We start from the raw sequence: 144,179 nt of genomic DNA, 5'->3' as shown, positions 1-144,179 counted from the left end.
CTGCAGATCCCACCCCCTCTACTAGAGAGTTTACTGGGGAGCACTTCCAATGCAGGGAACAGGGTCCTCAGCTAGAGTGGCCCCAACTGCTGATTCTTTATTTTTCTGGATAGTCATTCATCACCCCCATAAGCACTGTGATATTCCCATCCTGCTGACAGGGACCCTTCCATCTCATAGATCATTGCAGCCCTGGTGAGAGATGTCACCCCAAATCATCGAGGTCCTCCTTTGGTCACAAGTCAAGGGATGTTCTCTGTAAATGCCCTGTGGAATATGGTCATATTTTTTCAATGATTACACCACACAAATCAGCAGGGCTGCAAGGAGGCTACCTCGCCAGTGTTACAGGTGCCACACAGAAGCACAAGAAGATGCTGTGCTGCCTTCAAAGAGATCTCACAAATGCTCCCAAACTGCCAGAGTTGAAAAAGAGATGACAGCTCTTTGGTGGGACTAAAGAAGGCTTCATACACTGGGCATGGAACAATGGGTAGGTTTCTGGCTGGCAAACATGAAAGGCAGAGCCTATCTGTCAAAGATACAGCCTGAACTAAGGTTCAAACTAGGAAGGACAAGGCTGTGTCCAGGACATGTGGCCCAGTGGAGCTTGGCCAAGATATCAGGCTGAGTAGCAGGAAATGGATGGAAACAATAACAGAAAGCAGGAGGGCTTGGCACGCAGGCAGAGGTGGGCCCAAGTCCCACCGCCCCAGTGGACAGTGCGCTGGCCTTGGCTGGCTTTCTAAGTCTCTGCTCTTTGACCCTCAAATGTGGATAACAGCCTTCACTCAGCGGATAATTAAATAAGGGAATCGGTGTGCAGCTGGTATTCCATTTTAGTCCACAAAATCAAGGGTGAAAAAAATGTAATTTTTACTTTTTTCTGACTCAATTTCTGTTCAAGCCCCATTGCACCTAAGAGCAGGAAGGTCATTTCTTCCTGTCAGGACTCCTGCTATAGGAGGTCCTGCAGCTCCCGGCAGTCCTTTCTCCGACACCTCTGTCTCCACCTGCTCCTCAGGTGTGACCCACACTCACCACTCCTCCATCCTTCTCATTCCTGTCTGTATTGGTTTGCTAGGGCAGCCATAACAAAGAACTGTGCATGGAATGGCTGAACATAGCAGTAGTGTATTCTCTCACAGATCTAGAGGCTAGAGGTCCAAAATCAAGGTGTTGCAGGGCTGTGCTCCTTCCAGAGGCTCCAAGGAAGAAGATTTCTTGCCTCGTCCAGCTTCTGGCCGTTGCTGGCAATCCTTGGCCCTCCTTAGCTTGTGGCAGCGTCAGGGAAGCCTCCACCTCCATCTTCACACGGCCTTCTCCTTCTGCACACGTGGCTGTGTCCAGATTTTCCTCTTCTAGTAAGGGTGCTAACTCATTGAACTAAAGCCCACCCTCATCCAGTATGACCTTATCTTAATTTGATCTACAAAGAGCCTATTTCCAAATCAGGTCACATTCTGATGGTCCTTCCAAGTGGGTATGAATTTGAACAACTGTTCAACCCAGTGCACCAAGAGACACCTTGGAGCCTAAAGAATTCCTCTTGTCTCTGTGCCTCTCAAAGGCACTGGAATCTCTTAGTATGCCCCCCTCTAGCAAGGAGAGGGATGAGAAACCAGCCCTCTCCCCTCTGATACCTCATATCCTTCCTTTGTTCTACTCAGCAAAGGGGGCTCACTTCCCCACTCCCAGACCCCATGAATCCGTCCTTCCCCAGGCAGCATGGCTGAAGGCAGAGAAAGACACATCCCTGCTCAGAGGCTCCAGCACCCAATCCCTCACTACCCCTTCACCACCCCCACCACTACTCTCTTTTCTCTCCCCAACCTGGGAAAGTTGTATTTATTTACCAGATGTTCTCCCACATCTATTGGGTTTTACCTTTCCATAAGTCTTGAACTTCTAAAACTCAAAAGCCAAGGAAAGCTCTCTTTCTCCAGAACTTTACCTGCTCTGACATATGCCTTGCTGGCAAAATAAGGCAGGGAGATCTGGTAAGAAAATGCCAAGAATAAAATGATTAATAATGTGAAGAGAACATCTACCACCTCAAATCGCCCAGCTCACTGAACCTGCGTGAGGATCCAGCATTGTGCCTGGTGTGTACAGCTCAGTACACCGAGATGACCAACCGCCTGGGTCTGCTTTATTGCCAGTGTTAAGGGCAGGAAAGTTCCTGCCAAACCAGGACAAGGTGGTCACCCTTGGTAAATATGAGTAACCCTCCCCAGCCCACGGAGGCAAACAACCCAGGGAGACTGCAGCTCAGGGATTAGAACCCAAAGGCCTGAACAAATGAGGAAGTTTCTCCAACAAAGGGTTTCTTTGACAGGGTAACCAGCCATAATTTCTGAGCATTCCAGGAGTGCTGTGCAAGACTCACAGGTATTTGGCAACTAGTGGGATAAGACAATGGTGCCATTGAGCATGTTTACAGCCAACCCCTCCCAGGAGATAACCTCAAGGTCTTTCCCTTGCACTTGGCCTTTCTGAGACTCGTCCACAGCAGCTCCCTCCCTCCACCACATCAAGGACGCTGCACGTTCTGTTTCAGTATTCTTGAGAATAAAAACATTGTGGGTTGTTCCGTGGAATTGATTCTCACCCATTTTCTTTCCTTTGACTATAGCCAGGGCAGGCATCTAATTCTATAGCTTGTCTGTGGAGTGGAAAAACAATTTGGATTTTCACAATCTGAAACCCAATTTCTGGTAGGAAGGTACCATCTGGTGGATATTTGTGAAACTGCTCACGTCCTGTCTGAAAATGAGCATCTGGGGGCAGCGTGCCTCCCTGAATGTCAATGGGAACATTGCTCCAAGAGGAGGAGAGCTCCACACTCCATGTGGATGATCCCCTTAACTATGCGACACTGTGTATGTGACCATGTGTGAAGCAGTGTCATCCCTGTTTGCAGTTTGCCCAGTTTACAATGAATTCAAATCACTTCTCATTGTCTCTTCCTCTCAAGCGTGCGCCTTGGTCCTCTGTGACAGGCACACTGATCTATGAGAGTTGTCTCTTGAGAAATCTAGTCATATCTCAGGCAAACATTTTCTAATTGGTGCGCCCACCCCTCTGTGGGCATGTTCGCACACTGTCCTGGGCTGTTGGTGGAGGGTCGCCCCCTTTGCTCACTGCAGCCCCTCTCTCTGAGACTCTGCACCCTCAACCGGAGGTCGCAGGGTGTCTGACAGGTTTGTGGGACTAGCCCTCAAACAGCAGGGTGAGCAGGGGTGACTATTCACTCAAGCTGGGCTGTCAGATTCTTACTCTCTTGAGATCTGGAATCAGTATTCAGAAACCACGAACAAGTGTGGCTGCATCTGCGGTGGGGTGAACCCCAGCGCTCAGGGGCATGCTGCTTCTGCCATGTGCACAAAGCAGCAGCCCTGCCTGGCCTGCAGAGCAGAGAGCTGAAGAGACCCTTCTGCCTCTGCTCTGGGGCAGTCCACATCCCTGAGCTGCATTCTGGCCCTTCAACTTCCTGTGTTATTCTAACAATGAATTCCCCTTGACTACCGAAGCAGGCTCTGGTGGTTACTTACATTTAGTACTATACATTTAGACACACACACACACACACACACACACACATCTGCTGCTGAGGGTCTATCAGCAGATCCTGAAGCCTGCCCCAGGAGGTCTCACAGAATTTTTTGTTTTTAATGCTTCCAATAAAAAAAAATGTCAAGGAATTTCAGGTTCCATGTAACATCTGCAGTCAATGGGAAGATGAACCAACCTGCGCCAAGCCTGTTCAAAGGTTTCAGCAAGGGAGGCCACTAAGCCTCTGCCCCAACAGAAGAGCAGGCTGTCTCCACAGGAAAGATCATCCCCTGTGATGCAAACGGTTTGTGGAGGAAGTACTTGGTGGAGGAGGAAGGAGGCACTCCCTCCCCAAAAGAGGGAAGTTGGAGTATTGGTGGGGAGAGATGAGGCAACCAGAGAGCGTCTCCATGATGCTGCCTGGGCTCCCTGGAAGCAGATCCTGAGCAGAGTTCCGGGGGCAGGAGGTTTCTTAAGGAGTATTCTCAGATCCATAACTGTGAAAGGAAGGGAGATGGGGCAGGAATGGGTAGAGGGAGGAGCTGAGCTGTAAGAGGACACAGCAGTAAACTTGGCCCACCCCACAGGGAACTTTGGAGCTTTAATGTCCTGTCAGGCTTGCTCACAATGGGCTAAAATGGCCTGGCTTTGTCCTTCTGTGTCAGTCACTGGATGTGGGCTGCCCCACGAACGCTGAGACCTTGGACGAAGAGGATCTCTACAGCCTACAGCAGAGGCCTGTCTGCTGATGGGGTTCTAGCAGTGGGGTGGCAAGTCCTTCCCTGTGGGATTCCCTGATCTCTGAACACCAGAGGGGTTCCTCATGTGATCCTTACTGGCTTGTTAAGGTGTGCTCACTAGGAGATGGCGTTGTCCTCATTCTGTTCCTTCAGTGAGAAATTGACAGATATTGACAGTATAAACTATATCCCAAAGGCCAGGGCCTAGGTGAGGAATATTATGAAGTCATCATCCATTTTGTTCCATTTCTACTTTTGCTCCTTTGCCCCTTCCTTTTACATACTATTATTCTTCCCCTCTTTTTGTTTTCTCCCCTCTCTCCATTCCCTCCTTCAGTTGTTTTTCTTTTCCCACAGGATAACCAACAGGACGGGCTAATGCATACTGTGGAGTAAATGACTGCTAACTAATCATTCCAATCCAGCGCGATCTTCCTCGTTCCTGCTGCCCTCCAGATGTGCATCATAACTGGGTTTAGACCATGTCCTACCTGATCTCCCTTCTCCATTTCTTCTCTATTCCAACGGGACCACTGAAGCCACACCAAGCATCACTAAATGCCACCTTCATCATGTCACTCCCTTGTTCAGGAGAGTACAGTGTCTCCCCAGTCTCTTCCATGCCGGTTCACAGACAAGCAGCACTGGCCCAGGATTCAGAGGCCCGAGGGATCATGTATCTCAGAGCTTAGGAGCGTAGGCCCTGAAGCCCAATTGCTGTATGAGTCTCATTTCCAACAATTACCAGCTCCGTGACTTTGGGCAAAGTATTTATCCTTCTGTCTCCGTTTCTCCATCTGTCAAGCAAAAATAACAAGCTGCGGTGAGGATTTGATGAATCTAGTTAGTACATCTACAGCACTTAGAATAGGTGCTTGATCATCTTAGCCGTTGGTAGTATTATTTGGACTATTAATCACTGAGTATCAAATACCTGAGTGACCCTGACCTTGGACAAATCACTTCACCTTGCTGGGGAGGGGTCTCAGTGTCCTCATGTTTAAATTGAGGGGATTGCCTACATCATCCCTCGGGTCCTGTCCAGCCCCAGGATTCAGTTTCTCTCATTCTCATCGTGTCATTCAAAGCTCACCCATCCACACACATTTCTACACTACAGCTATAGATTTGATGAATCTAGTTAGTACATCTACAGCACTTAGAATAGGTGCTTGATCATCTTAGCCGTTGGTAGTATTATTTGGACTATTAATCACTGAGTATCAAATACCTGAGTGACCCTGACCTTGGACAAATCACTTCACCTTGCTGGGGAGGGGTCTCAGTGTCCTCATGTTTAAATTGAGGGGATTGCCTACATCATCCCTCGGGTCCTGTCCAGCCCCAGGATTCAGTTTCTCTCATTCTCATCGTGTCATTCAAAGCTCACCCATCCACACACATTTCTACACTACAGCTATAGTTTTGGGCTCACTCTTGTATAAGCCTTTGTTCCTACACCTGTTCAGCCTAGCACTGTCCCTGCTCCCTTCAGTGTGTTGTCAGTCTTACTAGATTATAGGACAGAGATGGGCCTCTTTTATCTTTGTGTGCATACGAGGATCTGGAATAACTTCTACATAGGTTTTTAGGAAGTATTTATTGACCAAATTGATGCGGAGCATGGAGTGCTTTTGGCCACTTCCCAGCTATTCATCTTGCCAGACTCTACCCCTCTGAAACCACTCCTCTAGCAGAGGCCCTGGAAACACTCTGGCTTTTCCAATTGCCAGATTAATTTGCTACCATCTGTCACAAAGTATCAGTTCCTGGAGGCTGAGAGCACATCTTCTCCCAGAGGCTTAGCACAGTGCCCCATCCAACCCCAGGCAGACGTAATTTATACACAAAAAAAGACCAGGGTCATGGTGCAAGAGGGGAATGAAGATTGAAGTTGGAAGGAGACAAACCACTGCAGCCTTCAGTTTCCCGCTCGATTTGCATTGACCAAATTTTAGGAATACATTTCTAAATGTTTAGAAAAAGTGTCTTTGCATAAAGGAATCTTCCAGAAAGAAGAGAACAACCTAGCTATAATGTTCATTATTTTGTATATTAACACCTTGGCACCCACCGTAAGTTGTTTGGGGTTAAACCATGATAAGAGAAGAAACTGACAAAAATTCTTTTTTTTTTTTTTTTTTTGAGTAGAGGTGAGGAACTAGGATGTTGAAAAGTAAAAAAAGGAGAGGAAGAAAGGAAGAAAAGAGGGAGAGAGAACAGGAATATTGCTTCATTCTAAAAATGGGTATTAATAATGGCCGATCAATATTTTGTGTATTTCAAATGGAGAACTCTATAAATATTTATTGAGTTTACTTGTTCCAGATCTGAGTTGAAGTCCTGAATATCCTTATTAATTTTCTGTCTCGTTGAGTCTAAATCTCGTTATGGGTCTTATGTATCTGGGTATTAACATCTCTTATTGTTGCATTGATCCTTTTACCACTGTATCTTTGTTGCTTTGAAATCTATTTTATCAAATGTGAGAACTGCAACTCCTGCTTTTTGTTTATTTATTTATTTTTGCTCTCCATTTGGTTGGTAAATTTTTCTCCAACCCTTTGTGTATCTTTGGATATACCGTTAGGTTTTGGCTGTATCTTTTGATTGAGGAATTTAGTCGATTTAAATTTAGGGTTACTGCCATTTGATGTTAACTGGTTATTTTATCCATTCGTTGATGTAAATTCTTCTTTATGTAAATTCTTCGTTTCGATCCTGGTGAATCCAACGATTATGTGCCTTAGGGTTGCTCTTCTTGAGGAATATCTTTGTGGTGTTCTCTGTACTACCTGGGGTTGAATAGTGTCCTGCTTTGCTAGATTGGGGAAATTTTCCTGGATAATATCCTGAAAAGTATTTTCCAGCTTGGATTCATTCTCTCCATCACATTCAGGTACACCTATCAAACGTAGATTGGGTCTTTTCACATAGTCCCATATTTCTTGGAGACTTTGCTCATTCCTTTTCATCCTTTTTTCTCTATTCTTGTCGTTTTATTTCATTAAGTTGGTCTTCGACCTCTGATATCCTTTCTTCTGCTTGATCCATTCTGCTATTTAAACTTGTGCGTATTTCACTAAGTTCTCGTGTTGTATTTTTCAACTCCGTTAGTTCATTTATATTGCTCTCTATATTGTCTATTCTTTTCAGCATTTCATCAAACCTTTTTTCAAAGTTCTTAGTTTCTTTACATTGGGTTAGAACAAGTTCTTTTAATTCCCAGAAGTTTCTTATCATCCACCTTCTGAAGCCTACTTCAGATAATGGAACACAGTCCTTTTCCATCAGGGCTTGTTCCGTTGCTGATGAGGAACTGCAATCCCCTGTAGAGGGAGAGGGGTTCTGATTTTGGGTATGCTCAGCCTTCTTAGGCTGGTTTTTTCCCTTTATTATAAATTTATCCATCTGTCCTCTTTACAATTGCCGCCTTTCTAATTAGGTTTCTGAGTCGACGTCCAATTTATTGATTCCCAGTGCTGGGATTCAAGCAACCCACTGCGCCGGCCGAAACAGCAGCGATAAGACTGATGGTGCTCTTCTGCCCAGGAATCTCTGGTCTGGCTTCCTTCTTGAGTCCGCAACAAGGGGCTCTGCCTTCCCGGAGCTCCTAACACCAGTCAGTAAGGGAACCAGTCCCGTTTACTCTGCATGAAGAGCTGCCGCGCCAAGGCGCCAGCAAGACCGCTGCACCGGCCGCAAGAGTCCCGCTGGCGACCCGTGGGGCTCCTCCACTAGAAATCTGCTGGTCCGTGAGCGACGAAAATTTGTCTGAAAGTGTGGCGTCCTCTTGTTCTCTGAGCTTTCACTGGGAGCTACAATCCTGAGCTGTTAGCTAAAATTCTTAAGATTGACAGGAGTGGGAAAGGGAGGTAAGAAGTGACATTTTTTTCTAGAGGTATCAGTGATAAAATCTGTAATACAGAATAAAGAAGCCACCACAATGTGAATGCATAGGGCAGCTTTGGACCTGTGTCTTCTACCTAGAAGTCAACAAATACATCCCTATTATGTTTAATAGATGTATATTTGGGCCTGTTACACTGGGCATACTGAGAACACTCACTAGAATTTCCAAGAACTAGAACATTCCTTTACAGAGTAGCTAAATTTCTAGCAACTATAGCCCTCTGGCACATAGCCAGGACTGCAGAGGTCAGGTGGGAAGCACCACAGCATCACTGTTCCCCTGTGCCACCAACGGATGTGCATTCAAGAAGCACAGAACAAACAATTCAAGCCTGAGCAAATCATGTACTTGCAAGCATCATGTTAATTGCAAAGCCATTTTGATCTGTTGGGAGTCCCTTTTGTGCTGCAGATAAAATTCTAAAAACGAGTGCAAACAAGAAGTGCTTCTGAATCCAAGGTCTGGTATTTCCCAGTTTCGCCTTGCCAACCTACCCAGCCAATGCTAATCTCCATTGTTAATGCCATGTAGTTTGGTCTCTGATTAATCTGATTGAAGGACATGTGCCCAGTGTCTCTTATTAACATTTCATGGGATGGTTCCTAACCTAGGGCTTGCTGCCATTTGCTACAAACACAATACAGTGGTTACAGATTGACTTTTGGGGGGTGATTTCTAGCATCTTGCCTGCAGCTGTTGGAAAACGCCTCCTCTATATGTGCTGCTTCAAAATCCTGCCTCCTGGTCCTTAAAAAGCACATTTTATAAATCTCATATATTCAGAGTAAATATAGCAAAAACATCTCTTGAGGGGCTGTGGTCATGCTGGAGACAACCAGAGCGGGAACTGCTCCCACCTCACCCTGAAATGTATCACCTATCCTCTCCTCCATTGCTTTCCAAGAAGAGGAGTGACCCCTCACTCTTTTCCAAAATTAACCCACTTCTCTCTTACTTTCCATCCTGCAATCTCTTACCACTGTGGAAGCTTGAGTCAAAACCTGCCCCCTCTCACTTCTGCCTCCTTAGCCTCAGGGCACAGGCATGCTCAAGGCTGCAGGTGAACAAACCCAAGCAAGCCATTTCCAACTTTCCCTCCAGCCCTCACATAACCATTGAGCTTCTTTTCCTTCTTTAGCCGCCTATTTCTTGAAAAGTAAAAGCCATTTCCAATGATTGGAGCTGTCTCATTATTCTGTCTTACTCCAGGGCTCCTTGTAATCCTCTTCAATTCCCATTTCCCATCTAAAGTTGACCCCTCAAAGGCCACCAGTGATCTTCCAACTGGGAAATGTAATGACCTTTTATTCAGTCTTTATCTCTGTCAACTCTCCGCAGTCTTTGGCATTTCTGCCAGCTTTTCTATCATGTCCTTTGCTCTCCTGGTTCCCAGGACACTCTGCTCTCTCTCATCCTAATAGTGTGGCCACCCCCTCCTTCCGTCTTTGGCTCCTCTTATTCCTTGGGCCCCCCTTCATGTCATTCCTTGAAGCCCTGTTCTTGGCTTATTTCCCTTCTTCACCTTTCCTTTCATAAGGATTCAGCATTCACCTCTTCATGTATTACTCTTCATCTTCACTTTCAGTTCTGAGGATGCTATTGAGCCAGCGATCTCTATTTCCACCTGCCTAGTGGCTATTTCCATTATCTTCCATATAAATCAACAACTACCAAACTGCACTTACCATTTTCCCTCATAAATGTGCTCCTCTTATTTTAGATGTTGTACCGACATCCATCCTCACCTCTACCTCAGTCACCTTGGTTACCTCCCAGGCTAAACAACTCAGCATTGACCTTCCTCCTCTGCCTTTCCCTAGGTCTAATTATGTCCTAAATCCCATCAATGCTGTCACTACACTAGCTTTCTCATAGCCCCCCTCCTCCCTGTTCCCCTACTCCACCCTAATTCAGGCCTTCACAGTCTCTTCTCTGAATAATTATGTGGCAGGCCAATTGTCTGAGATACTAACTTGTGTTTTTTGTACTGCCTTTTCCCGCCTCTATTCCATGAAGAAAAGATCACTCTGTGCATCCTTGGCTTCAGGTGAAGGCTTCCTGGCTTGTATTAAAGAAAGCACATTTAGTGCTTTTGAGGACAAAAAGAGGAGAGGGAAAGACTTACATGTAAAAGAAGTGGAATACAATTCAGCAACAAAAAAGAAATACTAAACAACCAAATGGTCTGAACCATCTATTTCTACAATAATACGGGCAAGTCTCACATATACAGTGTCGGGTAAAAGTAGCAGGAGACACCATAGAGTGTATCCTGAGTGATTCTATTGATATGAATCTCTGGAACAGGCAAATTGGTCTATGAGGATAAAATTCAGAAGAGTGATTGCTTTTGGGTAGAGAGAGGATGGGCTGGAAGGAAGCATAGGAGAATTTCTAGAGTGATAAGAATGTCCTACATCTTGATTGGGGTGTGCTTATGTGAGTATTCATCAGAGCACATCAAACTATAAATAAGGTCTATAAATTTCACTGAATGCAGTTTACAAAGAGGTCAGAGACTGACGGAGGGTGTAGGGAGCAACCTCTTGAGCCATACTAATGGTGGCACCCCAAAGAGGCAGCACTACTTCAGAGGAGATGTGTGGCATCTCTAGGGAGCCTAGACCCTAGAGACCAAGCTCCTATGCCCCAAGCCACAGGTCCCAGCTTCAAACATGTCCATGGCAACCATGATGGGATGGAAATTAGGACTCCTTCCCAGGACTCCCAGACTCCTAGTCATCTTTCCAGACTTGAGAACATGCTTAGGAAAGCAGGAATACCAAATCATGATTCAGACTGAATTTCCTACAAGCCCAGCAGAATAGAACCTGAACCTCAAATTTTTCTCTCAATTCTTCTTATCCACTTCTGACAAATTAATCTCCCTAATTATAGCTTGGGTGACGTCTTTCTCTGGATAACTCTTTCAATGATTCCATATTCCTTAGGGAACACAAAAATCTATATATATCCTTTAACCTAATATTCAAGGGCTTCTTCTGTCTACCTTCCCAGCCTCATTAGCCACCACTCCCTAGTAGGGGAGAGAGTGAGAGGAACATGATATTAAAATGATTAACACCAAACAGAAAAAAATAAGTTTAAATGTGTGTTGTCCTGTTCTTAGAAAGCCACATTCTGCAAGGCCATAACTGGTTCCAGTTGTTCAGAGAAAGTGAACAACTTTTAATATTTATCTAACCCAAATATAACTTTAAGTATAAACTGCTCAAAATCTAGGGTTTATTACAACCATCTTTTTCTTTTCTTTTATTTGAGACGGAGTTTCACTCTTGTTATCCAGGCTGGAGTGCAATGGCACAATCTCGGCTCACTACAACCTCTGCCTCCTGGGCTCAAGCAATTCTCCTGCCTCAGCCTCCCGAGTAGCTGGGACTACAGGCACGCGCTACCATGCCCAGCTAATTTTTGTATTTTTAGTAGAGACAGGGTTTCACCTTGTTGACCAGGATGGTCTCGATCTCTTAACCTCGTGATCCACCCACCTCGGCCTCCCAAAGTGCTGGAATTATAGGCGTGAGCCACAGCGCCCGGCCCAACCATATTTTTCATAATGGCCAAACACAGTAAGCCCCCATATGCGTGTGACTTAAGGAACATGAGACAAACACAAGTTTGAGATGAGACAGATTGGGGTTTGAATCCCTGTTCTACTCTGTGTAGCAGACAATGCTGGTATGTATCCAACAATGAACATGGACATTCCCCACGTCTTCCAAACAGAGATAACTGGTTTTGTTCTAGTAGGACACACTCTTTCACTTGTTATCTCACCAAGCCTGTCTTTGAAATCTACTTAATCTAAGATAGACACATGGTGCAGTTCTATGGCCATTAGGACATAAAGAACTCTTCTGGAAGACTTGAAGGAAAATTTTCTTTCTTACGAAGGGCCACCCAGGAAGAAATATCTCTTCTTCACATGGATTTGATTATGTCTTGGCCTGAAACAGCAACCACTGTCTGTCAACAAAGAGAAGACACAACCTAAGGACAGAGCCTCCATGCTGAGAATGACAGAACAGAAAGATGGGAAAATACTGGGCCCCTGATGATGCTGGTGGGTCATTAAATGAATCAGTCCTGGAGCCACCTACCTATAGACTGCTTTGATGTGTGATGACATTCTTACTTAATTAGTGAATGCATTGGAATTGCATTTTTCTGTTACTTGGCATCCAAAAGGGTCTAGCCAATACGCTCTGTAACCTTGGTCAAGTCTTTTATCCTTATGAAGTGTCCATTTTATGCTCTGTAAATGGAGTTAGAAATGCCAATGCATGAAATGGTTGCAGGATCTAAAACATTGCCTGGCACATAGAAGGCGTTTGATAGTAATTTTATCTTTACCTACTGGGCAGCTTTGTTTTCCAGATGTACTCCTTAAAGTACTTTCTCTTATTAATCACTTCTAAACCTGATTTATCTTAAATAATTTAATTAATTTAATCTTTCATGGAAAAATGATCAAAACCAGACTTAAGATCATGACTAGGAAGCTTAGTTATTTTTAATTTAACACAGTGCATTCAGGGCTTGCTGATGCATGTAGATTCTTCCTGTCAAATGTGAGAAGAGGAACTTGACACAGGTCTGACAATAATCTCTGGCTATGCATCTTGTCCTGAAAACTAGACCCATTCCCCAGAGAAGGACTGGGCAGGGAGGACTTGGCAGAAGGGACAGAAAGAGACCCAGCCAGGAAGAAAACCATCCTAGAGACCTGGAGACGTTCTGGTTAGCATCAGGAAACTCCATTAGCAGACACGTAAGATAGTGATGTATAAAACAGTGGCTCCCAAATGAGCAATAAAGACAGCGGCAGAGGGAGAGAGCATTACCACCTCACAATAATTTTCTTCTCTAGAAGGCTTCTCTTTCCTTCCCATGGTACAAGGGAGGACTTCTCTTTGTCCCCCAACTCCCACCCAGGCTGGAGTACACCAAGTAAATATTTCTTGGTGTTTGGAAATGTCTGCATTTTACCCACCATTTGGAAGTCTGGACAGCCTCAGAGTAGAGAACTGAGTAGAAGGGAGCTGTGTTTACTTCAGCTGTGGCTGCCTCTCCCGGGAGGCTCATGGCTGTCAGAGGAACCTGGGATGGCTCCATTGTCGGCAGGGCCCAATCTTCCACCATCTTGCCTTAATAAATCTAAAGCATTAGGAATCAGATTGGCAGCAACAACTCATCACATAGAGGACAGCAAAATTTCCAACCTCTCATTCTTAATGGAGCAGGAGTAGGGAAGCGGGGAGAGAAGTCAGACCCTGGGCCTCTTAGCCACAAGTTGCTGAAGCAGCCCCACCTATGTTAGCTTCTGGTAAAGGATAGGAGCTCTGAAATAACTGCAGACAGCAATTTAGTAAACTGATTAGAACATGAAAGAGATTACAATGGATTTAACAGAAGAGACTGGGGTTCACTTCTTCCTGGTTCCTTCAATGAGTTGGGCAAAGGAGGGGCAATAAAACTGTTCCAGGCTGTTCTTGGCATGTATATTACTGAGGTACCCTTGCTTAATCAAACCAATTAGAGCCTGGAAGGATGTAGGGACAGGGACAAAGGTAAGTCCCTTGTCACTAGCTCAAAATATAATATAGTGGCACTTGTTAGGGACCAAATGCCAGAAAACAAAGCTTCAGAACTTCTCATTAAGCAAGCATGAACTGAGGAGACATGCTATGTGATAAGAGAACAGGCTAATTTAGAATATGAACCTTATCAAATCCTTTTTGGCTACTCAAAAGCCTTTTTCTATTACTTCCCACTGTTGCAGGCTCTATGGAAAAGCGTCCCTGTAGGTAGATCAATGACATAGATCCACTTCTTTTTTTTTTTTTTTTGAGACGAAGTTTCACTCTTGTTACACAGGCTGGAGTGCAATGGCGCGATCTCGGCTCACCGCAACCTCCGCCTCCTGGGTTCAGGCAATTCTCCTGCCTCAGCCTCCTGAGTAGCTGGGATTACAGGCACACGCCACCATGCCCAGCTAATTTTTTTTTTTTTGTATTTTTAGTAGAGATGGGGTTTCATCATGTTGACCAGGATGGTCTCGATCTCTTGACCTCGTGATCCACCCGCCTCGGCCTCCCAAAGTGCTGGGATTACAGGCGTGAGCCACCGCGCCTGGCCGACATAGATCCACTTCTAGCCATAGAAAGGGAGAGATTTCTGCTCTCCACTAATCCTCTACCTAAAGGGCATGGTCCACCTTGAAAGCATATCCAGTAAACTGAAACTGATTTTTCTATGCTACTATATTCAGATCTATTGATTTCTTCAGTGGTACTACTGAGCTATTTTTAATTTATGGTTTATTTCACTATGCCTTGACTAAAGTAGTGGATGAACCGTAAACATGTAAACTTTGAAAAACAAATTACATTGGGGTGAAGAATTGTCCACTTACTTCTGCACATTTTCAGGTGCAAATGGCATGCTATATTTCCTTAGAGTAAAACCTGACAGCTTATGACCTCTTAGTTCCTATGCATCTATTTCATTTCTAATGACACTACTAACAAGGGGTGGGTAAAGGGTTATTTGCGCTTATCATACATTATGACAAACACATCTATCCATTGACATTTAGTGACTGCAGACAAATGGAGCTATAAAAGGCTTCAATTGAATGGCGCCTCATTGCTTAAGAGTAATTTGTGCTTTATTAGGCAGAGGTGAAACTGTGATGAGAAGGATGCCACTGATAATCTGCTAGGTTTCAAACTTTGGGAAAGTTTCAAGGAAATAGCTAAGATGGGAAAGTTCTTTGATTCAATGTGGAAAGTATTTCTTAAACATTTACTGTGCATCCAATGCTGGTTAAGGCAATTTTTAAAATCCGGTGGAATTGGCCAGGCATGGTGAGTGGTTCACGACTGTAATCCCAGCATTTTAGGAGGTGGAGGTGGGTGGATCCCTTGAGGTCAGGAGTTTGAGAACAGCCTGGCCAACATGCTAAAACCCCATCTCTACTAAAAGCACAAAAATTAGCTGGATGTGGTGGTACATGCCTGTAATTCCAGCTACTAGGGAGACTGAGGCACGAGAATCACCTGAACCCAGGAGGCAGAGGTTGCAGTGAGCCAAGATCGTGCCACTGCACTCAAGGTTGGGTGATAGAGCAAGACTCTGTCTAAAAAAAAAAAAAAAAAAATTTCTAGACAAAATCATTAAAAGTGAAAAAAAAAAACAAGATAAAGGGATATATGTTACATATTATATAAATACACACATATATAATGCTAAATTGAGAATTACTGAAATAAAAATATCAATACAGTTTTCTTGGTCTCATATCTGCAATATCAAATACTACTAAAAATAGTGACAACAGCCAGGTGCAATGGCTCTTGCCTGTAATCCCAGCTACTCAGGTGGCTGAGGCAAGAGGATCATTTGAGCCCAGAACAAGACCAGATTGGGCATCATAGCAAGACCCCAGTCTCAAAAACAAAAAAAGTGATAACAAATATTATGAATACAACTGCCTTAGCAAAGTGTTCCTGAATACTCAGTTAAAATCAGTTTCTATCCTGTTGTACTTTTCATTGGAACGTACTTCAGTCTAGCACAATCAGCCTGAAACTTCTAGGAACAAACCTATAGTTTGACAAAGATGATCCATTATCATGAAGAAAACTACACACAGAGGAACCACGGAAATTAAGATTTAGGGGAAGGGTAAAATTTAAATCAATCTGCATTGACATAGGCTCAGAACAAAGCAGGGCTGTGTTTAAAGGGATCAGGTGTGCAAGTGGACCTGGGATCCTATATCCGTGGAAACTACAGTTAAGATAGATGTGGAATGTGTGTCCAAGAACTCCTTATCTGAAGTTCTGCATTTCCTTTTAGAATCAAGGCTGCTTCTCTTTGTCAAAGTGAATTATAAAAAAGTGGGGTGTTTCATTCTTACTGATAGAATTTCAACAGTAAAATTTCTGATAGTCTATGATTTTAGAGAAAAAAGTTTCTCACTAAGACAGCAAGAGTCACTCAAAGGGAGTTATGACAAGTAACAGCTGCAGCAGGCCCTTGGAAGAAATACTGTCTTGGCTTTATCTGTGTGTGATGAAGGACAAGGCACTTATACTTTCTCAGTCTGAGTTAATTTTTACTTACTTCCATTACAACACTAAACACACTGTCCTGCATTTTGGTTAGTAATATTCAGGGCTGTCTCCATGCTAGGCTATAAATACAAAATGCACCATATTCCCATCAAGGTCTAGCACAGTGTCTCTCATATGGTAGATACTTAGAAAAAAAATTTTGGACTGACTGAACCTGATTACCAAGAAGCAGGAATATTTCAAGTTCATCAACCTAAGGAGGTTAGGTCAAGTGGCAGATTAGGGACCTCTTCTGCAATTAGAAGAGCTTCCCACTTGCAAAACTGAAGGCAAGCCACTCCTCCTCAGCTCGAAGAAACATTATTTTAACAGGATTCCAATAGGAATCCATTCAATAAAGTTGCTCCTACAAAGGGAACTTTTCAAACGAAACAGCTTTACACATAGAATAGCCTTCTGTGTAAATCCTGTTTACATAAACATACTTTCAAACCTGCACCTTTTAGATTTTGCTCTTTTTATGGATGATGACAATGAGCCTTTTCTTTATTATCTTACCCTAGGCATACATTAACTGCTTAAAAAGGCATCGCCTATCAAGTTTTTATAACTCAATGTATGTTCAATCATCTCAGCTCAAATATGTCAGTATTAAACAATCACACCCATTACAGAGAACATAATGAAACCATTTGGAGTGGAAAGCTGTTCTTAACCCCACGGTGCCCCTTGAGTAAAGGGCTTTTGTGTCATAGGAACACTTTTCACTTCATCTCATCATGAAATGTTAATACACTGGAAGGAGTTGTTTGTAAATTAGTCTGGTGGGTGTAAACCAGAGAACAGATAGTACAAAAAGCTGTTGTTCAGAAGAGTGAAAGAGATGAAACTAGAACTTCTCTATGTGTTTAATAATTCTAGGGTAAACTTACTGGGATTTAGTGAACATGAAACTTCCCATCTGATAAAGCAGTTCAGCTCTGCACCAAAATATAATCAAGTTCATCAGTTTAGATTACTTAATTAAAACCAGGTTAATACATGAAAACCATTCCTAAAGCGAAGTCCTTACCAAGTATTCAACCATATCCCGTTGATCAGCCACATGTAGAAGAACTGGCGCTTATCTCAGAGATGACATGTAAGGTACACATTCAAAGACAGCAGTGATGACAAGTGTCAGGAAGGCCTCTCCCTGTAAGATTGCTTTTACTCAACGTGTGGGGCTCCTTCTTGAGATCAGGAGTGACATTACACAAGCATTACTTACAGCTACTGCTTAAAGCCAGGTGTGTAAGACATCTTAGAGCAGGAGTCCTACTTGGCACAATATGAGATGCAGAGGGAAAGCTCCCTCACTCTAAAATAACTCAAGGCTACCTAAAAGACTTTGGCATTGTCAGAACACATATTTACTCCATTTTTCAAAATACTTACAAGCCCTCATGTATCTAACTTCAGGCAGTTTTATCCCAATCTGAAGTGCTATCCCCCAAACACACAACCTGGGATGAGGATCTTCTTTGTAAGTGTTAGCTTTAAGCTGTCCACTTTGAGTCCATTTTGCAGGTTTTATAAGAATACTCTAAAAGAATTTGGCAGCATATGGAGGAAACAAAGCTGCTTGCTTTCTTGATAAAGTTTAGCTTCAGCTTGTTTGCTAACTACTTAAGCTAAAATGGCCTGCATCCACTTTCTTAAGGAACTTTACTTCTCTTTCTTCTACACTTGTTCATTTCTAAGTTTATCATGAGCCCAAGGAGGCCAGTTGCTTTGGAAAGGATGATCTAACCAAGGATATAAGCGACCTAGAGCATGTAATGCCCAGACCTCAGAACACCATGCATTTTCAGTTTTTAATGTAATTTGATAATTTTGAGCATTTTAAAGTTATTGAGATTTTCCGTGGAAAACAGCCAACTTAAATTATTAGGATACAGAGGCAAGTATACCTTGAGTAAATATATTTTGGAATATAAAATCAAAATCACAATCTTCTTTCATGCTGAAGCTCACCTTGGGAAAGTATCTTGGGATCGGGATGCCAATGGTCAGTTCTATGCTAAAATAGTAAAGAGCAACTGGTTAAATCAATCCATGCTATCACTTAGGATTCAGATTGAAACATGAAAAACATACCACTTATGTAGTTCTAGATCACATGTTGCAAATATGGAAATAGTTTCTGAACTTTCTTTTCCTGGGAAGAAACCTTCATTTATATAGTACATATATCATCAATGGACAAGGCCAGTTTATGAGTGCCTCATATCTGCGCGATGATTTAAAGCCAGTTATCATGTATGCATAATGTAATATTAAGGGATAAAGATGTCTTATGTTTTAGTCGATTATGCAATTAAATTTGCCTCTTTTCAACTGGAGAAATTGTACAAGTCTAACCTTTAAAAAATGTAAAGAACACTAGCAAGTACTGTAAAAACAGAATTTTAGGGGCAAGAAAAAAAAAAGAATCTTAGAAAAATTACTCAATCCTTCACCTCTCCTGGCTTTCCTTAATGCAAAAATGTAAATGATCTTATTTGATTTTGAAACTTTAATATTGCTTTGCTGTAGCTTGAATATACTTTTAAAGTTCCAGAACGCAAAAATCATGTGTTTAGTTCACCACTACCCCCAGCACCTTGAAGAGTGCTTAGCATATAGAATGTTCCAAATCAATACTGCTGATAAATCCCACTGCATATTACTGTCACAGCCTAAAGAACCTTTGGGTTTACTGAAGTCATGGGTATATTACTGAAAATGGCATGCTTTAAATGGGAAAATAAAATGCATTATTTCCATAGTCCACATTCAATTTGCTTTTAATAGCAAGCCTTATTGAAATATATTCACTTATAGATAAGGGCAGAAAAGAGAGACATCTAGTGGGTGGACTCAACGAGTAAGCTGAGCAGCCACATCTGCCACTTCTTCCATCACCTGGCTAAATGTCATTTGTCAACTTTGTGAAACAGTTCAAAGGCATGTAACTACCTCAATTTCAAAGAGTACTAGAATACTAATGACTGAAAAATCTTCCACTTGGGGTTTAGGAAGTCATTTCCTTCTCCTTGAGGGGAAAATACATGTAACTATTTCATTCATTGTTCTAGTACCCTGAGGAATATTGTCCACAGAACTGTAACCTTCTACTTTATAGAGGTGAAGATAAATAGAAAACCATAGTACTGCCCAGACCAAATAATGCTATTTCTTTTGAGATATACCAGTGGCAGGGGACTCCACAGACATTCAACTCAGATGTTATCTAAAGGTGAGATCACTAGCAGATCTCTGAGCTAGAGGTCATTAAAACATATATACACGTATAAGGGCTGATCCATTTTTTCAATGGGCCATTTTCATTTTAAAATGAAAATTTTAAGACAGCTATAAATGATTGTGCAAATACTAACTTTAATTTGCACCAATATGTAATATGTCTTAAAAATCAATATCCCCTTGCCTGTATTGTAAATAATCTTTTTCATTACAGGATCAAAACAGTGATAAGATCACGGATAAAAACTGTCTCCATGTCCTTTTCGATCCAGAAAACTTTATTCAACAAACATTTAAGCATCTGCCACATGCCGAGCATTGTATTTTATAATATCATCACAAACTTCCCTTTTATTTGTAGCTTAAAAATGCTTTACCAGTCTTTAAAGCCAAGTGAAGTGCTTTCTAATTCATAAAAGATCGAGTTTTGTCACTGGCAAGTTGAACCTTCAGTATTAGTGAGATCAGAAACAAGGTACACAAATCTAGCACCAATGTGGAGATACAGAGCCAAAATGTGAAAGATCTCAAGTATGCCCGTGGACAAGCTAGATTAGGCAAGTCTGAAATCCCCATGGTTTTTCTATATATGGAATGTCATTTTTCTTTTAAGAGCTCATTGCCTAATGATAAAGTCCAATCCAATCTCAACAAGGTTGCTGAGTTCTAGGCTCCTGCATGAGGTTCAGCACATTAGTCTGGTAACTGTAGTATCATACATAACTTGGTCATCTGATACCTCCCTCTGGTAGTCTAGCACAATAATGTTGCTATCAACTTCCCCAATAGAATGGGTCAGAGAAGGTAAGAAATGTTGCCAAATTTTGAAAAAAAAAATAATAAACCATATGCTACTCAGTAAAATATCAAAAGAATTATTACCAGTAAGTTCTATTCTGCCACTACTTGTGTGGCCTTTGCAATCACTTTTCCACATGCTATTTATGTCAGTCTTGTGTGATTCCACCCTGAACTGCATCAGTTTTTTCAACCAATGTTTGTGTTTGAAGGTGTCAAGATTTCCTTCAATCTTTTCTCCCATTCTTCTCCTAACTTAACTTCTCCTAATCACAATATGCTAATCCCTTCCCCAACTGCTGTACTCAAGTTGCTCCTACCATATCTAAAATATCTTCCCCACATATTCTCCATCTACTAAAACACTCATCTTTCAAGGTCTTGGGTAAGAAAAATCAGTCCACTGCAGTAGAAATTACCCCAGTAGTACTTTAGTCATCTCATAAATGTATATATTATTCCAACTAATCATTATGGCATCAAAAACAAGTCTCAGATTTTCTTGTTGCTCAGGAATTTATTTGGGAAAGATCCCATGTACCTCCAATAAGAAAAAGATGTTTGGGGTTCCAATTCCAATATCAACTTTCTAATATAATTCCAAATAAGATTAACAATCTACTGCAATCTTCTCCCCGCCCCCCCGAGATGAAGTCTCACTCTGTCGCCCAGGCTGGAGTGCAATGGCATAATCTCAGCTCACTGCAAACTTCGCCTACCAGGATCAAGCAATTCTCTTGCCTCAGCATCCTGAGAAGCTAGGATTACAGGCATGCATCACCACACCCAGCTAATTTTTATATTTTTAGTACAGACAGGGTTTCACCAAGTTGGTCAGGCTGGTCTCAAACTCCTAACCTCGTGATCTACCCAACTCAGCCTACTAAAATGCTAGGATTACAGCCACCGTGCCTGGCCTAACCTTGAATCTTATTCATCAAAAACAAAGAATTAAGTCATCTTTGAATCAAGTGGTTTAACTTGGGATCTGGAAAACAAAAGAGAGTCAGTCGGATCAATAAAAGCCAGAGGTAGAAATTAGTCATGTTTCTACTGCTGATGTTGAATGTTACATTTTAGGATATTTCAACGATCTTAGTACAATGATCTGATTTAGAGCCTACGACCATTTACACTATAGAGATTTCAAAATGATTGAAGACCTAGACAACTATTTAAGACTAAGTTCAAAACACTTATGATCACTTAATCCCCAACTATTTTACATAGAATATCACTTTTAAGGTAGAAACTATAGGAAGATGAAAAAATGTAATTAATTTGGTCATATTTGACAAATATGGGCAAACGAACAAAAGTTGCATACTCGTGTAATTCAAAGTTTTAATTTTAACATGAAAAATAATTTTTATTTATTCATTCATTGATCAAACACATCTACTGAACAACTACCATATGCCAAGCAGTATGTAAGGCACTGGAAACATGAAATGAATAAAGCAGATCCTACTGTAGAATTACTTTCTTCATCTGTTGTTGAATGTAACATTTAGGTAAAAATTTTAGGAGCAAAATACTAATTTTTAAACCATAGTCCCACTTTTGTAAGTCCCACTTCCACCTTAAATAGCTGAATTTCCCCCTCTAAACAACTACCACTACTGTTTTAATGAAAAGAAATTCTACACTTACTATCTCTCACATCTTATCTAGGCAAAATATCTGTCCCTCCTCTAAGAGTGCCTTCACTATTACACTAGCCTCTAAGCCAAGGACAGAATATTTATTCATCTTTATGCACAGTATTTAGACAGTCAATAAATGCTTCTGGAACTGAAGGCCCAAAACCTGATGCAATATATGGGTAATAAGTGAATGCTGGTGCTTGAAAATAAAAGTGAAACTTTGTCATCTTCATTTTAATGTAATTATAAAAGTCACCAAAACTGATAGAACACTAGAAAACAAGTAATTGCTAAATCAAAATAGAAAATTGTATACTTTCTTCATTTTTTTCTTTCAGCTTTTTTAATTGCCTTCTTTCCTAAATCATGTATTTCTATCATTGTTCCTTTTTTATTGTTCCTGTGACCACTGAAGCACTAGTAATAAATTCTTAACTCAAATAGGTTCTATTTAATTTCAGCACCCAAGTTCCAAATGCTATATAGGGTTATGGCATGGAGAATACCTCAAACAACCACAGATTTTAGTTTATTTAAGATTCTATCAAGACCAAGGCAAATTTTTTAATAGAAAACAAATTATGTGGAAAAGGATAAACATTTATACAGTATTAAAGAGTTATCAACAATGAGTAGAAGAAATTCTTTTTCACTGAAGTCCAAAAGCCATTCCCCCAGCCCTTCAGCAGATCTAAAGATTCTTGTTAAAGGTCAATTCAGGATATAAACCTAATACAAGAGCAAAGTATTTACTGTCAAGATTTGCTGTGAAAGTTCCACATAACTTGTCAATAACAACTCTGTCACTGGCCAACTATACATACAAGGTGCTGTTACAATGAAATATTTTCTAAAACACAGGATTCCAAACTGAGTACAACATTTTGCTCCCAGAGTCTGCATAGCTTTTGGATAATTTGTACCAGCTAATACAATTAGGACCAATTAACCTGAGCTGGAAATCTGGATGCTAACAGAGAGACTTCAGAGGATTATTCAAGGTATTCATGCCTCACTGACTACGAACTAGGAAAGATAATAAAGAATGAGTCACAGGAATTAAGGTTGAGCTGGTAAGAAAAGGGGGAAATGACTGACTTCACTATTGACAGATTACCCCAGAATGAAGAGGAAGAGGAACAAAAGCATTATTTTCTATGGTACAAATAAGCTTTTACAACACAAATAATCTCCTCAGTAATCCTATAAATATTCTAGTATCATCCTTAGGGTTATGTGAAAGAAGAAGTTTCTATTTCTATATTCTCTAGTTCTTTTCTATAGAATTTAAGAATAAAGGTCCATAATTGGCCTATTATCCATGTATTTAATATTATTTCCAAAAATATTCCTAGAAATATCTGCAAGAATAGTTATTCTGATCTTTAAGCAGCTGTGAAAACAACTCAAAAACTTGTATTGGGGTTCTCAGTAGATAACCACTTTATCTATTGAAAAGAAGATAGATGAGAAAAGGGCGAAAACTTACAGTATGTGCCATGAATTAATGTCTAAGGGTTAAGACATAAAAAATTGCTTACTTTTTAAAAAGCAGGCATCAAGTTAGATAATGATCATTGATTTTATTTGTCCATTACTACTTCCCACTTGATCAAAGCACTGCCTATTAAAAATAAATTAGATAATACCTTTACTACTACAAATGAATCAATAGAAAAGGCTGGGTTTTGCAGTCAGAATCTACTACACTGCTAATATTAAGCTACGTCATATTCTAACAACTCAAAGAAATTGCAGGATAATCCAGCAAAATGCCTCTACTTTACATGTAAACTGAATTAAGGTCCAGAGAGTCCAAATAACTTGTCCAAAATAATACAAATATATTTTCCAAGTTTTAACAAAAAACAAAGTTTAAAGAGCTATATCATCAATTATCAGAACCAGAATTAAAAATTCAATCACTGGCTTCAGTTGCTGCTTTTCCAACGTACCATGCTCATGTTGCTTGATATCTAATCAGTGTTAGAGACTTTAGTTCACCTTGGCCAACCTCTAAATATTTGTAACTGAAGTTGCCTTTAAGTTGAAAGAATGGTATACAATCATAGGGGAGACATATAAACAAATAAGAATACTGCTTCCATCCTATTAGGCTTCACTCCTCTAAAAGTAGAGCAAAAGGGATATCAGGAAATACACAAGAAAGGCTGAAGTTTTGTTTCCCCAAATAAGTATAAGTTTAAAGAAAGTTTTTGACCGTCATGTTTTCGTAGTAAATAGTTAAGAACATCTCTATATAAATAAGCCTGAGATTGTCATCAACAGCTTTATAAACATGTCTTTCTAGCTTATTCACTTACTACCCAACCATCACCGGTGGAAAAGACATATTTACGACAATGCTAACAATACTTTATTGGGCCAGGAGCATGACATCTTTACTGCTTATCAATATAGTTCTGTATCAAAAGATCTTTAATAAAGCAAAGTACAGAACAGTATATACAGTAAGTTCCTATTTGTGTAAAATAAGGGAGCTACATTTATTTCTACCCACACAGAAAATTACAATACTAGGACATCTAAGACATTCCAAGTAGTCTGTGTAATGATGTAAACATGAGACAGGGTAGGGAAAAAACCTTACTTTTGTTAATCTACTCTTTGGTACTGTTTGAATAGTATTTTTATAAAGTCTGTGAAATACTTTTTCAAGTTAAACAAAAAAAGATCTTTGATACTGATGATAATACAACTATAGGATATACAATTTGTCTCTTACGATCCTGTACTAAAAGAATGAAGATTCACAAAAATGACCATAAGATTTTAAATATTCAGATCCACTCTAAACAAAAACTAAAGTTTACTTCCCAATTCTATCTTTATAGGAAAAACAAAATCAAAACACTTTAATGCTTCTTCACTTTTGAGTAGAAGTATTCTAATCCTAATGTGTTATTTTCATGAATAATAGAGTTCAAGTGTTCACTGCTATTGCTAGTAAAAAGATTATAAAACACTTCTCATTTTATCTTTCTATAAATAAATGGTAAAAGTTTAAGTTCACAAGAAATTTTCTACTATACACATTACAGAGATTTCAGTAACTCCCAAATCTCAACACAATCAGAAATTGTATCGCATACATTAAAAACAAAGAATTACACTACTAAAAAAGCAAAAAACCAAAAATAACATTAGAAAAGGTAATTCAGTTTTAATTTATTTTCATCACTTTTTTTCATAATCCATATATTTTAAAAGGCAAAGAAAATTAACTTTCAATGATATGTTCAGGGACTGGCACTAAAAAAAATTTTCAGACTGCAAATGTGTTATACAAATAAAAATATCAAATGGAGATCCAGTTATCAAAATGAAAGCACTCAACATATTAAAAGTTCACAAGTATTTGTATAGAGCACATTAAAAAAGTCAGCTTGCTAACTTGTGATTTTAAAGAACTATTGCAGAAGTTTGAAGAAAATAGATTTATTAGTTAACTTATAAAGAGATTAAAGAGCCTGAAACAAGTATTAAAAAGAAATTTGTGCCTTTATTAGAATGTTGTTAGGCTTTAAATATGCCAATTTTGATAATCAAATTATTGTTGTTGTTTTGTTTTTTATAAGAAATGACACTACAGAACTGCAATACTGGTCCAACACGCTTGTCTTTACTCTTCTTTTAAAGCAAGGAACAGAATGCGAGTAATCAGAAAGCACTAGCAGGCATCAGTTAATCCAAGATACTAGCTCTTAGTTCCAAAAGCACTTGCAAAGAAAACCTTTGGGAGAAAAGGGTGGAAGGGGATGGAAGCACTCCATAATAACTGGAATTCCATGAGTGTGTATGCCAAGTCTCATGAGGCTATTCTTTGAATTTATCCTTTACTTGGTCATGGTTTTTTCCCTCAAATACAATTTTTCTTTGACGTTTTTTCCTCAAAGTATAAAAAGTATGAAATATAAACAAGCTCTTGCATTGCACACTTAGAAGTGTACAATTCAAGCATTATAGAGCTATCTACACACGGATAAATCCCATCAAATCTTGGATAATTCATTAATATACAAAATATCAGGGCACAGAAAGAACTAAAACCCAATTCTTTTTGTTACATATAAGATTCAAATATTCAATCTAAAGAAAAACACAATCACTTTCGCTCTCTTCTACATCGGCATGTTGATAAACTTATTAAAATACTCCTGTATAATCATGTTTGGTCTTACTATTTCAAGTCAGGTTTAAAACCTCAAAACCAGCCATCCAGACAAAACAGGTAATCAGAAAGATTATCTCTTCCCCACCTCCCTAACCCCAATAACTATGAAGTCAATTTTACGACATGACTCCAAACACTGGATTGTGACGACAAATGCTAGGTCCAATTTCTTCATAATCCTTTTTGGTGTGGCATACTTGGTAGAACTCAGGCTGAAAACAAAAATATATATTTTTATAAAGATCAAAAATCTACCATCTTGAAAGTATACTGAAATATACTTTAAGAGTGATGCTTTAAAATAGATGTTAAGTCTAAAATATTTATTAGTCCATTCATGGCATGAAAGCTTAGAAATTCCAGCAACCATGACTTAAAACCAGCTATAAATCTTTATCAGAACTCCAAAAGAGCAATTAATTCCTGTCCCCCTATCCTTTCACACACCTGCTGAGAGAATTCTGAAATTTAGAAGAATAGAAGGTTCTCAAATGTCCAGTCTGTTCTGTTGGGACTTTCCCACACTTTCACTGCACCAGTAATGTAAAGCAGCAGCATTCGCCTAAGGTACAGGTAGACTACTACTAGTCATGCTATGACTATTTTTCACCTAGTTCTAAAAAATGTCTAGATCATTTGCCTTCCTCACTCAAGGTCTGGAAAAGACAGACTGTTCCATGTTGTGTTACCTCATTTCTCAGGAGAAAGTCACAAACTCAACTCGGTTATATGGCCCAATTGAAGAAGACTAAAATTTAGGAAGGAAGTAACTTTCACCTCCTATTTTGGAAACAGTTTTAAATCTAAAGTTGTATAGTTACACAATAATTCAGATGAAATCTCCTTCATTTTAATATTCCATGCACTACCAGGACAAAGTACCAATACTTCTTACGCTAACGGTATTAGAACACCTTTTAAGGGGGCTTTAAAGACATTTTAATTTGGGGACACGGTCCTTGAACAACTCCCTTAACTCAGTGTAGAATAGCATATTGCCTATGCAGTGAAACTTTTACCTTAATGTTTTTAAATACTTAAAAAGAACAAACAAGGACCTTCTAATGACTAAATTACCAATTTTAATGGACCTTTCCCTACAGATAAACTTTAAAACATAGGATAAAATGGTCACTCTAAAATGTCTAGCAAGCTAAAAAATATATATAAACATTAAATTCAAATGACTTCCAATTAAATTTAAATTATTTTCATTTTTTAAAATACTACAAACATATGCATAAAAAGCTTCCAATTATTTTTAGATAAAATTTAAAGGAATTTGTTTTGTTCTGCTCTAAGTACTGACAGACTCCTATCTTAAAAAAATATATACATATAAATTTTAACATAAGCCTCAGCCAGGTATGGTGGTTCACATCTATAAACTCAGCACTTTGGGAGGCTGAGGTTTGGATCACTTGAGCCCAGGAGTTTGAGACCAGCCTGGGCAACACAGTGAGATAATAATAAAGGCTGGGTGCAGTGGCTCAAACTTGTAATCCCAACACTTTGGGAGGCTGAGGTGGGCAGATCACCCAAGGTCAGTTCAAGAGCAGCCTGGACAACATGATGAAACCCAGTCTCTTCTAAAAATACAAAATTAGCCGGGCCTGGTGGCGCACGCCTTGTAGTCTCAGCCACTTGGTAGGCTGGGGAAGGAAAATCACCTGAACCCAGGAGGTGGAGGCTGCAGTGAGCCAAGATCATGCCATTGCACTCCAACCTGGGTGACAAGAGCAAAACTCCGTCACAAAAATAAATAAAATAGTAAACTAAAATAAAAGTAAGCTTCATCACACTCACCGTGGAAGCCAGCATTGATCCTCCAAACCAAACTGCGTATCGCTGCATGTGGTGTGTAATGACTTGTACATCAATAGGTTTTGGCTATAAGAAGACATAGTAAGATCATTTTAACAGTAAATTGAGATAACAATTTCTGTGTCATTTAACCTTAAATGTACATACACAAAAATAATATTTGTACCAAATTCAGGTGGTATCTTACAAACCAGAAACAACTGAGATTGGCTGTCTACAGAGGAAAGGGGTTGAGAACACAGTGAAAGAGATAGGGAGGGAATAAATGGAAGGAAAACAACAATGAGCACACATTTTATATAGTTCTGACTTTAAGAATCACGTTAGTGTTTTGCATATTAAAAAGTAACACCTTAAAAGAAGGGGAGGTATATGGGGCAAAGTACAACAAAAAAAAAATTAAATTGTACTTTTTTCAAACATAAGCACACTAAGTTGAGGAAAGGGACTAACTCAAGCAACTTGTGAACACAATATTTTGATCGCCTTCAGGCTGAAGATAAAATATAAGCAAATATTAAACTCTAGTTGTAGGTCTATTTTTCACAGTGGTATAGATTAACAATTCTGAAACTATTATATACATATTCCAGGATTAAGCAAAAAGATAAATATATTACAGATAATAAGAGCCAGGATTCTGTCAGAGAAGGGCATTACAATATGAAGGGCAGAAAACTAGAGTGAACCCTCTATAACTGGAGACATCAGTATAAATTCATGGTTTTCAATTTATATAGAGAATTAGATATAGATGTATAGACACACACACAAACCCTAGCTCTGATCACTGAGAAGGCCTAGACTCAGTGATATCCCAGTAGCAATGAGCACATCTAGTATCCAAAACTTGGTTCTTAGTAACATTCTCCATTGAAAGGAACAAGACAAGGGTGTCTTGAAGGAAGCAAAGGAGAAAAATGGGCTGATTCCAGGGCCAGAAAAGAGAAAGTACAAGATCAGCCTGAAACACTTCACTGTGCCATGAAGTATGTAAGTAGGCAAAAAAACGATGGGGCTACATCAAAAACATGTAAGAGCCACTTGAATAACTCCCCCCCATCAAGTTTGAAAAAAAAAAATGTGGCATTAAAATTAATGATATGAATGGTATTAATGATAGTATCATATCACAGTGATATTAAAGATACAGACCAGCTGTGGCTCATGCCTGTAATCCCAGTATTTTGGGAGGCCAAGGTGGACGGATCACGAGGTCAGGAGTTCGAGACCAGTCTGACCAACACTGTGAAACCCCATCTCTACTAAAAGTACAAAAATTAGCTTTCCTGTAATCCCAGCTACTCGGGGGCCTGAGACAGGAGAATCGCTTGAGCCCAGGAGGCAGAGGTTCTGGTAAGCCGAGACTGAGCCACTGCACTCCAGCCTGGGTGACAGAGTGAGACTTTGTTTTCAAAAAAAAAAAAAAGATACAAACTACAAAATGAGAATCAGGAATTCATAAGGATATTACTAAAAGAATCAATGAATGTGGGAGAAGGGAAAACTCTTCCTTATAGTAAAACAAGACTTAGAAATATAGAAGAAATGATGGAATTTGCAAAATGCCATTTAGCAACTACCACAGTAACAACTGTTTCAGGAAAGAATCACAATGGATGCTAAAAACCAGTGACTGAAACTTTAATGAGAAACAAGATAGTCTAGAAGTGTCTCCTCATAAGATTCTTATTAAATATAAAGGAAAACATATATCTTTATAGTGAAGAAACCTGGCAGACACAACTTCAACCAAATGCTCAAAGTTAACACACAGGACAAATCCTACCATGTGTTTACTGATACAATGCACTAAAAATGATACAACATCAACTCTCTGGTATCACTGCCAAAAGTACATAATCTGAACCTACTCAAGTAGAAATACTGTACAAAATACATGACTGTCCTCTGCAAAAATGTTATGGTAACGAAAGACAAGAAACATTGACTATGTTACAGATGAAAGCGGCACAGTAAGTAAATGAAACATGCAATCCTTGGTTGGATCCTGGATATGGGGAAAAAAGGTATTTTGTTTTCTTTTTGCTATAAGGGACATTAGTGAAACAACTGGTAAAATTAGAATTGGTTCCACAACTAGATAACAGTACTGGATCAAGGTTAATTTCATGATTTTAATAACTGTAATAATGTTCTTGATTTCAGAAATACGCTAAAATATTTGGGGATAATCAACTATCATATCTGCAATTCAGAGAGAGGGAAAGAGAGAGAGAGAGAGAGAGAGAGAGAGTGTGTGTGTGTGTGTGTGTGTGTGTTTACACATGTTTATAGAAACAGAATGATATGGCTTTTTTCAAAGCTGTCTGGTTGCCGTTAAAAATTATAGACTGAAGGAGAATAAAGCCAGACATAAATACAGATATATAAAGACATGCTATTAAGACCAATAAAAGTTACTACTTAAGTAAAATTAAGGTGAAGAGGGCAGAGTCCTCCAGAACACAAGGTTTCTCCTTTACATGATGAGCATCCTAAGTCTGAAAATCCAAAATGCTCCAAGATTCAAAAACTTTTTGAGCACCAACATGATGCTCAAAGGAAATGCTCATGATTTCAGATTTTTGGATTAAGGATGTTGAATCAGTTATATAATGCAAATACTCCAAAATCCAGAAAAACACAAAATATGAAACACTTCTGGTACAAAACAATTCAAAAAAGGGATATCCAACCTGTTTTTTTAGATATGTCGATATAGTACTGATCACTGGGTAAATTATTTCTTATTTACATTTCGTATTTACAAGTGTGCAAAGAGCTTAAAAATGTTAAATATTCTTACTTTATTAAAATACTATACTCAAAAACATACAGCATTATTTCTTACTTATATATCTGTAATGAATCATTAAGAGCTAAAGTTATTTAATATATCCATAACCACACCATTAAGATAATCAACTTCAATTTTTAAGTATTCTAACAAAAAAAAATTGGAAAAACTCCCGACATGCACAATATTCACACAGTCAATGTAATTAGTATGATTCCCAGAACAGAGAATTTAAAACTATACTTGTAAAACTCAATGACTTCTTTTTTAAGGTAGAAGGTAGGATAGATAGGTATGTGGGTAAGGGGAGTAGATGGATGGGCAGATGAATGGATGAATGAGTGGGTGGACTGGTGGTTTGGTTGGTTGGGAAGAAGATGCAAAAGCAAAGGCAACATTTTAAAAGTCTATTGAGTAGACTTCCTGAAATGTGAAGTCATGACAGTATGGGGACAGAGTTCAATATTTTGCCTTCCACCCAAAACATAACTTTTTACTGCACTCCTAGGGATAGGTTTACTTAAGACAATCAAAATATAGGTGCTGAATACAGTCAACTGTCATGCAATTTCTCAACAATCAGCAAACCCTAGAGTGTTGTACTTTACTTTTAAGTAATTCTGAATGATTGTGGAAATATCAGATAAAGTCCTCATTCTTGGTAATTTTCCAAGAAGGTGTTTTATTTAGCAACTTATCCTCTGAATCAATGTTCTGCTTCAATATTTAACAAGAATTAAAAAAATGAAAAATCTATCTCTAAACAGAGAAAGTAGACATCTGAGAATTTTAAATTAATTTTGATTTTTTTAACCTCAAATCCAAAGGTCCGGGACATGCAATACAAAGGTTGCTTTGCTAAACCACCAATTTGACTGCACACTTTGAGGTTGCTATGTGGGAGCTTTAGATCCCAGTTTTGTTTTGTTTTGTTTTGTTTTTGAGACATAGCCATCACTCAGGCTAGATAGAATGCAGTGGCACGATCTCGGCTCACTGTAACCTCCACCTCCCAGGTTCAAGCCATTCTCCTGTCTCAGCCTCCCAAGTAGCTGGGACTACAGGTGCCTGCCACCATGCCCGGCTATTTTTTGTGTTTTTAGTAGAGACAGGGTTTCACCTTGTTAGTCAGGCTGGTCTCGAGTGCCTGACCTCTGGTGTACCCATTTCAGCTTCCCAAAGTGCTGGGATTACAAGCATGAGCCACCACGCCCAGCCCTGAAGTCTGTTTCTGAGAGCAGGCTTGACTACTCAACATTGGCATCAAGGTCAACTCAGCTGTGTTGTCCTTCTATAGTGGTATACAAAATTTTGTGAATTGTATTGTTGGTGTATGCAAAGAACTCTATGAATTATCTACGAGAGAGGTAGAAAAAAAAATCTTTCCACAGAAATTACTAAAAATTATTTTCCAGAAACGCAGACAATATTCTAAGAGAATCAAATGATCCAGAATATCATGAACGTGAATCTATAACATTAACCATTTCCTGACAGGTTCCTCTTATTTTTCTAAATCAGAGTGAATGTTGGCAAATATTTCTCATCCCAATCCAGGCACCCTCAACCTTCTCACCAATAATTGAGAAAAACCAACCTTCAATCTACCGCCACTCAATTCCTCACTTAATTTCAGACGGGCATCTACAGTTCTTTTCAAATCTCTTTGCAAGCGACGTCCAAAGTCCCTGAACATGGTTGAACCTCCAGAGAGGACAATATTCTACATTAGTGGAGAGAAAATAAATATAATATTTAAAAAGAGAAAAGTTTAAAGATATACAGTACTGAAATGCTCTATCCGTTTTATAAAAGGTGTTTAAAATCAAAAAACAGAATATATAAAAGTTTTTTTAAAGAAAGACCCTGAAAAACAATTTTGTTATAAATACCTTGTAGAGAGGACGTCTGACATCAATAGGACAATTCTGAATTACTTCATCTACAACTTCTGAGATAGGTTGTGTAAAGTCTGGATTAGCAAACTGAAAAATAAATTGGATTTATAATAGAGATCATATCACTACTGACAAATATCACAATAAAAGGTTAAACAAAGTTTTCAGCTCAAAAACAAAAGGCCTTTTAGAAACTATTAATAGCAGTATGTAACAGATTCAAATTGAAGAAACTGAAATCAGAGAAAACTCAAATAAAATTACGATGATTTTATAACTATCAGAATAGCAAACATGTAAAGTCATACATGTATTATGAGCTGGCAAAAGTCTGGATAAATGGAAACTTCCATACAGTGCTTGTGGGTGTATATATTGATATAACCACTCTGGAGAATAATTTGGCAAAAATAAAACAGTAACATAGTCTGGCTCTGTGTCCCCATCCAAATCATCTTGAATTGCACTCCCATAATCCCCATGTGTTGTGGGCGGGATGTGGTGAGAGATAACTGAATCATGGGGTGGTTTCCCCCATACTGTTCTCATGGTAGTGAGTTAAGTCAAACAAGATCTGATAGTTTTATAGGGGTTTCTGCTTTTGCGTCTGCCTCATTCCTTCTTTGCCTGCTGCCACGATGTAAGACAGGACTCCTCCTCCTTGCCTTCCACACCATGATTGTGAGGCTTCCTAGCCATGTAGAACTGTAAAGTCCAATTAAACCTTTCTTTTGTAAACTGCCCAGTCTCAGGTATCTTTATCAGCAGCATGAAAATGGACTAATACAAATAGCTAGTAAAATTTTAAATCGACATACTAGTAACTCCACTTCTTAGAACAAACCCTGAAGAAATTCCCCAAAAATGTATGCTATTACATGTGCATATTTACTGTAGCCTTGTTTGTAAGAGGAAAATCCCATAAGTCCATCAATAGAGAATGAAATAAATAAATGTAGTCAAACCTCATTATTCATGATTCCATATTTGTGAATTTACCTACTCGCTAAAACATATTTATAACCCCAAAATCAACATATAGTCATTCACGGACAAGCACAATTATAGAGCAACAAAAATTTGACTCCACTGGTGTATACTTTCCCAGTTGAGGTTGAACAGGATGACACTGCCTTCTGGTGTCAGCTTTCACCAGTGTCCTTTTCACAGTTCTATTTAGTGCCACAGTTTTCATATTTTTGTTAGTGATTTCGCAATTTAAAATGCCCCCCCAAGCATACTGCTGAAGTGCTGGCTAGTAAGCAAAAGGAGGTTGTGATGTGTCTTCAGAGAAAAAGCAAGTCAGATCGCTTTGTTCAGACATGTTCTAGTGCTATCGGCTGTTAGTTCAATTCAATCCTCATAAATGAATATACTAAAATAATACACTAAATGCAGTGCCTTTAAACAGAAACACACATGAAACAAGGGTAATCATTGATGGGATAACAAAAATGTTACCAGAGGCTCACAGAAACCTAACACTGTATTTCCCCTAGGAGCAATCAATAGCTCAATTTTCACTAATTCAGTGATCTCAAGAACTTTTTGACACATCTACTTTGAATAACAAGTATCAGCTGTATATTTAAATGATGGTATACCATAGTCAAAATAAACTTACTACTTCCAAACAGCTGCCAGGCAAGAAGAGCACACTTTTTAAAAAACTAACTTAAAAAAACAAAAACCAACAACTTGATGCTGGGCATGCTGGCTCACACCTATAATCTCAGTGCGCTAGGGGCCAAGGCAGGAGGATCACTTGAGGTCCAGCGTTTGATACCAGCCTGGGCAACATAGTGAGACCCTGTCCCCACAAAAAGTTTAAAACTTAGCTGGCATGAAAACACACACATGTAATTCCAGCTAATTGAGAGACTGAGGAAGAAAAATTGCTTGACCATAGGAATTCAGACCACCACACTCCAGCCTGGGTGACAGAGAGAGACAGTGTCTCTAAATAAACAAATAATCAAAATCTAGCTCTATTTGGTCAAAAACAAACAAGTGTGGTTTATTAAAAATGAACAAAATATCTCCTCAGCCACTCATTTTTATAATTAGGTTGTAATAATTGAGAGATAATATTCCTTATTAAACTGGGTCTATAACTGTACCGATTATTAGGCATGTGTCAATTTTTTTCCAGTTTTTAAGATTAGTTTTAAATTATTTACAGGCTGTGCATACAGTGAAGAGAGATTTAACATTATCAAAGTGACACATAATAATACGAAATCTTTTAATTTAGATAAAGTAAAACATCACTAAGAAAGATTCTACTGACTTTCATTTTCATAAAAAAAGAAAAGAACCCGGCAGCCAAAAATCTATCTTTTTGAAGCATGCTGAGGATTGTACATAAGGAACTCTAAGAGAAATAACACCAGATATGAAAATGTGGCTCATATTGAGCCTTGAGAACCTAACCTACAGACTAGGGTATATCTTATCTGTTAGGAAAAACACAATAGAGCTCAACTCAGCTGACTCTGTAAGTAATTTAAAGACAAGCTCATGTGCTGGCAGAAAATGGCTTAGTTAGTAAGCGAACAGCAGAAGTGGAATCCTAAAAATTTTATTTTCTATGAACATATCCACGATCTTTGACAACCATTTTCAGCTTCAGACTGTGAAATCTTCTAAAGAGGCTTCAGTTCTCAAAACATTGTGACACTTATGATCCCACAGTGACACTTTAACCTGATAACCTATCATTTGCTCAAACTATAAAAAAAAATTTACTTCTCCAAAATCTGTATGGAGAATATTAACAACCTGACAAAAATGTGTTCTGTAATACTCATTTTTAAAAGTGTTATCAAACTGCTAACACAGAACTTGTAAATTCTTTACATTGTCCTTTGTTGGCTGTACTCTTCAGTACTTACCTAAAACAGTAATACACACACACACACACACACACACACACACACACAAATTAACCTTCCCATAGTCCTTTTCCTACCTATAAGATAGTTTATCTCCTATACCATCTGTAAGTAAAAGGAACAAACAGGGCCATTCATTACTGTGCTATATCTCTGTGACCTTTTTTTTTTTAGTAGTTTTTAACCAAAAATGCACCAAATAGGCCAGGCGTGGTGGCTCAAGCCTGTAATCCTGGGATTTTGAGAGGCCAAGGTGGGCGGATCACCTGAGGTCAGGGGTTTGAGCCCAGCCTGGCCAACAGGGTAAAACCATGGTTGTACTAAAAATACAAAAATTAGCTGGATGTGGTGGCAGGCACCTGTAATTCCAGCTACTCAGGAGGCTGAGGCAGAAGTATCGCTTCAACCTGGGAGGGGGAGGTTGCAGTGAGCCAAGATCGTGCCACTGCACTCCAGCCTGGATGACAAAGTGCGACTGTATCCCCCTCTCCCCGCCCGCAAAACAAAGAATGCACAGAAGAAAAAAAAATACAGAACCTTTAAATATTCATATACCCTAGGATCCACCCACAGAAATTCCGATTTATAAAAAAATGAAGTCTGACTGGGAAGGCTGCAGTGAGCCACAACTGAGTCACTGCACTGGGTGACAGAGCAAGACCCTGTCTCCAAAACAAACAAAAAAAGAGCCTAACACTAAAAAAAAATCTGAAGTTGCAATATAACCAAGTAATACACAGCTAAAGAGACAATCAGCGAAAGCAGCAACTAAGAAGAGTTTCAAGAAGTGTCTGCCTCTAGAAATAGAAAATAAGGAGAGAAACATGCAGGGTACTCCTAGTTTTTGTTAGAATACGTATACCAATACTTTTAAACTATGTGCACGTATATAACTAATTTTTTTTTTTTTTTTTTTGGAGACAGAGTTTCGCTCTTGTTACCCAGGCTGGAGTGCAATGGCGCGATCTCAGCTCACCGCAACCTCCGCCTCCTGGGTTCAGGCAATTCTCCCACCTCAGCCTCCTGAGTAGCTGGGATTACAGGCACGCGCCACCATGCCCAGCTAATTTTTTGTATTTGTAGTAGAGACGGGCTTTCACCATGTTGACCAGGATGGTCTCGATCTCTTGACCTCGTGATCCACCCGCCTCGGCCTCCCAAAGTGCTGGGATTACAGACGTGAGCCACCGCGCTATAACTGATTTTTTTAAAAACAGCTATATCTTTCCTAAGCAGTATGAAACATATTTTATTTACATACCTAAAGCTTCAGGGTTATTTATTTATTTATGAGACAGGGTCTTGCTCTGCTGCCCAGACTGCAGTACAATGGTGCAATGCCAGCTCATTGCAGCTTCGACCTCCTGGGCACAAGCAGTACTCTCACCTAAGCCTCCCAAGTAGCTGGGCCTACAGGCACATGCCACATGCCCAGCTAATTTTTTGTGTTTTTTGGTAGAGACAGGCTCTTGCCATGTTGCCCAAGCTCATCTTGAACTCCTAAGCTCGAGTAATTCACCCACCTTGACTTCCCAAAGTGCTGAGATTACAAGTGTGAACCACCACAACCAGCCTACTTCAAGGTTTTTAAGAAAGCCAAGGCATCAGCTGAGCTCATTTGTCAAGTGTATTCCATTCAAATGCTCATCTCCTATATCCCAATGCTATTATCCATCTATCATCAAGATCCTATTCATACAGGACGTTGGTTCAGGATCTTCTGCAATTTTCTAATTCCTGTCCCCAACATGGAATTTAATATTTTTCTCTAACATTTCAATTTCAAGTTAACTGATCTGCATTAACTGAAATGAGATCTGACATACTAATATTCATCTACTCACATATAAATGACCCATACAAAAATCTGTCCAAACTTCCAGCTACATATGGTTATCTCTCCAGTCTCTTGAATCTCCACTAAAATGACAGCAGGAAAATTAAAAGGAAAGGTAAAGTCCAAGGATGAATCAGGGGGTGAAAAAACAATAAGTAAAATATTTCAATCCTGTTTTGATGACCAAAAGAGATACCAAAAGGGCAAATTGGTAAGAAGTCAATCAAGAACCTTAACATGTAAAGGTGAAACAAGCAGAAAGAAAAGAAAAGAAAAAACAAGCAACTGTTAAAATCCTCTATATAGAATGAAACCCAGCCTCCTCAGTTCCCTTCCAGAACTTCAACCCCAATAAATAAATGAAAGAATTAATAAATTAATGAACAAACAAAATTATGCAAATCAAACCATTGTGGACATAGGCATGGGCAAAGATTTCATGACGAAGACAGCAAAAGTAAAAAATGACAAATGGGATCTAATTAAACTAAAGAGCTTCTGCACAGCAAAAGAAACTATCAGCAGAGCAAACAGACAACCTACAGAATGGGAGAAAATTTCTGCAAATTACACATCTGACAAAGGCCTAATATCAATCATCCATAAGGAACTTAAATAAATTAATAAGAAAAAAAAAAACCATTAAAAAGTGGGCAAAGGACATGAACAATTTTCAAAGCAAGACATATATATATGGCCCAGAAGCATATGAAAAAAAGCTCAGCATCACTGATTGTTAGAGAAATGGAAATCAAAACTACAATGAGATACATCTCATACCAGTCAGAATGGCTATTATTAAAAAGTCAAAAAATATTCTCACAATGTCCCTCTGAAAAATTAAAGAGAAAATATTTTTTAAAAATAAAATTAGCCAAAATAAACAAATGGGATCTAATTAAACTTAAGAGTTTCTGCACAGCAAAAGAAATAATCATTAGAGTGAACTGGCAACCAATAGAATGGGAAAAAATTTTACCATCTACCCATCTGACAAAGGGCTAATATCTAGAATCTACAAAGAACTAAAGTAGATTTACAAGAAAAAAACAACCCCATCAAAAAGTGGGTAAAATATGTGAACAGATACTTTTTAAAAGAAGACAATTATGAGGCCAAGAAACATGAAAAAATGCTCATCATCATTGTCATTAGAGAAATGCAAATCAAAATCACATTGAGATACCATCTCATGCCTGTTAGAATGGCAATCATTAAAAAATCTGGAGACAGATGCTGGAGAGGATGTGGAGAAATAGGAACACTTTTACACTGTTGGTGGGAGTGTAAATTAGTGTAACCATTGTGGAAGACAGTGTGGCAATTTCTCAAGGATCTAGAAATAGAAATACAATTTGACCCAGCAATCCCATTACTGGGTATATACCCAAAGGATTATAAATCGTTCTATTATAAAGACACATGCACACGTATGTTCACTGTGGCACTGTTTACAACAGCAAAGACCTGGAACCAACCCAAATGCCCATCAATAATATACTGGATAAAGAAAATGTGGCACATATACACCATGGAATACTATGCAGCCATAAAAAAAGATGAGTTCATGTTCTTTGCAGGGACATGAATGAATCTAGAAACCATCATTCTCAGCAAACTGACACAAGAACAGAAAACCAAACACTGAATGTTCTCACTCATAGGTGGGTGTTGAACAATGAGAACACATGGACACAGGAGGCAAACATCACACAATGGGGTCTGTTGGGAGGTGGGGGCTAGGGGAGGCATAGCAGGGGCTGGAGAGGTTGGGCAGGGATAACATTGGGAAGAATGCCTGATGTAGGTGACGGGGGGAGGGAGGCAGCAAACCACTATGGCATGTATGTACCTATGCAACAATTCTGCAAGTTCTACACATGTCAACCCCAGAACTTAAAATATAATTTTTAAAAAAGAAAAAATAAATAAATAAAATTTAAAAACTAAAAGAACAAAACAAAACAGGTGCTGACCAGGTTACAAAGAAAAAGAAATGCTTATACTCCATTGGTGGAAGTTTAAATTAATTCTACCACTGTGGAAAACAGTGGGGTGATTCCTCAAGGACCTAAAAGAGAAATACCATTCAACCCAGCAATACCACTACTGGGTACATACCCAAAGAAATATAAATTGTTCTATCATAAAGACACAATAAATATGTATGTTCACTGCAGCACTTCAGAATAGTAAAGACATGGAATCAACCTAAATGCCCAACAATGGTAGAATGGATAAAGAAAATGTGGTACATATATACATGGAATACTATTTGGCTATAAAAAAGAATGAGGTCATGTCCTTTGCAGGAACATGAATGGAGCTGGGGGCCATTATCCTCAGCAAACTAATGCAAGAACAGAAAACCATGTTCTTTACTGCACGTTCTCACTCATAAGTGGAAGCTAAATGTTAAGTACACACAGAGATACAGAGGGAAGCAACAGACACTGGGTCCTATTGGAGGGTGGAGGGTGGGAAGAGGGAGAGGATCAGGAAAAATAGCTAATGGGTACTAGGCTTAATACCTGGGGACAAAATAATCGGCACAACCTCATGACAAAAGTTTACCTATATAACAAACCTGTACATGGATCCCTGAACTTAAAGTTAAAAGAAAGCAAATGATTAAACAAGGTGAAAGTTTAAGAAAAGCTGAATTTTAAGGGAAAAGAATCACATTACACTACTTGCCTCAAAAGTGAACAACAGTCTCAGGTATAATATTATAAATATTACAATACTATTGATTTACCTAATAACAATAACCTAACATGGGCAGAGTAGAAGGAAAGAGAGTCTAGAAAGAACTAATCTAAAAGGAGGTTAGCATTTAAACCACTAACAGTGACATATCAAGAAGCAGCTCCATCCATGTCCCTGTAATACCATCACAGCATTTAGAAATCTGGGAGTGATTACCGAGAGCAATAACTAAGAGCTAGTGGATGCCCTATAGAACACAATGGCAGCGGGAGGGTGAAGAGCTGCTCATTTTAAGTCTGTCAGTGTTATCTAACCTTTAAAACTATGTGTATATATATCCTCTTTTTATTTTTTTGAGAAATTGCAAAGAAAATGTACCATCAAAAACCTTCACACTCCAGTATACTAGTCTGACCATAATTCCTTATCCTTCTTGTATTCACTCCTCTGCTACCAATTCATAGTAATTATGTGTCAATTCATCATCATCTACAATCCCTGTATCCCTTACTATCTCTAAGTAATTTGGCTTTTGAGATTTGCTCTCTGTGCTGCAACACTTTAATCTCTACCTTGTCAAAACCTTTTGCTCCTTTGCCACAACTGTCTGTGAGAGGGGAAGGGACACTACTGTACAACTGAAAGTTTTGGGTATCCAACCTGCTACCGGGAATAGAGACTGAATGCCCCATACTATTAATATACACTCACTAGTCAATCTCTCAATTCCCCTCAACAGTAAATATGAAAGTCATTATTCTTCACAAGCCCTCAACTTTATGTCCAATCCCTTCTCCCAAAACATAAGCTTGATTTCACCTCATAAAAAAATTAAAACTATGAACTATGATGATCAACTTCTTCAATTACCCATTTGCATCTCTGACCTTCCTAGTTTATTTTCCTATGCCTATACTTAATTCTTTCCCTCCAATCACTGGAGTAAACCCTATTCAAAATTAAAACTATCCTCAGTCTTATTCTTGCAACTCACTTCTTACCAGTCCCCAGTAGCCACTGTTGTCTTCTTTAGTAGCCATCTCTCAGAATGTCCACACTGCTGATTTCCAACCTTCACCTGTCACTGAGGCTACAAGCTGCTCTAACACATCACTCCATTGAAACTGTTGCCCTATGATCACCAACAACCTAGAAGCTGAAAAACTCACAAGTACTTCTAAGGTTTTCTCTAATGCTACTTCACTGCAGCAATTGGCACTATTTACCATCCCTTCTTGAAACATTCACTTCTCTCCATTTTATGACCATAATCCTTTAGCTTGGCTTCTACATCTCTGTCAGGTTCCACTAACTCAGCTTGTCCATTAAGTGTTTGTGTTCACAAAGGCCCTATTCTTCACCTTTCTACTCCACAGCCTATTCTCAGCCAACCTCTCCCTTTGTGCCCCACACAGGGTGATGACTTTACAACGTTCAAGTGTTTGTTTTTGAACCTTTTAAAGGTGCATATAATAAACTCATCTCTATTTCACCAATCCTCCCTTTCAGTATTACAAATCTCAGTGGATGCCACACTGGGTTGCCAAAGTTAACAACTCTGGGAATTATCAGATTCCTCATATTCTTACTCTCTTCATATCTAAGCAATTACTAATTATGTTGATTTTATTTTTCTCTCAGCTCCTTCCTCATTCTCATTGACCTACAAATATTATTCATCTTTCATCTGAAATACTGTAGTAAAATCATCTATTTCCAACATAATTCACACCTTTGTTCCAATCCACCCAAACCAAAGCTGCAAGAGTAAACTTTCTAATTATCATCCATAAATCTGTCACTTCCATGCTTAAAATTTTTGCATGACTACAGAATCCAGCAAACTCCCTTGTATAATATATCTGCCCTTCAAGACTCGGTCCATAAATACCTCTCTGGATCCCTCACCTACCAATCTGTTTGTTATATTTTTCTTATCTAGCACTCTCATGTCTAAGACCTCTCTCTGCCTAGCTAAACTTCTAACAGAAATACATATTCTCCCCTACCACACATGACTAACAAACACCCGTTCTTCTTTAAGTCTCAGCTCAACCATTATCTCCTGAGATGTTCTCCCAAGCAGACTTAGATACTTTCTTCCTATGCCCTCAACAGATACATGCATTCATTAAAGCAACTATACCCTTACCTGTTTAAATATTCACCTCTTTTATTCTTTGAACTCAATAAGAGCAAGATAAAATAATTTTTTATCTTTGATACCCAATGCTTAAGGTGGGATCATGAAAACTCTAACCCTATAACATTTGCTGAGTGAATAAACAAGATTTTAAAAATAACTGTTCTTAACATTAAATAAGCAGAGTATATAATATTAGTAATTCTATTAATAAAGTTACAATTCTGATATTAAGTTACCAGGAGAATTTTCCATTATTAAAAGCATGTATTTCTTAATTTATGTTGCTGAAATTTCACAGACAGAAGACTAGTTTGCTACTAGTTATATATTTTGATGGTCAATTAAAGGCTCTTTGTATAATGGTCATTTTATACAAACAGGGCGGGGGGGGGGGGACGGGACTTTCTAGAACCTTTTCCAAAATATTTTATTTAAAAGATTATAAAACTTTACCTGATCTGAGTCCATGAATGAGGGAAGAAAAAAAATTTAAGGGCTCCCCTCTTCCCATGACCCCCCCCCCATAAGCCACATGTTTTTTGTTTTCTTTTTTTTTAAGTGTTTTTCTAAACATATAAAAAAATACCAACAATTTTGCCTGTTTTAACAAAAGCAATTTTTTTCTTAAAAGATATTATTCAAACTGTTGTATTTTAGTATACCAATGAAAGTTTCTGAGATTAATTATTTTTGAATATATATTAATTTATATTTGCTGCTGAGTATTTTTAAATAATTCCGTTTAAAAAAACTTACCTCTGGATGAAAAAAGATTTCAGGTCCCAAAAATCTCTCATAACCAACATCAATGGAAAATTCTTTCTTTGAGATAGCATTGATTCCAGTATACTGTTTAATCCATTTTGACCCATCTGTATCATACTTGTTAAATTCTTTTACTAAATCTGGGCAGACATAACTATAGCGCTCCTAAAAAACAAAGAAACAAAAGTAACTTTTTTTGCTTATTACAGGAACAGTAAAAAAGAATGGCATGTTTTCAGTAAACTAGAATCAAATGAAAAAAAAAACTTTTCAGAAAATAAAATTAGGAATTTAAGCTGGAAGAAAAATTCATATTAAGATATTATCATATGTGTAATACAAATAAACATACTCATCCTGTACATATCTTGTCTAACTTTATGTATAAACAATTAATATTTGAGAGACTGGAGAGCTGATTTCTACTATTTTAATGTTATTTCCTGAAAATATTCATTAATGTCATTCAACATTTTCTGTCTCTTAACATTTCTGTTAACAGTAATAACAAATCTTGTGCTCTAGGTAAAGAGAATAAATAAAATACAGAACTGAAGAATAAGTAATAATTGTGATAACCACACAAATTAATATAGATCCTTAATATCTATCTGAAACAAAACTGATTATGATCTCAGTAAACAAATGACCAAAGAAAAAAGGCCGAAAATATAAGTTACTCTATTTTGCTGCATATTTGATTATATGACCTAAGCAAAAGTTTTCATCAAAAACATTGAAAAATACATTATAGGTTATAACATCATATTTGTAATTTATAAACGCCCAACTGCCAGTCTATATTTTTTTAAATAAAACTTACTTCTCCAATATTTTTACACATCACAGACTCCAACCAAAATAGATGCAAATATTACTAGTAATAATTAAAATACACTAAGAGAAAAAATACTGAAAACAAAAGATTACACTATTTAACATCTTCTCCAAACCTTGGAAGTGGGAATGACAAAGAAATTATATTCCTTTAAAGACATTCGTACTGACCATCAATCTTCTCTGGAATAGATTTAAATCTCTGGTGTTTTCTCCTTTTGCTTTAATTTCACAGATTTCCCAAAGATTTTGAAACAGTAATATTCACGTTAACTTTTTATATATTTAATTCTTATGCCACCAACTTGGGGTTACTTTTGGCAGTCATTTACTAATTTCTTTACTAACTAGGAAGTAGTTGATAAATTTTCATTTTTAAGCTTTGACGAGCAAGGAAAATCCCATAAACATGAAGAGGCTCAGGCATGGTGGCTCATATCCAGCACTTTAAGATCCCAAGGCAGGAGGACTGCTTAAGGCCAGGAGTTCAAGACTAGCCTGCGCAACATAGCAAGACCTCCATTCCTATAAAAAATTAGCCAGACATGGTGATAGGCACCTGTAGTCCTAGCTATTTAGGAGGCTGAAGCGGGAGATCATGTGAGTCTAGTTTGAGGCTGCAGTGAGCTGACTGTGCCACTGCACTCCAGCCTGGGTAGCAGAGCAAGGTCCCATCTCTATAAAAAATAACAAAAATAAAAAATAAAAATTTAAAAAATTTAAAGGTAATTTAAAAAAATGCAAAGAGAGACAAGTAAAATTTACTTTTGCCAGGCAGTTTTGCTTTTCAAAATATGTGAGAGCCACTGAAATTTTTTAGTTATGTGGCAAATAATAAGTTGGAACAGCAATGCTAAAGTATTTTGACAGTTTGCATGAAGCACTGATATAATACTTACATAGCAGAAAAAATTAATAAAACTTTAGATAGCCTTCATGTTTTTCTTCTATGTACCCTATCACTAGAGCCAAACACTGCTTCTATAGCATAATAAATCAACTGTATCAAGATAATTTTTATGATAAAAGCTTTTAGGATTAAAATAAAGAATTCAGTGAAGAAACTGAGGTGAAAGGACTTTATAGTGAAATAATTATTTTTAATAAGGAGAATAATCACAAAAATGTATGTCATTTAGTAAAGTGTTCTTATATATTACTCCTCTCAAATATGAAATATGAAGAAAACAAACTGTTGTAATGCTCAATAATTTTCTTGCAAGAAATAAATATATTTAAATAAATTTAAATATATTTAAGAGTAATAATTTATAACTGGTTAACAAGATTATTTTTTAAGTACTGTTGTTCAATTAAGAATTTCTCATGTTGGCCAGCTGCAGTGGCTCAAGCCTGTAATCTCAGACCTTTAGGAGGCCAAGGTGGGTCGATCACGAGGTCAGGAGTTCAAGACCAGTCTGGTCAACATAGTGAAACCCCATCTCTACTAAAAATACAAAAAATTAGACAGGCATGGTAGTGTGCGCCTATAATCCCAGACACTCAAGAGCCTGAGGTAGGAGAATCACATGAACCCGGGAGCCGGAGGCTGCAGTGAGCCAAGATCACGCCACTGCACTCCCGCTCAGGCAACAGTGTAAGACTCCGTCTCAAAAAAGAAAAAATAAAAAATTTCTCATGTTAATGATATAAATGTGATTTTAATTTTTAAATAAACTACACTTCTATCACTACTTTTTACCTTTACTGCCTTAGCAGTTTCCAAAGATTGTTCTGGAGGGATTCCTACTTCTCGGTCTCTCAGCAGTTGCTGAATAAAATATGTTATATCTCGTCCTGCGATTGGAATGTGTTTAATACAGCTGCCAATCACATACCCTTCAGCCTAGAAGGGGGGAAAAAAGAAGTCAAATTTACTTTCAATGTTTTAAAAATTAATATAACCTAAAAATACAAACCATTGAAGATTAATTTCTTAAGTTAGTGTATTTATATTCTCAAGGACTGCTTTATCCCAGAATTCACCTTTATTCCTCAGAAACTATGAATAAGATTGGCCAGCAACTTAGATTTTTTTTCCCATTGACAGTTTATAACCATGACTAAAATGACTGAACAACACAAAAAAAAATACATTTCAAAATATAAATATCAAATGGTTTAAGACAGATTTTTTATCAAATGGTACTATTTTAAAATCATTTATAATTTCAGAAAAAAATTTAGATTGCATTGTAAGAAATCTGATCATTAACCCACAAAGTGCCTATCATTTCCCTAATGAAGTAGGTTTCCATTTCACAAATTTGAAGCTTTCCACATACCATCATAATGTGAAATAACTAAATTCTGTAGAACTGATTCATATTTACTGATATGTCAGAAGTATAACAAATAATGTAGCAAAATTAAGTCTAATTAGGAAAGTATATTAAGGATATCTTCATCTGGCATGACAGAACCTGAGGGATTGAACTTACCCTCTCAACTTAAAGAGAAAAACAGGACAATTTATAAGAAATAAAGGTTTTCATACATTTGGCAATCGGCAGAGTAAGGCAGAGATACTTTCTAAGAAAAGGGAAACAAATAATGTGAATGTTACAAACACCCTATCCCACTGCCTAGGGAGAGTTATTAGGCCACAACAATGGGAAAGAGAACTCAAACAGAATTGGTCTCATTAAGTTAGGAATATAGAATTTAAACTTCAGAAAGGCCAGAGTGGCTGAAGTTAGCAGGAGGGGAAAGAGGTGCACAGAGAGCTCTGAAGATATAAAGAGAGTATCTCTATAGCTGACTACTCGTCAGCACATTCCTGTGAGGAAACCATTAAGGTGAGACAAAGAACCCCCAGAAAAAAGTAGACAGAATAACCTCCAGAGCTCACACATGGCCAGAAATAGTTCCTGATCCCCACTGCCAAAGTTGAAAGATGTTTTCAAAAACAAGACATCAAGTAGAGTCCGCAGAGAAACACTGCTTCAAGAATGGGGACAAACCAGCCTTGGAGAAAAACCGGTTACAGACCTGCTTAATAACATTTAAAAGAAGCCCCTGAGAGGATCAAACTAATTCCTAGTATCTTAACTATGTCCCAGGAAAAAATCCTAAATACTTATGAACTCGAAAAATCTAGTACACAACAATGTATAGAGTGCCAAATCAAAAACTGTAAGCATGCAAGGAAGCAGAAAAACACAACACCTGACCAAGAGAAAAATCAAACAATAAAGAAGAATGACAAGGACAATAAAACAGCAACTATATACTCCATATTATGAAGGTCAACAATGAGTATGAGGAAGAGAGAAATGGAAGATATGAAAAGACCCAAATGGAACTTCTAAAGAAAAAAATACAGTATCTGAAATTTAAAAATCTAACAGATGAAAAAATAGAATCACCAGATGAGATTACAGTAGACTACACAATGAAGAAAAAATAGTGAATTTGAAGACAAAGCAATAAAAAATATCTGAAAATTAAAGAAAAAAGATTACAAAAAAAATGAACAGCGCATCAGTGACAAAGCTTTGAGTATTTAAAAAAAGGGAAAAGAGAAACAGAAAAAAATATGTAATAAGTAACAGACAAAAACTTTCAAAATATGAAAATTACACATATGAGGCCAACAATCATATGAAAAAATGCTCATCGTCACTGGTCATCAGAGAGATGCAAATCAAAACCACATTGAGATACCATCTCACGCCAGTTAGAATGGCGATCATCAAAAAATCTGGAGACAACAGATGCTGGAGAGGATGTGGAGAAAAAGGAACACTTTTACACTGTTGGTGGGAGTGTAAATTAGTTCAACCATTGTGGAAGACAGTGTGGCGATTCCTCAAGGCCTTAGAAATAGAAATTCCATTTGACCCAGCAATCCCATTACTGGGTATATATCCAAAAGACTATAAATCGTTCTACTATAAGGACACATGTACACGAATGTTCACTGCAGCACTGTTTACAATAGCAAAGACCTGGAATCAACCCAAATGCCCATTGATAATAGACTGGATTGGAAAAATGTGGCACATATACACCATGGAATATTATGCAGCAATCAGAAATGATGAGTTCGTGTCGTTTGTAGGGACATGGATGAATCTGGAGAACGTCATCCTCAGCAAACTGACACAAGAACAGAAAATGAAACACCGCATATTCTCACTCATAGGTAGGTGATGAAAAATGAGAACACATGGACACAGAAAGGGGAGTACTAAACACTGGGGTCTATTGGGGGGAAAAGGGGAGGGCCAGTGGGAGGGGGAGGTGGGGAGGGATAGCCTGGGGAGAAATGCCAAATGTGGGTGAAGGGGAGAAGAAAAGCAAAGCATACTGCCATGTGTGTACCTACGCAACTGTCTTGCATGCTCTGCTCATGTACCCCAAAACCTATAATCCAATAAAAAATTTAAAAAAATTAAAAATAAAAAAAATATGAAAATTACAACTCTATATATACAAGCTTAATGAACCCCAAGGAGAAGAGACATAAAGAGAACTTTACTTAGATATATCACAATCAAATTGCTAAAAACCAGTGAACCAGAAATAAAAAGAAAATCTTGAAGGCAGGCGCCCAAATAAACATTACATTCAAAGAAACACACACAAGAATAACAGCTGACTTATTTTCAGAAACAAGGTTAAGCCAGAAGACAGTGGAGTTACACCTATAGGGGAAAACTGTCAACCTTCTATACCAAGCAAAAATCATCTTTCAAAACTAAAGGAGAATAAAGACTTTTTCAAAGGATGTACGAAAGTTGAAAGAATTCAGAGCCAGCAGGTAATCACTATAATAAGTGTTACAGGATGTCATTTTGACAGAAAGAAAATGATACTAGGTGGAAATCTGGACCTTCACAAAGGAACAGAGAGCATTAGATATGGTATGTGAATAAAAGAACTCTGTTTTTCAAAATTTCAAGGCCAGGCACAGTGGCCCACGTCTGTAATCCCAGGACTTTGGGAGGCCAAGGCAGGTGGACTACTTGAGGACAGGAGTTTTGAGACCAGACTGGGCAACATGGTGAAACCCTATCTCTACTAAAAATACAAAAAAATTAGCCAGGTGTGCTGGCGCACATCTCTAATCCCAGCTACTCAGGAGGCTGAGGCACAAGAATAGCTTAAACCCAGGAGGCAGAGGTTGAAGTGAGATGAGACTGCACCACTGCACTTCAGCCTGTGTGAGAGAGCCATCTGTCTCCAAAAAAAAAAAAAAAAAAAATCTCTTTGAAAGATAACTTTTTGCTACTGGCTAAATTGCATCTTTCCTCCCCACCACATTCCTACATTGAAGTCCTAACCTCTATCACAGAATGTGGCTGTTTTTGGAGACAGGGTATTCAAAGTAGTATCTAGTTAAAATGAATGTATTAGGGTTGCTTCCTTTAATCCAGTTAAGTGTTGTCCTTAAGAAGAGGAGATTAGGACACAGACATAGGGAGGACTGCGTGAAGACATATAAAGAAGACGGACATCTAGAAGCCAAGAAGAGAGTCTTCTGAAGAAACCAACCCTGCCAAAATCTTGATCTTTGACATCTAACCTCCAGACCTCTGAGAAAATAAATTAATCTTTAGGTGCCCAGTCTGTAGTACTTCATTATAGCAGTTCTAGCAAACTAATATACCACTCAAAATCAAGTAAGTTAATAATGTATTACTGAGTTCACAACATATAGAAGTAAAATGAATGACAATAAAAACACAAACACTTAGAGGGCCCAAGTTGTATAATTATCATTTATGAAGTAGTAGAATGCTTTCTGTAATTAGACAATGATAAGTTAAAGATGTTTAGTACAACCCATATCGCAACCACCAGCAAAAACAAAATGACAACAGATACAGCATAGCTATTAAGTCAAGAAAGAAGAGAACACGTAATAATAAAAAATACTCCATTAATTCTAAAGAAGACAGAAAAATAAGTAAATAAACAGGAACATCCCCCTGCATCGTTTTTTTAAGAGACAGGGTCTCACTCTGTTGCTCAAGCTAGAGTGCAGTGGCAAGATCACAGCTCACTGCAGACTCAACCTCTCCAGGCTCAGGTGATCTTCCCTCCCTAGCCTCCAGAGTAGCTGGGAGTAAAGGCATGCACCACCACATCCAACTAGTTTTTGCATTTTTGTAGAGACAGGGGTTCCCATGTAGTCCATGTTGGCATTGAACTCCTAGGCTCAAGGGATCCTCCCCCACCTTGGCTTCCCAAAGTGCTGGCATTACAGGCATGGGCCATCATACCAGTCGGAATACTCATTCTTAATATCCTTACTAAAAAACATTCTTTTTCATGTTGATAACTTCTATTTTACAAATTACCTATTCTAATAATCAAGATACTGACAGTAGTACTCAAACGTGTAGATGTTAAGAGGGAAGAAAGGCAGAATCAGGTCAAATCCTAGCCTCACTACCTATTATTTGGTGACCTTGGGCAAGTCACTTACTTGCATTTTAGTAATGAGTAAACTGAGGTATTCAAAGAAAAATATAGTATTTATCACAGACTAATTTTCAGATTTAAATGAGAATTTTAAGGTGAACAATTATTTTATGTACCACTAAGAAAGAAAAATAAACTGCCAAATAAACTATCAAAAGCTATCAAATCCTGGACATGTCCTAATTTCCAAGTTTACTAAAATACCTCCCAAAAGCCATATAAAATCTCATATATCCATACAATGAATTATTTAGCAGTAAAAAGAAATAAAATACTATACATGCTGTAACATGGGTGAATCTTGAAAATGTTCAGCTAAGTTAAAGCAGCCAGTCACAGAAGACCAGAGTGTATAACTTCATTTACATAAAATGGCCAGGCCAGGCAAATCTACACAAGACAAAAAGTAGATTCGTGGTTGCCAGGGGCTAAGGGCATCAAGGGGAAATAGAGGGTGACTGTTAATAGACACAGGGTTCCTTTGTGGGTGATGAAAATGTTCTACAATTGTGGTGATAAATGGACTTTGTGAATATATTAAAAATCAATAAACTGTACACTCTAAACAAATGAACTATATGATATATGAATTACATCTTGCAAAAGCTATCGTTAAACAATGGTAGTTATTACTAAAACTATTACAACACATCATGAGGGTTAAAGTGGAGGAGGACCAGGAGTCTAATCCAAAGGCAGTCACCCTGATGTAATCCTCAACAGACACTGCCTGATGCATTAAACAATAGAGTGAGAATTTTTTAAAAGTTCAAAATAATTTAATTCCTTAAATGATATTCAACATAATATAAATATTACTTTAAAAAGATAAACCTTTCTATATATACCCATTTAATAATAATCAATATAAATTCTAATAGCCATTTTGAATTCATTAGGCATAATTTTTTTTTAAACCTGATTTATCATTAAGAATTGGAAGCACAAAGGCCTTGGAAGAAAAATGTTATTTCTGACAAATAATCTAATTTGATGCATTTTTCTTAATATGCTTTATTAAATACAAACCATAAAGCCTCTACTAAAGTTCACGTACTTATAACTAAGTGTTATATAGTCACCCTATCTGCCAGTGTGACATCTGTTAATTATGAATAAAAGAAGTCGAGGCTGGACACGGTGGCTCACGTCTGTAATCCCAGCACCGTGGAAGGCCAAGGCAGGTGGATCATCTGAGGTCGGGAGTTCAAGAACAGCCTGACTGACATGGAGAAACCGTGTCTCCACTAAAAATACAAAAAATTAGTCAGGCATGGTGTGGCATGCCTGTAATCCCAGCTACATGGGATTCTGAGGCAGGAGAATTGCTTGAACCTGGGAGATGGAGGTTGCTGTGAGCCGAGATTGTGCCATTGCACTCCATCCTGAGAAACAAGAGCAAAACTCCAAAAAAAAAAAAAGGAAGTCATCAAATGGCTAACACATATCCAACTGGAAAACAGAATGAAAGCCATTAATGCACTTCCATTCCAGATACTGCAATTCATAATTTTCTTAAATGCAGTACAAACCTACAGCAAAAGAAACTTTTGAAATGTTTATAAAATTTTTAAAAGGTGAGCAAAATATAGCTATAACTGAACAAATGGACAAATTATAGCAACATTTTAAAGCACAGTCAAGTTTTTTAAAAGTAATGCTAGTTTGTATAATTTAACTTTGCCAGATGTGTTATTCATATTCTGTTCAGTAACTGTAAAATAGCCTTACCACAGGAATGACATGAGTGACACCATCTCCACTGTCTATTACCGTACCAGTCAATGTCCGTTCTCCTACTTGTCTTGAGGTCCAAGATGCAGCTAAGGCAAGAACAGCCTTGAGCACAAAGAAAGAAGAAAGGCAAAAAAGTAAAAACAAAGAGTTAATTGAAAAAAAAAAACAAAACTAGTTTCCTGGAGTACTTTATTCAATTTTAAATGTAGTATCTGTGGAAAGAAAATACATAAAATTAAATTTGTAATATGCAATAAAATAGCTCACTCCCTATATTTTACTAAGACAACCTTACAGGTTTGCATTTGCTTTTAGAAGCATATTTGTAAGATTTACATATTTTATAAAGGCTATTTCTGTCCTAATGCTAAAATGTGGAAGACCACATGAAATAGTGTAGAACTAACTTGCCAGAACTTAAACTATGTCCACATGGGCTGGTCTGTTACAAACTGCAATGTAAGACATAAAGTACACAAACACCCAACCTCCAGTTATTCAATACATATGTGACTATGAACAACTATTATTCTTAAAATTTTATCTTCGATTTTTTTAATGCAACATATGTTTAGGACTATACGACTATATGCCATCACACACTTCAAAACACTACGATGATTTAATTACGAAGCAAAGTTGATAAAATTTTTCTATGAAAAACCTTGGTACAAACAATACAGCACAATTCTTTAGGTGTGAGAATTAAGAAATTATTAACATAGTTCGTTTTTTAAAAACTAAATTCTTAAACAATCCAAGCCTCAAACAAAGTATATAACTAGTAATTAAAAACAACTAAACTTACACTGGCCTTATTTTACCTACCTGGACTGTAATAGCTAAAAGGGACCTAGAAAGCTATCTAGGTCACCCTCCTATCTGAACACAAGAGCATTTTAGCACAATCACCACACAGTCACTATAGGCTAACAGAACTATACATTATGATTTGAAGATCTTACAATGAAAAATTCTGTCTTAACACTAGTAAAATATATATACACATACATAAATATCAGTATATATGCTGTTTAGACTTCATTGTGAGATATCTTTCCTTTTTAAGTAAGTTCAAAACTATAATATACAACCAAGAATTATCTCTGATCACTTTTACAAGTCTTTTGTAAACAGCTAAGACGCCAAACTAGAATAGTTATGTATCAGCACATCATGTTACAGAAATGTCACTGACTACTGAACATCAACAAAATAGAACAGAGATCAAATAATGAAATTAAGAGCACTAAGAGGCCACTAAAGAAATCACTGAAATATCAAATTACAACTCCAGAGGAATGAAACAAAACTCATGATGCCAGTGTTTTAAAGTAAGCTATACCTGACAACATGGTTAAACATAAGTTCATCATATTTAATATAAGATGAGAAGCAAAAACTCCCAAGTGAAAGATGAATTGCCCCAACTCCTCACTTTATTCAGATTCTAAGAACTAAAAAAGAGCCTCCCACTCAAGACTGAATTCTTCTATAAAGTTCATGACAGGTATAAGCAACTCCTTAAATATTTTCAGCAACAGAGAACTTAAAAGGCAGCTCATTAAATTTAGGGACTGCATTAAACAATAAAAAGTTCTTTGCTACCCAAGTTAAAATATTCATCCATAATTATCATTCATTGATTCTGTGTACCCTGGAGTTACAAAAACTCAGTCTGTTCCCAAGAAAGAGTTAAGTCAGACAGACCTCAGCTGCCTTATGTCACAGCTAACCATTTAACGCTGAATAAGTTGCCTTCCAACTTTAATTTTCCTTCCCCACAAAAAACAGAAACAAAAAATAGAAATTCTTTAATAGAAATAATGAATTAATACACACTTCACATTTGTAATATGTCAGGTATTGCCTTTGCTACAAGGAAGAAAAAAATAAGGTAAGCTCTGATCCTGAGGGGGGGGAGAGAAACTGTTGCATACAGATAAATGTACAAATTAAAAGAAATGAAGTATTACAGATTACCTAAAGTCAACCAAAAAAGACCAGAATAAAGCACAAAAAGATTTATAAGGATAAATTATAAAGGATTATTTACAAGGATAAATGAATATATATAAAATGTACTTCTCATGGAATAAGCATTCAATATTAGTTCCTTTATTTCTGTCATATGAAAGCCCTTGAAATACCCAAACACCATTAACTTACTGGTTTAACACTTCTCTTTTCCTGACTAAATATCTCAATTTCCCATATTACTTCTAAATTAACAATTCAGGAAAGAAGTATAACATGCTTTGACATTATGTTTAAGCCTTTGCAGGAAAACAAAGAAAAAAGTACGTATTTTAGGCAGCAAATTAAAATAGGTTAAAATTTAAGAATCAAACTTAGATAAATATGAACTTGCTTACCTGCACAGCAATGTACAAGCCTGGAACATTGAAAGATTCAAACATTATTTCAGCAGTATATTCCCTGTTTTCTGGAGTATTCAATGGAGGTTCAGTCTATTGAAATAAATAACATTTTAAATAGACAATATCAGATTATTTTGATAATTTCATAATTTTTAAATGAGAAGTAATTTATTTCAAACATTTTATTTAAAATGCATTAAATTTACAGGTAGAAAGACAGACACAGAGATCAAAGGAAAACTATAGAAAATTCAAACATATCCATACATATCTGAAAACAATATGGTAATTCACATTTAAAAACAAAACAAAACAAAAAAACCCTGAATCCCTATATCCTGCCACTCATACAGATTAAACATTAAAAAGAAATGAAGCAGGGCGAGAGAGCACTGGAGGTAGGTAGGTAAAAGGTGATACAGTCAAACCATCCTTTAAACATGGTAATGACAAACCTCCAGAAAAAAAATCAATGTTATCTGCCAGCAGGAGAGCCCTCATCTAAGTAATACTTTTAGCAGAATGTCTCCAAACTATCTAGGATTACAGTAAACAAGCTGAGATTCTACAGATCTAATGGTATAGCTTTCTGAAAAATATCATATCAGTTTACTCGTTAATAGCATAGAATAGAGATGTATACACAGCACTCTTCTTTCTGTTTAAGTTATATGGCTGCGTACAGCACTTAGAAACCTCAGGTTAAGTCTAGGACAGAACATACTCTAAAGAGGCAAAGAGGGACCCAGAGATCTGGCAGTGTTGAACTTACTGTTTCACCTATGCCTTATGATCACTTAAATTGCTTCAATTTTTAACGAATGACACTGGGTAAGACCTCTTATTCTTGTAGGTCTGACTGACAATCCAATCCTTTGTGTTATCTCAAATATGAAGAAAAAATTTTTAACTTTAAAAAATAAAGAATTCTCTTTTTGACCTTAAGGTAAGGAATGATTCCTTAAATTTATAGAGCACAAATCACAAAGCTAAAAGTGATAAAACTTTATTCATTAAAAATTAATGAATTTTTAAATTATTATTTCAAAAGAAACATAATAAAAGTAAAACTAAGTACACCTTACCTTACATAAAACCTTTATAAGCTAAACTCCCTGAGGTGTTTAAACTTATTTAGAAGAGTTCTGAAGCTATGTTTAAAAGTCTGGAGATAATTTGCTGATGAATACATACCAAATTACATAAACTAAAAACCAAGGCAGTTAAATTATAAACTCCAAGAAAAAAAAAATCTACATTAAAAATAATCAGAGGACCCCATGAAGGAAAATATACAAACAGCTAATAATAATAATAGTACATGAAAGACTGCTCAACATCAGAAAATTTAAATTTAAAGCAAATGAAAAATCTTACCCACCAGAATGGCTAAAATTAAAAAGAATGACAAGCCAGCAGCGCAGTGGCTCATGCCTATAATCCCAGAACTTTGGGAGACTGAGATGGGCAGATCACTTGAGGCCAGAAGTTCAAGACAAGCCTGGTCAACATGACAAAATCCTGTATCTACTAAAATTACAAAAATTACCCAGGTGTGGTTACATGCCTATAATCCCAGCTACTCTAGAGGCTGAGGCACAAGAATCGCTGGAACCTGGGAGGCAGAGGTTGCAGTGACCTGAGAGCACAGCACTGCACTCCAGCCTGGGTGACAGAGCAAGACTGTGCCTCAAAAAAAAAAAAAAGTTTACAAGACTGACAAACCAAATTGTTCAAGAGAACCAGATTACTACTGCATTACTTGGCGGGGAGGGGGCAACTGCAAAAGTTTTCTTAAAAAAACCAATCATGCATCTACCCTATGACACTGCAATTCCATACCTACATATTTAGGCAAGAGAAATGAAAACATATGTCCACAAAAAGTCTTGTAGAAGAAGGTTCACAATGGTCAAACTACTTTATTATAATCAAAACCTAGAAATAGGCCAGGTATGGTGGCAACACTTTAAGACGCCAAGGCGGGAGGATCACTTGAGCCCAGGAGTTCAAGACCAGGCTGGGCAACAAAGTGAGACTCCATCACTAAACCAGAAAACACTAGCCAGGTGTGGTGGCCCGGGCCTGTTGTCCTAGCTACTGAGGAAGCTGAGCTGGGAGAACTGTTAGAGCTGGGTGGTCAAGGCTGCAGTGAGCCATGATTGCTCCACTGCATTCCAGCCTGGGCCACAGAGCAAAATCCTGTCTAAAAAAAATGAACAGAAAAAAAAAAAGAACTGGAAATAGCTCAGGTGTTTATCAATGGGAAAATGGATAAAGTGAGGCAAATTCATATCAACATGAATTGATTCAGATCAACATGAATCAATCTCGAGATTATGCTAAGTAAAAGTGTTTCACCAAAAAGCACATATTGCACGATTCCATTCATATAACACTCATATATGGGCAAAACTAATCTCAGCTGAAAAAAGAAAGAAAACAGTGGTTGTCTCTAGGACATGGCAGCAGAGATTAATTACAAAAGGGCATGAGAAAACTTTCTAGGCTGATAGTAAAATTCTCTGTATCTTGGTAAGAGTTTAGGCTACACAGATGTATGTAACCAACAAAGATTGGACAAACATCATGCATCCTGTAGGTCAAATACAGCCCACCACCTGTTTCAGTAAAAAGAAATTTATTGAAGCACAGCTATACCTATGAATTTAAGTATTATATGTGGCTGCTAACATGCTACAACAGCATAGCTGAGTAGCTGTGACAGAGACCCATTAAGTTCTCATTAAGTTTATTCAGAGTCTATATGACTTGCAAAGCCAAAAATAATTTCTATCTGCTCTTTTAAAGTTTGCCAACCCCTGCTCAAATGGTGCAGATCAGTGATTTCATGGTATGTTAATTTTATATGAAAAGAATAACCATACAGAAATCATAGATCCAGTTGATTAAATATATACTAAACTATGTAGGGGTCAAATGACTCCCATTTGCAAATCATTTTGAAGTGATTTAAAAACTAAAATGAAGTGACAGATGGACAGACGTCTTGAAGCAATTACAGCCAAATGTTAAGGTTAATCATCAAATCTAGATTGTGGGTATATGAGTGTCCATAGTCTGGTTCTTTCAACTTTATAGCCCATCAAAATCACCATAATAAGACACAGAATATGAATTTACCCAAAAATTGTGATATAACTAAATGTGAGGCGGGGGGAAAGGATAGACATTTTGTATTGAAGGAGAGAAAAGGAAAAAAGGAAATTCTCATTTCTCTTATTAGGAAGTTGGTAAATAATGTATAATATTTTTTAAAACATAAGAAATAGAAGAAACATGTTAAATTTGTAAGATTACTACCAGGGCAAACTTTTTCAAAAATTGAAATGTTTGCCTCCAGGGAATGTGAATCAAAGGATGTGAGAGGTAAGAAAGGAAAGTGTTATTTGTTTGTTTTAAATCTTATAAAGGTATTTGATTTTTTAAGTTATGAACATGCATTGCTTTAATAAAAAGATATTTAAAATTAAATTATATTTTTGTTAAGAAGAAATACCAATGAAATAATCAGACTGTTTTTTAAAAAGCAAAAAAAGGAAGTGCCACAGGTTTCTATCTTTTTTCTGAACATTACTTACTGCTCCTATCATAAAGATTAGATATTAATTATCAAAGCACTTCTTAAGTGTTTAAAATGTGGTGCTTTGACATACTACTATTATCCTGTAGCCATAACTGGATGGTCTTAAAGATGATACAACTTTATAATAAAGTCATTCAGACATATGATAACTTAATAACCAAAGTATACCAAAGAAGTGTGGTAAAATGTTCTCATTAAGTGTATTCAAAAATTTCCTCAGTGAGAGTATAACTTGTAACTTACCAAAAGAAAATAATGATCTTCAGGTTCTGCCCTTAAATATTTAAAGATCACTTGCTCCATAAACCTTTCCATCAAGTCCCAATCTTCAACTATACCATGGCGGATTGGCCACTATTAAAACAAAAAGGGAAATACAAATTAAATCTTATTAATATAAAAAATAAAACCGCAAAAAGGAAGTATTAGATCATTAGGGATATTAGATGAGGATACATTTTCTTAGGTTTGATACTACATACCATCCTTAAAAGTTTTAAAGATAAATTAGTCCAACAATGCATTGTCAGATGGTTCACTAACAACAAAGTGAGTATGCAAAAATGTTAAAAACTATTAAATCTAAATGAAAGGTCATTGTACTAATCTTTCTAGATTTTAAAAGTTTTGTAATAAAAGGATAAGTTAACCTACAAAAATTAAGCCTAAAAAACCACACTTTATCAAAATCTCCTTAATTTTTAACTCATTAGCTCATTAACAAGTATTTGTTCTATGCTGAATATAAAAAGTGTACCTGGTAAATAGATACCTACAATAATCGTAAGAATCAAGCATATAAAATTTTACAAGAAAAGTTTTCTAAATTTATGAGAATCCTGCTTCCAAAACTAACTATGCTTTGTATGTGGTGTCTCCCCACAAAAACTTATGTTAAAATTTAATTGCCAAGTGTTATGGTATTGAGAGGTGGTGGGGCCTTTAAGAGGTGATCAGGTCATTACAGGAATTAATGCAGCTCTCAGCAGGACTGAGTTAATTCTCCAGGGAGTTGCAGGCAGGCTGTTACAAAGTGAGGCTGTCCTTTGTAGTTTGTTGTTTTCCCCTGCCCTTCCCCAGCATGTTATGAAGCAGCATGAGGCTCTTACCAGAGGTCGACCAGATGTGGCCAACTCATCTTGGACCTCTCACCTCCAGAATGGTGAGTCAAAATAAACCTCTTTTCTTTATAAATTACTCCATCTAAAGTATTTATTATAGCCATAGAAAATGAAGTAGGCACCCCAGTGTACTACCATAAATTCACAAGGACACTACAAAGTAGTTTAAATTTTCCAGGGAAATATAGTGATACTCAACATCAGTAGGACTCTGCATGATCTACAAGTCACAGTAATTCAGTTTCAACAATAAATCATACTATTATATATTCCTTTTAATGATATTATTTCTTTGAGAAGCAGGGTTGACAGGAGTTGCTGGGATAAAAACCAAGTATCACTATTGAGAAACATTAAGTTTACCCTGCCCTCATGGCTCCTTTGTGGAGGATACCTTTTTTAGTCTGTAATTAGTGATAGGCAGGTAACAGCTGCCTACTTGGTATATTCTTGAGTTATGTGTATATGGAAAACACCTGTGTATTAATAAGAATCACCTGTCAAAGAACAAATACGGAGACAAAAGTCTGTTTGGGGTCTTCAGTCCGGAGAGCTATCAGCCCCGCAGGCTCTCAGGCTGTTGGTCCCAGGATAGATGCACTCTGTTGTACTAGATCTGGGTGTCTGCCTCTCAATACCTTCAGCCTGCCTGGGTGAGGAGGGGGTCTCCTGTCCAAACTAGTACTCAGTAAGTATATCACAAAATAACATCCAGGTAAAACAAGAAATCAGGGTCTCAATGTCCCGTCTAATTCCAGGTTTGAGAAGCTGTGTAGTGCCTAACAGAAATAAGCATCCTAACAGTAATGTGATTACTCTGTAATGAAACAGTAATATTTCCAATTTAAGTGTCTTTTTTTTTCCAAGTGGCTACTAAGTTGCCCAGACCTAGGTATTTAATAAACAGAATTATTAGACATTTCTTTTGATCTAGGTAGCATGGTGAAAAATGTTACTGAGACACTAATGGCACTGAGAAAGTCTGTGAACCTCTGTAACAATATAATTCCATGAACATAATACATTTGATACCTAAAGTTAAACAAATAAACAAACAAATATATCTTGTAGTATCCATCCCTAACATCTACTTCTTACTCTAGTTTCCACACTACTTTTTAATACTTTATATACTTATAAAATGACTTCTACTCCCAGTTTGCATTAGGGAAGGAAAAAAATTGTAGTTACTGTATCATTCAATTTTTAACATTACTGGAAGTGTACTAATTTAAATGTTTTAAAGTATTATTTATTCATCAATTATCACTGTGTACCTACTGTGAGCCACTGGCACAAATGAACAAGGACATCCTGCACACAAAAAACTTAGTCTAGTGAAAGAAATATATATAAACAAATGTTACATTACAGGTTTTTTAAAAAATAAAGTTCTGACTGGGCACAATGGCTCATGCCTGTAATCCCAGCACTTTGGGAGGCTGAGACGAGCAGATCACCTGAGGTCACGAGTTTTAGACCAGCCTAGCCAACATAGTGAAACCCCATCTTCACTAAAAATATAAGCACATGCCTGTAATCCCAGCTACTTGGGGGGCTGAGGCAGAAGAATCACTCGAACTCAGGAAGCAGAGGTTGCAGTGAGCCAAGAGCACTCCACTGCACTCCAGCCTGGGCAACAGAGTGAGACTTCTGTAATCCCAGCACTTTGGGAAGTTGAGGTGGGTGGATCATTTGAGGTCAGGAGTTCGAGACTGTCCTGGCCAATATGGTGAGCCCTCCATCTCTACTGAAAATACAAAAATCAGTCGGGTGTGGTGGCAGACACCTATAATCCCAGCTATTGGGGAGGCTGAGGCAGTAGAATCTCTTGAACCCAGGAGAAAGAGGTTTCAGTGAGCCAAAATCACATCACTCTACTCCAACCTGGGCAACAGAGTGACACTCTGTCTCATAAATAGTTCCTTAAACAAGATGATCGCCTTGTCTTGTGAGAGAAAAGAAGGTTTCACTGAGGAGGTCATATCTAAGCTGGGTCTTAAAGAAGCAACATTCTCACTTTCGCTTTCTATTTTTTTGGATTTTTTTTGGCAGGGGAATGAGAGGTATGGAGGAACTTGTGGAGAACAGAAAAAGATACATCAAAAGACAAACACTACATGATATAAAACAAAAACAAAAACTGAGGGTATCAGTGAGAAATATATGTGCCAAAAGGTTTGAGGTGAGGTATGTAGAGAGATATACCAGTTCTAGATCAAAGGAAACAGATTCTCAAAAATTTGCCTGGCATTTGGGTTTTATTCTGTAAGAAACAGAAAAGCATAGAAATTTTTAAGCAGGGGAATAAGAACAATTTTTAGGAAGATTATTATAGCAGCATTGAGAAAGCTGAAACGAACCTCAATAGAATTAAGAGAGAGAACAAGAGTATCAATTGTGGTATGGATGACATTAGGCCACATTGAAGATTTCTCAGTCAATAAGAATAAGAAATGGCTAGGCATGTGGCTCACACCTATAATCCCAGCACTTTGGAAGGCCAAGCTGAGAGGATAGCTTGAGCCCAGGAGTTTGAGACCAGCCTAAGCAATATAGTGAGACCCTGTCTCTACAAAAAAAAATTTTTTTAATTAGCCAGGTGTGGTGGTACACACCTGTAGACCCAGCTACTCAAGAGGCTGAGGTGGTAGGATCATTTGAGTCCAGGGGGTCAAGGCTGCAGTGAGCCAGTATCTCACCACTGCATTCCAACATGGGCAACAGGGCAAGATGAGAGAAGAGAAGAAAGGAGAGGAAGGGAGGGAGGGAGGGAGGGGGAGGGGAGATTTGGAGTCAGTTTTACAGAAGATACGAATAAAGATTGGGAGAAGTTTTGTTCTGGTTTGTTTGTAGCACTCGGAAGACTTGAAAACGTGTTTAGAATGAGTGGATAGAATTAATGGAGAGGAACTCTGGCCTCTCGACTGACTGACTTCATCACCTTCAGTGGCTTCTCTTCCATTTTGGTCACAGTATAGATTTTATATCATGATCACTACCATCTCTCAATCCCTGAAATGTAGGCAAACCCTTCTTTAATCACAACCTCTTATTATACTAGCATACTCAACCACCTCCAGATATCTCTTTTGAACACAATTAAGTCTTTCAGTCCACTGATTGCTTTAATTATTTCCTAACCATCAATAAACACAGTCTAGATTTTGACCCATCACTTTTACTTCACGCATCCTTTTTTCACCCTGTCTACCAAAATCCAACCCAGCATATGTCCCTAACATAAACTTCTCTATTTCCAAAATGTTGACTATATTGCAGAAACATTTGTAACTGGGTTGTTAAAACTAAAAATTCATAATCATTATTCTCAAATGGGCCTAACCTTGCCTGGCAAGCCTTTCCTCCTCTATTCTGTTCATATTTACTCTCCACAATGATGATTTTCAATTACTGCCCCTACCACTCAGATTTCATGTTCTCCCTGCATCCATTCCGTTACCAGCAGATGATGCCACCACACATTTTGCAGAAGCAGCAGAAGCCAACAGTCAAGAATTCAAACCTGTAAAACTGATTCTAAATCTATAAAATGGATTCCATAGTCTTTTTTTCTCATTTACTTCCATTAAAATGTAAGATATTCTTTCAATAGTTCTTTCATATTAGCATTCAGATATGTCTTCCATCTTAACCTTGAAATGTGTCTCTTCATCTCTCCCTCCCAATGACAACTAAAACTCAATGAACAGTACTCTTATTGTTACCTTTTCCTGGCATACCACTCACAAGACTACTTTCATCTAGCCCAACCACTCATCTAAAACTATTCTCATTAAGGTTATAAATGATCACCTTGCAGCTAAAGGCAGTAAATTATGGGCTCTAGCTCATCTCAGCACCACTCCACAGTGTTTACCGCTACATCTCTACCCATGCTTTCTCAGCCTCTTTCGCAGACTTTTCCTCCCCTACTCACACCTAACTGGCACACTGCTCAAGCTCAGTCCTAGGCCTCTTCCCCCTGTCATACGCTCCCCTGGGTAATCTCATCCAAAATCCACATATTTGACTCCAACAAAATCTCAGATGTCTCACAGATAGCTCACACATAATCTGGTCAAAATTAAACTGACTTTCTCCTCTCTACACTACCCCAGTCAAGTGTTTCTCCTTATGAAACAAGACCTCTATCTCTCACCATATAGAAAAATCAACTCAAAATGAATTAAAGATTTAAAAGTAAGACCCAAAACTATAAAACTACTAGAAGAAAATTTAGGAAAAACCCTCACAACATTGGTATGGGAAAAGGTTTTACAAATAAGAGCTCAGAAGCACAGGAAACGTAAGTAAAAATAGACAAAAGGGATTATATTAAACTAAAACCCTTCTACAAGGAAAACCATCAACAGAGTAAAAATACAAGTTATGGAATGAGTGAAAATTCCTGCAAACTGTACATCTGACAGGGAATTAACATCCAGAATATATAAGGAATTCAAACAATTCAACAGAAAAAAAAAAAACACTGATTTTTAAAAAGGGCAAATAATCTAAATAGACATTTCTCAAAAGAAGTCACACAAATGGCCAACAACATGACTAATCATCAGGAAAATGCACATCAAAACCACAAAGAGATATCTCACCACGGTTAGGATGGCTATTATCGAAAAATCAGAAAATTACAAATGTTGGCAAGAATGTGGAGAAAAGGGAACTCATATATAACATGGGGGAAATGTTAACAGGTAGAGAGACACTATAAAGAATAGCACAGAGATTCCTCAAAAAACCACAAATAGAACTACCATATGCTCGAGCCACCCAACCATTAGGTATTTATACAAAGGAAAAGAAGTTACTATATCAAAGATACCTGCACCTTCATGTTTACTGCAGTGCTCTTCACAATAGCCAAAATATGAAATCAACCTAAGTGTCCATATGGATATGTGTGGTATAGATGCACAATACTATTCAGCCATAAAAAAAAGAATGAAATCCTGTCATTCTTGGCAACATAGATGAGCCCAGAGGACATTAAGTGAAATAAGCCAGGAACTAAAAGATAAATATTGCATGTTCTCATTCATGTGCAAAGGCTAAAAAAAAATTGATCTCATGTAAGCAGACAGTAGAAAAGTGGTTACTAGAGGCTGGAAAGGGTGGGGGAAAGAAGGGAATAGGGAGAGCTTGAATAAAGGATACAAAATTACAGCTAGACAGGAAGAATAAGTTCTAGTGTTCTATTGCACTATAGGAATGACTGCAATTAATAATTTATTATTTATTTTCAGAGAGAACAAAATTCTGAATATTCTCAACACAAAAATAAATGTTTAAGGTGAATATGCTAATTACATTGACTTGATCCTTATACACTGTACATATCAAAACATCACTACATACTCCATAAATATGTATAATTATTATATGTCAAGTAAACATTTTTTAAATGCCAGGCGCAGTGGTTCATGCCTGTAATCCCATACTTTGGGAGGCCAACGTGAGAGGATCACTGAGCCCAGGAGTTTGAGACCAGCATGGGCAACAGAGGGAAACCCTGTCTCTACAAAAAATAAAAGTCTGGACGCAGTGACTCACATCTACAATCCCAGCACTTTGGGAGGCTGAGGTGGGCAGATCACCTAAGTCAGGAGTTCGAGGCCAGCTTGGCCAAATGGTGAAACCTCATCTCTTCTAAAAATACAAAAATTAGCCAAGCATGGTGGCATATGCCTGTAATTCCAGCTACTCAGGAGGCTGAGGCAGGTGAATTGCTTAAACCCAGGAGGTGGAGGTTGCAGTGAGGTGAGATCATGCCACCACATTCCAGCCAGGGGATAGAGCAAGACTCCATCTCAAAAATAAAAATAAAAAATAAAATAAATTAGCCAGGCATGGTGATACACGCCTGTGATCCTAGCTACTCAGGAGGCTGAGGTGTGAGAATCACTTGAGTCTGGGAGTTCAAGGCTGCAGTAAGCTGTGATTGTGCCACTGCACTGCAGCCTGAGTGACAAAGTGAGACCCTGTCTCAAAAAAAATAAAATAATTTTTGGAAGTTTCTCCTTTAACATTCTCAATCTCAGCAGATAAGGGATAAACAGACTATTAGGAACTGGGAATCACCCTTGACTGATATGCCTAGTTTATTACCAATATCCTATTAATCACGCCCTGTTACTCTAATTATCCACTTTCTTTCCTTGTCAAAACAAAAACCTCTCATTAAATCTAATCAGACTTCTATTTAACTACCATTTATAACAAAAAAAGTAAATACAGGAAATAGGGTACCCTGTTAAATGACCCAAGAAGGATGTAATAATCAGAATCCCTAGAATACAGAAAATTTTACAAGACACCCAAGTTTTATTTCCATAAATAAATGGCAAGAACAAAAAAAAGAAAAGAAACATACACACAGGAAAAAGAACCTACAGATAAAAAGAGACAGGAGAATTACCAACTAAACTCAGTGAGTAGACCGCATTTTAATGTCAATTCAAACAGAATGACCACTATAGTAAATAATCAGAGAAATGTAAGCAACAACTAGATGTCAGACAGTATTAAAAAACTGCATACTAAATTAAGGTGTCATATTTATCTTTTTAAAAAGTCTTCATATTTAAGAGTGAAGTATTTGTAAGTGAAATAATACGTACAACTTACTTTAAAATAATCGAAGGTTGGGATAGGAAGATTATAGACAAAATGATATTGTCCATAGACTGATAACCACCGAAGTTGTGTGATGGGCACATGGGGGTTCATTATATTCTTTTCTCTTTTTCTTCATATGAAGTTTTCCACAATAACATTTAAATAGCTGCGTGTGTGAATGCACATACACAATTTCCATTTCTCTCTATCCCCACTGCCATCACTACAGTCCAAGTCACTAAAAGTTACTAATATCTCATGCCTAGACTACTTCAATAGTCAATTATCTGCTTTTCCCAGAATCATGCTTACCTTACCCAAATAATTTCTCTTCGTTGTCAATGAGTAATCTTTTCTAAGTAAAAATGGCCAACATATATTGAGTAATTATTATGTTCAAAGTACTAGAGTATAACAATTTCTTTATATACAACTCCTTAAGCATTATAACAACAATCCTGGGCCAGGCATGGTGACTCAGGTCTGTAATCCCAGCACTTTGGCAGGCCAAAGCGGACAAATCGCTCGAACCCAGGAGTTTAAGAATAGCCTGAGCAACATGATGAAACCCCGTCTCTACCAAAAAATTAGCTGGGCATAGCGGCACACATCTGTAGTCCAAGCTACTTGGGAGGCTGAGGTGGGAGGATCACTTGAGCCTGGGACATCAAAGCTGTCGTGAATCATATTCATGTCACTGAACTCTAGTCTGGATGACAGAGACTCTGTCTTAAAAAAAAAGAAAAGAAAAAAATCCTGAAGTACTAACAATACCTCCATTTTACAGACAAAGAAATCAAAACTCAAAAAGGTTAAGTCACTGAATGATATCACAAAGTTAGAAATTAGTATAGCCAGGATTCAAGTTCCAATAGGTAGATTCCAATATTTGCACTTTTAAGCTCAAAAATTATTCCTCTAGATATACCCATTAATGTTGCCTATAGGAAAGTGCTCAAATTGTTTAACATGGTCTAACAACATTTCCGGTGCTCTTTCCTGGCCTATCCAGCCTCTGCACTTCTTTCCACCTCATTCTCCATGCTTTAGGCACATCAGTCAATTGCTTCTAGTCCCCCTCATACTGCAAAGCCTTTTCATGAATCGGATTCTCCATCTAAAACAACTCAGCCTGTCAACCTCACCAGCTAACTCCTATTTTATTCTTCAAGACTCAGCTCAAAGATTTACTCCTCGAGGACTTTCCTGAATCCCTACACTAGGTTAGCTACTTCTGTGATACATGCCCAGAGCACTCTATGTGTGTCTCCCTTTCTCTAACCCTCATCACACTTGTAATTAATTTCTTCAATGTCTTCCTTTCCACCACATTATAATAGCCTTGAAGTCAGGGAAATTATTTTTCTTATACACCATTTTACTCTCGACACTTGGCAAAGTATTTTTCACATGGTAGTTGTTCATAAATGAATAAATTATGAGAAGGGAAGAAGTACAAAGAAAGATATTTGCAAATCAGACAAAGTCAATGTCAAAAAATAAGATGATAAAGGTCAGAATAGCATTTATTTTTTGGTGCAATTGGCTGTGTGAACAGTACAAGGAAAGCTTCGGGGTTACTAGATTTGATCTGTATCAAAACCTGTTAGGATTACGGTCATAAAATTATTCAAACTGTATAATTAACACATACATACTTATATTTCAATTAAAAGAGGAAGGGAAAAGGGCAGAAAAGAAAAAGGGGAAGAGAAAAACAGGAAAAAGAACAGCACTTCCAGATAGTATAAACTTCAAACAGAGAAAAATGGTATAGGTGTGAATAAAGACGGGAAGAAAATATTTGCAGAAGTAGCAATGTGGAAGGAAGGGAAAGCTAATTTTATTGAGGGCCCTGAGATCCAGGGGATGTGGAAAAATAAATACTGCTAATTTGAAAGGGCTAAACTTTCCTTCTTAGGGATTACTTAAAAAAAAAAAAAAAAAAAAAGCAAAGTTAAAGCAACAGGGAAGGGTGCCACAAGGAAAATGAAATTTCTACTGAGAAGAGGTTTAAGGATATTAATAAGGCCTATTACAGAGTGAATTCCAGAGGGCATAAGCACTGAACAAACTAACTTTTGAAAGTGTTATTTATACAAATCAAAAAAAAAAAAAACCATACCTTTGTTGCATATGTAGGTTTTTCTATTGCTTCATCACCAATGAAGAAGTCTAGGTCATCAACACCTTTCATCACCCTCCTTTGAGCTTGATCACCCACTTTTGCCGACTCCTTAATAGCAATACCTTTAAAATAAGTTATTTAGACATGTCAAATAATTCATTTTCTTCAAATAAGACAAACTTTTACCTTACACTTCTTCCACTACAAAGTTCTACAAAGTAAAACATGACCTAGCATATTTAAATTGTCAAACTAATTCACAAAAGTCATAAGAAACCAGTGACAACATTCATTACACAAAACCTCAGTTTCCACTCAGAGACAAGGCCTCAAATGCAAAAAGCCAAAAAACAGCTGTGTGAATGTTTTAAATATGTATTTTTTAAATTATATAAATTCTCTTTTGATTCTGAGTAAAACTGTAATCCCACCAACTCCACATATGCTTGATGAACAATTGGAAAGAAAGAACAGAAAAACACTAACAAATGAGAATAAAAAAATTCAAGGAGAATTTTTAGACTTTCCATCTATCTCTACCCTATCACTGTTGGGTCTAGTAACACTGATTGGGTCTAGTAATAGCAATTACTACTGTGGTATAGTAATCTAAATGTAATATATATCTGTTAAACTACATATAGAAAAGGAAATCTCAACTGATTTAGGTAACACCGACAACAATATCCTTAAATAATTTCAGAAATCCAGCAAACAGTTTCAAAGCTAAAACTTGTTAGATATTTTTAAATTAAGTTATAAATGTCTGAATCCTTCAAGATCAGTTCTTCATTCAAAATAGTTGTCTGAACGCACTTAATCTGGTATTCAACTGTTACTTTCATTTAGTAACAGCTATATCCTTAAGAACGTGGGCAGAAAATAACTGGAAGAAAAAAATTTTAAATCCACCATCTAGTCCTTCTAAATGCTAGAAATTCTCTCTAGCAATTTACTTATGATATACATAGACATCCAGGTGGCTCACTATAAATATGCAAAGTATATATATAAATGTATATTTAAAAAACCTTGAACCATACGCATAGGCTTTCCAGATCAAATATCAATAACCCATCAGTAAAAGATAGTGGTTATGTTTCTATCTGCTAATTATAAACACTGTACCTGCAGCATTAAAACTGGGTGAGTGAGAAAACAAAAAACCCAAAAATCAAAAACCTTCTTACAGTAGGCAAATGCATTTTTAACATACTGTAACTACTCATAGGATATGAGAAAAAAAAAAAGCAAAGACTTTATATTTTGGCAGAGAGATGAAATATAAAAATGGATTCAACAGTGATGAGATCCAATGGTTCAAAAGTTCAAGATTATATAGGCCTCCAACAAAAAGTCAACAAAGCCATTTAAGAACATAACCAAAACCAATTTTTCTAAGATGACAGAAATTACTTCAGCAGTCTCTTGAAATAATCATAACAAAAGATTAAAAGTTAAGAGATCATACCACCAGCATTGTTACAAGTTGAATTGTATATCCCCAAAAAGATATGTTGAAGTCCTAACCCCCAGTACCTCAGGATGTAACCATGTTTGGAAACAGGGTCTTCTCAGCTAAAATGAGGTTATCAAGGCAGCTCCTAATCCAGTACAACTAGTGTCCTTATAGAAAGGGAAAATGTCAACACACACACACAGAAGGATGATGAGGTAAAGATGCACAGCAAGAGGACAGTCAGGTGACTGGAGTGATGCATCTACCAGCCAAGGTTCCTAAGGAAACATCAGAAGCTAGAAGACAAGAAGGGAGGTTTCTCTCCTAGAGCCACCAGCAGGAGCATGATCCTGCTGATGCACTGATTTTGCACTTAGAAACTCCAGAATTTTAAGTGTCTGTTGTTTTCAGCCACCCAGTTTTTGGTACTTTGTTACAGTAGCTTAAAGAAACTAGTAAGTACATACACAATGGTCTAACACTAAACTGAAATACCACTAAGTCAAGAACTAGCCCACAGAAGTACCTCTACATTAGTCAGCAATAAAGCCAACCTGTATCACGAATTCCTAAAACAGACAAAAAATAATCAATGTATTGTTGATATGTGGGAAAAACGGTAAAGAAAAGCAAACCTGTTCTTCAGTTCAACAGACAATAAATATGCATGAATAAAATATTTAGAAGGCCACTAGACTCACATGAATGAGCTTTTTCACCAGTATCACCTAAAATCCATTCTGTTTTAAAAAAGCGTTAGATTTAGGTCATAGCCTAAGTTCTTACATAATCAATTCCTAGAAAACTATACCAAAATATGAGAAATGCAAAAGTCAAATAAGTTTGTTTCTAGAAAATGAGGAGTGGATAAAAACCCTAAAAACATTTCCCCTTTTAGATGCAATTTTGACAGCGTATTTCTTCAATGTCACACACTTAATCTTGTTCTTACTATACAAATGACAAAACAGTTGACCTCTTGTGTCCAATGAGTGCTCAAGTGATACTAAAGATCTGCAGTTTTTGGCAAAGCCTAACAATTCCTATCTTATTCTCAACTTCATTTATTCTGAAACATACACTGCTTTCATTACTCTCTACATATTCATTTTTCCATTTGCTTTTCATAAATGAATAACAATACAAAAAATTCAGTCACATCACTATGACTGTGAAAAATTCGTGACACTGTCAAAATTAAAATGTCTAGGAATGAGACCCAGCAAGCAAAGGTTTGTCATTTTGGTATGTGAAAGTTTTAATCTGGCTGTAAGACAAATAGATCAGAAGTGTTACTACATTATGTACAAAAAATGTGAACTGTTTGCAAGTCAAAGGTACAAAAGTATGTTCATTAAGGAACAGACATACAATCTGTCCTAACAAATAAGAGCACTAATAGCAATCCAAATATCAGAATATTTTTTAAAAACTACTGAAAGACAGTTAATGGTCAGCTTAAGCAAGATTAACAAAAATCGGATAAAACAAAAACACTCTGAAGACATGATATACAACAATATGGTTACAGGATATTAGAAAACAGCTGAGGTCAACATCTCTAAAGGTGCAATACTATCCTTCCATCCTTATTTTGAAGGGACATCAACAGATACAGGCCCTGCAAACAGTAGTCATATCCACAAACTAAAGGACAGTCTTCATAGGCATATGATGAGGAATGGACCAGTTGATAATTAGTTAGACCCACACACTGTTAACTGCAATATCCCCCCAAAAACTGGGGTACTGTTTCAATATCAGCTCGTTTCGTTTTTGCTTTAAAAAGAGGTATTTGGTAAACACGGCAAATAGGGAGCTAAACAGAAAGCTGAAATGAATGGTTAGAGGTATGAAAATGAGGCCACACTTAGAACTTGGCAGACCATGTTTTTAAAGGATTAAATCGTATGGGATGTCAGAACTGATTACTTCTTTTACTCAAATTATTAGGGAAGGAGAGCTTTTTAAATAAGCTCATTTGTGGCTTAAAATACTTACAAGAAGGGATGATAAACTGTGGTTCTGTATTTCCAGCATATCCTAGTTTTGTATACCTGCAAAACAAAATAATTTTATAAAGATTTCACTAATATTTTAGCAATTATAAATTTCTTTCTCAGAATTTCTGTTGTAAACAATATACCAAATTCTTAGTTTCACTTCATTTAACCCCTACTTTCACAATTGTATCAAAATTAAAAGTGCCCAGAGCTTTTGAACAGAAACTCCACTTCAATAAATTGATCCTTCAAAATATATGTGAAATAATATGCAACCAAGGTCATTAACGACAATCTTGCTTCTAACAGCAAAAGACTAGAAATAACCTAAAAATCAATCAAACTGGATACTAGTGAAACATGCTAAGTTTATACTATTATGCAGCTACAAAAAAGAGACTGAGAAAGCTCTTACTATAGTGAATGAAACAATTTCCAAAATGTATTACTAATTGAGCAAAGATACAGAACAATGTATCAAGTATGGTATAGTCCCATAAAAGTAATGGGGAGGAGTAAAAACAAAATATTTTGTATTTTGTATAGGCACAAAATATCCCTAGAAGACTATACAAGAAATCAGTAATTTGGGTTGTCTCCAAAAATAGGGAACTGGGAGGTAATGAACAGAAATAAGAGGGAGATTTTTTCATTGTACATCATTTCATATGATTCAAATTAATTACTATTTAAAAATAAATATATTATTTAATGCTTTGTCACAGTAGATTTGGCCTGTATTCTTATAATAACAACACAACATAAAGATCAGCAATTATAAAAGCTGAGCTCTGACAAGCAGTATGGAGGGGCTACTTAGGAGATAGGTGGACACTTTTTGGCTATGTGGGAAAAGCTATTAACTACAAGCAGGCTTTAAAGAGAATGTAACATTTTATATTATTCCATATTCAAACTCACTGGTAAATAGCAGACAGGTAACTGCTATGACATTCATGAACTCTAATATCTGCAAAATTTTTTTTTCTAAGATTAAATGGGAAAAAAAAGTCTACTGGTGGCCGGGCGTGGTGACTCACACCTGTAATCCTAGCACTTTGAGAGGCTGAGGGAAGTGGATCACTTGAAGTCAGGAGTTACCATCCTGGTTAAAACGGTGAAACCCCATCTCTACTAAAAATACAAAATTAGCCAGGCGTGGTAATGGGCACCTGTAATTCCAGCTACTTGGGAGGCTGAGGCAGGAGAATTGCTTACATTTAAGAGGCAGGAGAATTGCTTGCATTTAAGAGGCAGAGGTTGCAGTGAACCAAGATCACGTCACCGCACCCAGCCAGGGCAACAGAGTGAGACCCTGTCTCCAAAAAAAAAAAAATTCTTTGAGGAATGTTTTAGCCTCCAAATCAAGTTCAAGAACTGAGTGTGCAGAGGACAAGGAGGAAGGATCACATCAGGTCAGGAGTTCGAGACCTGGCCAACATGGTGAACCCCATCTCTATTAAAAATACAAAAATTGGCTAGGTGTGGCGGCAGATGCCTGTAATCCCAGTTACTCGGAAGGGTGAAGCAGGAAAACTATTTGAACCTGGGAGACAGAGATTACAGTGAGCCAAGATCATGCCACTGTACTCCAGCCTGGGTGATAATGCAAGACTTCATCTCAAAACAACAACAAAAAAAAAAAAAACACCTCTTCAAAAATTCCCCATTTAAAAAATATATATATTCCTTGAAAGTTATACCAAAAAAGTCCCTTTATTATTTGGCCTCTATCAATCTCTCCCAGCTGCCCTGACACCACATTAAACTCCCTAACCATAAAAACAGCTGACAATTTATCGACACTCCAACCCATTTCCCGCCACCAAGCCACTATTAACACTGCTCCTGCTACATTAGATGCTCTCCTTCCCAACTGGTATAGTTTAACATTTCACCAGTGGACAAATGAAACTGACTAGTATACCATACCAAAACAAAAACTTGTTTAATACAAGGCAATCTAAAACTGTTCAACCGAAACACTCTACCTAAAAGCCTACTACTATCCGACAAATATTCAGTGAAAAAATTGTTGATACCTAAACTATTCCTTGGTCTGATCCCACACATTACTCTCTCTACTTTTTTTCTTATTTGTCACCATCGCAATTCAATTTGCTATACCCAACAATACTCTAAAACAGGACAAACAGTATTTTCAATTCTAGAACTCCTACCAAGAACAAGAGAATAATATACCTAAAAACCAATGCTCAAATTGTTTTTTTCTAGGCTTTCACACCACCACAACAACAATCAATACAGAAGACTTCTACGACCAAATGTGTGGAGGGTTTCTCCCAACAACAAAAAAAACAATCAATTCTGCAGTGGACACCAGTTGGGTGTTTTCTAATTCAATTCCAACACTATCTACCTGGAGACAGCATCAGATCCCACAGGTTGAGGGCTGAGTCCCAAGGACTGCCCCACTTTTTCAGACCCCAGTCACAAGCCCAGGCCTCTGGAACTTCTGACTCATGAGCTTGAAGATGGGTTTCCCATATGCCCTCCTTAGGTTCAATTAATTTGCTAGAGAGAATCACATTAACTGGTTTATTCTAAATAATATTACAAAGCATACAGATAAAGACGCACACTGAATGAGGTGTGTGGGAAGAGGCGTGGACATTCCATGCCCTCTCGATTGTACCACCCTCCCAGAACCTCCATGTGCTCAACTATCTGAAAGCTCTCCAAACCCTGTCCTTTGGGGTTCCTATAGAGGCTTCAGTGCACAGACATGATTGATTAGAGACAACAGGCCACTGGTGATCAACTTAACCTTCAGCCCCTATGGTGGAGCTAGAAGTCCCAACCCACTTATCATTCCTTGGTCTTTCAAGTGACCAGCTCCATAGTAAAGTTACCTATGGGCGGCCAGCCAACAGTCATCCCATTAGCACTCTAACAGACATCACTTTGGAGTTTCTAAGAATTGTAGGAGTTGTATGTCTGAAAACAGGGTTGAAGACCAAATATGTATTTACCAGTTTCAAACAACCTAACTGAAAAATCTTTTTTTAGTTATGATGCTCTACTGTCGACAAGATTAAGTATGAACTTGCTTCCATGTAAAATTATTCACTGTAAAATTGTTCCTAAAGGCCCATCCACATGAACAATCATAACATTCTTTGTTTCCTTCAGCTGAATATTCTCCATAATCATTTCCAATTTTTATAAGCATCTGCTATCACTTTTTACATAAACCCAGCTCTAAGTGTACTACACCTACTGTTATTTCTTCCCCAATATACCTTGTCCATTCCCCCTCACATATTATCTACATTCACAGTGCACCCTCTCAAAAAAAAGCTTTCGTCACAACTTAAAACTCCTCTAGGAAGTCTTTTCCTGATTATTTTAACTATCATGCATCCTTTCTTCCAATTATTCTTTATCTCAACCACAAGCCTATATATTATTTTTATGTGTGTAAATATCATCTCCTAAATATCACAGTAATATTTGAAGTACAAACCACATTACAGTAGAAATTCTCTTAAGAAACACTCATTTAACCAGCTTACCAAATTGATCAAGACCCAATTCTTGGCCAAAATCAAGTTTCCCAGGCTGAGCATATTCATCAATGAATTACCTTCATAATAAACACTGAAAGGATCGAATGAACCTAATACAAAACAACCGATACATAATAAAAACAAATATGCTCTTCCCAAAATACAAAAGTGCATATAGTATCCAACTGTATGGATATATCATAATTTATTTAATCACTTCTAATGTATTTTAAATGCCACACCAAAGTAATCTACTATATTTTAAGAGCAGTAACTAATGTTCTACTACCTTAGATTTAAATTTTAAATATCTCAAAAGAACAAAATCATGTAAAGTCTGTCTATATGTTATGCTGACTGCTAAATTACAGCATTTGATAGTAATCAAAGACAACAATATTTTCACCAATTCTTAAGAAATATGAGGGAAACTATCACAGGTAACTTTAGAAGTTGCTAAGACTCTAAAAACTAATTTGGATTCTGGCTCAAAAAAAAAAAAAAAAAAAGTAAAATGTGGTATAGGATACAATCTATAAAAATAATCTCCTAAACTTTAAAAAAGGTTTGAAGGCTCAACCTTAAAAAAGCCACATTTTCTCTACCAGAAAGCAAAGTACTGAATGACAAAAAAAAAAAAAAAAAAAATCACTCTTTAAAACCACTAGGCCATATACTATCAGCAAACTTTAAAAATTAAGATTGGAAAATAAAAAAATTAATCACAAGTCAAATTTCAGAGAATAAACGTACAGAAAATACATTGCAAGAATTTTAAAAATCAGAATAGAACTGTAGAAATCTCAGAGAATTTCTACAAAGAAAAAACTTTTTAATGCTCATACAAAAATATTTTAATGCTCAAATATGAGTTGAGAAACATTTAAGCAAGGACGGGGGAGTCCTAGGGGAAAAAAGAGTAGTTCTCGACAAAATTGAGAATAGAAAAACAAGAAGGAAATGATGAATCGAGTCAAAAGGATACACTGGGACACAGTATATCCGCAACCATTTTCAAATCAACACACATAAAGTACAGTAATACTAGAAGAGCACATTCAAGTAAACTGAAGGGGATTTGGATACAGCTATATTAGTTGTGCTTACCAACTTCATTTAAATTTATAAGAAAAAAAGGAAAGTATATTAAGTTTGTTTAAAACTTCAAAATAAGAGCTTTTCAAATGTAAACTAGCCTCCTCCATTAACCTACCAATTCTATTGAGTTTTACAATTGAAATAACTGCATATTATCCTTCAGATATTTTTATGAACTCTCAAAATTCTCGATAGTCACCATAAAGGAGAAATATCACAGAAACCCATATTTTTTGTTGTTGTTTTTTGCTTTTTTGAGGAAGAAGTTTCACTCTTGTTGCCCAGTCTAGAGTGCAATAGCACGATCTCAGCTCACCTCAACCTCCACCACCTGGGTTCAAGCAATTCTCCTGCCTCAGCCTCTTAAGTAGCTGGGATTACAGGCATGCATGCACCACTACACTCAGCTAATTTTGTATTTTTAGTAGAGACAGGGTTTCTCCGTGTTGGTCAGGCTGGTCTCAAACTCCCGACCTCAGGTGATCCGCATGCCTCACCCTCCCAACTTGCTGGGTTTACAGACCCGAGCTACCTACCACACCCAGCCAGCAACCCACTTTTAAACTTTGTTTTACAAAATAAATTTTTGCTTTGAATTTATAAATCCTGTTGGTGTAATTTATTTTTCCACAACCCTTGCAATTTTCGGTAAATTTTCCTGGATATTCACAAAGGTCATTTATGAACTGAGCATGATGGCTCACACCTGTAGTCCCAATGCTTTGGGAGGCCTAGGCAGGAAGTTCACTTGAGGTCAACAGGTGAACACCAGCCTGGGCAACAAATCAAGATTCCCCACAACTCTACAAAAAATAAATCAACTGAAAGTAGCAGCTCACACCTGTAGTCCTAGCTATTTGGAAGACTGGGAGGAAAACCTGAGCCATGGAGTAGCTATGACTGACCCCCTGCACTCCAGTCTGGGCAACAGAGCAAGACTCTGTCTTTTAAAAAATTATAAAATTACAATTAAAAAAATGAAAAAGTCATTCATAAAAGCAACTTCTCCCCTGTTCTAAGTTACTTTTAGCAAAAACTCTCTTTTGGAAAGCTAGTAAACAATCTGATCTCATTCCCTCCTAATAAGCTTTAAAAATAGGTTTCAATGGCTTCAATTTGTCTTAAGTTTGCCATTTGGAAAACAGCAGTCAGTAGAGAATTCAGACTTGGGACAAACTTTCACATCTGAAAGCTGTTTACCCAAGTTGATCCACAGATTCACACAATTCTCATCAAAATCCTAATAACAGTTTTGCAGAAATACAAAAATCCATCCTAAACTTCATATGGATCTGAAAGGACCCTGAATAGCCAAAATAATCTTGAAAAAGAACAAAGTTGGAGATCTCACACTTCCTCATTTTAAAAGTTACTACAAAGCTATAGTGACGAAAACATTATGGTACTGTATAAGGACTAACGGAATCAGAAAATAAACACTCACATATATAATTAGATGATTTTTAACAAGGATGCCATAACTACTAAAATGAAGAAAGGGCAGTCTTTTGAACAAACGGTGTTGGAAAACTGGATATCCACGTGCAAAAGAATAAAGTTATACCTTTATACCATACACAGAAGTTAACTCAAAGTGGATCACAGACCTAAACAAAAGAGTTAAAACTATAAAACATAGGGTGAAAAGCTTCATGATACTAATTTGGCCATGATCACTTGGCTATGACACCAAAAGCACAAATAACAAAAGAAAAAACTTCATCAAAATTAAAAACTTTTGTGTATCAAAGGATACTATCAACACAGTGCAAAGGCAATCCATAGAATGAGAGAAAATATCTGTAAATCACTATCGGTAAGAGATTAATATCCAGAATAAAGAACAACACAACAATCAAGAACAAAGCCCAACTGGCCAGGTGCAGTGGCTCACGCCTGTAATCTCAGTACTTTGGGAGGCCAAGGAGGGTAGATCAACTGAGGTTTGGGGTTAGAGACCTGCCTGACCAACATGGAGAAGCCCCATCTCTACTAACTAACAAAATTAGCCAGGCATGGGGGCAGCATGCCTGTAATCCCAGTTACTCAGGAGGCTGACGCAGGATAATCGCTTGAACTCAGGAGGCGGAGGTTGCAGTGAGCCAAGATTACGCCATTGCACTCCAGACTGGGCAACAAAAATGAAACTCCATCTCAACAACAAAAAAAAAGCCCAACTGAAAAATGAGCAAAGAATTTGTATAGAAATTTCTCCAAAGAAAAATACAAATGGCCAATAAACACATGAAAAGATGTCCAACCTCACTAATAATTAAGAAAATGCAAATCAAAATCAGAATGAAATACCACATCACACCCATTAGGATGGCTATTACAGGGAAAAAAAAAAAAAAACAGAAAATAACAAATGGTGCTGATGTAAAGAAACTGAACCCCTTGTGCAATGCTGGTGAGAGTTTAAAATGGTGCAGTGCTGTGGAAAACTATACAATAGTTCCTCCAAAAATTAAATACAGTAATTACATGAACCAACAATTCTACTTCCGAGTATATACCCAAAAGAACTGAAAGCAGGGACTTGAACAGGTATTTGTACATGCATGTTCACAGCAGCAATACCTGCAATAGCCAAAAGGTGGAAGCAACCCAACATCCATCAACATGTGAATGGATAAACAAAATATGATATATACCTCCAATGGAATATTATTCAGCCTTAAAAAGGAAACACATTATGATACATGCTACAATATGAACCCTGAAAACGTTATGCTAAGTAGAATAAACGAATTACAAAACAACTATTGTACAATTCCACTTACAGGAGGTACCTAGAAAAGTCAAATTCATAAAGACGGGAAGTAGAATGGAATTTGCCTGAGAATTTGCATGTGGGGAGAAAATGGGGAGTTATTGTTTAATGGGCAGAGTTTCAGTTTGAGAAGATGAAAAAGTTCTAGATCATGCAGGATGGTAACGGTTATACCATAATGTGAATGTACTTTATGCCACTAAACTGCGCACTCAGAAATGGCTACGTAGTAAACTTTATGTATATTTTGCCACAATTTTTTTTTTTTTTTGAGACAGAGTCTTACTCTGTCGCCCAGGCTGGAGTGCAGTGGCATGATCTCGGGTAACCGCAACCTCTGCCTTCTGGGTTCAATCGATTCTCCTGCCTCAGCCTCCCAAGTAGCTGGGACTACAAGCACCTGCCAACATGCCAGGCTAATTTTTGTATTTTTAGTGAAGACAGGGTGTCACCATGTTGGCCAGGCTGGTCTTCAACTCCTAACCTTGTGATCCACTCACGTCGGCAGTTACCAGAAAGAAATTAATACTGGATACCTACTAAACATGTTAAAGCAGAATAAATCTATATTAAATATGTTTTAAAAGAAAATGTGATATAGTTTATAACCCGGGAGTACAGGAATCTTTCTAACTATAACTTAAAATCCATACACTAAAAAAGGTTATTTCAATATGTAAAAATTAAAAATTTATTTACAAAAACACAACCAAAGTACTCAAAAGAAAAATGAGTAACAGAGAAAAATAATCTACTCTAAGAGACAGAGGTAATTTCTGTAACATATAAAGGGTACCTAAATGCTAACGACAAGGGAGGGAAGGAGGAGGAAGGGAAGTAACAGAAGGAAAAAGGCAAAGGACACTAACCATTCTTAGAAAAATAGAAATGGCTCTTTAATGAAAAGACATTCAACTCCATGGGATTTTTAAAATGCAAATTAAAAGTGCACTGAGGTGCTTTCAAACATTACTAGTTAGATGGAGAGTTGTATAACAACAACAACAAAAACAAAAACATTACTAGCTAGAATGCAAAATGATATAGCCACTCAGGAAAACAATTTAACATTCACTTACCATCTGACCCAGCAATTCTACATCTAGGTAGAATCTACCCAAGAACAATCAAAACAGTTATCCATACAAATGTGTACACATATGTTCACAACAGAATAGTTCATAAAGACCAAAAACTGGAAGCAAAACAAATGTTTAACAAGACAATGAATAAACAAGAGTGCTATATTCATACAAACCAAATTACTTCACAGAGGAAGAACCAGGAGAATGTAACCCATTCTCCCAGAAGAAGACACTTAACAGAAGGCAATTCTAAGATGACCCAAATGTTGGAATTATCAGATAATAACTTGGAATCAACAATGAGTATTAAAACAGACCTGTAATTAATACAGGAAATATCACCAGAGAAACTAAAATAAAGACAGAGCAGTAGAAATTATCCATTCTGAAAATGGGAGAAAAAACAGAGAAAAAGAAAAGAACAAGAGCTTCAGGGACTTTTCAAGGACAATATCAAAAAGGTGACAAACTAAAGTCCCAAAAGGAGAAGAAAGTATAGTAAAAACCTTTTTTAAAAGAAATAGTGACAAGCCAGATGGGGTGGCTCATGCCTATAATCCCAGCACTTTGGAAGGCTGAAGCAGGCAGATCACTTGAGGCCAGGAGTTCAAGACCAGTCTGGCCACCATGGCGAAACCCCATCTCTACTAAAAATACAAAAATTAGCCAGGCATGGTGATACATGCCTGTAATCCTAGCTACTCAGGAAGCTGAGGCACAAGAATCACTTGGAGCTGTGAGACAGAGGTTGCAGTGGGCCTTGACTGCGCCACTGCACTCCAGCCTGGGTGACAGAGCAAGACTCAGTCTCAAAAACAAAAAGAAATAGTGGCTAAAAATTTTTGCCATTTAGTGAAAGACAGAAATTTAGAAATTTAAGAGGCTCAAGGTCACCCAAGAAGAATAAATCTAAAGGAAACCACACTTAGGGACAAAGTGGAACTATTGAAAATCAAAGATAAAGAAAATATTATACTCATATATGGGGATCTAAAATAGAACTTGAGGAATAAGAGTAGAACGCTGGTTGCCAGGTATTGGGAGATGAAGGAATTGGAGATGTTGATCAACGTGTGCAAACTTCATTATAAGATAAGTATGTACTAGAGATCTATGTTACAGCATAGTAACTACAGTTATTAATATACAGTATTTTACACTTGAAATTTGCCTAAAGAAGATCTTAAGTGTTATCACACAAAAAAAGGTAACTATGTGACGTAATAAATACATTAATTAGACTGACTGTAAGACTCAGGACACAAGGTTTACTTATATCAAAATACTACATCATGGCCAGGAGCAGTGGCTCACACCTGCAATCCCAGCACTTTGGGGAGCCGAGGCAGGCAGATCACCTAAGGTCAGAGTCTGAGACCAGTCTGACCAACATGGCAAAATCCCATCTCTACTAAAAATACAAAACTTAGCCAGGCATGGTGGTGGGCACCTGTAATTTCAGCTACTCAGGAATCGCCTGAACCCGGGAGGCAGAGGTTGCAATGAGCCAAGATCATGCCACTGCACTCCAGCCTGGGTGACAGAACGAGACTGTCTCCAAAAAATTTTTTTTAAAACGAAACCAAAAATGTTTCTTTGTGACCTAGAGAAGCAAGTTAAATATACAGAAAAGCTCTTACCAAGGCAGCAATAAAAAAAAATCTACAATGCTGATTTTGGCTGGGAAAGGGAGGTAGTAAGGGTCTTGGAAAATGACTTGCGTAGAGAAAAGAACTCAAAAGCACTTTTGAAGCTATCAAAGCCTTGGTGACTAGAAGAATAGTAGTAAAAATACAAGAAGCTAGGTGAGAGGGGAGGCCAGACTGGCAGAAATCAACAGCAAAAGAAAGATGAGTTTTATACTTTAAAAAAAAAAAAAGTGAGTCTGGCCCAACAGTAATTGCCCCTGAGGAAAGGGGAAGTAGATTTGGGGATAGTCATCAATAAGGCTCTTTTGTGCCTTAAAACAAGAAAAATAAAGTAAGTATGATAAAATGTTCACAGGTAATAATTCTAATAAACAGAGGTATGTTACATTATTGATGTTACTTACCAAAAAGAAATCCATTAAAAGAATCATTTTCAGTAGTAAAACAACTTATGCCTGTACTGTAAAAGCATTAATATCCCTTGCCTTACATATTATTTTTAAGTTTACAAATTTCAAATGCTGGGACATTAAAAGCATGTACAATCATACTCTCTTGTTAGGGGCTCATATAGTGCTGTCTTTGAGGCCAATGTTCCATTACAATTCCGAAAATTCTAGGGCTCCTAAATGATGCTAAATCTACTCTGCCTGTGCTCTATACATGGAACAAGTTTTAACTTTCAATATTTCAACAAATGAAATGATGTAACAAAATGAATAGAAGACCCCAAAACTTATAGAAGAGACTTTAATAGCCTAGCACAACTCGTTCCAAAACCTTCATACTGACAACCACTGAAGTTCAAATAATTCTATCCTATTATGGATGACTTGCTTATACCCTAACCATACTATAAAAATAAAGCACATCTTACAGAATTTATGTAAGACATGATTACCAAATAAATACAAATGAAAACAGAGGTTTACAAATTGATCCCAATGCCTATAGCCCTTGTATCTCAGTTCTCAGCTTAGCCAGTTTTCTTCATACAATACCAAAGCTCAAAAAGGTAATTTGATGCTAGAAAACTTTTTTTTTTTTTTTGGAGACAGTTTCGCTCTTCCTGCCAAGGCTGGAGTGCAATGGCGTGATCTCAGCCCACTGCAACTTCTGCCTCCAGTTTCAAGCAATTCTCCTGCCTCAGCCTCCAGAGTAGTTGGGATTACAGGCAAGCACCACAACACCCAGCTAATTTTGTATTTTTTAGTAGAGACGAGGTTTCTCCATGTTGGTCAAGCTGGTCTTGAACTCCTGACCCCAGGTGATCCACCCACCTAGACCTCCCAAAATGCTGGGGTTACAGGCATCATCCACCACACCCGGCTATAAACTTAAAACAAGAACACAGTGGCTAATGCACAGGGAAATTTGTCAAGTAGAGTAAGACAATATTAGCTATAAAGATAAACAGCAATGGTTTTAAAAACTTTTCCAATTCCCTCCAATGTTTCTCTCACTACATGCAAGTCAATGTTTCACCTGACACAAAAATACTGATGGACTCTTGAGTGGAAGAACCTGGACTCCTACTCTGTGTATCAACAGAAACATTCTCCTAAACCTTAATATCTTAACTCCTTTTCATTAGTGAGGAGAAAAGAACATGAAGCTTGATATAAAAAAGACATGAGTGGCCGGGAGCGGTAGCTCATGCCTATAATCCCAGCACTTTGGGAGGCCGAGGCGGGTGGATCACGAGGTCAAGAGATCGAGACCATCCTGGTCAACATGGTGAAACCCCATCTCTACTAAAAATACAAAAAATTAGCTGGGCACAGTAGTGCGTGCCTGTGATCCCAGGTACTCAGGAGGCTGAGGCAGGAGAATTGCCTGAACCCAGGGAGCGGAGGTTGCCGTGAGCCGAGATCGCACCATTGCACTCCAGCCTGGGTAATACCAGCGAAACTCCGTCTCAAAAAAAAAAAAAGACATGAGTGAATGCTTGTTCCACCATTTACTAGCCTGTGATCCTGTGATCACAGACTACTCCTAATGCACAGGGAATAAAATTAAATTCATGAGGTTATCATAAGGATTAAGGACATAACAGTGAACAGAACTCACTAAGTAAGTATTCAGTAAATATTTCCTTCCCAAGATGATTTTCCTTTATCCATAGGCCTTCCTTGATCCCTCTACCCATTCCTTTAATTTTGCTTTCAATGATCCTCAACGTTTTCCCAATCCCTTTGCTGTAGGTCCAACGATCACCACTGAAGACAATAATTATAGCAGTCAGTACATGCTCCACGAAAGAAATCAGTCACAAAAAGCAGGCTGGGTATGGTGGCTCACACCAGTAATCCCGGCACATCGGGAGGCAAAGGAGGGTAGATTACAAGGTCAGGAGTTTCAGACCAGCCCAGCCAAAATGGTGAAACTCTGTCTCTACTAAAAGTACAAAAACTAGCTGTGTCTGGTGGCATGCGCCTGTAGTCCCAGCTGCTCTGCAGGCTGAGGTGGGAGAATCGCTTAAAGCTGGTAGGCATAGGTTGCAGTGAGCCAATACTGCACCACTGCACTACAGCCTGGGGGATGGAACAAGACTCCATCTCAAAAAATAGACAAAGTAAGTTCGTGTTTGCCAATGGTTGAGGATAGAGGTAATGGAGAATGACTGCTACTGAGTGTGGGGTTTTTTGGGGCCATGAAAATGTTCTAAAATTGACTAGATGCCAGCCAATAAATGGTATCCAGGTATTAAAATAAAATTTACTGGAAATGGTTGCACAACCTTGTGACAATGCTAAAAACTACTCAATTACACACTTTAAAAGAGTAAACTTTATGGTATACGAATTATAACTCAATAAAGCTGTTTAAAATAGAATAAAATAAAATAACCCAGACTAATACTGGATAAATTTAGCTTTTATCACTCTTCTGCTTAATGATTTACACAATCTACTACTATCAAACAAAATTCAACATTTAAAATCCTTCTGAAATAAGGCAAGATGAGTAAATAAACTACGTGCTATCCCACAGCTCCCAGTAGAAAATATCTGAATTCCAGGTAGAGCAATTTCCTAACTGACCCATCCCCCAAATACTTTGAAACTCCTTCACGACTTCCCTTCATCAGTAAAATATTTACGGGGCATTATTAAATACCATGCAGGAGGCTATCACTTGAATAGATAATGAACAAAAAAAAAATCCCCGCCATTATGGAGCTTTATCCTATTTATGCTTTTCCAAGAATCTGATCAAGTTCAGCTTCTTCATAAATCATCCTCCAAATACAAGAGCCCTAATCTCCTGCAACAGTTAAATATTAATAAACTATCCATAATTATTTCACACATTAGTTTCATCATTGGCACTAAACTGTAAACCTCAAGTATAAAATCATGCCTTAAGTTTTCTTGCATTTACCATAGCATTCAGCATAAAACTGAGATTGAAATAAGTACCTGATTAAGTCCTTCTATTTTTTTGACTTTCATTTATGTGTTTTGTGCAGTCATTAATGAGCACACAATGCACAGTGAGTAAATAATCATCAGTAGAGCTTATTCATTTTCAAATTGCAGCTTCAGAAATATGTATGCCTTCGTTTTGAAGATACATGTAATTAGGCATCATTTCCTTAACTGAGCTGTCCTGAATTTATCAGCAATTATTAGTCCTTGCAATACTCAAATAAGCAATACATAAATCCATATTTCACTTCAATGTGTCACAGGTTAATCAAATCAGTGAACTGGCCACTAAGACCTCCCTATATGTTTCATATTTCTACTAAAAATTAGTAGCTCTTGGTTTAAGTATGCATAAGATGAACACTCTACTGGGCTAACAATTTGACCACTCTCCTTGGATATACCTCAACTAGGAAACAGTAGAGCAGTGAGCTCTGGAATGAGACTACCCAAAGGCTAAAATTCTAGATCTACTAAACTATATCCTCAGTTTCCTCATCTTTGAAATGGGAGTTATGTAATAGTAACTACCTCAAAAGGCTTCTGAAAAGGTAATTACTAATATCAAAAACAAAACTTGTAAAGGGTCTTGAAATGGCTGTTGGTACACATCCCATTTAATACATGTTTAATAACTAAAATCCAAATATAAATCTCTGAAACCATAAAGAATTTTTTTTAAAAAAGAACATTCATTTTATGAAACTCATCTGTCCTGGCAACTATAGAGTACAACTTAAAAAAAAAAAAAAATTTCTAGACTTGGTTTAAAATGCTACATTGGGGAACATAAAACTAGTTTTTCCTCTATGCCATACAGTATGCCTCTGCATTACAACAAAATACCGAAGAATTCTGATGCAGGCCTCAACCAAAACTACTTTAACTATAAATAAAATACATTATGTTATTCCAATTAATTAATTTCAACTACTATAACTCCTGTAACTCGTAAATGTGAACTCACAAGAAAATTTAAGAGAATTCAACAATACTCTCAATAATTAGGAACACTTCTGAAAGATATTTCTCAACTCTGAGCCTCTGTTTCATTTGTAAATGAAGATTGGATTAAATTATCTCTCAAAATCTCTTTTCAGCTCCATAATTCTGTGTGAGTCATTAGGCACTTCCCTTAATTCAGTAAAGCAAGTTTCACAAATACACATTAAATGCTATATTTGTACCCTTGAGTAACTGAATTTTTAAAATGTTTATAGCAGAAGAAAAGCACACTAGATTTAATTAAAATAATCTCTATAACTAACTAAATACTTGAGTCCTGTCATAGACCAATATTAAAAACATGGTTTACATGTTTACAGTAGATTAAGCCAACCCTAAACTGCAAGGTCTTTTGCACCCTAATTCTCTTTCTAGGACTTTTATCCTCCTCCTCACTGTAAACTCTCCTTTACACTAAATACTGAAAAACACAGACACCCTTCCCAAGAGTATTGCATTTTCACAAATGGCAAGATGTCTTAAAGCAAGGACAAAATGTTTAAAAATAAAATGTTTAGGTAGTGTCCTTGGGTGGGGAAAAAAGATGGACCGTTGAGTATCGGAACAGATGAGTATTTCTCTCAGGTATGTTTAGGACTGGGGAGGAGAAGTGCAGAAGGAAGGCTAAAAGAACACATCTGGCCAAGGCAGGTGGATCACTTGAGCTCAGGAGTTGAGATCAGCCTGTGGCCAACATGGTAAAACCCCTTCTCTACTAAAAATACAAAAACTAGCCAGGCCTCATGACAGGTACCTATAATTCCAGTTACTCAGGAGAACAGCTTGAACCCAGGAGACGAAGGTTTCACTGAGCCAAGATCACGCCACTGCACTCTAGCCCAGGCGACAGAGCGAGACTGTCTCCAAAATAAAATTAAAAAAAATACATCTGGCTATACAAAGTCAAGCTATTCATTTCCTGGTTGCAAGGAGTATGTAAGAATGAGTTGAATTTAAATCAACAGTTTGAAAAGAATTTTGAAAATTCTGAAACAAAATTATTAAAAACCTGCAAAATCATCCTTTTGCTCTAGTATTAATCAATTGTGTATGTTGTGTTGTTTTCTGATATAAAGGCCCGTATAAAGTTATAAAACCAGAACACAAAGTAGTATTAGCCACTACACTATTTTCAAGAACTAAATTTAAAACAATCCAGTAACATCACCTTATCTCACTTTTATCTAGTAATTCATAAATGTTGTGTTTGGTAAGCTACGCACACATTTTTGAAGTGCTATTACTTAATTGCTTTGCTCTTGCTTCTTTACACTCCTGCCTATTACTCATTAGGTTGTATCATTAAAAAGGCTACAAGTTCTAACAGAATTACAAGGGAGCATTCAAATGCTTTTCTATTATAGTGGAATTTCCTTTCAGAAAACACATGTTGCTACATTTTAACCATTCCAAACTTCTGCTCCTAGTCCAGTCCTTTAGCTGTTTCCACAAGTTGTGGGAGAAGGAGCATGCTGGACAAGGGAAATTTAGCAACTCACCTGATTAAGGATTTTGCCTCTGAGAAAACTGAATGAGATAGGTGGAGATTGACTGTCAGCATAGTGATCAGTCACCACAAGCTGATCAGTCACTGTGATGCTCATGAAACTAGATCACATTATCCACAATTTTTTAAAGGGAAAGTTATATTCAGTCTTCCCGTTATTTTCTCTCTAAATGCTCTCATATTAGTAGCTTCAAGTAACAAATTATAATGATTCCCAAATACCCACCTTCATTCCCAAAGATCCTGTATTTTTAGTTTCCTCTAGAATGTTTCCAATTATAAATCATCATTCCAAATTCAACAACAAATTCCAGTTTTACTCAGTTTCTTAAAGCTAACTCCCTAATTGTCCCAATTACTCAGGCTTACAATCTTGAAATATTCATTGATGCCTATTTACAATCCACTGGAATCAACTACAAAGTCCTAGTTATACCTCCTTCAAGCTCTCAAATCAGCAAATTTTGTTTTTGTTTTTTTTTGTTTTGTTTTGTTTTGTTTTTTGAGACGAAGTTTCGCTCTTGTTACCCAGGCTGGAGTGCAATGGCACAATCTCGGCTCACCGCAACCTACGCCTCCTGGGTTCCGGCAATTCTCCTGCCTCAGCCTCCTGAGTAGCTGGGATTACAGGCACGCGCCACCATGCCCAGCTAATTTTTTGTATCTTTAGTAGAGACGGGGTTTCACCATGTTGACCAGGATGGTCTCGATCTCTTCACCTCGTGATCCACCCGCCTCGGCCTCCCAAAGTGCTGTGATTACAGGCTTGAGCCACCGCGCCCGGCCTAAATCAGCAAATTTTGACTGTGCAGAGAACTGTGTGTGGTAGGCAGGCCAAGGTGTGCAGGAGATAAGAAAATAAGTATAACACACTGTATTTCTTTCCTTCAGAACTTAAACTCAGAAAAAGAGAAAGCCAACTGATTATTATGATTAAAATATATTGTGCCAGGTACTGTGCTGAACGATTCCAATGCATTATCAAATAAAACAAAACAAAAGGCTGCACATGGTGGCTCACACCTGTAATCTCAACACTTTGAGAGGCCAAGGCAAGAGGATACCTGGGCCTAGAAGTCTGAGACCAGCCTTGGCAACACAGTGAGACCCCATCTCCACAAAAAAAATTTTTTAAAAGTTGCCACACATGGTGTCCTGGGCCTGTAGTCCCAGCTACTCAGGGGACTGAGGCAGGAAGACAGCTTAAACCCAAAAGTTTGAGGATGCAGTGAGCCATGATTTTGCCACTGAACTCCAATTTGGGTGACAGAGACCCCGTCTCAAAAACAAACAAAAGGCCGGGCGCAGTGGCTCAAGCCTGTAATCCCAGCACTTTGGGAGGCCAAGGCGGGTGGATCACGAGGTCAAGAGATCAAGACCATCCTGGTCAACATGGTGAAACCCCGTCTCTACTAAAAATACAAAAAAAATTAGCTGTGTGTTGTGGTGCATGCCTGTAATCCCAGCTACTCAGGAGGCTGAGGCAGGAGAATTGCCTGAACCCAGGAGGCGGAGGTAGCGGTGAGCCGAGATTGCGCCATTGCACTCCAGCCTGGGTAACGAGAGCGAAACTCCATCTCAAAAACAAACAAACAAAAATACCTATAAGGTAAATACTATCATCTCCAAATTACAGAAGGGAAGAAATAAGACCTACAGCAGTTGACGTGTATAAAGTCATATAGCTATTAAGTGATAGAGCTTGAACTCAAAAACAGATGACTACAAAGCCCTTGCTAGCCACAAATAAAATAACACAAAATATAACTTGCAGAAAAAAACATAAAAAGAAAAGAAAAAAAACAATCTTGTCCTAACTTATCTCTTCTGCTCCATCTCCACTGGCAATACCAGGTTTCAGAATTTCTGCAAAATTGGCCCTTGAGTGGGGTGCTGAAGAATCATCTAGGAAGCCTACCTAAATGAATATTCATAGTCCAACCCTTGAGATTCTGAGTCACTGGGTATGGGGTGTTTCTGATGCAGTTTTTTTAAAAACCATACTCCTAATTCTTGTTCATTCATTCATACAACAAGGATTTGAATTCCTACCATGCACCAAGCCATGTCAAAGGTTCATCTTTAACAGAAGGAAGATCTAGTGTACAGGCTCTGCCACACTTACTTGCTACAATATCTTGGGTAAGTAGCTTAGCCTCTCTTAAGTCTAAATTTTCTAGCCTATAAAACAAAGATAATACTTCTCAGGTTGTTGTGAAAAGTTAATGAGATAATATAAAGCATTAAGCACAGGGCCTGACATACAACTGTTGATAAATGCTAGCTATTATTATTTCCTGAGAAACACAACCTAAAGAGTAATTATTTTTCTAGAGATTAAATTTAAGCAAAGTAACAAGAAAATAGTCCAGACATTCACACATCCAGGAGGGGGAAAATGTAAACCAAGTAAGAAAGATTACACAGAAGGGTTTCTCTAAGTGAATCAAATTCATAAGGTTGAGATTTTTTTTGCAAAATGCCTTTAAATAGGAATAGAGTTAACTTTACTAACAAAAGTAAAGTAACACATAGTTCTGAAAAGGCAGTCAGGAGTCCCTAAAGTTAAAGTTAACAGAAAGAACACAGGACTTAAATACAGAAGAACTCAGGTCCAAATAGCAGATCAAACCACCTCCTAGCTAGATGGCATCAAGAAAAAGTAATTTAAATTCTCTAATCCTGTTTTTTCACTTATAAAATTAGGTTAAAAAATAGCTATCATAGAAAGCATGGTCAGCAGGCCCTCCACAAGTGATCTTTCCCTTCTGTACCTAAAATTCTGAACTGTGTTTTACAATAAGACTGGAAAGTTCATTCACTGTAATACAGTATTTGCAATCCAAAATCTGTATTTCAACACAAAATTGGCAGGTAGGAAAGGAGAGAGAGTTTTTCGCTAAGTCTAAGAAAGAATCTGACTTCTTACCAGGGGCATGTCTGTTGTACTTACTTCAAACAGCATGCAAACATGACTCATCAAGGAATAAGAATTTCTTTGAGTGCTTTTTGGTTAATAAGATATTGTGAACGTTTCTGCTTTTGGAGATGGCTAAAGAAATAGCCATCTGCAATTACTAGGCCGGGCGCAGTGGCTCACATCTGTAATTCCAGCACTTTGGGAGGCCAAGACAGGCAGATCACCTGAAATCAGGAGTTCAACACCAGCCTGGCCAACATGATGAAACCCCATTTCTACTAAAAATACTAAAATTAGCTGGGTGTGGTAACAGGTGCCTGTAATCCAACTACTTGGGAGGCTAACGCAGGAAAATTGCTTGAACCCAGGAGGCAGAGGCTGCAGTGAGCCAAGATACCGTCAGTGCATTCCAGCCTGGGAGACGAGAAACTCAGTCTCAAAAAAAAAAAGAAGAAAAAGCATTATTATTAAACAATATGTGCAGAATTCATGGAAGAAACATGAACTTCCAACATACACCTTGCCTTATCTACCCAGATTTTCCTCACATCTCTCAAACAAGATCATCTTAATCTACACTAATTGCAGCAATGTGGCCACAATACGAATATGCTCCTCTTTCACTGACTCCTACAAAATACTTATGCTTGCATTTTAAGATTGCTAAGAAGTTGAAGTCAATTAGCAAAATTCCTTAATTCACTCCAGACATGAATATATCCAAGACTCTGACATAAGGCTGTATTGGCCTCTGCTGTCACAATAAATGGAGATAATTTACCAATATAGTATTTACCAGGGGAAAAAAAGGCATAAAGGGGAAAAAAATTCACAGTGCAGCTCTGTAACCAAGCTACAATATGACAAAAGTATATAAGGAGTCCCCCATTTGGCTTGAATGATGGAGAAGCTTGAGTAAAAACAGGTATTTAAAAAAAAAAATTAAAAAGATTCCCCTCCCCCACCCCCAAAAAACCTTAGGATGATCATATAAGTGTTACAACTAAAAAAAAAAAAAAAAAAAAGAAAAATGCTTTCCTCACCACTAATAGCAGGTTTGAGTTCTGTTAGTTTTTAAGCAATCAATGGGAAGCTATGTGCTCAAATCGTATTTTACAATGCTTTCCAATCCAGACCAAGAAAGTGTGTAGGTAAGGCTATCAATGTGAATGAAGGAAGTATTCCTTTTCAAATTCTTTTCAAAATAAGTATTCTCTTTTATGACCTGAATCTACGAGATTCATATGTTGAGTTTTGCTGGACAATCCCTAACAGTTTTGGGATTAAGTTTCAAGTCTCCTAACTCTTAACAGCCTTCTTATCTAAGACAATCAAGTTTTACAGATGACCATTTTTTTTATCAGCCACCTTTTCCCTAATTTATATAATGAATAAAATGAACGACCTGATTCAGGTTATAATTTTTTGCTTAAACTAAGTGGGCAATTGTAATCTAGAGACTTAAGAGCTGAATGCATTCTCTAAAGCATAAAGAAATAGACAAATTATAGGTGCACAATTTGCATTCGGGGACCACAGAATTTTGAAATGTAAAAATTCCCTATTAAGGCCATACTTAGAGATGCTTATCTCAGGGGCCCAACCTCAAGGACTTATCCATGTGTTAATAAAGTTGAAGGTGTAACTTTCCTGGAAGAACCACTGGCAACTTAAGAGACCAAAAAGCCTTTTGAGGACCAAAATAACTGAAACTCTAAAGGAAGATTTTCAGGTAGTGACAAATTGTAAAAGAGAGTGAGCTGGCAAAGGGACTCCTAATCAGTTCCATTAAAATCATGAATGCAGTTAGCAACCTCTCCTTGTCGGGGAAACCAATGTAATAATGTAAAAATATACTACTGTAAAAATCAAAATTTTAAAACAGACATATCCTAGATTAAACTGAACCCCTCTCCCTGATCCTACTGGTCATTCAGCATGTTTTAAATTCAAGGTTGCCCTTTAGGAAAGGAGGTCACTTAAGGACAGTTAACCTCAATGAGACATCTAGTATACTAATTTGAAACTATTTCAAAAGGGAAAAAATGGAAAGAATAAAAGTAACATACTACTTGAGATGTTACCATAGTCTTTCTTAGGGCCACAATTATTTACACTATTTTTATTGACAACTCAGTAATTTCTAAAACATTAATTATGTAGCCATATTGTCACTTCAACAAAACATATTGGAAAAGTCCTACTGACTCAGGTCAAATCTAATTTTAAAACTGAACCTAGACATAAAACTACTCACCAATTAAACGAAGAAGGGAGAAAGAAAAAATATTATTGGTTCAGAGAAATGAGACTGGATTAAGAAGAAACTAATCAAGTGTTCATCAAAAAAATACATAGATGTTCCAAAGCTCATCTAGGCTAGTGTTTTCCTGGGGAGAATATTAAGTTGGTTGTTTCTCTACCTGACTGTGATTTTAGAAACTGCCACACTAGCTAGTTATGAGAATGAAGATTAAAGAAATTTTACATGGAATAAAGAGTGAAAGACATACAATCTTTTAAGGAACAATAATGAATATTATTAATAATTATGATTAACAATAATTTTTTTAAAAGCCTTGCAGTCCACCTCTCACGCCTTCCCCCTCAAAAATAAAACTGGGAGTGTTTGGGAATTAGAGCGATGTAATCACAGAAAAAAGAAAACAGTTTCCTATATGTCATCGTGAAGCAGTGATTCTACATTAAAATAAAAGTAGCCTATTCTCTATGTAGTTATACAAAGTGTGGTACAACTCTCTAAAATGTCTATTAATACAAAATGAATGACCACTTTAAAGCCATTCTATATTTTAGCAAACAGCTCTACAGATCTAAGAGTAACTATGTGCAACTTAAACACATTCCTATATACCTCTATACCTTCCTTCCTCCTTCCTTCAAGATACCATCAGAGAAGGAACGTATGCAACTTAAATTATTTTCCAGGGTGTTTCCTTTCTCCCCTCTCCATGAAACACAAGTACATTTTTTTAAGTTACATGAATGAATACCAAGCACCGTTAATTCCGTCTCTTTAAAACCTGCTTAATTTTAAAAGTACTAATAAGTTGTGTTCAGGTTGGAAACGAAAAACTACCTTATAAGGGTATAAAAGACTGAAAGCAGGAAGCGGCTTTGACAAAACTAAGGAAGTTGCAGCGCGCTTGCTCACTGGGGGACTTTTTTGAGGCTACAGAAGTAACACATGACATTTTTCTCTCTCGAATTAAAATGTGACTTGGTTCACCGGTTAAAATGCAGAGGGAGATGGAAATGACCGGGAGTCGAAAAGAGAAGGTGGGTGGTCAAATGAAAGCCCCGCTGTAGGTTCCCATTTTCAGAGTCCGATTCTTCCCCTTCCCCACCCACACCCTGGGCAGAGTGTTGTCACAGCGATCTTGCAAAACCTACCAGGAGCGCTTCTCTTTTCTAGCTCCTCTGCCAGGCCAGTCCCCGAGCACGGCCCCTGGGCCCCCAAACCCACGGGGAAAAGGGGCGCGGAAGGAAAGGAAAGCCGGATGGGTTGGGCCCGGGGACCACCCCCAAAGCGACCGTCCCCAGCACTCTTTGGGCGGCACAGCCCACCGCAGTGGGGGAAGGGCCGGGGGGGGTCGCGCGGAGGAAGCCGCTGGGAGGGTTGGAGGTTGAATCTCGGGCCTGCGCCCCCGCCCCAGTCCTAGGAGGGAGAAACTAGGGGACCGGCGAGGCCCTGGCTCCGGGCCCCACCCCTTGCTAGCCGCCGGGGCTAGGACTGACAGCCGGCGGCGGCACCTTGCCGCACCATTCATTTCCCGGTCTCCTCCCTCCCCCGCCATTTTCCTTCCTCCGCCTCAGTTTCCCCACCCCCGCCCGTCAGCCCCCTTACCCCGTGCCACAGTCCACTACACAGGCCGGCAGCCGTCCCGCCATCTTCCTCCTAGCCTGCTGCTGCTGCTGCCGCCGTCTGCTCCGTGCTGTTAGGGGCCAGAGATTGGCGGCGGGAGACAGGCGCTATCTGACCATCCACAGCCGGGCCGCCCTCACCGTCCGGGGGGTAGCCGGGAAGCCGAAGCAGTAGCAAGAAAGCAGCAGGCTCGGTCAGCGGCTATCACTTCCGCAACCCGGGCAGGCAGGCAGTCCCCGCCCTGCCCCGCCGCGGCCTCCTCCCCCTCTCTCTTCCCTCCTCCTCACTCCTGCCCCCACCCTACAACTTCTTCCCCTCACGCCGCCTTTCCCCGGGAAGCCAAGATGGCCGCCGGTGCCGACGCCCGGGCCCGGCCAGGCTCAGGCCCGGAGAGCTCCCCCTTCCGCTCCGAGCGGGAGGGGCCAGCGAGCATGCGCAATAAGGTACGTTCGCCTGCCCGGGCTCCGATCCCGAAGTTAGTGAAATCCACTGCGAGTTTTCCAGGAGGATAGAGGCGAAGTCTAGCCGAGCTTCTAGTTCTGCTTCTGAAGCTGGAAGGGGCTTTTCGGTTGCAGCCCTTGGGTTAGTTTCAGTTGCTTCTTTGCTAGATTGGGGAAAGAGTGGAAGCGCCTCCTGCAGCCGCGAATATCCTACAGGTCCTGGGAGAAAGCGGTCTAATCGAAAACGTCTGCGGCATGCATCCATTCTTAAAACTTGAGTGGCTGCTTTTCTGGGTGGAAAAGAGCGGTATCAGGGTGAGCAGTCGGGGAATGGATGAACAAAGACTTGTCACCGTGGTCCTTAGGCCTTTGTTGCGGGTTTTATTCAGTTGTACTTGTGCATTGTTACAGGACTTTAGAATGTAGCCCTGCTCCCCAACCTCCACCTCCCAGGGCTGACCTGGGTCCCTAAGGAAGGCAAACCTCCCAGGAATGTATTCTACATAGTATACGCCATCCAAATAGGTCTTTATTCAAGGCTTTTAGATTATGACAACGATTCCCCTCAGGAGTAGTAAGAGTCTACTAGCAGTATAATAGAAAGGATTAAGGGCACTCCCCCCCCCAAAAAAAGTTTTAAGTTAAAAACGGAGGCCGGCCACAGTGGGTCATGCCTGTAATTTCAATCCTTTAGAAGGCCAAAGTGGAAGAATAGGAGAGCTTAAGGCTAGGAGTTCGAGACCAGCCTGGGCAACATAGGGAGGACCCCCCACAACCATCACTCCAAAAAAAAAAAAAAAAAGAAAACTGGAAAGCCTTAAAGAAACCTTTCAAACTTTAGTGTGTATCAGAATCACCTCAAAGGTTTGTTAAAACAGATTGCTGGGCCACACCCCAGCAATTAGAAATTCACATTTCTAATAAGTTCCTAGTTCCACTTTAGAAACCTAGAAGGTTAATATCATTCCTCTCCACCAAGATTTTCTTATGATAAACCATTCTGAGTTTACTAATGTGAAGCTAAAATAAAAATATTTTTTAGAAGGAGGGATATATTATTCAGTCCATAAAATCGTGTAGTGTGGTATTAAGCTGGCCTGGGAAATGGAATTGGGTGTTTCATTTATTCATTTGACAGGTAAGTATTGCTTACCTACTCTATTATGGCAGGGACTCTGCTGACTCTGAATATTCCCTGGGATGGAAAATAGTTAAGGTCTTTTGTAGAGTTTACAGATTAGCGGGAAACAGACAAATTGTGTTAAGTGCAATAGAAAGAAGAGAACTGAGGACTCTGAGAAATGAGGGCGAGGAGTGGGAGAATGGAAGGAAGGTGGAAGGCAGGGAAGGAGTCTGGCCAGCTGGTATTTAAAACCTGAGTTGGGGGGAAGAGTCTTCCAGGAGAGGGAACAGCAAGTGTCAAGGACTTGAGGCAGGAACAAGCTTGACTTCTTCCAAAAACTGAAAGAAGATCCATGTGGTCAAAATGAAAGAGTCACGGAAGATGCAATAGGAGATGAAGTTTGAGAGATAAGGAAGAGTCAAACAGTACAAGAATTTGTAGACTGCTCTAAGCATTTTAAAGTTTAATCTTAAAAGCAGCTTGATAAAATAGATTTATGGTAATTGGTTTAAAAAAAAATAAAGCAACTTGAAAGGATTTAGGCAAGAAAATGTTGTGGCTGCTTTTTAGAAAATGGCTCCAGCAGAGTCCAGATTGAATCGTGCATTGTATGATAGGATGTGTTCCAGAGTTCAGAGATAGAAGTATGTGAGGGCCAGCATCCAGATGGGATCAGGTATGTGCAGAGGAGACTCACTAAATGCCATCATGATCAATTAGTGTCCAGGATGTCTACAGCTATTCACAGGAGAGGTTTCTTCTTAGAGGTTGTTTTCAAAGAAGTCAAACAAGTGGTTCTCTGAGATGCATTGTCATTCGTTTCTCCGCTACATTTTAGAAGACGCTAGACGGGGATTCTTTGCTGCCACTTCTACTACTTGCATCCTTTGAGGAAGCATATGCTTGAGGATTGGCTCTGACAGAAAAGACAGATATGGCCAAGTAGGGGTGGAATCAATGGTTGTTTCCAGCAGTTACAAGTAGTAAGTCAGGGGTGAAGAGATCCTACCAAAGAAGTCCCTAGAGCAGAGGTTAGTGCCCTAGATCACTTGGACAGCCCATGCTGGTGGTGCTCAAGATGGCTGCCCACACTCTGGCCTTGCGCAGTTGTCATGGAAGTAGTTAAGCAGGGTGGGACACTTAGTGCTTCAAGGTCTAGGCAGGTACTGTTATGAATGAAGGGGACCATGAGGAGGATATGGCAATGCAAGGAGCCCACAACCCAACAGAAGGCAGCAGACAACTGTTGCTATGTGGAAATACAGGCCTGGTACTTTTTTTTCCCCCAAGAGAAATCTGAAATCTGCATTTTTATCTTTGGTAACTGTTGAGGTTTGAATGTGTTACCCAAAGTTAATGAGTTAGAAATATAATCTCCAATGCAACAGTGTTGCAAGGTGGGAGTTTTATGAGGTGATTAGGTCAGGAGGACTCTGTCTTCATGAATGGATCACAGGACTGGGTTCCTGATAAAAAGGACTTTGCCCCTCTTCCCTCTCTCTTGCCCATGTGATGCCTTCCATCATGTTTTGACACAGCAAGGACGCCTTCACCAAATATTGGCCCTTTGATCTTGGACTTCTCAGTCTCTAAAACTATGAAAAATAAATTTCTGTTCTTTTTTTTTTTTTTTTTTGACACGGAGTCTTGCTCTGTCGCCCAGACCAGAGTGCTGTGGCACGATCTCAACTCGCTGCAACCTCCGCCTCCTGGATTCAAGCGATTCTTCTGCCCCAGCCTCCTGAGTAGCTGGAGTCACGTGCCATCACACTCAGCTAAGTTTTGTATTTTTAGTAGAGACAGGGTTTCCCCATATTGGCCAGGCTGATCTTGAACTTCTGGCCTCGTGATCCACCTGCCTCAGCCTCCCAAAGTGCTGGGATTACAGGCGTGAGCCACGATGCCTGGCCAATTTCTGTTCTTTATAAATTATCCAGTCTCTGGTATTCTGTAAGCAGCACAAACCAGACTAAGACAGTAAGTAATTTTTTTCTGCATGTCATATCTCACCTGTGGCCTGCCAGTTTGCATCTTTCAATTTCAGAAGCTACATGTGGTTCAGTAGTTTGTTGCCTTCAAATATGAAGCTCATGTCAGTGCTAAGTCCCATCTCTCATTTCACAGGCATGAGGAACTGTCATAGTCTCACATAGACAAGACTGTCCTGCATTTGTAAAGGCAGTAACTGTTAGAAGCATTTGGAAGCTTTCAATGCTTATTGGAAATGTCATTTGTGCTTATTCCTTATAATCTATCTACCCAAACACTTTGCTTGGTTAAGATCTCTTCTACACTGCTTCACTTGGCTAGCCTAAAAAAAATAAAATAAAATAAAAATAAAAAATTTAAAAAAAAAGATCTCTTCTACTTCCTGTTTGTTGCATGCAAGATTGGCCAGCCTCTCTGCCACTGTGGTGGCCCAGCCTTCCTCAGCTGCACATAGCCTTCAGATACACATCCGGCCAAAGCATTTCTGACCACCCTGTTTGCATATGCACTCCCTCCCTGCTTACTCATCTCAAAACGTAGAAGCAAACGATGTCAGAGACATTTCATATTCCATTTCATATTTCTCCCTAATAGCACCTCAATTTCCTTTTAATTCACGTCAATGAGGTGCTTGGTTCTCACTCATTTCCAAAGCTGTTCCCAACCTTTCAAGCATTTGTAAGTCTTGCAGTATCCTTCTCCTTTGGCTCAAGTTAGCTATAGCAAGTTCCCATTACTTGCATCAAAATTAAGAAGCCTGAGCCCATAGAGTTTAAGTGATTTTTCCCCGATATCTTAAAGAAACTAAGAAACAGAGTCCAAAATGTTCTTAGGCCTTTTGGGGGCTCTTTAATTATAATGACAAATTAGCAAATGTCTTTGGATCTTAAAAGTGTCCAGGAAATTCATGTCACTCAATTTCCATTAATTTAAGATGAGGAATAGTTTTGGTTTTTGGTTTTTGGGTTGTTTTTTTTTGAGACAGAGTCTTGTTCTGTTGCCATCCGCCAGGCTAGAGTGCAGTGGCACAATCTCAGCTCACTGCAACCTCCGCCTCCCGGTTTCAAGCAATTCTCCTGCTTCAGCCTCCCAAGTACCTGGGACTACAGGCATGCACCAAAATGCCCAGCTAATTTTTGTATTTTTTAAGTAGAGATGGGGTTTCACCATGTTGGCCAGGATGGGCTTAATCTCTTGACCTCCCAAAGTACTGGGATTATAGGTGTGAGCCACCACTCCTGGCCGAGAAATAGTATTTTAAAAAACAACTTCGGTGTGTACTACAAGGATGACTGTTTGCAAATTGGCAATGAATCAAATTCAGAGCATTGATTGGGAACAGGTAAGTGGTTAGAGGAGAGAGACTATGAAAACTGTCTTCTCACTTCTCAAGTTGTGTGACCTTAGCAACTAACTTACTGTGTAGAAAGAGCACTGAATTTTAGAATCAAGACACTTGAATTGAGTATGACTCTTTCACTTTGTTTCTTCATCTATAAAATTGACAGGAATACTTAAGCTATAGGGTTGTAATAAAGCTTGAATTTGGTAAGAAACCCTATTATAAATTACAGAGTGATCTTATTAAGGACAGATCGAGATGAATGTGGTTTAATTATAAAGTAATGACTGACTTATTACTTAAACATACAAAATTAAACATCGAAAAGCTTGTCCTCCTCTTCACAGATGTTATCTTGGGGCCTGTGTGCCTTTTAATGCTACCATTGTGCAGAGTATTTTTAGAAGCTCATCTTTAAATTTGCCTTCAAAGCCCACAGTACATTGTTTTAAAGGTCTTCACTGGTGGCAGATCTTGCCCTTTGGGAGTAGATTTCATTTTGAGGATTGGCCAAAAGTCCTTTCTTCAGAGCCAAGTCCTGTGAGTAAAATGGCTTATCAACGGGTTGTTTTTATCAAAATTTTATGTGACTGTAAGTTAAACTGGTTTTCATATGTGACTTATAAACTTAATCTACCCTGGTTTTAAGATGAATTTTCTAGAATATTTTATTCAGTGGCCACATCCCTGGGAGCTATAGACTGAAAGTCTATGTTCTCTTACCCTCCAATTCATGTGTTGAAATTCTAATGATGATGGTATTAGGAAGTGGGGCCTTTGGGAAGTGATTATATCATAGGGCAGACCCCTCATGAATGGGATTAGTGCCCTTTTAAAAGAGAACCCAAAGAATTGCTTCACACTTTCCATTATGTGAGGACACAAGAAGACAGCCATCTATGAACTGGAAAGCAGCCTTTCTCCAAAGATGAATCTGCTCACATCTTGATCTTGGACTTCTCAGCTTCCAGAACTATGAGAAATAAATTTCTCTTCTGTTTATTTGTTTGTTTGTTTGCTTGTTTGCTTGTCTTTTGAGGTGGAGTCGCACTCTGTCACCCAGGCTGGAGTGCAGTGGCTTGATCTTGGTTCACTGCAACCTCCACCTGCCTCCTGGGTTTAAGCAATTTCCTGCCTCAGCCTCCGGAGTAGCTGAGACTACAGGTGCAGCCCACGAAGCCCTGCTAATTTTTGCATTCTTGGTAGAGACGGGGTTTCTCTACCATGTTGGCAGGCTGGTCTCGAACTCCTGAGCTCAAGTGATCTTCCCTTGTCCTCCCAAAGTGCTGGGATTACACACGTGTGCCATCACACCCAGCTAAATTTCTCTTTTTTACATTCCTAAATTTTTATTGTTTATAAATAGATTGCTTTTTGGATAACGGATTGAATATCCCTTATCCAAAATGCTTAGGACTACAAATATTTAAGATTTTTCATTTTTTTCATATTGTGGAATATGCACATATACAGAATGAAGCATCTTGGAGATGAGACCCAAGTGTAAACACAAAATTCATTTATATTTCATATACACCTTATACACATAGCCTAAAAGTAATTTTATACAATTTTTTTTTTTTTTTGAGACAGAGTCTCACTCTATCCACCCAGACAGGAGTCCAGTGGCACGATCTCAGCTCACTGCAAACTCTGCCTACTGGGTTCAAACATTTCTGCCTCACTCTCCCCAGTAACTGGGATTACAGGCACCCGCCACCAACGCCTGGCCAATTTTTTTATTTATATTTTTATTTTTTGTATTTTTAGTAGAGACAGGGTTTTGCCATGTTGGCCCGGCTGGTCTCAAACTCCTTCCTGACCTCATGATCTGCCTGCCTCAGCCTCCCAAAGTGCTGGGATTACAGGCATGAGCCACCACACCAGGCCTATACAGTATTTTTAATTTGTGAATGAAACAAAGTTTGTATTAAGTACTTACGTGTAGAATTTTTCATTTGTGATGTCATGTCAGTGCTCAAAATGTTCAGATTTTGGAACATTTTGGATTCTGTATTTTCAGATTGGAGATGCTCCACTAGGGATGCTTTGTTACAGCAGCCTGAACAAGCTAAGATGCTGGGATGGAAATAGTCATTATATGATTGATTTCAATTGAAAATATATTTCATAGTCTACAGCAATACCACCCTTAACGCACCCGATCTCGTCTGAAAATATATTTCATAGAGCAATACCTGTACAACATTTGAAATGAGGTGAGATTCTGTGGGATAGAATCCTAATCCCCTCACTGCCTGTAAAGAACAAATAGTTTGGCTAGGAGTGGTGGCTCATGCCTGTAATCCTAGCACTTTGGGAGGCCAAGGCAGGTGGATCACCTGAGGTCAGGAGTTTGAGACCAGCCTGACCAGAGAACTGGTGGTAGAAAATATTACCACCAGAGTTTGAAGAGAGCCTGGCATATAATAAATACTCAGTAAATATCTGTTGAAAGAACAAATGAATCAAATAACAAAAATAAAACTATAAATTATATGAAATTAGAAGGGAATTTAGAAAAATACGTTTATATAATCTCAAGGTGGGGAGGACTTCCTTATATAAAAAAAGAAACACATAGCCATTAATGGGAAGATTTGGTTACATGAACAATTAAATTCCCACTAACTAAAGATATATTTTTAAACTATAGAATAGAAGAAAATATTTTAAAATAGAAAAATATCCAGGGCTGGTATGGTAAATGAACATGCAGATCGCTGGCGGAAATGTTTGCCACACCCTTCTGGAAAGTTATTTAGCAGTATCTAGTAAAACTTAACATTCACATATGTTAGACTTAGGAATCCCATTTTGGTAAATTCTAAAGACATACAAATACTGATATTGGAGAGACTGTGATTATGAAGGATTTTAAAATAATATTTAGAAATATATTATTTGTTCCTAGTGCCATGACAAGGTAAATCTCAGGGGCTTTCTTAGCCCAGAAGAAGGCAAGGCTGAATCTTGAGGGGCAACTAGTAATCTCTTCCATCGGTCTGTACTAACCTGGAGAGATACGGAACAGAGATTGATACTTACTCCTTCCTCCTTAGTAACAACCCCTGGATTTTATTCAGATGCTGTGTACCCAGCCAAAAGACTACATTTCTCAATATCCATTGTAGCTGGATGTGGCTGTGTGATCAAGTTATGAGCAACAGCTATAAGGAGAAGTAACTGGACAAGGTACAGTGGCTCACACCTGTAATCCCAGCACTTTGGGAGACTAAGGAAGGAGGATCACTTATGCTTAGGAGTTGGAAACTGCAGACCAGCCTGGGCAACATAGTGAGACCTTGTCTCTACATAAAATGAAAAAGTTAGCTGGGCATGGTGGCATGTACCTGTGGTCCCAGCTACTTCCAGCTACTTGGGAGGCTGAGATGGAAGGATTGCTTAAGCCCAGGAGATTGAGGCCTCAGTGAGCCATGATCATGTCACTGCATTCCAGCCTGGGTGACAAGAACAAGATCCTGTCTCTCGAAAAAAAAAAAGGTAGCTGAGTGGAACATCTGGAAAATATCTTTAAAGAAGGCTGACTCTTAACTGCATTGGTTTAAAGGACATAAATCAAAAAAATAAAATAAAAAGGCTGACTCAATTAGGCAGAGTGCCATTTCGTTCCTTGCCCTCCACCCTTCTTCCTGCCTGAAACAGGTAAGATGACTACTGCTCTTTGGCCATTATGGATGACAAACTGACCTTGAGACTGGAAGCCATGTCCTATGGAAGGTAAATAGAAGGAGCCCAGGTACCTCGTGACCCTGGAGTGTCATATTAGCCCTGGACTACACACCTCCACACTTGTTTTATATGACAGAAAAATAAACCCTTAGTGTTTAAGCCACTACAATTTGGCATTTTTGGTTATATGCCACTGAATCAAATACTAATTGATAATACCATGTTACAATGTTAAATACAAAAAGTAAGTTGCTAAGTAATGCCAGAAGAATATAAACTCAAACGTGTATAGGTGATAGGCCAGTAATATAGAAAGGTGGATGAGTGACAGTATAAATAGTAGGGATGCAGAGGACATGTTGAATTGGAAAGCCCCTGCAGCATTAATAATATTATTGTGGCTATGTAGATTGAACTTTCAGTTTTTCATGTTAAATTTCCCCAGTGTTCTGCAAACAAAACATTTTTCCAACTGTATCTACATTGCAGCTTACCAGTTTGTGACTTTTGATTTATAGTATGATCTAATATTTTTAAAAATTGAATTAAAGGGAGAATGATGGAAGGGAGAAAAGAAGGAAGGGTGGCCCTTGACATATATATATTTATATGTGGTATAGGCATAGAGATTATATGGAAGGTTACATGCTGTATTAATCCATTTTCACACTACTTTAAAGAACTACCTCAGACTGGGTAATTTATGAAGAAATCCGTTTTAATTGACTCATTTCCACAGGCCTAACAGGAAGTATGACTGGGAAGACTCAGGAAACTTACAATCATGGCGTAAGGCAAAGGGGAAGCAAGCATGTCTTACAACGGTGGAGCAGGAGAGAGAGAGAGAAAGAGCCTAGAGGGGAAGTGCCATACACTTTTAAACAAGCAGATCTTTTGAGAATTCTGTCATGAGACAGCACTGAGGGGCTGGTGCTAAACCATTAGAAACCATCCCCATGATCCAGTCACCTCCCACCAGGCTCCACCTTCAACATGTGGAGATTACAATTCGACATGAGATTTGGGTGGGGACACAAAGCCAAACCATATCACACACTGAACAATGGAAACCTACATGGATGAGATTGGAGAGGGAGCATGTTAACTTTTCTGTTATAATTCTGTATTGTCTGTCTTGTTAAAATGAATATACATTAATTTTGTAACAATAAATCTTAAGACCAGCCTTGGTGGCTTATACCTGTAATCCTAAAACTGGGAGGCTGAGGTGGGAGAAATGTTTAAATTCAGGAGTTCAAGACCAGCCTTAGCAACACTGCAAGACCCTGTCTCCACAAAAAATAAAAAATTAGCCAAGCACAGTGCACGTACCTGCAGTCCCAGCTGCTTGGGAGGCTGAGGTGGGAGGATCACTTGAGCCCAGGATGTTTAGGATAATTCAGCCTGGGCAAGTTTGATCTGTCTTAGTCATAGTCCATGAATTTAAGTGTTAATATCTAAAACTAAAGAATACAGATTAGGAAGGAAAAACAAAAGCAGTTAAGTTGCAGTGACTTCGGTTAGTTGTAGATGAACTGGGAGTCTAATAAATAAACATGTGACCCTGACAGTTTGGAGAAAATCCAGGAACTGGTACAAATGGTACCTTGATTATTGTTTTTATTTTATTTATTCATTTTTTTGAGACACAGTCTCGCTCTGTCACCCAGGCTGGAGTGCAGTGGCACAATCTCAGCTCACTGAAACCTCCGCTTCCCGAGTTCCAGTGATTCTCCTGCCTCAGCCTCCTGAGTAGCTGGGAGTAAAGACATGTGCCACCAAACCCGGTGGCTAACTTTTGTCTTTTCAGTAGGGATGGGGTTCCACCATGTTGTCCAGTCTGGTCTCGAACTCCTGACCTTGTGATCCACATGCCTCAGCCTCCCAAAGTGCTGGGATTACAGGCATGAGCCACTGTACTGGGACACCTTGATTATTTTTTAAATAAAAGCTGAATAGAAGTACATTCTTATTTTAGATTACAATATGGCCCAATGTATACGTTTCACTTAGTGTAGCAAATCCCATTATCTTTATTAAACTGTCCAGTTTTACAGCAGCTCTGATTTTTAAGTATTCATTGCTTTTTTTCTACTTCTTTCTTATACATTGCCATTCTCTTCAAAACACATTTGAGAAATGTTCAGGTTTCTCATCTCAATCTAAAACTGTGCAGTTTGTTCCAGTGTGATGAGAAGAAATTGGACTGAGGATACATTTTTTTATGACACATCCATTTTCATCCTTTGATGAATTTGACAACTTGTGACAGTTCTCACATTTTGGAACATGTCTCCTAATTACAGAAGAAGCTAATAATGATAATATAATAAATTATTTGACTCTTTCAAATTTATCCAAAGGAAAGTTTACCAAACTGTCTCCTCCTACTTTTTGCTCCACCCCACCCCACCCCAGCCCCTGATGCACACGTTGTGCCATCACAGTACTTATGACTAGGGAATTATAATCCTTAAATAGCAGTCACTTGTTCTTAAATAGCAGTCAGTTATTCTAGCAGTGTATCAGTTAGATATTCTAGAATATTTCACAAAATGACAATTTTGCAGAAGGAACATTATAGCTCCATAGTCTAGCAAATGAGGAAATTAGGGTACAAACAAACTAAGTGACTTAAGATCTCACAACAAACTAGTGGAGTACTTCTACTTAAATATGTCTTTAGATACTCATAGAAGGTAAAAGCTGCATTGAAAATTCATACAACTCCAGGAAAATGGCAAATTCAATGGTGCTATAGTCTGACATAATCTAGTGGTCAAGATATTTTGGGTAGTAAATGACAGAAACCAAATTCAAATGAGGTTAAGAATAAAACAAAATTTTTTCCAAGTGGGTGGAGCTCAAGTAAGTGTAAATTCCAGGGGATAAATTGGATTCAGGCATAGCTGGATGCAAAGGCTCAAAAATGTCATCAGAATCTGCCTCTCCTTCTCTCTTGGTGTTGCTTGCCACTGTGTTGTCTTTATTCTCAGGTAGCTTTACTCATACAGTAGCAACAATGACTAATGGTTGATCAACCACAGGGCAAATAGTACACATTTCCTCACTGATCCAAGCAAAAATCCTGAGACTGACTCTCATTGGCTGACTTGGATTAGGTATCCTTCCTGAGCACAACACTGTGACTCCAGGTGGCCAGTTAGGTTTTACCTCTAGTCTATATAACTGCCTGAAGCCAGAACTAGTTTATCTGTAGTCTCGGGCTTGAGTCTCATGCTGCATCCCTACCACCAGCTCCACTAAAAAGAACCACATGGACAGAAGGGAAGGAATGGTTACAAAGGGAAAAATAAATGTTTATTACCCGGAGAGGAATAATGAATGTAAGGCAAGAAAAAAACAGGAAAAAAACGTCAATTAAAAATTCCACTTACGGCTGGGCATGGTGCCTCACGCCTGTAATCCAAGCACTTTGGAGGCCAAGGCAGGTGGATCACCTGAGCTTGGGAGTTCAAGACCAGCCTGACCAACATGGTGAAATCCCGTCTTTTATTTAAAAAAAAAAAAAATTCATTTACACTATTTACATTTACATTGCACTGTAAACTAATACAATTAATAGTCTCATTTCTTGCTAGTGGTCAGGGATTTATATTTCATGTCAAAAAGTACTACCACCGGGCGCGGTAGCTCAAGCCTGTAATCCCAGCACTTTGGAAGGCCGAGGCTGGTGGATCACAAGGTCAAGAGATCAAGACCATCCTAGTCAACATGGTGCAACCCCTCTCTACTAAAAATACAAAAAAAATTAGCTGGGCATGGTGGTGCGTGCCTGTAATCCCAGCTACTCAGGAGGCTGAGGCAGGAGAATTGCCTGAACCCAGGAGGCGGAGGTTGCAGTGAGCCGAGATCGCGCCATTGCACTCCAGCCTGGGTAACAAGAGCAAAACTTCATCTCAAAAAAAAAAAAAAAATACTACGAACAGTAAGTAAGGGGATACTGTAAAAGAAGAAAACAAAGATATGCAATGAAGAAAATAGCTTTGCAAAAAAAAAAATGTACTGTGAGTGTGTGTTTATATTGTTAGTCCATAAATGAACACAAAGGCAAATGAAAGATAAAAACACTGGACAACTGCCAAATATTACATTAATCTCAATGTTTGATGATTCCATCAATCCTGCACTGGGGAAAGCAGTCATTATGTTTTTGTGGTAGCATTTGTTTATTTTTGTTTCCATAACATCTCAAATGCTGATGAGCTTGCGCTAGCTACATGTAATAGTATTTTATTGAAAGGTATATAATTATTCAGTTCATAAAGAGAAGTGGTCTCATACACGGCCAATTCTTTATCGTTAACTAGCATTCTCTTCACTCATTTGTCCATTCATTCATTTGTTTATATTATGTGCCAGTTAGGAAGTAGGAACAAGGCTGGACCCTAAGATTAAGGAGATGACTAATTTCAGCCCTACCCTTTGAAGTCAAAGTACAGTAAAGGGAAACAGACAAGTAAAAATTAAACTACACCAGGACAAGTGATTAACACAGGGCTTTAGAAGCAGAGGAAGACTCTAACTTAGAGATCAGAGAAAGCTTCAAAGATGGCTTAGGGAATGCTTTCCAGCATGGAAAGGAGGTTAAAGGCAATTCCAGAGAAAATAACGTGCAATGACACAGAGACTTAAAAGAACCCTGAGTGTTTAAGAAATGGGTTACAACTCTGGCTATGACATAGGGTGTGTACAGGAGAAGAGTTGATGTGAATGACTTTGTGTGCTAAGTTTGGACTTTGCCTTGTAATTCTTTTTTTTTTCCCTTGTAATTCTAAAACTGTCTCAGCTAGAACCAGACTGACAGTAAAGAGCCATCTGGATGACTTGATAAAAATACAGATTGCCCAGACCTCACTTCTAGAAATTTTGATTCAGGAGAAATCAGTGTTTTAAAAAAAAATTTCCAGCTGGGCTCAGTGGCACGCACCTGTAATCTCAGCTACTTGGGAGACTGAGGCCAGAGGATCACACGAGGTCAGGAGTTTGAGACCAACCTGAGAAACATAGCAAGATTTCATGTAAAAAATTGAAAACTTTCCTATTTAATTCTGGAGCACATTCAGGTTTGAGAACCACTGTGTGTAGGAAATGAGGATCCATCACAGGATCTTGGGAAAAATAATAGCATATTTTGGAAAGAGAGGTCAGGCATGGTAGCTCACACTTGTAATCCCAGCACTTTGGGAGGCCAAAGCAGGTGGATCACCTGAGGTCAGGAGTTTGAGACGAGCCTGGCCAATGTGGTGAAACCCATCTCTACTAAAAATACAAAAATTAGCTGGGCGTGGTGGTGTGCACCTGTAATTCCAACCACTAGGGAGGCTGAGGCAGGAGAATTGCTTGAACTCAGGAAGGCAGAGGTTGCAGTGAGCCGAGATCACGCCATCGCACTCCAGCCTGGGCAGCAGAGTGAGACCCCGTCTCCCAAAAAAAAAAAAAAAATAGAGAGAGAGAGAGCCCTTTTTTCCAGTGGCAAGTTGCATGTCAAAATGGGAGATAGGGAGACCTGATAAGAAAGAGAGTGACAGAACAAATCAGAAATGGCAAGCACCTGCACTGTAGCAGAGGCGGTGAGGGTGGAGAGGAGGTGAATGTTTCAGAGGCATTTCTGAGAAATGTAATCTACAGGACCAGATGATCTGTTTGATGTGGGAAGTGAAAAGGGGTGGATTTTAGTTTACAAAGGGTGCCCTTGAGAACTGGAAGTGACAGGTAAGCAGGAAGCATGGCTGTGTGTACAAGAGCTAGATGTTAGCTCAAGGTGGGAGACCAGGCTGGAGCTTGCCATGGCAGGAGGCCAAGGCTTGGGGCTCAGCTAGCCAAGAGCCAGAGGCTCAGATCTGGGAACCCTGAGGTTGCAGGCTTGCTGACTACCCTTTGCCTGGGGACACATCCCCTTTGTTCTACCTGTGGCTCCTTGCCAATAGTCATCTCTCCTAACCCTGTAGTTAGGTTATTTTGTTTTTCAAGACAGGGTCTCACTCTCTGGTCCAGACTGGAGAGCAGTGGTTCAATCTCGGCTCGCTGAGACCTCCACCCCAGGCTCAAGCGATTCTCCTGCTTTAGCCTCACAAGTAGCTGGGATTACAGGTGCACACCACTACTGCCTGGCTGATTTTTGTATTTTTAGTAGAGAGTAGGTTTCACCATGTTGGCCAAGCTGGTCTCGAACTCCTGACAGGTCTCGGTCTCCCAAAGTGGTGGGATTACAGGCGTGAGCCACCATGCCCAGCCCCTGTAGTTAGGTTTTACCTCCAGTCTATATATCTCCTTGAAGCCAGAACTACCGTTTATCTGTATGTTCTCAGATCCTAGCCTAGTGCTGACACATATTTGATGCTAACAATTTCTAGGTGAATGAATTTATTAATTTCCTAGATAATTACAGCTACCACAGCCTCATTACATCTGAAGAGTCGTTTGGCCTCGTTTTTTGTGATAATTATATACATTTGTATGTCTGTAATTCTACATGCTTCCATTATTACTTTCCAAAATTCACATTTTTGTGATAAGAGAGTAAGCAAAAGACATTCCTTTCTCCCAAACACTAATTACTGCAAAATGCCTGTATAATTAGTGAAACAGGCATCTCCTACCTATATTAATTTGGATTCCACCAAAAAGCGCTTGGTTAACAAAAAAATTACTTTTTAAGTTTTCAATTGAATTAATTTAAAACAAGGAATAATTTTCAATTTAGTTATCCAGACAAGTTATATGGATCTAGATATATTATTTTTAAATAAGGTGTTATGGAATGGGTACAGTGGCTCATACCTATAATCCCAGCATTTTGGGAGGTTAAGGCAGATGGATCATCTGAGGTCAGGAATTTGAGACCAGCCAGGCCAACATGGTGAAACCCCCTCTCTACTAAAAATACAAAAAGTTAGCCGGGCTTGGTGGTGTGTGCCTGTAATTCTAGCTACTCAGGAAGCTGAGGCAGAAGAATTGCTCTAACCAAGGGGGTGGAGGTTGCAGTGAACCAAGATTACACCATTGCACTCCAGCATGGGCAACAAGAGTGAAACTCTGTCTCAAAATTAATTAATTAATTGTTATGATTATGTCTAAAGTATCTATTTGTCTTTTTCACATAAGATGTTACATGGAATAAATTAAAGAGGCTTTACTCAAGCCCTAAAGTAGTCACTACCATGTATGATAAAAAAGTAATATTAGGAAGAAAATGTAAGACAAGTAAGTTTCTTCACTGTGTGTATAATTTTGTTCTGTTCATGGATTGGATGATTCCTTTTTCATTAACTTTTCCATTTTCTTTGCCTTTCTTACAGATAAGGGCCCTCTGAGTACCAAATGGGAACATCCTGTTTATAGAGAATTCCAATCAGCAGAAAATTCAAATAGCTGTAGCTTTTCTTTATAATCTATCATGAGAAAGAGTAATGACCAGTAAGCAAGCTAATATCAGTGATTTCAATTGTTTCTTTTCCTTTTTTTTTTTTTTTTTTTTAATAGGATTTTGCTCTGTCACCCAGGCTGGAGTGCAGTGATGCAGTTACAGCCCACTATAGCCTCTAACTCCTGGGCTCAAGGGATCCTCCCACCTCATCCTCCTCAAGTGCTGGGATTACAGGCATGAGCCACTGCACCTGGCAGCTGTTCCTGAATACAGTCTCCAAGCAAATGTGAGAGTTAACTTTGGAGAACAAAAAAAGTGTAGCTAAGATATTGGGAAAACTAAGAAAACATCTTTTTTGGATTCTCATGTCTACATTTCAACCTCGTTATTTGGACTGAATTCCTACATGTGCAAAATGAATTGTATCACCCTAAGCCTATTGACTCTTTGTTACTTCCCTGTGTGTGTTGATGTTCTGTTTCCTTGATATGGCTGAATTATCCTGAAAATCTATAACTACCTGTTTTCCCTGATCTCCAGGAGACTGTTTTATGCTCCTCTACTAATATTTATGATATGTATATGCTAGTTTCCTGTATGGAATCCACTCCTGTTTATGATCCTCTTCCTATATGTAATACCATCAGATCTCATTGGCCTTGCCCACCGCCTAGTTCTGGCTTCTCTGACCTGCCTTCATCTTTTCCTACCCCAAACCCAGTATAACATACTGCACTAGGCTTAATGTCCTGGTCATTTGCCTGCTTGCTCTCAGATTCTTCATTTTTGTCTTTGTCTTAGCTGTCTATATCACAGGAAGCTGATTCCTGCCAAATCCATTTCCTGGACTTGTTTACCTATGCCCAGAAGAAATTAGGACAATGAAAGATAAAAAGATAAAGTTAGGAGCATTGGTAGAATAAGAGGAAGAGCCAATATACCCTCTCCCCTTTGATTCGGACTTCTCCACCATCACCTTCTTCACAATGGCCACTTTTCCTCTACAATTGAGTTCTTTTTCCTTAGCAATGGCTCCAGGGCTCTGTTAACTTAGCTCCTCCCCAGCCCTAGAGGTAGACGGTAGCAGCCTCCGGCTATTGCTACTCTCCAGGGTTTCCTTTCTTCTCCAGTTTGGCTTTCTAGCCCTTCCAACTCCTTTGTAACTAGTTCGTGGTATTAAATTCACTTACCTGAACTATCTGACTTGGGCCCTGATGTTTGAGTGGGCCCTACCTCACACACTGAGATTGACAACACTTGACAAGTTGTTAGGCAAATAATAAAATAATTATCATAATCCTAGAAGCATTCATGTAGGTATTGCAAGGCTCAAATCTCCAAAATGTCCAGTGGAGACATAAAATAATTAATGAACATGTTACTGAAAATACACAGTACATAGTGACAGCATCATTTAAAAATTTTTAAAAGCCACTTTCATTTTGTTCTTTTCTTCATTCTTTAGTAATCCCCCATCAGTAGGGAAACCACTGGGGAAGGGAGCAGAGTGTACAAAGAATGATGCCCACGCTGAGCCCAAAATAGTTCCAAGTGGATTTGCCTGCACAAAAGAAAGATGTAATCAGCACCTAGAGTAGGTAGTGAAACACAGTTAACACTGCTGTTCCTTCCAAGACCCCTGCTGCTCTCCCACCAGAAACTGACTTGCTCTCTGCATTAAGTTAATCTCCCTATGACGTGAAAGGATCAATTATATTATAAGTTGTATAATAAGTCAAGCTTATTAGACGTAAGAGTCCAGGGCAGTTGTCAGTGGCCTAAATGACTAAGGAGTGACCCATCTCTTGAGACAAGCTTTGAAAATTCAGACTTTTGTGCTCTGTAAAGGGTTTTGTGGTTTTATGACCTTGGGCAAGATCCAATTCATCATGTCTAACTTCTAAACAAATCTTTTTCTGTTTTTTTATTTTGAAATGGAACAGAACTAGAAGTTACGGGGGGTATTCGTTTTATTATTTAAATGAAATAAACGCATGGAAACGCATGGCTCCAGTGAGGAACTATGTGTTTGCTAAGACTGCTGTAACAAAGTACCACACACTGGCTGGCTTCATAAGAGAAATGCATTGTCCCCAGCTCTGGAAGTTAGAAGTCTGAAATCCAGGCGTCAGGAGAGTTGGTTCTTTCAGAGGACTGTGAAGGAGAATCTGTTCCACCTGGCTTTCCCAGCTTCTGGTGGTTTCTGGCACTCTTTGGCATTCCTAGGCTTCTGCTGCATCATTCCAATCTCTGACTTCATCTTCACTAGCACTCTTCCTATGTGTGTGTCTGTATCTGTGTTTAAATTTTCCCTTTTTATAAGGATACCAGTCATATTGGATTAGGACCCAACCTCGTGCTCTCACTTTAACTTGCTTACCTCTGTAGATATCCTACCTCCAAATAAGACCGCATTCTGAAGTACCGGGGTTGCAACTCAAATGTATCTTTTTTGCAGGGAGGAAAACCCAGTTCAACCCCTAATGAGCCATTTATAGAGATTAGCTTATTATCTGTTTCTGACTCTTCCTTCCATACCTGCCTACACATTTCTCTCCACATTGTCTTGATAGAACCTGTGATCTGGAAAACATCTGGTCAACTTAGTCACACTGAGGAGTAAGTGGCCAAAGCTTCCTTTGTCTATCTGTAGTATACAATAGTTCAAAAGGACAAAAATAATGATAGGAAACTGTTACATTTTCTATGTTATCCTTCCTGGAAATATCTGTATTGTAGTGAATCACAAAGAATTATACCCATTCCTCATTATAAGTCACAAAACTTGGAGTTATGAGTAAAAACCTGCTAAGCAACCCTTGATTTTCATTGTAATTAATAGAAAAACTGCATTGCCTATTAACAGAAAGATAAAATTGAGTCCCAGATTGGTGATACAATGATATGCACTCATGATTCTCTACTTAAGATTACCATAAACCCGGTGCAGTGTAATTTCAGCACTTTGGGAAGCCAAAATGGAGGATTGCTTGAGCCCAGAAATTCAAGACCAGCCTGAGAAACATAGTAAATCCCCGTCTCTACAAAACATAAAAAAATTAGCTGGATGTGGTGATGCATGCATGGGAGTCCTAGTTACTGGGGAGGCTGAGGTAGGAGAGCCTAGAAGATGGAGTCTGCAGTGAACCATGATCAAGCCACTCTACTCCAGCCTATGACAGAGTAAGAATCTATCTCAAAAAAAAAAAAAGTAATTACTATAAATTTCTTCTTTACCAGCAGTAAAAGATATAAGCATTCCTGAAGGAGCTACAAACACAGCTACTGACATATCATCAGTATTATCTTATAAGTGGTTCAGAGACTATAAAATTAGCAATATATTTAAAACACTTAAGCCAACTATGGCTTCCTCAGATGTCCAGCCTCTCCAAAAATGCACTCAGGAGCCATTTCTGTACCCAATAAAATATTAGTTTTTTTAATCCCAAGAATGTGGGATATGATAGCACCACAATCATATTTTTAGAAAACTTAAATCAAGTGGACTATAAGAACTAAAAACCATGATGGAAAACTTGACTTCAGGTATTATGATCTAAAATACAGTCAATTCTCATTATTCATGGTAGGTATAGTTTATAAAGCTGTTGTAAACATTGAATTACTGAATAATAAACCATTGCTCCTAAGGGAAATACAGGGTTAGGTTTCTGCCAGCTTCTGGTCACATTTTTGCCAAGCAAACATATAAGCTTGTTTTATGTGTATTTCTGTTTACAGACACTTTATTTAGCATATATTGTTGTTTTGTTAATATTGAACTCACAGCTAATAGCACTAGAGCTCATGCCTGAATGAAACTGATCTAACACACATATTGTCTCATAAGGTACATCATAGCCTTCTCGTGCTTAAGAACCCTAGGCAGCACTTAGCACTATACTTGGTAGCCCTTTTAAACAGCAAAATCACCACCAAAAAGAACAAAAGTGTGGAAAACATGGTACTAAATAAACAGAAAAAGGACACACATATAGAACGAAAGTGAAGTAGGAAGGCAGAGTGTTGCTTTGTTGAAATTGAGCTGGGAATGTGTCCAATCAGCAACTCAATTCTTTTTTTCTTCTCTGTGCATGTCTGCCAATGATCACGAAAGTGCAGTGGGTATTGATTTGGGGGTTACAAATAAGTTTTAATGAGTAGGAGAATTTGCAAAGATGAAAGCCATGAGAAATGAGGTTTGACTGTACGTCAACCTGGTTTCTATTGCCCAAAAGCCAAACATTAAAAAATGTTTTTTAAAAAAGAGGACTTTATTTGCCTGGCAAAATGGGTTACATTTACACTCCATATTTGTAATCTGTCATGTGAGACCTCAAAGGATGTTGGATAAGTGTAATTAATGTCCAAGCCCTGCTGCTGACTCTGAGTGAACCTGGTCAAAGGGACTGGTTTTCCATGGGTCTCCTCTTATTATTCATAAACTGATAGTCTTGGACTACTATGCACACACACACACATACACAAATATACACAAATTATCATAAAACTGTTTTTAAACCCAACACTCATATCCAACACTCACATTTAAAAATACCTAAAAATCAGAAAAATATATTAAAAATACTCTAGACATATGAAGGACAGTGATATGATAGGAAACTTTTTACTGTATTTCTTTTTATAGCTTTTTTTTTTTTTTTTTTGAGACAGAGTTTCGCTGTTGTTACCCAGACTGGAGTGCAATGGCTGCGATCTTGGCTCACCGCAACCTCTGCCTCCTGGGTTCAAGCAATTCTCCTGCCTCAGCCTCCTGAGTAGCCGGGATTGCAGACGTGCGCCACCATGCCCAGCTAATTTTTTGTATTTTTAGTAGAGACGAGATTTCGCCATGTTGACCAGGATGGTCTCGGTCTCTTGACCTTGTGATCCACCCGCCTCGGCCTCCCAAAGTGCTGGGATTACAGGCTTGAGCCACCCCGTCCGGCCGACAAAAGAGACTCTTGACTTGAACCCAGATCTCCTTTTCTACTAAATAGTGGGGATGAATTTCAGAGTAAATGCATAATTTTCTTTACCTTTGTGTGATCTTAAATGCCACCAGGTGGCATTTCTTTAATCTTGATATCAAGTAAGTCAAGAGATTCTCCCATCACCACTTGCCATCCATTCCTAAGAATTGTGTCTGGGAGGGGGCACAGGCCAGGCTGCCCTGTTCTCCCCTAGACATTCCTTCTGCTGCTGCTGCTCATGACAGGCCCCTGGAACTCTAGTATCTCGCTGCCTACCTCAGCTTTGGAGGCACACATCCTGATTGCTCTTAGGCAGAAGGTCTACCTCACAGACCACTTGACCACTTCCTCTGAAACCGTGAAAGCTGTCTTGGATCCAGACCATTATCTAGTCTCAGGAAGAAGGAAAGTGCAGCTCTGACATACTGTACACACTCCAAGCCTCGAGTCCTTTCAAGGTGTTGACTTTGAAATGTCACAACCTTCACTTTTGGCTTTGGAAAGACTCTTAAACATCTTTTTTTTTCTTTTTTTTTGAGACTAGTTTCACTCTTGTTACCCAGGCTGGACTGCAATGGCGCTATCTTGGCTCACCACAACCTCCACCTCATGGGTTCAAGCAATTCTCCTGCCTCAGCCTCCCGAGTACATGGGACTACAGGTGTGCGCCACCATGCCCAGCTAATTTTTGTATTTTTAGTAGAGACGGGGTTTCACCACGTTGACCAGGATGGTCTCGATCTCTTGACGTCGTGATCCATCCGCCTCGGCCTCCCAAAGTGCTGGAATTATAGGCGTGAGCCACTGCGCCCGGCCTTAAACACCTCTTTGCTTATGGTTTAAAAGTCCATTTTTAAATGAAAAAAAAAAAAATCAGAAGCAATTCTGTTTTCTTTTGTTCCTTTCTTGAGGCAATAAAGGCAAAATAACTGTTGCCTGAATAATGAAGCTGAGGGGAGGGGTAGGGATAATGGAAGAGAACAGATGAGAGACGAGGCAAGGGGAAGTTCACGTTCAGCTTTCTGTCCTGCCACCTTCATTGGTTGTTCTTTTCTCAAACACAGCTTTTAATGTAGTTCTCAAATTTGGGGATGTCCATAAAATTGTTCAAGAGAGTTGCTTAAAATGCTCAGACCCTGCTTTATTTGGAGAATACTCTGGACCAATGGAAACAGGCTAATCTATAAGGTTATATTAATGTCCACTCGTGAACAAGTCCAGATTGAAATAAAAGCATATGATCCTACAAAGATAGAAGGAAATATTTTAGGTGAATGAAACTGAAATTTATTTTTCAACCAAGCGTTGAATAGCAACGTCTATTGTGGTTATGGATCTGCGGGCTTATTGATTTGCCTGTGAAGCAGTTCTTTTAAACACAGGTGGGGTGCTGGGCCAATGTTTAACCAAGACTCTTGTACCATAGAACGGCATCAAAACAGCATGACAGTTCAGAGGAGAGTCAAGAAAAATGTACTTCTCTGCTATATCTAAATTGCAAAGGAGAGGAAGGACTCGGGAAAACAGTGTAATTAGAGGCACTTTAAGCTCCCTAGTAGGAGGAAAAGCAAAATACTCTATATTTAAAATTGTACTGGGAACTTGAAGTTCTAAGGTGGTAAAGGTAAAGCTCAGGGAACAAGAAGGGAGGGATAAGAGGAAGAAGGCACAGTGTGTACTCAGATATCTTAAAGAATCAGAGAAACAGTTCTGGGAGAAAGGAGTAGTAACATAACATTTCTCTTAAGCAGTACAATGAGAGACATCAGGCTGGAGAGAAAAAGAATAGAGAACATGGGGAGAGATTTGACAAGTAGAAAGAACTGAGATGAAAGCACATTGAATATGAGAGAGAAAACAAAATTTGATTTTTTAGTTAGAAATATTCTTCTAGTACAAAGTCTCCAGGAATGCTATTCATGTTTAATTGTGATCACTATATATTTTTTTCTTTTTTGAGAGGGAGTCACCAAGGCTGGAGTGCAATGGCACAATCTCAGCTCACTGCAACTTCCACCTCCCAGGTTCAAGCAATTCTCCTGCCTCAGCCTCCTGAGTAGCTGGGACCACAGGCGCCTGCCACCACACCTGGCTAATTTTTGTTTTTTAAGTAAAAATGGGGTTTTACCATATTGGTCAGGTTGGTCTCAAATGCCTGACCTCAGGTGATCCACCCACCTCAGCCTCCCAAAGTGCTGGGATTACAGGCATGAGCCACCATACCCAGCCTATTTTTCTTAAACTACTCTAAAAGGTGCTACTCAATCTTCTTGGCCACAGTTCAGAGGAGGGTTAGGGAGCCTTATATAGTCTCAGATAATTTCCTCTCCCAAGGGCTAATTTTGCTTTCCTACATGGTCCTGCCATACGGGAAAATAAACACTAGTTGTTTTTTTGAAAAGAAACCACTCTCAAAACAACTCTAGTTGTTAAAAAGGAGGCAAAAATACCAATGTTTCAAGTTTTTCCTGTAAAACCTTTCTTCTTGCACAAATAATCCCTCACGGCTGCGTAATATTTTACACTTTTAAAAGTAATTCACCCCTGTGTGTGATGCTCCCCTGCCTGTGTCCATGTGTTCTCACTGTTCAACACCCACCTGTGAGTGAGAACATGCGGTGTTTGATTTTCTGTTCTTGTGTTGGTTTGCTGAGAATGATGGTTTCCAGGTTATTCCATGTCCCTACAAAGGACATGAATGGGGTCTGTCAAGGGGAAATAGGGGAAGGACAGCGGGAGGTAGGAAGTTGGGGAGAGATAGCACAGGGAGAAATGCCAGATACAGGTGATGGGGAGGAAGGCAGCAAATCACACTGCCATGTGTGTACCTATGCAACAATCTTGCATGTTCTTCACATGTACCCCAAAACCTAAAATGCAATTTAAAAAAAAAAAAGTAATTCACTTGGCTGAGTGCAATGCTCATGCCTGTAATCCCAGCATTTTGAGAGGTCGAGACGGGTGGATCACCTGAGGTCAGGAGTTTGAGACCAGCCTGGCTAACATGGTGAAACCCCATCTCTACTAGAAATACAGAAAAAAAGAAAAACTTAGCCAGCCGTGGTGGTAGGCACCTGTAATCCCAGCTACTGGGGAAACCAAGACAGGTGAATCACTTGAACCCTAGTGGCAGAGGTTGCAGTGAGCTGAGATAGTACCATTGCACTCCAGCCTGAGCAAGAGTGAGACTTCGTCTCAAAAAAAAAAAAGAGTAATGCACCTTCAGATGCATTACCTCATTTGAATTTCAGCACAGTCTAGCATGAAAGGCATTTTCCATACCATGTGTTTTTACATACTGCTTTTTCCACTGTCAAAACCAATATATAAGGTTAACATGGTTAATTAGTTTCTTGTAACCTCAATACTTCAGCCTTTCAGTGTTTTCTCTTTATTGTTTCCTTTCTCTTTCCTCCTGACTAAAGAGCATTTTATGCTGCTTGGCAGTTCTCCTGACTCTGGCAAATTGTTAGTCCTTCACTTAGTGAACTAACCAGGACTTGTAAGACCTAGAAGTCTGGGTTGGGATACATATCTTGCCTCCTATGTCATAATAGCCAGCTGCCCAGGTCACTCATTGGTAGTGGGAGAGCCACTATGGCCTATTGAGGCTGTTGAAGGACATCCAGGGCTGTCACTCAAAATTTGAAAGCCAGACTAGACTTGCCTTTAAACCATAAATTTACCATTTAATAGCTCTGTAATGTCCTCTGCAAATGATAATATCTACTTAATGTTGTAAGTTTCTAAGTGTAATAGAGTTCCTGCTATATAGTAGGTGTTGAAGGAGTTTCATTCCTCTGCCTTGTCTCATAGAAGGAGCACCACCAAAGAGAGGAGTCACCCACCTCTTAGGAGACAGTGGTAGGATATGATATCAATATAAATAGAGAAGTGAGGCCCGCTACAGTGGCTGATGCCTGTGATCCTAGCACTTTCGGAGGCTGAAGCGGGTGGATCACCTGAGGTCAGGAGTTTGAGACCAGCCTAGGCAACATGGTGAAACCCCGTCTCTACCAAAAATTCAAAAATTAGCCAGGTGTAGTGGCACATGCCTGTAGTCCCAGCTACTTGGAGGCTAAGGCAGGAGAATCCCTTGAACCTGGGAGAAGGAAGTTGCAGTGAGCAATGATCATGCCACTGCACTCCAGCCCAGATGGAAAAAAAAAAAAGAGAGATATAGAGAAGTGAGTTTCTGGAATAACTGTATGCCTCGCTAAACTCTGACCAGCCCATCAAGCCTGCTGAAACTGGGGCACCTGCTGACACCCAGGTGGATGACATAGTTTCCATTTGGGCAGGTTGTAAGGCACCTGCATACTATAATCCCAAGATGGCCCCAACAATGCACAGTGACCAGCCCAATGAGCCCTAGAATTATGTAACAACAAAGCCAGACCTTGCCAGCCAATCAACATCATACAGATATTTTACTTTCATAATGTGGGACGGAGACAGTTTTAGTGTTTCCACTTTAAAGGGCCTACCCAGCCAGGTGTGGTGGCTCACGCCTGTAATCCAAGCACTTTGGAGGCCAAGGCGGGCGGATCACCTGAGGTTGGGAGTTCAAGACCAGCCTGACCCACATGGTGAAACCCCGTCTTTAAAAAAAAAAAAGAGGGCCTACTCCCTTTTTCTTCTAAATCTCATCCCTGAGGCTCTCCTAGATCATTACCTCTGTCTGTGCCAAGTTCCCCACGTGGTAGCAAAACTTTTCCATTCAGTCTCAATCTTAGGTCCCTAATAGTCTTTTTTTATTGTTTTTTTTTTTTAACAGCACTATGGAAAAATTTGTATCTTAGCCTTGGAGGAAGAGGGATGGCAGTTATTCCCCCATGAGAAAAAATATAAGAAAGCCCTTGTGAACTTAATGCGATAGCTGTTGATTGCCTAAGGAAGAGAACAAAGCTGCAAGGGCTGCATGAGAAGGTAGGAAGAAGTTGCTTCAACAGCACAACCCATCTCTCTGTGACAAGCACTGGATGGGCTGACTCAGTGAGGATTGACATTGGCCAAATACCACATCAGGTGCCAGAGATGGGAAGGTAAGAACATGCTGCTTATCCTAAAGACTTCAAAGCCAAAGGCCGGGTGTGGTGGCTTACACCTGTAATCCCAGCACTTTGGGAGGCTGAGGCAGGTGGATCATGAGGTCCAAAGTTCGAAACCAGCCTGACCAACATGTTGAAACCCCGTCTCTATGAAAAATACAAAACTTAGCTGGGTGTGGTGGTGCATGCCTGTAATCCCAGCTACTCAGGAGGCTGAGGCAGGAGAAATGCTTGAACCTGGGAGGCAGAGGTTGCAGTGAGCCAAGATCGCACCATTGCACTCCAGCCTGGGCAACAGGAGTGAAACTCCATCTCGAAAAAAAAAAAAAGACTTCAAAGCCTAGTGGGAAAGGACAAATGAAATAATGTGACACATTATGATGGTGGTTCATGCTAAAAAATGAGCTAAAATGAAAATCCTCTGTGGTTATCAGTGGGGGAATGATCAGTTGTAGCTGAGGGTAAAGAGGAGGTGTCACACAAGGGGGAATACAGATGCTAATTAGGGTCTTCATGTTGGGGCTAGCCAGCAGTTATTATGTGAAAATGAAATAAATTACGGAGTTTATTGACAACTTGGGTTTGTCCTTTTTTTTAAATTTTCTTTGAGACAGGGTCTCACTCTGTCACCCAGGCTGGAGTACAGTGGCATGATTTCGCCTCACTGCAACTTCTGCCTCTTGGGCTCAAGCAATCCTCTGATCTCAGCCTCCCAAATAGCTGGGACTACAGGCACATACCACCATGCCCGGCCGATTTTTTTGTATTTTTTGTAGAGATGGGATTTTGTCATGTTGCCCAGGCTGGTCTTGAACTGAGATCCAGTAATTTGCCTGCCTCAGCCTCTCAAAGTGTTAGGATTACAGACATGAGCCACTGCACCTGGGTGATCTTTTTGATTTATACAAAAATGTTTATTTAACAAGTATGTGTATACATGTGTGTACATATGTGTATGTATGTGTGTGAATGTATGTGTACATACATATATATATGCATAGGTGCGTTGGGGGTATATATATATATATATATATATACACACATATGTATATTAGAAATATTGGGCTTTCTTTTTGGGACTGTTGCTCTTGCTTCTCTAGCTTAAATGTTCGAGGACTTGAAGCCATGCTTCTGTTATATATTGTATATATAATTGATGATTTCCCCTGAATAAGTGAAAACTGGGCTCAGCTTACTGTAGTTATTATTTTACATATATGTATATATATGCATGCACACACACACACACACACATTCCTTTAACATTAATTCCAAAAATATCTTTCTTTCTTCTTTTTTTTTTTTTGAGACGGAGTTTCGCTCTTGTTACCCAGTCTGGAGTGCAATGGCGCGATCTCGGCTCACCACAACCTCCGCCTCCTGGGTTCAGGCAATCCTCCTGCCTCACCCTCCTGAGTAGCTGGGATTACAGGCACGCACCACCATGCCCAGCTAATTTTTTGTATTTTGAGTAGAGATGGGGTTTCACCATGTTGACCAGGATGGTCTCGATCTCTTGACCTTGTGATCCACCCGCCTCGGCCTCCCAAAGTGCTGGGATTACAGGCTTGAGCCACCGCGCCCGGCCATTTCTTTCTTCTTATAGTTTGTCAGCATCAACCAGTCTGGGACCCAGCAGTGTGCACCCAGCTCCCTAGAAAAGTAAGAGCTGAGCAGGCCCGGTATTATGGTGTTATATGTAGCCCCAATTCCTATTTTCAAAGCTCCATTTGATTCAGTGACTTCCAAATAGGGTTACACTTTAGAAAGTGCTTGCTGCTCTATTTGGAGGCGATGCTCCATGCCCCGCATTGCTCTCTTGTCAGCACTTAGGAGTCTTTTCTCTTAATAGTATATATAGGGGAGCTCTGTTTCAACCTGCCTAAAGCTATCTCTCCTCCAGCTGTTTCAGAGTCACACTGATCCAAGGAACAGGGATTTATCCTTCTCACATTTAACAGGGGGAAAGCTTGAAGTAGCATAACCTGATAAACATTCCCCAACTGGGCCAAAGACTGTTTTCTGTGCTGTTCCAGTAAGTGCTCCTTCCTAGCTGCTGAAACTAAGAGGCAGAGATTCACCTATTCATCATTGCGGATCCACTCTCGGGTAGTGAGGCAGCCGTGGTTGAAGCTTACCTCACATCCCCTCACTTATGGAGGCCACAAAAGCACTTTGAAAACTATAATGCATTATAGCAATGTTAGAAACAGCGACCCATTAAAGAGTAGTTTTTTTGCATAGACCATAGCCACTCCTCATTCCTTTATCACCATTTATGTGAACTACTTTGGAACTAACTTGTCTTGTTCCTTGGTGTCATTAACAGTCTATTCATGTTATCACAGAGGGGTACAAAGAAGACTTCAACGTTTCAAGAGTATTCCTTTGTTTTTAAAAATGTCTGCCTGGGTACCATGACTCATGCCTGTACTCCCAGCACTTTGGGAGGCCAAGGCAGGAGGATCGCTTGAGCCTAGGAGTTCAACACCAGCTTGGGCAACATAGCAAGACTTCATGTCTACTAAAAAATTTAAAAATTAGCCAGATGTGGTGGCCCATATCTATAGTCTCAGTGCCTCAGAAGACTCAGGCAGGAGGATTGGCAGAGCCCAGGAGTTCAAGGCTGCAGTGAGCCATGATCACATCACCACACTCCAGCCTGGGTGACAGAATGAGACCCTGTGTCTAAAAAATAATAAATAAATCTGATGAACATTGATTAACTGTAGGTGCCTGAGTATTTTTATTAACATCTATGCTTTTTCTAATTTATAAATATCTCCAAATTTTTTTTAAATTCTGTGAGCAGAACATCATAGCTACTAGGTAAGGCTAAAACATAATTAGTGTATAAGAAACAGGACCTAATTCCATTAAATCCAAAGGTAACTTCTTTTTTTTTTTTGAAATGGAGTCTTGCTCTGTCACCCAGGCTAGAGTGCAGTGGTGTGATCTCAGCTCACTGCAACCCCCACCTCCCGGATTCAACTGATTCTCCTGCCTCAGCCTCCTGAGTAGCTGGGATTACAGGTGCCCACCACTGAGCCTGGATTTTTGTATTTTTAGTATAGATGGGGTTTTACCATCTTGGCCAGGCTGGTCTCGAACCCCTGACCTTGTGATCCACCTGCCTCAGCCTCCCAAAGTGGTGGGATTACAGGCATGAGCCACCGCACCCAGCCCAAGGTAACTTCTACATCTCTCACATTTATTTTTTTTCTTTTAAAAATTTTATTTGCCCTGTAATCCAAGCACTTTGGAGGCCAAGGCGGGCAGATCACCTGAGGTCAGGAGTTCAAGACCAGCCTGACCAACATGGTGAAACTCTGTCTTATTAAAAAAAAAAAAAAGTAAAAAAATAAAAATAAAAATTTTATTTGCTAATTTTTCTTAGCATTCCCTTCCCCCATTTATGCTAAGAATACCCAATGTACTTATAGCAGCATCATTTATAATAGTAAGCAACTAGGATGATAAGCACAATATCAAATGATATTCAGAATGGTAAGTCTAATGAATGAAATTGTGTCAATAAAAATGTTAAAATTTAAGTGTGATATACAAAATTGTATCCTTTTTTTTTGAGACAGAGTGTCCCTGTGTCACCTAGGCTGGAATACAGTGGCACGATCTTGGCTCACCACAACCTCCACTTCCCAAGTTCAAGTGATTCTCCTGCCTCAGCATCCCAAGTAGCTGGGATTACAGGCATGCATCACCATGCCTGGCTAATTTTTGTATTCCTAGTAGAGACGGGGTCTCACCACGTTGCCCAGGCTGGTCTAGAACTCCTGAGCACAAGCTATCCACCCACCTCAGCTAGATTTGTAATCCAGCCAAAATGCTAGGATTACAGGGTGAGCCATCATGCCCAACCTGATATATGTTTATGGATGCCAAAGTATGTGTCAAAAGTATAAAATCACATGGTAGAATGGTAAATGCTGAGTTAGTAAGAGTGATTTTGATATAGTGATACACAAATTGAGGTATAAGAGAAATAGAATCAGTCAATAGTACATGGGCCCTCAGTGGATTGACAATGCTTTCTCTTTTTAAAGGGAAGCAAATATGTGATCACGTTAAGATTGGAAGAAGCTGAGTTATGGATGGATGTGTGCTCCTATATGAGTTTCTTGCTTATGTGCCTGAACAACTTCACAGTTTTTCAAATGTCATTGTTAAAACTTCATATTCCATTGTGCTGGTCATTTGAACTTTTTCACTTATTTTATTGAAATCTAATAGAAAACAACATGCAGAGATAATTTTGGAAGTAGAAGGGAAGAGGACACACACAAAGTGGGGACATGAGAGATACAAGTTACAGTTAGCAGAACAGGAAATGAAGATTCATGTATTAAGAAAGTTACTAAAGAGAAACTTAAGTAAGTAAGTTGTCTAAAATTACAATAAAGGAACTAAAAATAATGAGAACATCCATATTGGGAGGGAGGAGGGTGTAAGTGAACTAAGTTCTCATCTATCAGAATAGGAAGGAAGTCCACAGATACAGCCTGTCTGTCTGATAAATAAAGAAGTGGTGATATGACTGTATTATTTAGAGATAGGGAAGTAACCACCCAGAAGAATTTTTTAAACTGTGGCTGTTAAAAAGTCAGACTTGGCCGGGTGTGGTGGCTCATGCCTGTAATCCAAGCACTTTGGAGGCCAAGGCGGGCAGATCACCTGAAGTCGGGAATTCAAGACCAGCCTGACCAACATGGAGAAACCCCATCTTTAAAAAAAAAAAAAAAAGTCAGACGTGGTCTAGGGTTTGAGTGGAAGACAAAAGGGTGGGTTGGGGGGTGGGATGGAGCAGCAACACTTCTTACTTTTTAACAATAAGCTTTTCAGCATTGTCGACTTTTTTGTAAATATGTACATGTACTGCTTTGGTTGAAACATTTTGTTGAAGCTAACACAATAGTAAAACAAATCATCAGACCCAAAAAAATGTTCTTCTCTTCAATAATCTGACCAAGTGCCTATTCACTTCTTCTTCTTCTTCTTCCTCCTCCTCCTCCTCCTCTTCTTCTTCCCTCCTCCTCCTCCACTTCTTCTTCTTCTTCTTCTTCTTCTTCTTCTTCTTCTTCTTCTTCTTCGTCTTCTTCTTCTTTTCTTCTTCTTCTATGTAGAGTTTTCGCTCTTTTTGTCCAGGCTAGAGTGCAATGCCACAATCTCAGCTCACTGCAACCTCCGCCTCCCCAGTTCAAGAGATTCTCCTGCCTCAGCCTCCTGAGTAGATGGAATTAGAGGCGCCTGCCACCATGCCCAGCCAAATTTTTGTATTTTTAGTAGAGATGGGTTTTCGCCATGTTAGCCAGGCTGGTCTCAAACTCCTGATCTCAGGTGATCCAGCTGCGTTGGCTTCCCAAAGTACTAGGATTACAGGTGTAAGCCACCTCGACTGGCCCTATTTACTTCTTTTTTTTTTTTTTTAAATGAAAGCCAGTTTATTAATCAAGTAAAGGAATCAAAGAATCCCTATTCACTTCTTGACCTGTGTTGCATACTTGCTAATTAATTATGTATATTTTCATCTTTTAATTGGTATCCTGAATGATCCTTTTACTTTCTGTTTTTCTTCGTTTTATTTTTTGCCCTCTGCAAATGTTCTAGAAGTGATTTTTCTATACAAAAATTTGAGAATATTCACTTCCGGAAAGCGTGTTTCTGACAGTTAAATGAAACAAAGAAGGCTTCTATAATTCAGCTGGGTTTAAAACATGCCTATAACAAGTAGAGACAGAAAGTAGATTTGGGCTAGGGGGCAGGGATGAACAGTTACTGCTAATGGGTTGCCATCATTTTTTCTGGGGTGGGGGATGAAAACATTTTGAAATTAAACAGTGGTGATGCTTACACATCTTTGTGAGTGTACTAAAATCCACTAAATTGTACACTCTAAAGGAGTGGATTTTATTGGCATGTGAAATATCTTAACAAAAAAATGCCTGTGAAAACATGCCTGTGAAAAATACTGCAAGGGAATAAACCAAAATGATCATCATTGTGTTATACTCAGGGGATATTTTTTCTGTTTTCTATTTCCCTGAAGTTTTGGTAACATGATAATAGTTTCATAATTTAATAAATATTTTATTTATTTTATTTTTGAGACAGGGTCTTCCTCTTTTGTCCAACCTAGAGTACAGTGGTATGATCACTGCAGCCTCAACCTCCTGAGTTCAAGTGACACTTCCACTTCAATCTCCTAAGTAGCTGGGACCACAGGTGCACCGAACTATGCCTGGCTACTTTTTTATTTTTCAAAGAGACAGGTTCTCATTGTATTGCTCAGGCTGGTCTTGAACATCTGGGCTCAAGTGATTCTCCTACCTCAGCCTCCCAAAGTGCTGGGATTACAGAAATGAGCCACTGCTACATACATGAGAGGTTTTATTTATTTATTTATTTATTTTAGACAGAGTCCCACTCTGTTGCCTAGGCTGGAGTGCAAGGGCATGATCTTGGCTCACTGCAACCTCCCCTTCCTAGGTACAAGTGATTCTCCTGCCTCACAGGCATGTGCCACCATGCCCAGCTAATTTTTGTATTTTTAGTAGAGATGGGGTTTCACCATGCTGGTCAGGCTGGTCTTAAACTCCTGACCTCGTGATCCACCCACCTTGGCCTCCCAAAGTGCTGGGATTACAGGTGTGAGCCACCGCGCCTGGCCAAGAAATATTGTAAAGTAACATCATTAGCCTGGATGTGTGGTACCATCCAAGTTTTCCTCTTAATTCCGTAACATTTTTTATTCTCTCTTGCACCCTAATGCACATAATTGTTCATACTTTAATCTGTTTTGTTTATAGTTTTGGCTTTGGTGTTACTCTTTAAAAAAAATATTTTTTTGAGGCAGTGTCTTTTTCTGTCACCCAGGTTAGAGTGCAGTGATGCAGTCATGGCCCACTGTAGCCTCTACCTCCTGGACTCAAAGAATCCTCCTACTTCAGCCTCCCAAGTAGCTGGGACCACAAGTGTCTACCACCATACCCAGTTAATTTTTTTCTCATAGACACAGGGTCTCACTATGTTTCCCCAGGCTGGTCTCTGACTCCTAGGCTCAAGTGATCTACCTACCTCAGCCTCCCAAAGTGCTGGGTGTGACCAGATGTGTACCGCCATGACTGGCCTGGCATTACTCTTATAAAGAGTTCACCATGGTAAGGTTATAAAAACATTTCTATGAATTTGTGATTTTTTTTTTTTTTTGAGACAGTCTCGCTCTATTACCCAGGCTGCAGTGCAGTGGTGTGATCTCAGCTTACTGCAACTTCCACCTACCGGGTTCAAGTGATTCTCATGCCTCAGCCTCCGGAGTAGTAGTTGGGATTACAGGCGTGTGCCTGGCTAATTTTTATATTTTTAGTAGAGATGGGGTTTTGCTGTGTTTGCCAGACTGGACTACAACTTCTGGCCTCAAGAAATCCACCCACCTCAGCCTCCAAGGTGCGGGGATTACAGGCATGAGCCACCATGCCCTACTATACTTTGCATTTTTATTAGAAAATCTTCAAGTTCTTCATCTGTCTGGAATTTAGCTTTGTATATGGTTTGAGAGGAAATTAATATTATTTCTCCTAATCAATGGCTAGATGTCATAAACCAATTTATTTTATATTATGTACTGATTTTGCTTAAAATGCTAAATATAGGTGGGGTACAGTGGCTCACACCTGTAATCTCAGCACTCTGGGAGGCTGAGGCAGGTGGATCATCTGAAGTCAGGAGTTCAAGAGCAGCCTGGCCAACTTGGTGAAACCCTGTCTCTACACACACACACACACACAAAATACTAAGTGTGTGTGTGTGTGTACAAAGTTTATCTCTAAATTTTTAAATTTTCAGTCTGTTCCTTTGACTGTTCCTAAACCAGTACCATGCTGTTAGGTTTTATGTCTAGGAGAACAAATTACATCTCCTTGCAGTATCTTTAAAAAAACAAAAATTCCACAAATAAATAAATAAAACTTGCATCCAAGTATGCTAAATGACTTTCTCATATATCATTTAGAGATGTAATTCAGAGAATAATTCCAGTCTTCAGAGTTCAGTTATTTATTCATTCTATTTAACAGATTTTTATTGAGCATCTACTGTATAACGGAGGCTGTTCCAACTTCTAAGGATCCAGCAGTGAAAGAAACACAAAAATCTATGCCCTCATGGAGCAAACACATACTCAACATTCATTATTATTCTTACTTTTTTTTTTTTTTTTTTGAGATGGAGTTTTGCTGTTGTTGCCCAGGCTGGAGTGCAGAGACGGGATCTCGGCTCACTGCAACCTTCGCCTCCTGGGTTCAAACAGTTTTCCTGCCTTAGCCTCCTGAGTAGCTGAGATAACAGGCACCCACCACCACGCCCGGCTAAATTTTTTTTTTTTTTTTTTTTTTTTTTGAGACGGAGTTTCGCTCTTGTTACCCAGGCTGGAGTGCAATGGCGCAATCTCGGCTCACCGCAACCTCCGCCTCCTGGGTTCAAGCAATTCTCCCGCCTCAACCTCCTGAATAGCTGGGATTACAGGCACGCGCCACCATGCCCAGCTAATTTTTTTGTATTTTTAGTAGAGACGGGGTTTCACCAGGTTGACCAGGATGGTCTCGATCTCTTGACCTCGTGATCCACCCGCCTCGGCCTCCCAAAGTGCTGGGATTACAGGCTTGAGCCACCGCGCCCCGCCTATTTTTGTCACCTTTTTGGTCAGGCTGGTCTTGAACTCCTGACCTCAGGTGATCCACCTGCCTCGGGATCCTAAAGTGTTGGGATTACAGGCGTGAGCCACTGCACCCAGCCTATTCATTTTTAAATAGATACATCTCTGATAAATTTTCCAGTTTTTGAGAAATAAAATTTAGTTATTAATTTAGCATAATTAGAATAGTTGAAATCTTACACTTCATGTCTCACAGCTTATTTTTTTTACACATATATTTTTTATTTTTTAATTATTTATTTATTTATTCACTTTGCATTCACTGCACTCTGTTGCTCAGGCTGGAGTGCAGTGATGCAATCTCAGCTCACTGAAATCTCCACCTCCTGGGTTCAACAAATTCTCCTGCCTCAGCCTCCTGAGTAGCTGGGACTACAGGCTACCACACCCAGCTAAGTTTTGTTTGTTTGTTTGTTTGTTTTTGAGACAGAGTCTCACTCTGTTGCCAGGCTGCAGTGCAGTGGCAGGGTCTTGGCTCACTGCAACCTCTGCATCCTGAGTGGCTGAGATTATGGGAACCTGCCACCACACCAGGCTAATTTTTATATTTTTAGTAGAGATGAGGTTGTACCGTGTTGACCAGGCTGGTCTCAAACTTCGGACCTCAAGCAATCTGCCCACCTCGGCTTCCCAAAGTGCTGGGATTACAGGCATCAGCCACCATGCCTGGCCACTAATTTTCATATCTTTATTAGAGAGGGGGCTTTGCCATGTTGGCCAGGCTGGTCTTGAACTCCTGACCTCAGATGATGTGCTCCCAGCCTCCCAAAGTGCTGGGATTACAGGCATGAGCCACTATGCCTGTCCACATTTATTTTAAAAGTGTACAGTTTCATTTTTCTTTTTTTTATGCAAAGTAATCTTTTCTCTACATCCACGTTTATATCCTAAAACCCCTTTGTAAGAGAATTTCTTGTAAACAGCATAAGACTTTATGAAGAAAATTGGGGAAATTGAGGTCACTATTAAGCTAGAAAGAATACGTATTTTCCTTCACCATTTGTTCAAATAGGATAATACATCTGGCACATATTACATACCTAAAATCAGTACTTAATTCCCATTCACCACTTCTTGCTTTGGGTGAACTTTCTAGAACTTCTCTTTTATGAAATTTCAGCAAGACACATAATTATTTTATAACACATGATATTTATGATGTCTCTTTTCCTGTTAGTTTTGGTTGCTACATTTCTTGTTTTATGATTTAAAGTAGTTTACATCCACTGTCTACTCTCAAAACGATCCCAAAGGAACTGAGTAACTTGAGAGAAGTTAAATATAATTACATGTTTGAACTCCAGAGTTATACAGATGTGCTTCAGACATAGCTCTCCCACAGAAGATGTGACTTGGACAAGCAAGGTAACCTCTCTAAGTTGGGTTTGTTCATCCATAAATTGATAAGAATAATATGTACCTGCCTCATAGGATTGTTGAGAAAATTAAGTAAGGTACAATGTGTAAAATGAATATCTCAGTGCTTGGCACGTAATACATGTTAAGTAAGTGCTAGCCAATGTTATCGTTGAGATGTTTGTTAAGGACCATTTCACTACAAAGAACAGTGGTTCATCTGGATGATGGGAGTAGGGGTATTGTGAGGGCATTTAGGGAAATGAGGACTTTAAGAACCTTCTGGCATATCAAGAAATGCTGTTGAGCTGGGCCTCTGGAAGTCACTCAGGAACTAGAAGCATCCAGTGGAAGAGTCACTGATCTGAGTCATCTTCTTGCTGCCTTGGCAAGTTCGGGGATCGCATAAATGCAGTGACTCAGCATCCCTGCATCTGTACTGCCACCATCCCTATTTCTACTAATTTTTGAACTCTCCTATAAATACCTTTGATTTTGGCTTACCTACGGCTTGTGCTTGTTCATAACTGCTCACCCATCCTTTACAATAACTCAAAACTTCAACTTATTCACAATTTGTCAGTTCTACATGAAATTTCTAGCCGATACTGTCTGTTTGACTCAATAGTATCCCTATTGAAACAGAGGTTCTATGCTAAATCTCCTTGTGGGCCATAAACCCATAGAAAAGTCAATGACCTGGACCATGAGCACATTCCTGATTCCAGTCAGCTGAGCTGGGAGAACTGGGGGCTGAGGGGTTCTGGAAAGGGGTAGAGAACGTGGCATAGAACATGGCTACCTTCTTAGTAGAAACTGCAGGCTCCACAGTTTGCCCCAGAAATGGGCTGTGTGGTGACTGGCTTGTTTGAAAACTACACTTTGGTAAATTATATCTCATCTGTTCACATAGCTGAAAAGAAATGTCTCGCTCCTCCTCCATTTATAGTTATTTTGTTACTTTGGTTGGTTTTAAAGGGCAATAATCTAACTTGAACTAACTTGGACAAAAAGAGGAATTTATTGGCTCACAGGATTCAGGAAATGTTTAAAAAGCTGATGTCCAAGTCTAGTCTTCCCATATAACTTTGTTTCTTATTTTAAAATTAAACCCTGTTTCTTTTTCTTCTGATCCCTATAAACTGCGACTCCAAGCTTGAATAATCGAATGCTATCTCAGTGACCTGTTTCTGGCTTACATAACAGTTGGCCCACATGTGTATGATTTGTTTTTAGCTCCTCCAGGTTTCCTTCAAATTCCTCTTACTCTCTCACATTATTCATGTTTTACTTTCTCTAATCTTGGGATTCCCATTACTTGCCCTTCCTGTATTCTGTTTCCAGTAGCTTAGGTACCTCCCTAATGCTTCTCATTTCCTTTTAGTTTCATTTCATTGAGTTCCCTTTTCTCCTGCTTCTTCCTTGCCTCTTTCTCATTGAGCTCATGAACTTCTCTCCACTGTCTCAAGACAAAGGTATCTCTGTTGGAGTAAGTAATCTTGATTTTCTTTCCTCATCAAAAGTTCATCTTGGGCCGGGCACGGTGGCTCAAGCCTGTAATCCCAGCACTTTGGGAGGCCGAGGCGGGTGGATCATGAGGTCAAGAGATCAAGACCATCCTGGTCAACATGGTGAAAGCCCATCTCTACTAAAAATGCAAAAAATTAGCTGGGCATGGTGGTGCGTGCCTGTAATCCCAGCTACTCAGGCGGCTGAGGCAGCAGAATTGCCTGAATCCAGGAGACGGAGGTTGCAGTGAGTTGAGATCACGCCACTGCACTCCAGCCTGGGTAACAAGAGCGAAACTCCGTCTCAAAAAAAAAAAAAAAAAGTTCATCTTGGCGATCCCCAGTGCACTTTTTCTTATCCACTTATTGCTGCCTTCACTATTTCCTGAAATTCATCTTCTTGTTTTTATCCAATCTCTTCTATTGCTCCCTTTATCCCCTCTTTCTCTTATAGAATCAGTTAATTCCCTATATTCAAAAGAGTAAATGTTACCAGATACTTCCTGTGTTGCTTTGCTGGGGCCGCTATAACAAAGTACCAGAGACTGGAGGGCTTAAACAACAGAGATTGTTCTCACAATTCTGAAGGCTAGAATCCAAGGCCAATGTGCCACAAGACTGGTCCCTTTTAAGTCCTTTCTTTGGCTTGTACCTGCCCATCTTCTCCCTGTATCCTCACAGGGTCTTTCCTCTCTGTGTGTCTGTCTCAAGTAGTGCTTTTCACGAGGACACCAGTCCTATTAAATGGGGCTCACCCTAATTACCTCATTTTAACCTAATTATTCCTTTATGACTCTGTCTTTTTTGTGCTGCTATAACAGAATACCACAGACTTGCTAATTAGAAAGAAAGAAAGAAAGAAAGAAAGAAAGAAAGAAAGAAAGAAAGAAAGAAAGAAAAGAAGTTGATTTTTAGCAGCCTGGAGACTAGGCCCAGATCAAGGCATAGGCAGGTTCATTTTCTGGTAAGGGTCCTCTGTCTCTGCTTCCAAGATGGTTTATTGAATGCCATGACCTCCAGAAGGGAAGAATGCTGTGTCCTCCTCATATGGCAGAAAGCAGAAAGACAAAAAGGGACAAACTCCTTTCATCAAGCCCTTTTGCAAGGGCACCTAACTCCATTCATAAGGAAGGAGCCCTTGTGGCCAATACACCTCTTAAAAGCCCCACCTCTTATTACTATAGCACCCGCAACACTTAAATTTTGGAAGGGGCACATTCAAACCATAGCAGATTTTATCTCAAAATATACAAAATACAGTCATATTTGGCATACTAGGGGTTAGGACTTCAACATCTTAATGGGGGGTGGGCAATATTCAGCCCATAGCATTGCCTATACTTTAAAATCCAGATCAAATTTTTTTTTCTTACCAAGCACTAAGGCACACACCTACAATCCCAGCTACTTAGGAGGCTGAGGCAGGACAACTGCTTGAGCCCAGGAGTTTACCTCCAGCATGAGCAACATAGTGAGACTGTGTCTCTTTAAAAAAAAAAAAAAAAAGATTTGTGACCGGGCACAGTGCCTCACGCCTGTAATCCCGGCACTTTGGGAGGCTGAGGCGGTTGGATAACAAGGTCGGGAGATCAAGAACATCCTGGCCAACATGGTGAAACCCTGTCTCTTCTAAAAAATACAAAAATTAGCTGGACGTGGTGGTGCACGCCTGTAGTCCCAGCTACTTGGGAGGCTGAGGCAGGAGCATTGCTTGAACCCAGGAGGTGGAGGTTGCAGTGAGCCAAGATCGCACCACTGCACTCCAGCCTGGTGCCTGGCAACAGAGCGAGACTGTCTGAAAAAAAAAAAAGATTTTTAAAAAAATTTATTTTCTTCTTCTCCAGGAAGTTTCCTGATTCAAAGATCTCACAGTGATTTGGTCCTTGTAGAACTTGTATCAAAGTTATTATTCTTATCATTCATTGATAATCAGCCTGTTGTTCTGCCATATTAACTTACTATGCATAATTTGTGTTGTTAATTTCTTATATCCTATTTTATCTACCAAATAAGATGAGATGAAGATAAACCATACCTTCCACTTTCTGAATCTCCATAGTATGTGATATAGCACTTTGCATGTTGTATGTCCTCAATGCATAAGTTTAATAATTTAGTCAGCTGGGCACAGTGGCTCATGCCTGTAATCCCAGCACTTTTCGAGGCCAAGGTGGGTGGATCACGAGGTTAGGAGATGAAGACCAGCCTGGCCACCATGTTGAAACCCTGTCTCTATTAAAACTACAAAAATTATCTGGGTGTGGCAGCCCCTGCCTGTAATCCCAGCTACTTGGAAGGCTGAGGCAGGAGAATCGCTTGAACCCCGGGAGGCAGAGGTTGCAGTGAGCCCAGATCACACCGCTGCACTCCAGCCTGGTGACAGAGCTAGATTTCGTCTCAAAAAAATAAAAATAATTTAGTCAATGTTCTACCGTTTCAGATTCTCCTTAGTTCAAACCATCTAAAAGATGTCCACCCATTAGTCGTTTTCAGTTAATTCCTGAAAAATGTGTTCTTTTTGAAAAGGGTCCTTTTCAGTCAGATTAACAATAATTCAGTTTGGTGAAATCAGAGCAGTTGTGGAACATGTTTCTGGTTGACCCTATTTAGGTCAAAACCAGCAGAAATTAGTGGTAAGGCTTCCATTGGGTCAGTTCGGGAAGAGGTTTTTAATAAGATAATGGTCAGAGGGAAGGTAATGGAGTCCATTCAGTTGGCAAGAGGAATTTTGAGCACAGGACACCCCCGAGCTGCAACTCAGGCAAAGGGACACTGCAGATCCCACCCGAGTCTGTGACAGAGGAAGAAGCATCTGCTCAGAGGTGGGAGCCCTAGGTGAGTCTGAGGGGGGAAGCATCCGCTCAAAAGACACTGCCCTGAGTGAGTCTGAGGGAGGAAGCATCCACTCAGAGGACAGCGCCCTGGGTGAGTCTGCGGGATGAAGCGTCTGCTCAGAGGACAGCGCCCCGGGTGAGTCTGAGGGAGGAAGCGTCTGCTCAGAGGACAGCGCCCCGGGTGAGTCTGAGGGAGGAAGCGTCTGCTCAGAGGACAGCGCCCCACTCAGAGGACAGCGTCCGGGTGAGTCTGAGGAGGGAGGCGTCCGCTCAGAGGACGGTGCCCTGAGTGAGTCTGAAAGAGAAACGCTGCCTCTCTCTTACCGGGTACAGGAGCGCTTTTTACTGACTGCTGCATTGTCAGGATCTACAGTTGATCTGTGGACAAGATTTTATCTTCCCACCTGGAGAAAAACCCTCCTGTGGCCTGGCAGAGGTCCTCAGTTTCCGCTTCACCAGAGGCTGCTTCCACCACTTGTGCCTCAGCCCCCTACCTCTGGGTCTTGAAACATCTCTGCAATATTCCTAAATGGTCCTCAAAGAACCCGGGGCTTGTAGCCACAGGCGCATCACCAACCATGCCCTCTCACAAAGCCGCACGTAACTTCCTCTCTCTCAATGGGACCCTTGACCCTCATCGCCTTCCTTTCTCAAACATTGTCGTCCAAAATCCTATCTACTGTCAAGGCTTATTAAGTATTGTGGGGCACAACACTTAATAACACAGTACTGTTTGTGGACGCAGAGGTAACTAACGTCAGAAACATTTTTCTTTGCAACTATTTGCTGAAGTGTGGTACATTCCTTTTCTATTGCTGCATGACAGATTAAAACAAACATAATGGCTTAAAACAAATGTGTTTGTGGCTGGGCGCGGTGGCTCAAGCCTGTAATCCCAGCACTTTGGGAGGCCGAGGCAGGTGGATCACGAGGTCAAGAGATCGAGACCATCCTGGTCAACAAGGTGAAACCCTGTCTATACTAAAAATACAACAATTAGCTGGGTATGGTGGCACACGCCTGTAGTCCTAGCTACTCGGGAGGCTGGGGAAGGAGAATTGCTTGAACCCAGGAGGCAGAGGTTGTGGTGAGCCGAGATTGCGCCATTGCACTCCAGCCTGGGTAACAAGAGCGAAACTCCGTCTCAAAAAACAACAACAACAACAAAAAACAAATGTGCCCTCTCACTGTTTCTGTGGGTCAGGAGTGCAGGTGTGGGTTACCTGGGTCCTCTGCTCTGGGTCTCACCAGCTCAGACATGGAGTTGTTAGCTGGGGCCGTGACTTCATCTGAGGCTGAGGGTCCTCTTTCAGGTGCACTGGCAGTTGGCACAATTCACTTCCTCGCCGTACATTGATTGTTATTGTCTGAATGTATGCATCCCCCCTCCCAAATGTGTATGTTGAAACTCTTAACTCCCAAGGTGTTATTAAAAGGCGGGGCTTTTGGGAGGTGAGTAGGTCATGAGGGCAGGCCCTCGTGAATGGGATTAGTGCCCTTATAAAAGAGTTCACAGAGAGTGTGTTTGCCCTTTTTGCCCTTTTGCAAAGAGAAGGGACCATCTATGAAGATTGGGTTCTCGCCAATCACTGAATTAGCAGGCACCTTGGTCTTTGCTGTCACCATCTCCAGAACTGTGAGAAATAGATTTCTGTTGTTTATAGATTGCCCAGACGAATGTATTTTGTCATAACAGCACAATCAGACAAAGACAATGACCAAGGTTATTGCTAACTCTTGCTAATTCTCAGTCAGGGACTGCTTTCAACTCTAAGAGGTCACCCTCAATTTCTTATCAAGTGGCTCCTGTACCTATCCATACCTCCTCTCAAGGACTGTTTGATTTATTCTATGCCAGCAGAGTCTCCCTGAGGTTTCACCTTCAAGAAAGTTACCTTCTTTTTTATTTTTTATTTTTTTTGAGACAGTCTCACTTTGTTGCCCAGGCTGGAGTGCAGTAGCACAATCACAGCTCACTGCTGCCTTGACCTCTCAGGCTCAAGCAATCCTCCCATCTCAGCCTCTTAGTAGTTGGGACTCGAGGCACACACTGCCACACCCTGCTAATTAAAATATATATATATGTGTATTTTTAACAGGTGGAGTCTCTCTATTTTGCCCAGGCTGGTCTTGAACTCCTGGGCTTAAGCAGTCCTCCTGCCCTGGCCTCCTGAGGTGCTGGGATTACAGATGTGAGCCACCATGACTGGCCAAAAGTTATCTTCTGAAAGTTAGGCTCACCTAGGCTTATCTCTCTTTTGATTAACTCTAGCATAACTAATCAATAATCTAATTGCATTACTCATATCTGTCAGAGTTCACCATAATTCTCACAGCCCTCATGATTAATCATGCCTTTTGATTAACCATGCCTGATGTTGACCGCAACTAACCCTCATAGCTCCCAGATATTCCAAACCATCTATCCTTTAAATACATGCAAGACACACTGCGTATCAAAAACTAATATTCTGTGTTTACGTTGGAAATATATTGACTGCTTTGTGTGACTGGCCAATGGTGTCAAAAAGCCTAAAGAATATTTTATCCCCAGGAAAGCCCAAACAGGATTAGAAACAGAAAACTGAAAGCATCACTTGTTTCTACCTTCTCCAAAGGCTACAGTAAATATCATGCCCTTAGAGGGAGAGATAAACTATATGGGAAAACTAAAGGGTCTTTTGGGGATTGAGTCAACAGCAGAGTAGCATCATTGTGATCCTGAACTCCAGGCCAGGCTAAAAGTATCTAGGCCAGTGGTCTGGGAGAAGCTTTGCTTTCTAATGCAGAGGATCTCAAATTTGAGTCCATCAGATCACCTTGGGGCTTGTGTTGCTAAGCCTGTTCCCCAGAGTTTCTATTCAGTAGTTCTAGGGTTAGAGCCTAAGAACTGCTTTCCTAACAAGTTCCCAGGTGATGCTGTTACTCCTGGGGCTGAACCACATTGAGAACCACTGTTCACCAGGGAAGAACCAATGGACAAAAAGTACAGGAAAGCTAGGCTTAGCTCAAGATTTGGTGGAGTCTTTCTTTAAAGCAATTACTATTCTTCAACAGCAGAACAGGCTCTTTCAAAAAAAGAGTTTTCGGAGCTCTTTCCTTTCGCTGCTGAGGCCGCAGCCATGAGTATGCTCAGGCTTCAGAAGAGGCTCCTCTAGTGTCCTCCGCTGTGGCAAGAAGAGTCTGGTTGGACCCGAATGAGACCAATGAAATCGCCAATGCTAACTCGCGTCAGCAGATCCGGAAGCTGATCAAAGATGGGCTGATCATCCGAAAACCTGTGACGGTCCATTCCCAGGCTCGCTGCCGGAAAAACACCTTGGCCCGCCACATGGGCATAGGTAAGCGTAAGAGTACAGCCAATGCCCGAATGCCAGAGAAGGTCACGTGGATGAGGAGAATGAGGATTCTGCGCCGGCTGCTCAGAAGATACCGGGAATCTAAGAAAATTGATCGCCACATGTATCACAGCCTGTACCTGAAGGTGAAGGGGAATGTGTTCAAAAACAAGCGGATTCTCATGGAACACATCCACAAGCTGAAGGCAGACAAGGCCCGCAAGAAGCTCCTGGCTGACCAGACTGAGGCCCGCAGGTCTAAGACCAAGAAAGCACGCAAGCGCCGTGAAGAGCGCCTCCAGGCCAAAAAGGAGGAGATCATCAAAACTTTGTCCAAGGAGGAAGAGACCAAGAAATAAAAGCTCCCCCTTTGTCTGTAAAAAAAAAAAAAAAAAAAAAGAGTTTTCTCTTATTGGAAATAAGGAAATAAGCAGACATTGAATAATTGCTCAGTGGGGGGGGGGGGGTAGTATAAAAAGTGATTGCTGCAATAAACAGCAGCATCCTGAGTGCAAGAACCTGAGATTGATCTGGGAAGATTCATGCAGCAGAGGCCCATGGAATTCTACCGGGACACACCACCAGGAAGAGAAGTGTAGATGCTGCATCAAATAGCCTTGACATTACCTAGGAGGGAATTTTAAATTTCACCAATGATGGATGTGAAGAAAGTGGTAATTAGGAAGCAATGATTAAATTAGGGCCAGGAATAACCAGACCTGTATCATTCTAGAAAGGATTATGTGGTTCATAACTGAAGGGTGAGTAGAAATACAAAATCAGAGCAGAAGGAAAGAAAGCAAGGCATTCAAGGATGGTAATCCACAAGTGCTGGGCGTCTCATACAGTGTCCCTATGGCACAAGTCTGATCAGTTGTTCCTAGATTGAAAGGGTGGGTGGGGGATGGGGTGGCAAAGAAGGATCCCTAAAGGAGATGAATTAAGCAAAACAATAAGTTGTACTAGAATTGCTTCTCAAACTTTGTTGATCAGCAGTCACCAAAGGGTAGCTTTTAAACAACTACTGATCTCTGAATTCCATTGAATTCAGGATTAGCAATGGAGGGTCACAAGCAGCAGGAGGAGGATGGGAATCTAATTCCCAGTCACTTCCCAGTTTGTAATTCACTGGCCCTGACAATCTCTATCAACTATGCTTGGCAGTTATGCCTAAAGCTGTTTGGCAATAGAAGACTTGGGCCTTTAGGGTATTTTATTTAAGCAATCCCTTCCAGTCCTCTTGATAAAAATGAAATCATCTTTCTGGGTAGGCCACTTCAAATGAACCAAAGCACATCCACTTCTATGTTTGTTTTTTCTATATTAATCTACAATGTAATAATTTTATTATATTTTCATTTAAAAACTTAAAAAGACTTCTGCTTTTATAACAAATGGTTTAAAAACCATCAGATTGTTGCAGAAGGAGAGCCAGGCTTTGAAGACAATTGTAGGAGGGCCAGAATTTGAATCCCAGCACTACCACTTAACTTAGAGTAATCTTAGGTGAGTTGTGTGATTTTTCTGAGTCTCACTTTTCTTACCAGTATATTATGGGAAATGATGCCAACCTTGGAAGTGGTTATGCTAGGCCTTGAGGTCATTGTTGTATTCCCAGTTTCTGGTACTTGGTAGTTGCTCACAGCACTTTTGCTGGATGAGCTAATAGCTTATCTGTAAACTGTCTAACACAGCCCCTTAAGAAAAGGCTGTTCACGCCTATAATCCCAGCACTTTGGGAGGGTAAGACAGGTGGATCACGAGGTCAAGAGATCGAGACCATCCTGGTCAACAAGGTGAAACACCGTCTCTACTAAACATACAAAAAATTAGCTGGGCATGATGGTGCATGCCTGTAGTCCCAGCTACTCAGGAGGCGGAGGCAGGAGAATTGCTTGAACCCGAGGAGGTTGCAGTGAGCCGAGATCGTGCCATTGCACTCCAGCCTGGGTAACAAGAGCGAAACTCCGTCTCAAAAAAAAAAAAAGAAAGAAAAGGCTGTTAGTGTTCTTACTACTGCAAGCTTTCCTTCTCCGTTCTTTATTGTTGTTGTTGCTGTTGTTCATCATGCTTAAACACTATATATGCTCGTACTTCAAATTTCTGAAAAAGATGCACTGGGGAGGGGCAGGGCAGAGTTGAGAGCTAGTCAAATGGGACTTCATTTTAACCAAACATTTTATAATTTTTTCAAGGAAAATATATTCGTATATTACTTATTCAATTAGAAAAAAATAGAAAAATTGTAAAAGTAAGCTAAAAAGCCTCCCTTATATCATCTTATGAAAGCTCTGCTTAGGCGTTCATTTGATTTTTTACTTATAATACTGCCCCCCAACACACACAAATACACATACCCATAATAGACAATATGCTTTCCATTTAATTAACATATTTTCCTTCCATTGTACAAGCTGCCCTGGATTGCATAACCTTTTCTGCTAGAGAAATAGATACATCTCTTCTTTTTCAGCGGTTGCCTCACCCTTTCTCATCTAAACCTTTCATCTTATCATGTTCTGAACCATTTCGATTAATTTATTTAAGCCTCTTATCTGATTGTGAAAGGCTCTAGTTACCTCACATCTCTTTTTCTCAGCAGTGCACATGCCTAGTTGAATGCAGGCTGGGCACAGAGTGGCCTCTTAACCCTTTGCTGCCCCAAACTCCCTTTTTGACAGCTGTCAATCCAAAATTCTCTGTCTGGCTGTCAGGACCCTTTGGAGTGGGGCCTCACTTGACTTAGTTAGTACTTCATTGCACCCAGAGTGGAGCCTAAGGCTTTAATCTGTTTATGTCTCTTTTGCCCTTGGTCATATTGGAAAGCCTTCTACTGCATGAATGAAACTGGAGTTTTGATCTTGTATTTAAAAAAATTAATTTAGTCTCTACTTTTTGTCTCTGATAAATAGAAGTAGTGGCCAACAAGCAATCTGTAATGTTTTGAAACAAGTAAATGGTCTACTATTTTTCAAGGTTATGTTTAACCTCTGATAAAATGTTTTAAATGTTAAGATTTTAGCCTTTTTTGGCCATGTACTTAAACCTGTACTGAATTCTGCCCTGTGACACCCTTTGTTGTTTTCCCTCTATTAATGTGGCTCGAGACATCTTTAACTCCACTATCGCCACTGGCTATAGCAGAATATATTGATTTAATAGTTTATTTTCAGTGATAACTAGATCATTTGTTGGAAATATATTATTGGAGAAATTTCAATATCTTATCAAGAGATTTTGTTCGGTTTGTTTTTTGGAATGTGGGGGGTATTACTTAGTAAAGGCCATTGCCTTTGGAATTAGACCTGGGTTTGAATCTTGGATTTGCCATTTACTAGTTTTGGGGCTTTGGAGTACTTATTTTACTTTTCTAAGCCTCATTTTCTCATCTCTAAAATTAAGATTAAAAAAACTCTCTTTATATGACTATTATAAGGATTGAATGAGAAAATGATATTGAGGACAGACCACAAAACAAAAATGAGACATTCTCTTCCTGCTTTTCCTACATGTGCATACAACTCTGTGTGTGTGTTCTTTTACCATCTCTATGGTATTTCACTATGCAAACCATGGTGATACATGTGATAAAGCAGTATTTGTAAGAAGTTCCCATGAAGCTATAGTTACATATTTAACAAAGGAGGACTACACATAATTAGAATATCAAGGTACAAAACTTTTTACTTCAGATCAGTGGTTGTCAGGCTGCTTTCAGACAGGACACACCTGAAGAATGGTGATTCACAAGGACATGCTCCCCTGGTAAGCCTGGTTTCTGGTGTGTCAACACATGCCCTATTAGTCTCACTCACCAGGATTGAAAGTGAGTAAGTGTATTGTTAGGGTAGCAATAGCTCTGAAATCAATCTTTTAAAAAAAAAAATTACATTATTAGCAAATCTCATCAATTTCGCTGCTACGAGGCACAAATGATTTTGCTGATGTGGAGAAACGGTCAGAAAAAGGCCATAAACTAAAATGTCTGCAAGGCTAGGCTGATAAATTAGTGAAGTAAACTGAATGTGAAAACCCACAGGAAGCCATTAGAAAGACTTGGTGCACATATGTACATACACACACACACACACACACACCCCTCTAAACGTGTACATGCTTACCAGCACCAGCAAATCACAGGACCAGTAATGCCAGCTCCTCTAGCATTTCAAAAATAGCCAGAAATGTGGAATTTTATGTGGAATCTCTGAATTTTATTCAAACCGTTTTAAAACAGTGCAAGACAAGTCAAACACATTCATCATTTATAAGACTTATTATGGGCTATGAGTCTGTAACTAAATTTTTTCAGACCAAATGTCTGATTTCATACTCTTGTCAGTGAAATCACTGAGCATGCAATGTAGAATATAATTTATAAATTATAAGCTTGTACTCAAAATCTGTAAAATTAAATATTAATAATGCATTTTTTCTCTTAGGAAGAAAGCAAACATAAATATGTTGATGCTTTTGTAGTTCATAAGCATGATGATTAGGTATTCACATTCAAGTGTGGGATATGCCATCCTCAAACCTTGTCATGATGTCAGCACTTTGCCCATCTGACATGAAAATAAATAGATAAACAGATGTTCTCACATTTCCCTTTGACACTATCATGGATCCCTGTGAGTGTGCAGCACTGTGGAGACCACCACTTGGACTCTCAAAGCTGTAGGGATTGTATGGCCAGGGGGACCTAGAGAACTAAAAGTCAGTTCCTTTCTCCTGCTGTTCCACTCCTGACACTTAGGTTCCCAATTTCTCTCCCAAAATAGCCCCTATAAGGAGTTGTGGTTTTTGTCCCTTTCTGTGTGTATGTTTTGTTTTTATTAATTTATTCAAAAGAAATGTGTTAGTGACTACTACACACTAGACCCTGTTTTCGGCACTTGGGGACAAATATGGCTGCCCACATGGGACTTTACATTATGTTAGGGGAGACAGCTAATAAAAAACTAAATATTAAATAAAGCCAGGCATGGTGGTGCATGTGTGTATTCTCGACATTTTGGGAGGCCATGGCTGGTGAATCACTTGAGTCCAGGAGTTTGAGACCAGCCTGGGCAACAGAACAAGACACCATCCCTACTTAAAAAAAACAAAAAACAGGCCGGGCACGGCGGCTCAGGCCTATTATCCCAGCACTTTGGGATGCTGAAGCGGGTGGATCATGAGGTCAAGAGATCGAGACCACACTGGTCAACATGGTGAAACCCTGTCTCTACTAAAAATACAAAAAAATTAGCTGGGCATGGTGGTGCACGCCTGTAGTCCCAGCTACTTGGGAGGCTGAGGCAGGAGAATTGCTTGAACCCAGGAGGCAGAGGTTGCAGTGAGCCTAGATCGCGCCATTCCACTCCAGCCTGGGTAACAAGAGCGAAACTCCGTTTCAAAAAAAAAAGAAAAAAAAACAACAACAAAACTGAAGCCCAACAATGGCAGTGAGTCCCCTTCTTGTGTCTGTGTTCCCTGGCTCAGTAACTCTGAGCGTACCTTCCACTTTGGCTCTTACCTTGACCATGTGACTTGCTTTGGCCAATGAAATATGATTCAGTAGAGGCTTGAAGAGTCCTTGTGGTTTGGGCTCTTGGACTTCTGCTGTCATGTGATGAATCAGGTTCACCTTCTTGATGAGGAGAGAAACATAGTCCAGTCATCCCATCACCACAGCCAACACCAAGATACGTGTCAGGCATGTGTGTGAGGCAATCTGGAACCAATCAGCTCCAGTTAAACTGCCAACTGACCGCAGATGCATGAGTCAGTCTCGCTAAGATCAACCAGAACTACCTAGCAAAATTGTGAACTAAATAGACGACTGTTTAAGCCACTGCATTTGGGGTTGGTTTGTTATGCAGCACAACATAATTAATACAAGCTGCAGCATGAACTGTTTTGTTCTGGGGTAAAACTACCATGCTAGGATCTCTCTACCATCATCCTGGGGCTTTCCACTGCTTTTTTTTTATTTGATCTCATATTTCTCATAATCCATATCTTGCTTTTGCTTGCTTTCCTCCAGTGACTTCCTAAGAAAGAGTACAGTAAATTAATTGTATGAAACGTTGCA

General features: G+C 39.1%; 1 protein-coding gene, 1 non-coding gene and 1 pseudogene across 4 annotated transcripts; 2 read left to right on the top strand and 1 right to left on the bottom strand.

The window, feature by feature from the left end:
- Positions 1-25,201: 25,201 nt before the first annotated feature.
- ACTR3 (actin related protein 3) lies at positions 25,202-94,571 on the bottom strand. Of its 2 annotated transcripts, none has more exons than XM_002749510.7 (12): positions 94,318-94,571; positions 71,450-71,505; positions 67,987-68,111; positions 58,348-58,458; positions 54,492-54,587; positions 52,111-52,218; positions 45,650-45,793; positions 43,102-43,275; positions 32,754-32,846; positions 32,459-32,584; positions 28,044-28,127; positions 25,202-26,449 (listed from the first exon to the last, which is right to left on the bottom strand). In XM_002749510.7, the coding sequence occupies exons 1-12, from the start codon at positions 94,359-94,361 to the stop codon at positions 26,354-26,356; spliced, it is 1,257 nt and encodes a 418-aa protein (XP_002749556.1). In that variant the 5' UTR covers positions 94,362-94,571; the 3' UTR covers positions 25,202-26,353. The 2 variants fall into 2 exon arrangements, with proteins under 2 accessions (XP_002749556.1, XP_035160964.1); XM_035305073.3 differs by lacking the exon at positions 94,318-94,571 and adding an exon at positions 93,864-94,030.
- A 43,288-nt stretch (positions 94,572-137,859) lies between these two features.
- On the top strand, positions 137,860-138,497 carry LOC100397273 (large ribosomal subunit protein eL19 pseudogene; annotated as a pseudogene). The gene has a single exon (XR_620992.4). The product of XR_620992.4 is annotated as a large ribosomal subunit protein eL19 pseudogene (transcript).
- A 4,073-nt stretch (positions 138,498-142,570) lies between these two features.
- Positions 142,571-142,674, top strand: LOC118155168 (small nucleolar RNA U13). Its single transcript, XR_004745387.1, has one exon. It is a non-coding gene; the product is annotated as a small nucleolar RNA U13 (small nucleolar RNA).
- Positions 142,675-144,179: the final 1,505 nt, after the last annotated feature.

The sequence above is a fragment of the Callithrix jacchus genome, chromosome 6 (assembly GCF_049354715.1).
Source record: "Callithrix jacchus isolate 240 chromosome 6, calJac240_pri, whole genome shotgun sequence".
Taxonomy (NCBI): domain Eukaryota; kingdom Metazoa; phylum Chordata; class Mammalia; order Primates; family Cebidae; genus Callithrix; species Callithrix jacchus.
Note: the sequence above shows the minus strand (reverse complement) of the source record. Positions and strands in the feature narration are given on the sequence as shown.

Excerpts from the sequence above, each read along its gene's own strand:
- ACTR3 (XM_002749510.7), bottom strand. The coding sequence starts at position 94,361 with ATGGCGGGACGGCTGCCGGCCTGTGTAGTGGACTGTGGCACGGG. Across the intron at positions 52,219-54,491 it reads GCTTGTACATTGCTGTGCAG|GCTGTTCTTGCCTTAGCTGC; the intron begins GTAAGCAAGTTC and ends TTTGTGCTCAAG. Across the intron at positions 45,794-52,110 it reads TCACTCATGTCATTCCTGTG|GCTGAAGGGTATGTGATTGG; the intron begins GTAAGGCTATTT and ends CCCCCCTTCTAG.